General features: G+C 44.0%; 2 protein-coding genes across 11 annotated transcripts in view; both read right to left on the reverse strand.

Moving 5' to 3' along the window:
• Positions 1-826: 826 nt before the first annotated feature.
• On the reverse strand, positions 827-82663 carry PHKA2 (phosphorylase kinase regulatory subunit alpha 2). 2 transcript variants are annotated; one of them, XM_065901024.1, is made up of 33 exons: positions 82586-82663; positions 53845-54003; positions 50579-50626; positions 49481-49649; positions 46989-47071; positions 44595-44675; positions 43372-43470; positions 41442-41588; positions 39904-39957; positions 39157-39279; positions 34961-35056; positions 31174-31281; positions 29053-29131; positions 25996-26130; positions 25210-25319; positions 23901-24045; positions 23570-23648; positions 20435-20604; positions 19482-19655; positions 15565-15653; positions 14429-14562; positions 13864-14020; positions 12624-12703; positions 12352-12430; positions 12122-12251; positions 11436-11537; positions 7816-7934; positions 7021-7063; positions 5760-5800; positions 3915-4085; positions 2328-2381; positions 1457-1657; positions 827-997 (listed from the first exon to the last, which is right to left on the reverse strand). In XM_065901024.1, exons 1-33 carry the CDS (start codon positions 82661-82663, stop codon positions 827-829), a joined length of 3708 nt encoding a protein of 1235 aa, XP_065757096.1. The 2 variants fall into 2 exon arrangements, with proteins under 2 accessions (XP_065757096.1, XP_065757095.1); XM_065901023.1 differs by having other exon boundaries at positions 14429-14541; positions 15535-15653.
• Positions 82664-89579: 6916 nt separating this feature from the next.
• The window catches only part of ADGRG2 (adhesion G protein-coupled receptor G2), a 70624-nt gene continuing 16024 nt past the window's right edge, over positions 89580-144179 (reverse strand). The window contains exons 2-27 of one of the 9 annotated variants that reach the window (XM_065900655.1): positions 136361-136396; positions 133051-133089; positions 132920-132943; positions 131001-131039; positions 128862-128903; positions 126553-126606; positions 123105-123160; positions 122224-122279; positions 119469-119508; positions 118734-118771; positions 116994-117088; positions 116376-116442; positions 112118-112509; positions 108264-108435; positions 107907-108063; positions 106257-106400; positions 105498-105629; positions 104805-104850; positions 104579-104682; positions 103443-103564; positions 101831-102099; positions 98560-98659; positions 97708-97991; positions 94453-94554; positions 93303-93455; positions 89580-89764 (exon numbers count right to left, since the gene is read on the reverse strand). In XM_065900655.1, coding sequence (XP_065756727.1) covers positions 89580-89764; positions 93303-93455; positions 94453-94554; positions 97708-97991; positions 98560-98659; positions 101831-102099; positions 103443-103564; positions 104579-104682; positions 104805-104850; positions 105498-105629; positions 106257-106400; positions 107907-108063; positions 108264-108435; positions 112118-112509; positions 116376-116442; positions 116994-117088; positions 118734-118771; positions 119469-119508; positions 122224-122279; positions 123105-123160; positions 126553-126606; positions 128862-128903; positions 131001-131039; positions 132920-132943; positions 133051-133089; positions 136361-136396 — 2948 coding nt within the window. Of the gene's footprint in view, positions 89765-93302; positions 93456-94452; positions 94555-97707; positions 97992-98559; positions 98660-101830; positions 102100-103442; positions 103565-104578; positions 104683-104804; positions 104851-105497; positions 105630-106256; positions 106401-107906; positions 108064-108263; positions 108436-112117; positions 112510-116375; positions 116443-116993; positions 117089-118733; positions 118772-119468; positions 119509-122223; positions 122280-123104; positions 123161-126552; positions 126607-128861; positions 128904-131000; positions 131040-132919; positions 132944-133041; positions 133090-136360; positions 136397-144179 lie in introns of all 9 variants that reach the window. The other 8 variants (XM_065900654.1, XM_065900657.1, XM_065900656.1 and 5 more) reach the window with 8 other exon arrangements.

Here is a 144179-nt window from a genome sequence, read left to right on the forward strand (position 1 = left end):
TAACTCACGGGTGGCCAAGATAAAATCCTTGAAGACCATGAGCCAAAGTCAAGTGGGAGCAATTTTCTAAATCTTGGTGAAGGCGAACCGTCACGCAAAGGTAGCTGCCAATGAGACAGCAACGGGCCAAGGAGACAGCAACGGGCCAAGAAGGGAAGCAACGGGCCAAGAAGGGAAGCAACGGGCCAAGGAGACAGCAACGGGCCAGAAGGGAAGCAACGGGCCAGAAGGGAAGCAACGGGCCAAGGAGACAGCAACGGGCCAGAAGGGAAGCAACGGGCCAGAAGGGAAGCAACGGGCCAGAAGGGAAGCAACGGGCCAGAAGGGAAGCAAGGCACAAGACAACCAAACCTCTGCAGAATGAGTTCTATTTGCTGCACTTGACCCACAGACAGACTGGACCCTGTTAAGATGTGGCCCTTGCCAAGGTCCACAGCTGCGGGAAGGATCTTTTCATCTTGAAGATGTATCAGCACTAGCTCACGGAACCTGTTCGGCAACTCTGCGAAAGCCAATTTAAGCTGCCTTCTCACTTCACTCTGCACTCACAAGAGGAGACCAATTTCCGGTACCTCCTCAGACTCCAGGAGACCAGATGCTGTGACAATCTTCCCAGCAAAATGAATGTAGGAAGATGATCCCAGGGCGCTCCTCGGGGACGGGCACAGGATTCTGCGGCTTGGACGTATACTGCTTTCAGGTGTGTTACTGCCACCTCCTCCCTGCCAGTGCTTCTGACGGGAAATGCTTTTGTGACAGCACAGGGGATCTTGGGGAACACAAGAAAGTTCCCACGAGAAAGCGACAGACTCAGAGCGCCAAGGCCCTACTGCATCTGGCAGCCTGAACTGGGCAGCAATTCCTGCAGATGAGAAGCCACCGCCTTCGTTAGGTAGGTCATTGTCCCATAAGCCCCGCTGGGAGCACTGTCGTAAAAGAAGTGGCAAATGCCCGTGGCTTGGTCCTTCTCCAGTGTGTCCGTGGCACCGATCGACATCTGCAGCAGGAAAGGGCAGAGGCAACACGTGAGCAGAGCTGGCACTGCCGGCCTAACGGGGGGACAGATGGCCTCTACTCTGGGCACCGTGTCCCCACCCGCCCGAGTTGGCAGCACATCACTGATTCTAGGATGAGAGGACGGCTTCTTCTAGCTCGACTTTGGTGCAGGCTAAGTGGTTGGTTCACTTGGGGCCAGACATGTCGCGAGGCTGGTGCTGGCACTAGAACCTATGCTGAAATGGGCCTGTCCATCTCCAAAGGTCTTTAGATCTCCCAGTGGCCACTGTGCCATTTTCAAACCAAATGGTTGACATTTTCCCACCATCTGTGATGACATTATCTTTGTTCGAGGATATTCTTTCCTATTGGTCACAGGATCTCCAGCCTCGACAGAGATAAATGCCAGCCAACCCGGCTGCACTGCCGCTGTCCCCACCTTGGCTCTGGGCACACCCACCTGGTCCTGCAGGAACAGCTGGTTGGCCACGTGCACGATCTGGTCCACATGGATGATGCCCCCGATGCTGTTCATCTCCGTGTCTGAGAGCAGCGTCAGCACCATGATGGCCTCCACCAGCAGCTGCCGGTACTCAGGCTGCGGCACTCGGTTCAGCACCGACTCAACGTGGACAGCAAACTTGATCTCCTGTGGGGTCATCTGCCAAAGGGACCAGCAGGGGGTCACGAGTGAACCGAGCACAGACACAGTCCTGTCACCCACGCTGCCCACAGCACCCAGGGGCTCAGAGTAAACGCTGCCTCCTCTCTGGCCACTTTGCTAATTCTGCCCACAGGAATCCTCTGGGGCAGGAAGCTGAAAGCTCTGCCCTGGGCGTCAGTCAGCCTTGTCCTAGCATTAGTCACCTATCCCGCTGGACTGCGACTTCCAGGGGCAGGGCCATTTCTTATTTCTCTTTCTTCATTATTCCTTGTGGCGCATAGCATGGTGCCTTGGGTGGTGTAAAAACTAAAAGATCAATTTTTTAAAAGAACGAATGGGGGAAAGAAAGCAGGGAAGATGACTGTTCTCTGCTGTGGGTCCGATAAGCATGGCGAGCAACTTTGCTCTTCTCTTAAGAGAGTTTTCAGAAACAAATCTAAAGATGTCGATAGTCCAGACATGCTCTTTCTGAGGGGAAAGAGAAAAGATGATGCAACAAATGTGGAAAAAAAAAACTTTGCAAAACTTGAGGGTTAAGTGTCTAGAAAGATCGATCTACAAATGCCCTGTCTGTATGTAACAAGCTTGAAAGAAGGGTGAGTGCTCAGAGTCCAAGAGATAAAGCACTTAGTGAAAACTCACGGCGTTCGGGTTTTTCCCATCCTACCTCTCGCGTCGTCGAGGATGGGAGCACATAACCGTCAATGGACAGACCGTGACACTGGAGGCAGAACACACATTTCAGTCAGATTCCAGAACGCGATTAAAAACGGCGCACACACACTCAAGTCGCTCTGCCCTGGAAGCCAGCACGAGGACTGGCACACGCCAGACTGTCGCAGTTATTTTTAGAGGGCTTGTTCTCACTGCCCACAGGCTGTGTTTTTCGATGGAACCAGCAGACATCGTTCAGATCTCACCCGAACAACGCCCCAGGGAGCTGCCGGGTCCTCCTCTGTGGGAGCTCCAAGTTTCACTTGGCAACCCGGCCCTGGTGGCTGAGAGGCCCCCTTTGGTGCCAGATAAAGGGAGATGTGCATGTTTCCTGCTGGCAAAGTGATACTTCTATGCCTTTGCAGGCATCTATTTTTGAGATTTCTATAATAAGCACCAATCACAAAAGACTAGAGCACATGCACGCACACGCACACCCGTGTATATAAATAACCAGCGCTGGCTCAATACAAAATGCTGCTTTTTCATAATAAAAGCATCTTGGTATGAAGCCGGTGGAAGCCCGGCCCCAGGAACAGTTCTGGGCTCACAGGCTGCCTCCTGACTCCCTGCGCCCTGGAGACAGCAGCTGCACCGCCTCCGTCCCAGGGGGGCTGAGGATGCAGGGGCAGCAAACGCTCCTTCCTCCTGACAAGAGGCCTCTTCGGGCCCTGCCCCCACGTGGGGACCGGAGTTCAGCTGTGAGGACAGGGACCCCTCTGACCTCTCCACGCCCAGCTCCACGAGGAGGACCTCACAGGGGCCATAATGCAGCCGAAAGGGGCCGTGGCTTTGGGAAGGGGCTGCAGTACGGGGTCTTAGGGATGCCTCTTCTCTCCTCGCCTCTTCTACTGTGAAATGAGCTAACAAACATAGTTTAGGGAAAAACTCGGTCCTGCCTGTGGTTCTTGGTTTGCATAGAAGCTTCTAATGGAGGCAGACAGTCCCTCTGGTGGGGCCCAGGGAGACACCGGGATGCTCTGAGGCTGATGTGGGAGCGAGACAGGAGGCGGGTGCAGGGACCAAGGGGCGTGGCTCCTGCGGCTGTTCTGGGTCAGCCGGGTTACGGCGTTTCATCCAGAGCTTTCCCTGCCTTCTCTGGTTCTTGCCTACCTTCTGACTTTTCTGCGTTCCTAAATTACGTCAAAGGTGGCCCCCCACAACCCGGGCTGCCACCTTATCTATCTTGTTGGGTTTCCAGCCAGTGTTTCTCAACCAGTGGCAATTTGCTTCCCAGAGGACACTCGGCAATGTCTGGGGACATTTTGGTTGTCACACTGGGGGAGGGGGTGCTACCAGCATCTAGCGGGTGGAGACCAGGGATGTCGCTTAACATCCCACAATGCACAGGGCAGCCCCGGAAGTGAGAATTACCCAGCCCCAAAAGTCAATGGTGCCGAGGGGGGAGAAACCCTGCTCTAGGCCGTGAGCTACCTAAGGTTGGGGGTTATGCGCCTGTTCTGCAGCCGCCTGCTACCTGTAGGTGCCAGCACGCCTCAGCACCAGTGCCTATGGGATGCAGCACAGTGGCCAAGCTTACCTTCTGAAGGATCTGCCACACCTTCTGGTAAAATCCCACAGGGACCCTGTTGATGGCCCCATCCAGCCTTCTCCTGCGCAGCCACTGGCCCTGCCGCTCCCCCCAGCCGATGTGATGCCCACCTGAGTCTGACGATGACGTGCCTGTGGGTGAGGATGGGGTGCTGGACCTCTGCAAGACAGAAAAGGCGCGGCCTTCAGAAGCCTCACAGCCGGCACCCCATGGCAGTGCTGGTCACCGAGAGGGCAGCTCTGTAAACCCGTCAACACCACCAGCTGGATTCACTCCTTCCTGCCCCAGTTCGTTTACTAAGCTCCTTCCGTGCACTCTTCCCAGCCCCCAAGAGGAAGTACAGCAGAAGAAGCCCCTGACCCAACGGAGAGGCCGAGCAGGTCAGGGGGTGGGCGCTGGGGGGGCTGCCCCAGTCTCTAACTCGCCGCGAGCGCGCTCAGCCTCATCTGAGCAGTGGGGCACAGGTGCGCACCCCGAGTGCAGATGCGGGAAACCCTGGGAGCACGCTCGGCCGTGGGGTCGGCAGGCACTGCTGCTGGAGGGCTTGGGGAGGCCTGGGACCTGGAGAAGGTGACTCCTCGGGCGCCGCAGCCCACGGAGACCGACGCCACAGTGACCACTTTCCTCCTGTGGCGCCGCGGAGAGTGGTGGTCACTCCCCTGGCGGCGCAGCTGCCACGAGAACACAACACAGCACAGGGCAAGGCTCTGGAGCCCTGGAAGGAGGGAAGGCTGGAACCCACGTTTGTGGCGGGGCCTCAGAGGCTATGGTATTTCCACCTTCCTTTTCAATCGCTTTCTACTTTGCCTGTTCTCAGCACGGCGCTTTATCCTAATTTGGGGCGATGACCACCTCCGAGCCGGGAGCCTTTGCTGAGGCAGGAGGGGTATCACCTCCTTCCCACCTCCTCCCCGAGGCTGGATTTATTCCGGCCTCCACGAGGGAAGCGCTGGGGCAGGGCCAGCAGTTTTGCTTCTGCCTCGGGAGCCGCAGGCCCACCCACGACTGCGGAGGCAGCTCTGAGAGGCTCCCGGTGGGGCCTGAGACCAGGCCTGAAAGCGGTTCCCTCAGCGGCGGCCTCCCTGCGGCAAAGCTCACACCTGCTTTCTTCCCGTGGATGGATTCTCACCCCTTGGCCTCTGGGTCGGGGAAGGGATAACCTTCATCCTTACACATCATCTTTGTTCTGGACTACCTGGCACTTTCGTTTCTCAGTGTGCAACGTCAAGGCTGTTAGGCTGGGTTATTCCATTGGGCTCATTACTGCCATTTAAACACGGCAACAATTAGATACAAATAAAAGTAATTACAGCCACGCTCATCAATGACTCAGCTGGTTTTCTGCCTCTAGTTTCGCAAGGAGGATTCAGACTCGCCTCTGCAATGAGAACACTTCCTAGCCTTCCATCTCAGCTGCGGCCTCAAGCCAAGCGGGGGGGGGGGGGGGGGGGGCGCGGCATTCTGCGTACAAAGTGCCAATCAGCACGTGCTGGCAGTGGTTCACCCCCGTGACTCAACGGAAAGGCACGAAACCACTGCCTCGAAAGTTCCAGAAGCTCCTGGGAATTGGTGAGAAAAGTGCTCCTCAGTCACACCCCACCGAGGAGCATAAGCAGAGAGCTCAAGATGGAAAAACAGAGCTCAGTTCCACAGGTTCTCGGCTTTCTTTCCAGCCTCTACTCATAATCATAGTCAAGTGGAAACACTTAAACCTGTTCACATCTTCGGGAGTTAGGGAGGTGGTGGGAGCACGAGAAGGGCAACGAGAGGATTCAGACACCATAAACGAGAAGGAGGTGGCGAAGGGGACAATGGCTGGGACACAATGTTTACCACAGACTTGGAGGAGTGTGCGCTGCCGGATGGGGCCTGAGCTACAAAACAGAGAGTCCACTCAGTCATGCGCAATGACGCCAAAGGATGCACGCAGAGAGAAGGAACACAGAACAGCCTCAGAGACAGCCAAGGAAGGAAGAGGCAGAGGATGCGGGTGGCCACAAGTTCTCACTCACCCCCCCCCCCCCCCCCCCAGGCAGATGGCCTGCAGCGCAGCGGGCAGAGCTCTGGGCTCGCGCAATAGAGGTCCCGGGAAATGCTTTCTCTGAGTGTGGAGTGTTCCCATATCTAGTCAGATGTGGAGGGTGCCTCATCAAGTTAGCACACGACTTATTTTCCAAACTCCCAGCCATGAAATGCTAATCTTTTATGTTAATTTTGGAAAGAGGATAATATACTTCTTTGATGTAAGTGGCCAAATACAAAACTTGTACTGGCTAACTGAATCTAAACCCATCAAAGAAAAAAGGTGATCATTTTGTCCCCATAATATGTAAGGACGGCACTAAATGGAGGCGGAAGGAACCACCCCATATTCAGCCACAGTCAGCGGCCATCGGGATGTAGGTAACAAGAGGGACAGTGCCACCTACTGGTGGGAAAAGGAAGATGTTTGGAAAATCTGTTCCTTACTTGGAAAGAGCATAAATTCGAATGAGACAGCATGGACGTTTTTCCCCGGGACAACACAGAGAATCCGCGTGTCAGTATGTGACTCCTCTGAGCTCTCTCACAGAGACATTAAATCATTAGGAAAGGGACTCTGATCTTCTGGATGGAGGAGGCGAAGGAAGTATGTCACAAGGGTGACATAAAAGAACAGTATCCTTACATTTTTCCTTCCTTCCAGGGTTAAATTTCCCCCAGGCAATCTAGGGACAGGAAGTAGCAGTATTCTTTCTACTGCTATAATCAATGACCACAATCTATTTGTCCCTATTTCTTCCCTTTTTTTGAACAGAAACTCCTGCCGAGGCAGAACCCGGGACCATCTCTTTCACATAGCCTCCTGTAAAATCTAAGAGTTTGATACATGGATTTGTTTAAAGGCGCTGGGCAAGGTCATTTCTCCTGCTTTCAAGTCCAGTGCTCTGTCTGTCCCCAGGGCTGCCTCCCACAGCCTGCAGAGTCCCCTCCACCCAAGCATGTTGGATGGGCAGAACCATTCTCCACGCACTCAGACTCTCTGTACTCACAGCCTTGCTTGCCCCATTCAAGCCAGAAAGAACATGAAGCACAGTAAAGGAGGAAACAAGACAAAGATGTTTCACCTGTTCATCAGCACTAAATCGCCTAGTCATCTGAAAGTAAAAATACATCAGAAAATAAACAAAAACCAGTTTTAAATCAAGGATGCCTTACTACTTCTATCACCCTCTAGATTATCCAAGGAAGTGTTGCTCCAGCTGCAGGGTGTGACCCTCAGTGCCTCACAGACTCAATCTACTGAGTCATCATTTGAAATGGAGAAGAAAATCCGAGTGCGTCTCTCACTGCAGGTCACGGTCAGAAGGAAAGAAACTATTTCCTACTGTAGATCACTGTCAAGTCCTACCACAGCAACCGGCACATTAGGACTGAAAGGCTGTTGACTTGCAGTCCTGTGGGATCAGTTGAGAAGGAACTTACTGTGAATTAAATAACGGTGAGCACAAAAGAGACACCTGTGGATGGTGGAAAATAAAGGTGTCTCTGTTTCACCTGAAGGACACATTTGATGGAGAGATGATTCAGTTACCTTTTGCGCGACTCTACTTTTTAAATGGCTGTGATCCATTTGAATGACTAGTTCTCGGGCAACAGGCAAACACGGGGAAGGGTATTTTCCAGAATGCTCGCATAACACCTTAACGTTAAGGATGAGCATGTGTTGGGTGCACGTGAGTGGCTCTGGGATGTCTGGGTATAGGGTGTGTTCAGATTCCAGGACAGAAGGGATGGCACATCCTTTACAAAGCAGGCTGTACCCTGCATGCCTTGGGATTCTATCACTTTCTGAGTTGAGCCCAGATAGGAAGAGCACTTCTTTCCTGGCGCCGAGAGCTCTTCTTACCTGTTTCATCTCACTCCTCAGCCTGTTGATGCCACTCCTCTCGGTTTTGGTGACTCCAGTATGTCCCACCTCATGGATGGAGATGGCAGGGCTGGATGTGGAGGAATGGATAGGCCGCACTGGAGGGGAAACACACACATCGTTCTTAGAAACGATATTTTGTCCACCCTGAGAGGAATACATGCATGTGCTTATTTTTTTTAATTAATTATTTTATTTTATTTATTTTGTTTTTGGCTGCGTTGGGTCTTCGTTGTTGCGCGTGGGATTTTCTCTGGTTGTGGTGAGTGGGGGCTACTCTACTCTTCGTTGCGGTGCGCAGGCTTCTCAGTGCAGTGGCTTCTCTTGTTGCAGAGCACGGGCTCTAGGCGCGCAGCCTTCAGAAGCTGTGGCTCACGGGGTCTAGAGCGCAGGCTCAGTAGTTGCGGCACACGGGCTAGTTGCTCCGTGGCATGTGCCATCTTCGTGGACGAGGGATTGAACCCATGTCCCCTGCATTGGCAGGTGGATTCTTAACCACTGCGCCACCACGGAAGCCCACGTGTGCTTATTTTTATCCGCGTCTCTCTCTCCCACTCGACCATGCACTCCATTAGAGGCGGCCGTGTCTGCCCTAGCCAGCGCTCTGTTTCCAGCACCTGGGGCAGCGCCTGCTACACAGCACAGGCTCAATATGTGTTTGAGTGGATGGGTGACAGAGTGAACATCACTTAAGCAGCATGCAGAAAACACTGAGTGGCCAGGAAACCCTTCAGTGATTTGTTTACTTCTCCAAATGCACCCCCTTCCTTGCAGAAAACTGAGACCACCTAATTAAGGTCCAGCCTTGGGGCCGGAGAGGGAAGTCCTGGGAGAACAAGCCGACCAAAGGCTGGAGGTGGCGAAGACACACAGAAGGGGCAGGGAGGATCCGTCACCTGGCTCCACTCTGCTGCCCGCCCTGCCCCCACTAACCGGTTCTCCGCGGTGCGCTCACAACGATCATTCTCAAAGGCACGTATGACCATGTCACTGTCCACCTGGAATCCTTCTTCAGGTTAAAGCCTCACAGGGGCACACAAAGCCCTACCGACTTGAGCCCACCTGCCCCTCTTAGCTGTCCCCTCCAGGCCAGCCACTCAGCACTGGGCATTGCACAGGCGGCTCCCTCCTGGCCTGCCTGCTCCCCTCGGCCAGGTGCGTCCTCTCCTTCTGCAGGCCCGACTCTCAGGTCATTTCCTCGGGCAGCATCCTCTGCGTGCCCTGCCTTCCCACCCACCCCACCCCCGAAGCCATGGGAGTAGGGCACTGCCCAGAGGAGTAGGGACAGATAAGGAGCCAAAGGACAGCACAGAGGGAGGACCCACAAAGGAGACACGACGATTAGCCAGAGAGGGAGGAGGGACACCGGGAGAGTGGAAAACGGAACCCAAAGGGGTCTGGGAAGCTACAGTGGGGCCTGTATAGAGTGGGCATTAGCTGAAAATACTCATCTCCGACATCTCAGAATGTAATAAAAATTCTATACAGAATGCCAACAAACACATGAAAGAATGCTCAACATCATTAATCATTAGAGAAATGCAAATCAAAACTACAATGAGATATCATCTCACACCAGTCAGAATGGCCATCATCAAAAAATCTAGAAACAATAAATGCTGGAGAGGGTGTGGAGAAAAGGGGACACTCTTGCACTGCTGGTGGGAATGTGAATTGGTTCAGCCACTGTGGAGAACAGTATGGAGGTTCCTTAAAAAACTACAAATAGAATTACCATATGACCCAGCAATCCCACTACTTGGCATATACCCTGAGAAAACCAAAATTCAAAGAGAGTCATGTACCAAAATGTTCATTGCAGCTCTATTTACAATAGCCAGGACATGGAAACAACCTAAGCGCCCATCATCGGATGAATGGATAAAGAAGATGTGGCACATATACACAATGGAATATTACTCAGCCTTAAAAAGAAATGAAATTGAGCTATTTGTAATGAGATGGATAGACCTAGAATCTGTCATACAGAGTGAAGTAAGTCAGAAAGAAAAAGACAAATACCGTATGCTAACACATATATATGGAATTTAAGGGGAAAAAATGTCATGAAAAACCTAGGGGTAAGATAGGAATAAAGACGCAGACCTACTGGAGAACGGACTTGAGGGTATGGGGAGGGGGAAGGGTGAGTTTTGACAGGGCGAGAGAGAGTCATGGACATATACACACTAACAAACGTAGTAAGGTAGATAGCTGGGGGGAAGCAGCCGCAAGGCACAGGGATATTAGCTCGGTGCTTTGTGACAGCCTGGAAGGGTGGGATGGGGAGAGTGGGAGGGAGGGAGACGCAAGAGGGAAGACATATGGGAACATATGTATATGTATAGCTGATTCACTTTGTTGTAAAGCAGAAACTAACACACCATTGTAAAGCAATTATACCCCAATAAAGATGTTTAAAAAAAAAAAAAAAAAATTAAAAAAAAAAAAAAAAAAAAAAAATTCTAAGACTATTTGAGTTTCCTGATTTATAAAAATTGAACAATTACAAAGGACAATTAACAAATGATGCTGTACGCAAAAAGACAGGACCTCTTCTGGCCTTGCTTGCAATCAGACATATTTATGGTTTCAAGTGACATTCCTCTGTTTAGTAACAATTTTTAGTAATTATCTGTCAAACCACATGTATTATTTTCATGAGCAGAACACATTAAATATTAATCTTATATATTTACATTTCAAGGACTGTGCATTTCAAAGAACTGAAAATTACTTTTGGAAAAGGATCTTGACCATTCCTCAGGAAAGGAGAAAACCCACCAAAACACACCTGATCGCACGATGCCGGTTTCGTTTGCCTGCTGGTGCCCACTCTAAAGAAAAGGTCCGAAGTACCCAATGTCCTTATTAAATAAAAAGAATGACAGCCCACACTGCATTTCTTTGGCTTGATGAAATAAATTCACAAATGTGTCTGCAAATCATTTCACCTTATTATGAGGAGGGTAAATGATAATTGCTTCAATTATAATTAGGGAGCATTTGAGAACAGAATTCCACCAGGACTTGGGCGATTATATTTCCTAGCACTGCAAACAGGGTTCCGGTACAGATAAAAAGTGAGAGAGAGCAAGAAGGGAACGAGGCAAACTCACTCAGCAAGAAGGTGCTGTGAGGCTGCAGAGGGCTTTTATCTGGGCCCATGAAGGGTGATGGGGGTCTCACTGAAAACCAACCCACACTAAAGGTGGGGCCCTCAGGTGCTGGGAAAAGACAGCCCTTGCATGCTGACACCTTGGTCACCTCACCTGCTCCTAACCCCTGTGCACAAGTGACAGTGCCTGGACCAACTGCAGAAGGAGGGAGGCCGCAGGCCAGGGTGTGCACCACGCCCACATGGGACCGCAGCTCTCCCAGCAGGCCGACGAGGGGTCACAAAGCCCTACAAGTCACAACCTTAAACCTAGAACTCTGTCCATCTCAATGAAGTAGGAACCTTCTACCCAAACATTATGTCCCGAATCGCGATTACTGATGTTGATCTGTATAGAAATGAAGCAGTTCCAGGCCACGCTGGACACGTCAGTCAAGCCCTCTCTGACCCCCTCCCCTCAGTAAGATGGGCATTTACTTACCGCTTCTTTCAACACCAAACTCTTTTCCACTTAAAATATGGTGTAGGAGATTTTTCATATCGAAAGGGCTGAGGTTCATCAAACTTTCAGAAGCTTCTTCTCCTAAAAACAAACATCGTGTAAGTGTCCCGACACAGGCCTGGTGGCAGGGGAAGGTAGAGTGGCGTGGGCGTGGGGTGGTGGTGGAGACAAAGGGTACTGTGGGAGGTCTCCCTGCTCAGGATTACCTCTCTACTGCTTCAGGAATGAAAGGTACTGATCCTTGGTGATTCTAAATGCTGCTATTTAACTTGTATATTTTCTTAACTCAGACGCATAGTTTTTCACACTGTAATAACCCCCAATGTTGGAATGCATCTTGCGGTTGATTTACATATTTAAATGGGTAGGATTTCTCCCAGCAGACGTCTTATGAAATGGGGGGGACATCTTACCACAAGGAGGAACAGTGAGGAACGCGGATGTCAGGGGCAGAGCAGAAGATTCTAGTGCCTCATTTGCCCTAACCTATGAAATTCAACACCCTGTGCTGGATGGTTTGGCGGAAGTTACATCTAAACGAGAGAATCTGGTGAAGCCGTGAGCCCACCCAAAGGCTCAGAAGCCCTGGTTCCAGAATACTTGGGCAGGGCTCCCCAGGGGCGGGTGGGTGCAGGAGCTGTGGGAGCCGCGTGTGAGAATCGCACCTGAACAGTTCAGGCTCCGCGCCAGCTCCGTGGCCATCACCTGAATGATGAGTCCAATCCGGAGTCTGAGCATCTCCACGAAGAGGCTGGGCTGTGCCCTGACATACATCGCCAGGTAAACCACAATCTCCTGACACAGACAGACGTGGAGACAGGGCTTCAGAGACTGGCTGGTGGCGGAGAAGCCCCTGCTGCCCCGAGACAGCCCTGCCCCTCCGTGGCCAGCTGACCTGTGTGAGCACGGCGATGCTGATGTCCTGCCCGCTGGCTTCGTAGATGAGTTCTGTGAGCTCCTCGGGGGGAAGAGGCCTAGGAAGGAGCGTCAGGACACAAACACCACAAAAGATGCCTCCTAGTCCTCTATGGAATATCCTCATTTTCCTGCTGGAAGTGCTCGAGTGACAGTGTCTATAAAAAGACTCTCTTCCTGAATGGTGGACAGCACTGATGTTTTCCCCCCAGGTACCACCCCCAAACCTGAGGCCCCAGGTTGAAAACTTACGCAGAGATGGTCTTCTCCCGGGGTTCTGGCGGCAGGCCCACCGTGAGCTGCTTCTGGTGCGACAGCAGGTCCGTGCAGGCCTACACATTTAGGAAAAGGGTGAGGGGGAGAAAGATTAGCAAAGCCGGTGGGGAAGGATCACTGCCAATAAGATCATAAATTTACCTTTACAAACTTTATGACCCATGCTGCTATTTATTTGAAAATTCATACACAGACCCCAGACTGAGCAACCCAGCCAGGGTTGGGTCCCCGTGATCTTTTTGTCCCCAAAATGTGGCCCCAGGCCTGGCTCTGCAGGGCCTATTAGTGGGTATTTTATGCTCACCCCCTGTAGCAAACACACTGGATTCCCTGATATTCCATAAGGAGGATGAGTTGCTGTGAGTCCTAAAATACTGATGTTAAGAGTTAATGACCATATTATAGTCCTAAGTTGCCAGTTTCCCCATTATTCACATATAATAAATACCATCGCCTTACTAAAACAGTGAACTTGGGGACTTCCCTAGTGGCACAGCGGTTAAGAATCCGCCTGCCAATGCAGGGGACACGGGTTCGAGCCCTGGGCCGGGAAGATCCCACATGCCACGGAGCAACTAAGCCCATGCGCCACAACTACTGAGCCTGCGCTCTAGAGCTTGTGAGCCACAACTACTGAGCCCACGCACCGTAACTACTGAAGCCTGAGTGCCTAGAGCCCATGCTCTGCAACAAGAGAAGCCACCGCAATGAGAAGCCCGCGCGCCACAATGAAGAGTAGCCCCCGCTCGCCGCAACTGGAGAGAGCCCATGTGCAGCAATGAAGACCCAATGCAGCCATAAAATAAATGAATGAATGAATGAATGGGAAAACAAAGAACCTGAATGTCATAGAAAGCAATTCTGGATTTTGCAGGGCCTTGGGGTTAAAATACTGAGATGACTGTATTACAGATGTGCAGAAATAAGAGAGCTCTGTTTAAGAGGGTGCCGGGCCACAGAGCATTTTCATTTCATTTCTTGGTAAACCCTTTTCTGCAGCTAAGGAGTAACAAAACTAATCAACTTGAATTTCATTTCCTCTGCCTGTCTTCCAAGAGCAGTGGGAGGTCAGGACAGAAGGACCAGCTCCCTCTGTATATTAAACAACGCGTTTCCTTTACAAATGGAGGTGCTCGCCTCCAGCTTTCATAATAGGAAGACAGCACCGGGCTAGAGAAGACAGACAGACACCCTTCACGTGCATGGTTGTTCTGACCTCAGCCAGGACTTCCACTTTCTTCTTGAGTAGGCCAGAGATGTAGCGGATCAGACCCCACTCCTGGTTCAAGCCGGCTTTTCCATATAGCTCACTGAGGAGGTTGTGAACAGTGACCCCGTGCTGTCCAGAGAGATTTGTGTCCCAGCTGGGACCCCTGTCAAGACATGGAAAACCCCAGAAGTATGGCCCAGAACGTTTCAAGGCCAGATTCTCTTGCAATAGAGCTCACTTGGCAGGGAGGGGAATGAATCACCACGCATTCTGCCAAGTGCTTGGGGGCTTCCCAGTGCCTTTGAGTCTCACCGAGAGGGCTGCGTCGTCTTCTGTCTATTTGAAACAGAAGCCTAACATCAGGAAATGGTGAGATCCTGGCCTCACCCAGCCTTCTCATCTTGGGAGGGCAACACTAGTAGGTAGAGAAGGGGATGGGAGTCTGTTCACGGTGAGTCTGGGTAGCTTGGGTGACTATGACCATGATGTGGCTTGCTGGAAGGCCAAGAAGCCTAGGACAAAGAGCAAGGAGAAGACAGAAAGCTCAACCTAGTGAAGACCACCGACTTACTTTATCACATACAGAATGTACAGAATGTCCGCTTGGTCCTGTAGGTTCGAACAGTCTTTCAGCTGCTCAGCCAGCTTCTCACAGTCTATGTTGCCGTGGTCATCTCTGGGAAACTGGAAGTCATCTTCAGGGGCCTGTCCATACAAAAGCCAAAAAGCAGGGGAGGGGGGCTGAGCATGCCAACTTCCAGAAGATCAGGAAGTGACACACCAACCTGGTCTTGGAACTCTGCTGCTGTGCTATGCTTCAGGTTTTCATTGTATCTTTTGGGGCTTTTTGTTTATATTTCTGATCGGTGAATCATTGTGTTAGTGGATGTTTGCAGGAGACTGAACTGAACAGGTTAAAATATGTGCAAATTTTATTTATGTAAAGGTCAAAAACAGGCAAAACCAACCCCTGGTGTTAGAATTCATGCTAGCAGTTACCTTTCGAGTGGAGGGGGAGGAAGCGACCGGGAGGGACACAAAGGGCGCTTGTTACGCACACGGGTCTATTGGCTCAGTGATAATTCATTGAGCTCTATACTTATATTTTATATACTTTTCTCTGTATATGTTAAACTTCAATAAAATGTGTTTTGAAGGCAAAACACACACAAAAACTATGTGAGTTTTAAACAACCTAAAATTGTGGTTAGGTTTAAAATGGTCTCCAACAGACGCTGAATCTTTCTGATAAAATCAAAGGGAACTTTGGATAAAATAACAAATTATGGGAACTAGTGGGGACCACCCTGGGATTTTATTCTCCAGAGGAATCTTTTTCTGGTTTCGTGCCCTGCTCCACAAGTAACCCGGCTTTGGCTGCTGGCACAGCTGGGACGGGGCTGGTAGCGAGCTAGCTCGTTTCCTCTAACGTGCCACAGATTCTGATGAGTAGGCAGAATGTCAGTAGCCATCTCCTACACGCAAAATGGAAAGGTTTGCATCAAATTCAGTGTGCATACTGACACAAACCAGAAGCCAGACAACTAAGTGAGTGGGTGCGCATCAACACCCAGAACTTCGAATCCTGAAAGTTCTGGATACCAAGAAATGTGCTCTTTTGAGTTCAACCATTTAAAAGAGTTCTTGGGGCTACACCAGCACCAAAGAACATTACACTTTTTGAAAAAGTGATTCTAAATACTTTACCTTTTTTAGGAGTGGCTGAGGAGAATCAACAAGATTCAGCGATTTACGGTGGGCACTTAGAACTTTAGTTGGCAAAGCCATGGGAACAACTAGAAAACAAACGAATAAAGAGAAAGCTCTTCGGAGCAGGAGGAAGGATAAAATACTTCTTTTAAGAGGTACGGTGGCTACTCCCTATTCAGTACAAACCAAGTAAGAAATGATTACTTACTTAGTTTCACTGATTTCAAAAAGAATTTTTCATGTGGCCACATCATGTGCTAACTCTGGAAATAAGAAATGAGCAGGACACACACAGATCTTGCTTTAAGGAGCTGAATTCCACTTTTCTCTCTTAGAATTCAGGGAAAACTACATAGCATCTAGGACTGGAAGGAGCCTTAGAAATGATTGAGTCCAACTTCTTTTTCTTTCAGATGTGGAAACTGAGAACCAGAGAGGGTTTGTCCAAGGTTTGTCCAATGACCCTGTCATTTGTCCAAGGTCACTGGCCTTCTCATAATCGAGGTGTACCAGCTTCCTGTCCACTGTGTGTTTCACTCTGCCCCTGCTGGGTGTTAGTGCTTCTGTTTTTTTTAACCACCTAATTAATTAATTAATTTTGGGGGCTGCACTGTGCAGCTTGCAGGATCTTATTAGTTCCCTGACCAGGGACTGAACCTGGGCCCCAGCAATGAAAGCACCGAGTCCTAACCACTGGACCATCAGGGAATTCCCCTTTTAACCACCTTTAGATGTTATCAGTATTTATTCATTAAGCCATCTCTGTCTGCCAGGGTATGTCATATCACCTTGGGAAAATAGGAAGCTTTCCAGGTAAAGATGAGGTATATTTAAAAGGCATTTATAGGGCTTCCCTGGTGGTACAGTGGTTAAGAATCCACCTGCCAATGCAGGGGACATGGGTTCAAGCCCTGGTCTGGGAGGATCCCACATGCCGCAGAGCAGCTAAGCCCGTGTGCCACAACTACTGAGCCTGCGTGCTGCAACTACTGAAGCCCACGTGCCTAGAGCCCATGCTCTGCAACAAGAGAGGCCACCACAATGAGAAGCCCACGCACTGCAATGAAGAGTAGCCCCTGCTTGCCGCAACTAGAGAAAGCACGTACGCAGCAACAAAGACCCAACACAGCCAAAAATTAAAAATAAATTTTAAAATAAATAAATAAAAGGCACTTATAGACCTTCAGGTAACACTAGTGGATTAAACATAAGTTTTACTTTCTCTTAAACCCCCACTAACAGTACAAAAAATAATAATTTTTAAAAAGGCAAATCCTAAAGAATAGGGAAGCAGGAGAGAAGACAATAGTAACATTTTGGAAGTGGGAAAGCTGAAGGATGAAAACATTTAGTGGACACAAGGCAACCAAACCCAAGACTGCAGTGGGGAAAACCAAGAACCAGGCAGATTTCTAACAGGGAATCCTCAGAAGTCTAAGGAGCTTGCTGCACCATGGACCTCTAGAACTTGGGGGCCCAGGGAGGGTAACCATAAGAAGGAAGATGGAGAAGGTGTGTGAGAGGCAGTGAGCTCCCTAGATGCCTTGTGCAACTCCACACAGCTTGGCAACTGCCTTGCTCACCCTGATAGAAGGCTAGAAGGTCTCTCTGAAGAGGGTAAAAAAGGGGTGGTATGTGTGTCTCTGGAGGGGATGCTGACCCACATGTCTGAAGGTGTGGGTACATTCCTTGGGGGAATAAATGACTGTATAGCTCGAGGCAATCAGACCCTTACAGGTTAGAAAGGAGATTGCAAAGGAGATTGCAGACCATCTCTGGGAAATCTGCCCCGCCTTCACCCATAAACCCAACAGGCCCCATTTACAGGTACAGGCTTGGAGATTCTTATATGCGTAAGCAGTTAACCAAGGAACACCCAGCACTGGAAGAAAGACTCTACTCTGGAAGATAGAAACCAATACAAACAGGAAAAATTGACTTGGGGAAATGGAAACCATTTAGGGAGAAGAAAATGTAAAAACAAAACCAAAAAGCCCTGCCATTAATTCTTAGAGTAATAAGAATTACATTGCATTCATGAAACAAGAACAGATACAATTCAGAGAACAAAGATTTAAAACATGACAGCAAAAGTGGAAAAACTCAACTGAGCAGGTGGAACAAAAAGTTGAAGCAATTGCCCTCAGAACAGATCAAAAGACAGAGAAATGGAAGACGGGAAACGATAAAGACTTCTTCAGGAGGTCAACACTGGAATCATAAAGTACCAGAAAGAGGTGACAGAGAAAATGTAGGGAAGGAGATGAGTCAAGGAATTTTTCAGAAAAACTTTACAGGACTAAAAAATATAAATTTCCAGATAGAGAAGGCCCACTGAGTAGCCAACACAGTGGATGAAAATACACCCAGAACAAAGCACATCATTGAAATTTCAGAACCTGAGAGAAGATCCTACAAACTTGGAAAGAGAATAACAGTTTATATTTCAAGGATCAAAAATCAGAATGGGGCTTCCCTAGTGGCGCAGTGGTTGAGAGTCCGCCTGCCGATGCAGGGGACAAGGGTTCGTGCCCCGGTCCGGGAGGATCCCACATGCCGCGGAGTGGCTGGGCCTGTGAGCCGTGGCCGCTGAGCCTGCGCGTCTGGAGCCTGTGCTCCACAACGGGAGAGGCCACAACAGTGAGAGGCCCGCGTACCGCAAAAAAAAAAAAAATCAGGATGGGTTCAGATTTCTCAGTAGCAACACTGATAGCTAGAAGACAATGAAGAGATGCTTTCAAAATTCTTAAGGAAAATTTATTTTCAATCTAGAATGCTATACCCAGCCTAACTCTCAAATGGAGAATTTGTAGATATTTTCAGACTTGAAAGGTCTCAACAATTTTACCCACCATGAACTGTTTCATAGGAAACTACTGGATGTCCTCCACCAAAATAAGATAGTAAGCTAAGAAAGAGGAAAAGTTGAGATACAGAAAACAGGAGAGCTAACAAAGGAGACAAGGAAGTCTCCCAGATGATGATGAAGGAACATCCCAGGATAAAATCTACATCCTGGACGTGGAGGGTGACCAGGCCAAAAGGGGCAGTGAACTCCAGAAACAAGCAAGTTAAGGGCTGTCATTACTGTGCCCTCTTCCATTGCACCATTTCTTAAAACCTACTGAAACTGTTCTAGAATGTATTCCACCAAAGGAATAAATTGAGAAAGGGGAACATGCCAGAATCAAGAAACAGGGAACCCAACTGAAGAGACAAGCAAAGGAGATTCCAAGGATTATAGTAAAGAAAAGACCCAGGATGCCAGGTATGCAAGAGGCTTAGAGTGCAATCAGCCAGATGGGAAGAAACTTCTGGACTCTACGAAAAGCAGTGGAACCGTGAGATTCATACATATGATTCACCTTGTGGAAATTTGTATTGCGAGGCCATTGGAAGGTGTAGAAAGGAAGCGAAGCAAACTAAAAGATAGGGCAACTGTTAACTTTAGAAAAAACGAAAAGGAAAAATGATAATGTAGTATATTATTATACTGAGTTGGGAATAATATTTGCATACATACAATGACAGAAATAGTGAATACTGAGTTAACTAAACCTTAGTACAACTGCATGGATAGGTTAGGGGAAGTGAAGCAGAGGAGTGGTGATTTAACACTGCTGAATTCCTCACCTGCACAAGAAAAAGTCAACAGATACTGAATAAAATCGATGCATCAAAGACAGCACTACAGACACATTATTTAGAAATATGTAAATACCAGGAGAAACAACTAAGAGTTGAAAGTGGTTGCCTCTAAGTAGAAGGACTGGGAGCAGCGAGGAAGGGAGAGGTGAGGCAGGAAACAGCTGCATTTTGTTGTCGTTTAGGATTCTTGGACTTCTACATTATGCTCATGCATTACTTTGATAAAAGAAGTTATTTTAACAGGCAGAAAAGAGTTAATAATGTACATGGAATTTCCAAACCCTTTGCTTTTGCCATCACGGAAAGTATATCCCGAGTGGAGTAGATGGCACTGAAAACATGGCTGTCCTCTGTCTTCTTACAAAGAGGTGGCAGATAGCACTTCGAGGATGTGCTTTGCAGGAGGTGGTTGATATACTGGTCAAGTTCATCCTGGCTTTCTATAATTACACAGGTAAGAAAAAGAGCCAATGAAAACAAGCTGCACAAATAACCTAAATGCATGACAGTGATTACGTGTAGCATGAAGTGCTGAGTAGATTTAGTGAAAGACAACATTTTGATATAGATATTTGACCTCCACTCTACCCCTGAAAAATAAAGAGATTTACATAGATAACGCATGTATTCATAAAGTTATTGTTTGGAAAAACTTCATCCTAGAAAAAGAAAATACAGGTCCAAATAGTGTTTACATCACATCATCCCAAGATGAGCTGAATATGTAGACAATGAGAGGGCCAGCAGCCAACATCTGATCTTTTGGTTTTAATTTGTCATGAGTGAGCTAAGCATTATGGAATCCCCAGCCGCAATCCCAAGTACTATCTAAAAGTGAAAAACAGGTCACTTCAACCCAAAACCTTCCTCAGTTTGAGAAATGTTATACACAAAGGACTTCATCACTTATATCCAGTCAAACCAAGATCATTCTACCATTTCTTTGAAAATTCAAGCAGTGTGTTTCTTTCTTTATATTTTGTGAAAAGTCCACATTCCTGAAACTCTTTGTCCCTCTAGGTTTAAAAAAGCCCCACTTTCACAGTTTAGGTTTATTAAAGTGGCATTTTATTCATTTTAATACGTGAAAGTTTCCAGAGACTCTTTTGTCATGTTAATTACAAATCCTTTTCTGTGCTTGAGTTTTAGGGCAATTTTATCACAATGCCAAGGTTTAAATAAATTCAGGGACCACCTGCAAAGGCATTCCAAGCCGTACCTTGATTATAGGTGTCTTCGAAATATCCTCCCAAATCTGAATCACTATCAGGACTGAAGCTCCCTTCACTGGTATCATCAAACAACTTCTCATCACAGTCTGGATCCAGGAAGGTCAGATACGTGTAGAAAGAGGTGGTGAGAAATTCCGAAAGACTCCCTAATTTTACTCTGCCAAGGAAACACTATGTTAGAGATATAGGTGGATGTGGACAAACTTCCACTATGAATCATCGAGAGACTTTTCAATAACCAGGTGGCACTTCTGCCAGAATCAGTAAGCACGTCACTCTGCAGATTGCCCCACACAAGTAGTCAGCCAAGACATTAAAATGAAAATTCAGTAGCAGGTATGAAGTGGAAGCACACAGCATATTAAAAGCCAAAATGCATCATGCCGATTTCTTATCCCCAAACCCAACACAAACAGAAATCTATTTTATTGAACCAACCAAAGTTTTACAAAACATACTGAGCAAACCACTTTTAACCAGAACCAACCCTCGGGTATTTTTCGCCCTAAAACAACTGGACCAGGACAAAACCACAAGCAACGATTCTTTGGGTGCCCTCGTGCTACCTTTTATGAGTCCCTACCACTCAGCCACACAAGGCCCGGGGGAGGGTGGGGGGAAATGTTGGAAGAGGCACGTCTCAGAGCCAAAATTCTCTCTAGAAAGAATGTGATGGCCGGGCCATCCCTGGATAGAGACAGTGGCCCAGAGGGGCCCTATTATCAGGCTGGGAAAAGTTCCACCGAAAACTGGGAGCTGGGTTTGGCAGTATGGGGTTCTGCTACAAAGGCAGCAGCCTCCGAGTTCTTGCTCCCTGAACCTGATTCACCCCCAGGTTCGGGGGGCAAGTGGGATGTCCACTGTACAGAAAGAAAGCGGGCACTACGTGCTTCTTAAAGTGTTAGATCTGGAGGCAGAAAAGTGTAGGATGCCTCGGAGCTACCAGCATCAGATTATGACTTGTTTAAAGGGCGTAGTTTGAGGAGAGTAAACAGAAGCGTGCAGTTCAAATGAATTCACAGGTGCCTGAGGGAGAGAAAAGCCTTCCCTTAAATCACGTAAAAACTTTCCCCCTAGAGCCCTGGGGTCAGTTCTAAGGATTGTTTTGCCCTGCGGTTGGAAACAGTAGGAGATGAGGTGGAGCCAGGGACCAGTTCCTCTCTGATGAAGTTGAAAGGAATCAGGTCAAAGGCGGAAAGGCTAAACCCTCTGATAGCAAGCGACCCCAGGTGGGTGCAGAGGGTAGAGTCTGGCATGTAGAGCGAGTTCGGTTTTTTAAATACCCTCAGACCTAAAAAAGAGACAAAATTACATTCAACTTTAATTATGAAGAACTAAGTAGGAAGGGTAGCTGATGGAGCCTAGGCATTCCTGTTTCTTTCCATGGTTCTCTGAATTGTTTGCCATACTCCGTAACCAGGAAGCCCTCCTGATTCCCGTAAGCCCTCATCCAGCTCGGTATGGTGGTTACAGCCCCGTTTCTGGATTCACACAGAGCTTCTGCACCTACTCATCTTGTGCCCCTGGCTCTCTGAGCCTACAGATCCTTGCCCATAAAATAGGAATACAGCCTGCACGACAAAGTGAAGACAACATGAGACAACAGGTGCAAAGCCACAAAGAACACACTGCAAGTGCTCAACTAACTGCACACGGTATCCTTTTGACAATGATTAGATTTCAGTTAAAGAATTCATTTTGGAAAACAGTTAATTATGGGCATATAGTATGGTCTCTCGGTTATGACACCATATGCCATGTGGTAACTTATCCAAGCTGGATATGAAATGTACGAAAGCAGATGCCAACTGCAGTTATGGCGCCAGCCCTGGGAGCTAGACAGCAGAATGCTGGGGATGGCCTCGCTGACACTCATGAGAGAGGCCAGGAGAAGCTTGGAGCGAGGGCCACTTCGAGTCTACAGCAAAACCCACAGCGAGCTTGGTGAGCAGAGGTGCCAAACCCAGTGCTTAGAAATCCAGTGACTCAACCCTGAGGACATCAGCCTAAGTGAAATAAGCCAGTCACCAAAAAAAACAAATACTGGATAAGTCCACTGAGACGAGACACCTGGAGACAGAAAGCAGACTGTAGTTGCCAGGGGCAGGGGTGGGGGGAGTTTCAGTTTTACAAGATGAAAAGAGTTCTAGAGATTGGTTGCAAACTACGTGAATATACTTAACGCAACCGAACTGTACACTGGAAAATGGTTAAGATGGCAATTTTTATGTGTATTTTATAATTTAAAAAAATTACTGTGGCAGCAGGGTCCCTGGTGTGGGAGGATGTGACAAGAAGGGCTGACTTCAACTCCCAAACACTTTTAGCAACTGGCACTCCATCGGGACCCAAACGGCAGTCTCCCCAAGCTTGGCAAAGGCCACACATTACTCGGGCCAGCTGCGTGGTGAGGTTATCCTGGGGCCCTTCTGGCATATTCCAGGAGATTCACAGAGATCAGGGCATAGATGCTACTGAGAAATCCTCTGCCTTGTGACAGTCATGGGGTACAAAAACAAAAGGGGTTTCCATGGGAGGTGAGCCCCCTATCCCTCAAGGTGCTTCACTGTAAAAGCTGGGAGCACCAGTTGGACTGTGGGCCTGCAAACCGGAATGGGTGTTGTTCCACGGAGGATGAGGGGACAGTGGTCTAGGGAGGCCCACTCAGGTGCTCTGGCTCGGAGGGCCACGAAGGAATTTGTAAAGTTCTGTGAATTATTCTTACGGCGTTAGCACACTCAAGTCAATTCCAGGAGTGATCTGATTATTGAGCACCGGCCAGATCCTAGGCCCTGGGTGTTTCCTAGCCTTTGAGTAGAAACAGACACAGCATCCCATACATGCATTCCGAGAGTGCCACTTCGGAGAGACTTGATATGTTCATCTCTCTATGCCCCAGGCCTCCTGGCGTCCATAAAAGCTTCACAAACACCCACCAACTGATGCTTAGAGATGATTCCAGTTTCACATGGGTGACTGGATTCGATGTTTTAACTCCCTTTTTACTCTAAAGCTCCACGCTTCTATGTTCGGCAAGTGATACGAAAAATGGGAGAAGGGCAGCAAAAGACTTTAAGAAAGGTCAACGTTACTTTTGCTTTTTAAAAAAAATCACAAATTACCTAGCTCCTCCAAAATATCCATCCTCTAGTTTTCGAATTGTAGAAAGAATAGCAGAATGAATATCTGAGCCATCGTTTGCTTAAAAAAAAAAAAAGATCAATTAGTTTACTTAATCTGGGAATACTTTGTTTCGTTATGCACTGAAACGTTTCCATCAACAAAATCTAATTAAAATATGTATGGCACAGAAGATTCCCGACCTAAGAAATCTAACTGCTAAGAACCCCCTTCAGTACTTAGCTCTGTCCATGGGATGCATTTTAAACATTTTGAAAAGGGTCCAAACCACCAGTGGGACATGAGTCAAGCAGATCAAGTTCATGGAGTTACTGAGCATGGTATGGGTGATGGGGAAGGTGAGCGTGGGTCTGCCCGTCATCCGCCAGCAGGTGCACAGGTAGGCTAGCTCGATCCTCAGCATCTCCACGATCATCTCATTGTCCAGGGCCAGGTAGAAGTGATGCTGGTCAGTGAACTGCAAGTCAGAAGACGCCAGGTTCAAGGCTGTCCTTCACTTCCCTCGACATAACCCCAGCTGTCATTCACGGCAGCACTAATCCTTGCATTTTGTTTCCAGAGAAGAGGCTCAACCCTGGCTGTAATCCGCCCCCATAATGGGGCTCTCCTCGCGATCAGACAAATCGATCTGTCGCCGGCCCAGGAGCCAGAGCTACGTTAGTGCTAGCGCAGAAGGGAAAGTTGCACAACGAGATCTATTTACAGCTCCTTGGATGGGGATTTAAGGACCTGCCCCAATACCGCTGTCCCTGAAAGTAAATCAGTAACTCCTTAATTCCTACACTGTCCAGGGCTGCTGGGCTCGGTGATGTTTTCCTAGGCCACTGAGAGCAGGTGAGACATGGAGAATGTGTTTACCTGATTCACGGCCTGGTTAATGTGAACTAAAGGCACTGTTGCCTGATGTTGATGAAAATCACTGTCGTCCTGGCCTCTGGACCAGTGCACGCTCAGTTCTGGTCTAAAATTTGTTACGAAGGGAAATAACTCACAAGATTTAAGCAAGCAGCACAGGCTGGGTGAAAAAGAGCAACTTGAGCCTACTGACCCATGACCCTACAGTCCAACTATGTCCCCAGATAGCTGGGCGGCTCTGCCCCGTGTTGACAAAGTGATCCCTCAGTTGGCCTTTCTAGCTGCCCAAATGGATGAAAAACACTTCGTTTGCATTCCACAGGACTAGTTTCCTTTGGAAACAAAAACTCTGAAGAAAGGTTCCATAATCAGTATATTCAGGATCCTGTCAAGGGGGTTGGGACCTAAAAAATCAGACTTCCCATGTGAGATTCTGCCGACAGAGGACCTGCTAACAGCCTAAGCAAGGGTTAAGGACTATTGCAATTAGGGCACAAGGGCTGCGAGTCAAGTGGCATGTCACTAGCGAATTTGTAAAGTGGTATGAATTTCATACTGGAAGTGATGGCATGCTCAATTCGATTCAAGCCGCATTTATTGAGCACCTACCACGAGTAAAGAATTGTATTAGGTACTGGGTGTCATCTTATGTCTCTGTTTGAATACACGCATGCACATTCTGCCACATTCAAAGTACCTCCCCAGACAGAAAAGACAGCTTAATAAACAGATGCTTGTTGCTTTGTTACTGGCCTGCTCTTCTCACCTGGGGTGTGAAAGTAAAGATTTGGTTCCTAATCACATATAGTTTAGATGTTCCAAGGACTCCGATGTGCCGATATGGTCGCCCACTCAATTTCATATTCTTATTCCGTCCTATTTAGAAAATAAAAGAGAAATTCGAGCTAGAGCAAATACAGTGACATCTAATCCAAGTGATTCTGGCTAAGACTGGGCTTATTTATATGTTAAACAACTCACTTTGGGGTTTGGTTTTTCTAATACTGTTATCCTTCTTTGGGACAAGGATGAATTAAAAACAAATCCCACCCCCTTCTTTTCATGCATATAGAAGAACAGCACCCGGTGCCACATCTATATGGAATAAAATTATTAAAAGGACTTTATTAATGTTCACTTTTTATTAATTTAGTATTGAACCATGATCCTAAACAAAGTCAGATTTTAGAAAAAGTAAAGAGAACCCATCTCCCATTTTAAAGGGTAAATGAGCATTTTCTTAGACCACAGATAAAATTTAGAAACATCACCAAGACATGAATGACTGTTCCAATTGTGACATTTCAAAGGTGGCTCCTTAGTTTACAAGAGCTGATGAATCACACTGCCACCTGTGGTGGCATCTCCTGAACAGGCATGAGAGGAATGTGCTTGGTGGCCATTCCTCTTCACGTGGAAGCTGTCAAACCACCTACTTTAGTGCTTTGCCCAATTCCTTTGAATTTACACATATCACAGTCTCCCCCAGACCCCAAACCTAGAACCGAGATGCCCCCTCGCCAAAAATGCCCTGCTATTTCCCCAAACCTACCAAGCTTGGCATATATGTGACTAAGAATCCGGCCTGGCTGGACTCGGATTGGATGAATGTCGGCAATACTCTGCAAGCTCACCCCATGTTTCCTCAGCAACTCCTTAATGTGCTTGTTTTCTGCCAGAACAGTCACTGTGAACAAGAACATAGCACCTGCATGAGACGGCGGCCCTCGTCCCCTCACACGGATGTGTGCTGCTGTCTCCTCTCCTCTCTGGCCTGTGACAGCATGCTCTCCACGTGCTGGGTGGTTTTGAAAGGGAGAGCACTTGTCCTGTCGCTCTTCCTGGTTTGCTCTGGCCTTGCCTCCCCTCAGCACCCACAGTGCATATTTATCAAGTGCCTTCAATGTGCAAGACAGTCGGGGACTTCTAGAAGTGGTCTTCAACGGGTCCCAAGATGAATTACCCATCTCAAATGACGTCTTGCTTCCCTGTGGGTCTGCATTTATTCGAAACCTGTCTTGTGTTCTTCTCACATGGGGTCAGGAGTGGAAACAGCTTTGCAAAGGGGATACCAGAAGAAGTCTGTGCCTCTGCTCTCAAAGACAGAAGAGCAATATAGTGGTGTGTGCAGCAGGGGATGCTCTGACCGAGGGGGAGGGAGGAGGAGGGCGGAGGAGATTTTATGCTCTGGAGAGAAGGAAAAGGGGGCCTACCAGTGGGCTGGTGGTAGTGGGGCAGCCTGGCCCACTGGGAAACACAGCACAGGGCCCCCCGCTAGTAGGGAAGAGCCACCCCAGAGCTGGGCCACGCACCCAGTGGGCCGGCCTGAGCCCCATCTCCAGTGAATGAGGCTGGGCATCTGACTCTCTAGCAGGCAAGGCTCTGGGATGCCTGGGATGTGGGGGCCGGAGGTGGGCTCAGACCCCCCCCATACCTGCTGTACCAGTACAGCTGGCTTTTAAGAGAAGGGACAGGGCTTCCCTGGTGGCACAGTGGTTGAGAGTCCGCCTGCCGATGCAGGGGACACGGGTTCGTGCCCCGGTCCAGGAAGATCCCACATGCCACAGAGCGGCTGGGCCCGTGAGCCATGGCTGCTGAGCCTGCCCGTCTGGAGCCTGTGCTCCGCAACGGGAGAGGCCACAACAGTGAAAGGCCCGCGTACCGCAAAAAAAAAAAAAAAAAAAAAAAAAAAAGAGAGAAGGGACAGTGCTTTGGCAAAAGGAAGGAGTCCTGGGGAGGGAACTGGAGAAAGGGAGTTCTGGCCACAGAGAGAGTGGCCGGTGCTGTGTCCACCTGCAGCTGAGCCTGCCAGGAACTGGAGGGGCTCGGGGCGGTGCTCAGGCCAGAGGAAAGACTTGGTTACTGTTAAGGTAGCTCCCTGAGCCCAACCACTGTACCCTCAGGCTGGTGGCACCTGAACGTATGATACATATAAATGCCACTGAGACCTGAATGTCACCTCCTTATATTTACATAGCACATGATGCGTTTCAAAGTATTTTAATATTCATGATCTCATCTGAGCTTCACAGCAAGGCCCTGAGGGGAAGCCTTGCTGCTCGACTGGCCAGCTGTAGCTGAGCAGGGACTGGAAGCTAACCCCCCAGGCCCCAGCATGGGAACATCAGCCATGCAGGACTGGGCGAGCAGCTTCCCTTAACACCCGTCTCTTTGGAAGATTACAACACCGTGCAGAGATCTCCACGTATCAGAGCCACAAGGCGGTCACTCTGTAGAAGTGACTCTTTCAGACGAGTGGCTCGACCAGACCTGTGCGCCTGGTGATCTGAGAGAGCTGCACGCAGAGAAGTTTCTGAAACTGCACTTCTCCTTCCTCCAGACCACAGCCTCTGATATTTTCTACTGTTTTCTTCTATTGCATTAAAAAAAAAAAAAGGGGTGCTCAGGATCCATCGATGCACCCCAGCCTGCAATTGGAAGAGCGGCCTTGTGGACTTAAGGGATCACTTAGCAGCATGTGCTCTGGTGACGGGCAGAGACTGTGGGGTCAGGCTGGATCACGCCACCTGGATGTCAGAGCTGGGTTTGCACCTCCAGCTGTCAGCCGTGGGTCCCTGAGTAAGTTAACCCCTTAGCCTCATGTGTAAGAGGGGGATGATAATCACGATCGTCACACTTTCTACCTGACCGGAATGTTGTGATGGTTGGGTGCGTCTCTCGGTGGGCCTGGGGCACAGTATTGACTGGGTGATGACCTGCACGACCTCTGCTGTATCACGGACAGGCAGCCAAATGCATCCGTGGCCACAGAGAGGGTTGCCCTTCATTTGCTCAATAATTGTTTTTAATGTATTGAATGCGTGTGTATCAATCAACATAGAAGCTACAAAAATGATAAGGCCCTTGTCCTTAAGAAATGTACAGTGTCCTCTAGAGGACACAAGGCGTAGTCACGACACGCTATGATACTTAGCTGGTATATAAGTCACTCTATGAGGTTTGTGAGCTCCTGGGGAGTCCTTCCTAGGAGGGGAAGTAGGGAGAGGAATCGGCCAGCAGGGAGCATTCTAGGCCTGGCCCTGCACTGAGGGCTTTCCCTGTGGATCTCAATTCCTCTCAAGACCACCCTGTGAGAGAGCACCGGTCAGGAGAGCCCGAGGCACACAGAGGTGAAGTCACATGGCTAGTCAGAGCCAGTGCCGCAGCAGTAGCCCAGGTTGGCCTTGCACTTCTGCGGAAGAGTTGCCGGCTGGAGAGGAGGGGAGATGGGTGGAGGGAGGTGAAAACATGGGCCTGCAGCTCTGGAAAGAAGTCAGACCTCCAAGGGAGGAACGAGTGAACCCTCATTTGGGTTTTGAGTTTTCAACAAGGTCACATTCTACTTTTTAAAGAATAGCAGTTATGAAAAATGATGCTCAATGAATCACTTGTGCCCCAGTTGCAATCAAGGTTTAGATTCAAGAAACAATTGCTTTGTAGAAAGTAACTTTGTGATCGGAAGCAGCTGTTACAGAACATATTTCACAGAACTAATACATGCTAAAACATATACACATGCAGATTTTTAAAAATTACATAGGAACACTTCGCTTTAAAAATAACATTGGTTTTACAAAGTTAAATATGAATAGTAAACATGCTCACAAACCTTGTACTACGACATCAGGTTTGACGGAAGTGGAAAATCTTCTATTTAAGGGATCAATTTCACCAGTGGCAAGGAATCCCTAGGAAAAGAGGAGCATTAACACTATGAAATACTGATTAACTGAAATTTCACCTTAAACCTAAGTTTGAAAATAAAGTATTTGGGGGCTCAAAATCTTCAGTGTTTTATTCCTTTATCATTTTTCAAGGCAAATGCTTATTTTCTCTGAACTACAGTATACCATTTAGATGGCACTGATCAATGTATTGCGTTTTTGGCACCCAGCTCTCCAGGGCTAGTCAGAGACGCCAAAGTTGTGTGAGTGAAAAGAACAAGGGTAACTCATGCTTCCTGAGCCCTTACCCTGCTCCAGGTACCGTGCTGAGCCCTGTACATGCACTGTCACACAGGCCTCCTAACAGGGAGGCACTACCATTTGCACATCTTACAGGTGGGGAAACCGAGGCAATGTCCTTAGGGTAAGGACTTGGCCCAGAGTTGACTGTCCTGAAACACAAAACTCCCCTGCCTGCTGGCAGAGTGCTCTTTGAATGTGAATCTCCTCATATTTTCTATAAATGATGGGAACCTTAAGAGAAGGTGTTCTGGGAGTTCTGAGGAGAAGTTGGACCTAATGCTGGGCCTAGATGAGGGCCTTTACATTGAGAGGAGGAAACAAAAGCAAGTGTGTTTCCCATGTCACTGATACAGAAATCAGAGCTGCACCATATTGCAGAGATGATAAAGCCCAACTTCTTTACTTTAAAGATGAGGAAACGTGAAAAAAAACCCTATATTTAAATAAAGCTGTACAACATTAAAAAATAATAATAATAAAGATGAGGAAACCGAGGCCCAGGGAGATTAAGAGACCTGCCCGAGGTTAAAGAGCTAGTCAGAGGCAGGGCTGGCTTTCCAAAGGAGATATATGTGCTTCCCTACTCATAAAGACAAAAGTATAAGACACAGTCTCCACCCCCAAGAACATGTCCATGAAACTGCGGAGATGATCACATCCATGAAGCAACTACTCCATCTCAGCACCTAAGGGCCACTTGCACTGTGAGAGCTTCACTTGGGTCTTCCTTTCACCCACCAGGAACTCCAGTGACATCCAACCCATTGCTCCCCTGGCTCCCCCGCCCCCCACACCCCTCCCCAGGGGTCCAAAGCATTCAGCTGGGCAGGATCCTCCCAGGAAAGATGAGCCATCCGATAAAAATCACTCACACTTAGGACTGGGGAGGGGGATTCATTTTTAGCTGGCACAAAAGCATTTGTATTTTAAAAACTTAAACCTGGGGGCAAGAAAATGCTTAACAAGGAGGAATGAGTCAGAGGCAGCAGACCTTCTGTGTGGCGGTGTTACTGGCTGAGGGAGCGGCCGACACAAAATCCACGACAGAAGAACCAGCCCGCTGCCCCTTCCTGGAGAGAGCACTGGAGCGTCAGAGTCCTCCTGCTTCCTGCACCTAAGACCGTGTGGAGTAGTCCCCCAAACCCTGCATCTTTCATACATGTGCTGATCCTGGCTGAGAAGTCTCCGGCCCTCCTACCGACCATCAACTCAACCAGGTTCTAGCCACAGACCAGGAATGCTGGTGGGAAGGGGCGCTGGGGGAGGGACAGAGAGTGCTTGGCTTGCAGCTAAGCCCAAAACGGTTTACTATAAATACGGACACAAGCCTAGGTCTCAAGCCTCAGAGTCAACCCCAACCAGTTGACCTGAAGGCCACGAAGATGCCAAAGACGGGCGACTTCCCTCGCGGGCGGTCCAGTGGTTGGGACTTCACCTTCCAGTGCAGGGGGTGTGGGTTCCATCCCTGGTCGGGGAGCTAAGATCCCACATGCCTCGCGGCCAAAAAAACAGAACATAAAAAACAACAACAACAAAAAAAAACCACAGAAGCAATACTGTAACAAATTCAATAAAGATTTTAAAAATGGTCCACGTAAAAAAAAAATCTTAAAAAAAATTTAAAAAGAATGTAATCTTAAAAAAAAAAAAAGATGCCAAAGATATTCATAGCCACACGGAGCAGAGAGCCCCTGTGTTCTTCCAGGGCCCCCTGAACTTCCAATCAGATGGTTTCCAGTCTGTGAAGCCCCCAAGTCCCTTACCTCTGCCAACAGGGAGCTGAGGATGTACAAGGACTGACCCCACAGATGGGGCAGCTTCCCCAGAGGAACTCTGTCCACCGTGTGAGGATTCTTATACTCGTCATCTACCTGGCAAAGAGAGGAAAACCCGAAGTCAGAATGTCAGAGGAGAAAATGGCCAACGTCACTACATGGGGAGCGCACGGAGGATTTACAAAATGCCACTCATTCGATCCTCCAAACCAATTCTATGCGAGAGCTGGGATAAGGAGGCCATGGAGGCTGAGGCCCTTGCGCGGGGGGCCACGTGGCTAAAAGCAGCAGAGGTGGAACTCAAACCCAGGCCTGGTTCCAGCCAGTGCTCTTCCCGCAAGCACACTGATGGCAAAAGGCAGAGAGATAGGCACTGGAAACTGGGCCTGCTGTCTTTGAGCACAGCTCTGGGCAACAAGAAATGTCACAGCTCGTACTTATATTTGGTTGCATTATGGGTACAATGATCTAAAACATCAGCCAACAGTCATGGCAGTGTAGTTCTGGATGCTGAGTCAGGTTTCTATCTTGCTCTCCTCAGGGGTTCATAAACTCAGTGTGCAGATGCAAGAAAATTACCAGAAGGTGGCGCTATTTATTGAGAAAAACAACTGTATTATTAGATCACTAATTTTCCATCAGGGACTCAAAAAGCTGAATCCATTGGGGGCTTTTGACTCACCAAAATAAGCTACAGTTCTCTTTCTGATGGACAGTGCTGGCTACGTGTTGTAAAAGGCTGCAATTTTCTCTGTTGTAAACTCCATGCTGACCTTTGGGTTTTGGGTCATTACAACGTTCGTTGGTTGGGGGAATGTTAGTGACCACTTTCTTCTCCAGAAAACATAAGCCAATTGAAGGAAATAGGAAACACATCTTTCTCCAAAGGGGAAAATCACATCATGAGACGAGCCATTCTCTGCTTGTGAATTAATCAGTGATGTTGTTAATATATGCAGTAAATTTTTTAAATTTTTCTGTAGTAAACTGAGAAAAACTTAAGCTTATAAACGGAACAGAATTAAATGTTACCAGTAATCAAATAATCAAATAGGATAATATGTGGAGGGAGATTCTCCAAAACATCATTGTGGTTATATTTGGGAAGTAAGATTCGGCAGAAATATTTTCTTTCTATAGAATCTTGTATGTTTTGCAGTATGCAGAATTACTTTTACAGTCAGATTGTACATTAAAACTTTTTGAAATGTAAGTACTGTTAAGAAAGATTACATAGATCTGGAATGGGAAAGAGTCGATGCAAAGAACAGAAGGTAGACAAGATATCTGGGTCAAAAGACAGCTTGGCTCTGCCCTCCTCCCACCCATTGCTGGCTCCTGCCTCCCCGTGGAGGTATGTGTCTCCCCCTCTCCACCTCAGTCCTTCCAATCTGCTTGCAGGTCCTCTAATGCACCAAGCCTTTGCCGCCGGTGGTCCTCTGCCCTCCATCCCATGGATTCGCTCCTCCGACCCCCCTAGCCTGCAAGTTCGCAGAGGCAGAGCCAGCGTCATGACCCCTCTGTACCCCAGTACCTAGCCTGCTGCCCAGCCCGGAGCAGCTGCTCCAAGCAAGTCTGCTGGGTACGCTTGCGTTAGTCTCGAGCTGTCCAATGGAGGCCCCATGGGTGGTGGCGCCTTGCAAAAGCCTGTCCACCTGAGGAAGTGAGTGACGCTGAAAGTCAGGCTGGATGGTGCCTTGGCCCAGAGCTGTGGCCACTCCAAGGGTGAGGCTCTTTTTCTAATTTGCACAAAGGTGCCATATGGGTCGGGGCAGCCCTTGTCTGTGGTGGTCTCTGCATGTTACTGTGATGTGATGGGTGAACCTTCCCAGCTGTCATCCAGAACCAGCACAGATACAACCTGTGCTCAAAATAAAAGAATGTTCAAAACCGGTGCCTAGCTGATGTGTAAACACACTGGATAAAGGAGGATACTGAAATGACAAGTACAAGCCCAAAGGTCAGTGTAGAGATCAGAAAAGTTGCAGAGTAACCCTTTACAACATGTAGCCAGAACTGTTCACCAGGAAGAAAAGGAGAGCTTGTAACACCTAGCAGTTACTACAGTCAGGAAATATGCCTTTTAGTAGAACATGGATAGATGGTTGTTCTCTATCATAAAACAGGTAAAATGCCCCTGAAGCTATTTATTTTCCCTTGCTATGCTTTCAGGTTCCAAATTACGGCCCATTACCAACTTTGTTTCGTCAAGTGCCTCAATACTGGAAAAGGGGCAACCTGAACACGCAGTTGCTAGGAAGTAACTACCCAGCCCCCACTGTCAGCCCCCCCCCACCACATACACATCACACATAGTAAAATGAATACGTTTGCAGGCAACCTAGGTTTCTAACCGTTAGAAAGAAAACAGCCCCTGCAGGCTCCATGGCCTGATCTCTACAGTGAGGGACCGTCCATCCCCTGGAAATGCACCACCCACTAGGAGGCAGCGTGGGGTTGTGAGGAGGCCCTGAACCTGGGGTCTGGTTCCAGGCAGAGCCCAGTGCTGTCTGAGCTCTGCCTCTATGAACTGAGGCAGATAATTTCAAAGGCCTTTGCCAGTCCCCTGACCATGTGCTCGTGGGCCTGATTCAATCACAAACTCGTAGACCCAAGCTGCTGTGTGACAGCAGGGTTACGCTCTAGTGCAGGCCCTGTCAACCGGGGGACGGACACTGCTTTCTGAAATCTCTTCCTCCCCAAAATGCAATAATGAAGCTTTGAAGCAACAGGAACATTCAAAAGAGAAATAGCCTTGAATAGAAAATTCTTTTCTGCTAAACATGAGATATGTATGGGGAAATCTTCCCATTGAGATATATAGGTCCATCATGACCCAAGCTAGGAAAGTGGATAGAAAAAACGATCTTTGGGCATCTTCTTGGAACTGGCCAGTTTCCCTCTTCATGATATAGAATGGTTTCTAAGTGATTACTCAAGCTCTAGCTCAGGAACTGCTTGACTCAAAGGAAGAGATTCTCAGCTACCCTATACAGGCACACCTCGGGTCCAGACCACTGCAATAAAATGAATATAAAGGGAGTCACGCAAATTTTTTGGTTTCCCATTGCATATAAAAGTTATGTTCACACTATACTGTAATCTATTAAGTGTGAAATAGCATTTTGTCTAAAAGAAATGTACGTATCTTAATTTAAACATTTTGTTGCTAAAAAATACTAACCATCATCTGAACCTCCATGAAGTTCAGCAGTAGTAACACTAAAGATTACTGATCACACGTCAGCATAACAAACATAGTAATAATGAAAAAGTCTGAAACGTTGTAAGAATTACCAAAACGTGACAGAGACACGAAGTGAGCAAATGCTATTGGAAGAACTCAATTAAGGGTTGCCACAAACTTCAATTTGTTTAAAAAATAAAACGCAGTTATCTGCGAAGTTGCAGTAAAGCGAGGTATGCCTATACATCTCTCCCCCTCTCCCAGGGAGATTCTGTCTGGTTTCTTCTTCCGTGGAAATGTGTGAGAACGTGGTGCCTAATAGTGTTCTGTGCTTTTTAGGGCCTGTGTGGCCTTGGGCTCAGAGAAGGACAAGTATCCTCTGAAAGTCCTCAACTAACGCCTCCCTTGGGCACCAGCCAGGTCAAGCATGGCTCCAAAGCCGTAACTCCTGTGATAAACAGGAACACTACTGAAGGCTTTAGAAACCACTTCTCCTGGAGAAAAAGTGTTAGGTCTGAAGGGCGAATGAAAAATACCAAAATGCCAAGCACCATCTCACTTTGTATTAGATAAACAGCACCTGGTTACCTTGTTAGGCGGGACGGCGTAGAGTTCAGGCATCAGGTGGATCCCGTTCTTGCCTCTGATTAATATTCCCTCCAGGGCCTCTCGGTATTCTTGGACCTGGAAAATAGCCCCATCCCCCACGGTAGGAAACAGCAGTGCAACACAGAAAAACAGCTCTCTTGGCAACAAACAGATCAGAAGTAGGACACAAGGCTAAGAAATGCACAAATACCTTCAGCTCAAGGACTGCAGGAGGAAGCTGGACTCTTGCTGACAGCAAATGTTAGGAAGAGCTAAATGCGACTAGCCTTTTTTTTTTTTTTTTTTTTTTTTTTTGCTGTACGCAGGCCTCTCACTGTTGTGGCCTCTCCCGTTGCGGAGCACAGGCTCCGGACGCGCAGGCTCAGCGGCCATGGCTCACGGGCCTAGCCGCTCCGCAGCATGTGGGATCTTCCTGGACTGGGGCACGAACCCGTGTCCCCTGCAACGGCAGGCGGACTCTCAACCACTGCGCCACCAGGGAAGCCCCGACTAGCCTTTTATGTGTTGTCTTTAATTCGTGATTTAAATACTTCACTCTTAACTTCTCACATATTTAAATTTTGTCTCACCAGCTAGACTATAAGCTTTATGGAGTGGAGGCCAGATCTTAAGCAGTGCATCCACTTCCACCTGTTGGTAGTTTTCCACTGAAGAAGCCCTCGTTCAAACATTTATTGCTCGCGAAATATTTGCTGAACGAATAAGATGTGAAGAAAAGTGTAGGTACTATGATGCATGTACCCCAATTTTTAGGATGTGCTACTCAGTAAAAGCTGTTGATGTAAACATTTCTATTAGATTAAAAAGGCAGCGATAAAACCCTATACGTTAAAGGGGAAATGGAGAGATAAAAACCTATACATTAAAAGGGAAATGGAGAGAAAAGAACCCTTAACAGCCACTCAGCTATTTGACACATTTCATCTTTGGAGAGCCCAGTCAAATGCCTTCCAGATCTCATTTTCTTTTCGTTTGAAATTTATGGACCGCAAAGCACGACAGGGCGCATCACTTTAAAATGTGACTGGGCAGCAAGTGGAAGAGACAGCACAGGGGGCTAAGAGAAGTAAATTCTGTGAGACCTACAAAATAAGGTACTAAACAGGCTTTTCTGTCTCCTTAGCTTTTTTGTTGTTGTTTCTGATAATTTTCAAGCTTGTTCATAATTGAAATTCCAACTCAATCTTTTTGAGATCTTTCAGTCTTGGGATAAAAAGACAGAAAACGTTAAGAACCGAGATAATCACTGAAGCATAAGAGAATCAACAAAGAGGGAACATTAATATTTGAAATTTACTGCTGCTTCTGAAACACCTCTGCATTCCTCAATAGAGGCAGCTTTCAAAAACTAAAACGAATCTTAGATTGCATATCCTACCCCAGAACATGAGACCTGAACAGATTAAAAAAACAGCAAAGTGTTTGAGTTTGTCAGCCCCGTAAACTTCATGAGGACAGGTCTGTTCTGCTCACCAAAGTATGCACGGCAGCAAATGCTAAAGAAATCTGTCTCGAACAAATGAATGCTGCACTAACAAATATTCACTGAGTACTTACTATGTACTAGGCGTGGGGCATACACCAGTGAACTGGAGAGAGACCACCTCTACCAGGGTCCTTTGACAACTAAGTGGGAAATACTGTTACAGGTGCCAAACGGTTGTAAGAACCGTGGGGCATATAAAAGGGGCACCTGACCCAGCTTTTAGGCTTTCTGAAAGAAGAGACACTTAAAACGAATCACGTGAAGGAGGGTGGGGAAGTTGGGGGTTGAAAGCATATCCTGGGCATTTGAGAGAAGGGGAGAGACAGCATAGCCTGCTCAAAGGACTGAAAAAGTTTCCATGTGCTTGGATTACAGAACTCAAGAAAGGAAATAAGTAACAAGAAATTGGGGGTACACTGGTGAAAACGAGGGCCCGATCTTATGGGATCCTACAAAACATGTGAAGAGCTTGTACCTCATCCCAAAAGCAGTCAGGAAGCCATTCAAAGCTTCTAAGCAAAGCAGTAGCATAGTCTCTTTCTTAATAAGATCACTGGCAATGGTGTGGAGAAACAGCAGGAAGCGAGGCTGGGAGACCAGTTAGGAGGCTGACACATTAATTAAGACATTAGCTAAGAGTACCCTTAAGGATGGCAAAAGCACTGCTGGTCTGAAAAGAACAGCAGCAACAACAAAACCTGTGTGTGGAAGACTGGTGGCCCCCGACGACCCCAGCCTCCTAGTCCTCCAGCCTTCATGTAGGGCCCTCCCCTTGAATGACTTACGATAAAAGGCCCTCAGATGTAACATATTGGGTTAGGCTAATCAACAGAGAATTTCCTGTCACCTGTTTTATCCTAAGCCGAAATTTGGTCCTCTCCTTGTGTCCTCAGATTAAAAAAAAAAAATGACCCTGGCATCTACCCTTGTCAAGGTTCTACATGGCCAGGATATTATAGAAACCATATTTACTTTTCCCAGCCTGTGTCCCTTCCATATTTAATATCTAATTGTTTCAGCCAAACTGATAATGATCAAGACACTCCAATATGGAAAAAGGTAAGACACTTGATCCCTGCCTTATCCTATATAAAATCCCTAAAAATAAGAGCCTAAGTTTTAACAATGTGTGGCAATCTATGTGCCCCCTCAGGCTACATCTCTGTCTATGGTTTACCCATCTTGGGCCTATGGATGCCTTGACAGCTGGCACATAGGTGGTATTTGTTTATTGGGATCAAAATATTAACCTGAAACTGGGAACAAGCGAATATTTTCAAATGAGTGCTGAACAGTTTCATTTCACAAGCCCTAGTTGGGTCTATGCCCCTTATCGGCAGGAAGTATCCAGAGTGGTAATCTCCCTTCTTCCCTCAAGATGGAGGAATGATCAAAAGATAGGGTGGGGCTTTCCTGGTGGCGCAGTGGTTGAGAGTCCGCCTGCCGATGCAGGGGACACGGGTTCGTGTCCCGGTCCGGGAAGATCCCACATGCCGCGGAGCGGCTGGGCCCATGAGCCACGGCCGCTGGGCCTGCGCGTCCGGAGCCTGTGCTCCGCAACGGGAGAGGCCACGACAGTGAAAGGCCCGCGTACCGCAAAAAAAAAAAAAAAAAAGATGGGGGGACTGAAACCAAGCATAATCATTAGTCAAATCCATTTTACCTGTAACCCGCCTTCACTAATCAAAGTCCTTTTAAGACTTGCAAGTCCTCCAAGCAGCACTTTGCCTGAATAATATGACGTTTGCCCGAGTTGTTGTAGGAACTTGGAGTCAGCTGTGTCTGGTTCCAACTGAGCTGGTTAAGACTGGTTAGGACCACTGACCCTCCAACTGGGCATGCCCAAGTGTCCGCTGACCTTTTGGCATCAGAGGGCTGAAAACTCTACCCTCAGAGCACGCTAAGCACCTCCATTTTGGAACATGCAGAGCCCTGTAGCCTAGTTACACTTGGGCAGAATGACAATTACTGCACCTTTTTCCAATCACCTTTCCCCAGCCTCAGACCGCCCTGCTGCTTTATTCTTTATCCCATAAATACACCGAGCCCCTTGCCTTCGCTCAGGTAGACCTGAGACTTTCTCCTTGCATGGCTGCCTTGCGAATAAACCCTCTTTTTGCTGCAAACCTCGGCATCTCGGCGTTTTGGCTTGCTTGCTGCTCTCTGGCAAAACAAACCTGGTTTGGCAACAATAGCCCTTAAACAACAGAATGCAACAGATGTGACACTTCGCCAGTTCCAGGCCTAAACCTTAAGAAAGCTTGGCAGCTTCTGCTTTCGCGTTCTGGGAGAAGATGACCACCATGTAAAAAGCTTAACTGTCCAGAGACTGCAATACTGTAAGAAGCTCAAGCTAGCTACGTGGAGAACTAAGGTCTGGGCCAACAAGCTGCCAACCATGTAAGGGAGGCCATCTCGGATGTAGATCCTCCGGCCCCACTGAACCATCCCAGGTGACAATAGGTGAAGCAGAGAAAACCTGTCCCTGCTGAGCCTTGCCCCAATTGCAGAATAATAAGCAAACAAAACAGTTGTTTTAATTCACTAAGTTTTAGGCAAGTTTGTTAAGCAGTGACAGATAACTGACGCAGTGCCCTGAATTCCTGCATAACCCTATGTTCTAATAATAACCAGCACACCAGTGGAATGAAAACGCTGATTACCAACACAACAGCCAGCATTTTCTCACCTGAACAGCATCACCGTTGAAGACCCCATCTATTATGAAATAAGTCCAGAACACAGGCCATTCACATTCAATGTTTTCAAAGAGCTTGAGTTCAGCAGGGTCATAATGCAATCGGTTTGGGTCCTGGAACCAAGCAGGTAAACCCTCTAAAAGGTAACGTCAGATTACATACATAATACCATTGTACCTCACTGGGTGTCCCTTGCTTTCTGATTCAATGCAGCTTTGAGGCTGGCATAATTAGGATTCTGCTATAATGGGGAGATGCTATTTTTGGCAGTTTTCCATGGTAACATTTCAGAAAAGTAAATCAAATGTACACAACACTCCTGGGTAGTTTATTATTTAAAGCTTACTATATCTCTATAACAAATAAATAGCAATTTGCCTCTCACAGTGCTGGGCAGACTATCTGTTTTACTGATATCATTATATCAGTCACTATGGCAAAGGAACCCAAGGAGGCCACAGGTAGCCTTTTAAAAAAACGTGTGAGCCACAGAACTGTTTGTCCTTGTCTAAAAGCTGGTTTTAAACCACCAGCTTGCTGTCCTCCAGATGATATTACTATTCTATTGCCTAACTCCAGCTTGCTGACTCCAAAATTAAGACTTGCTTCCAATATTCCAACATGTAAGTTTTATATTCCAACATGTAAATTTTATAATCAACAGAGGGAGAACACCACAGTGGCAACTTAGATGTGAAGCAGTTAAGGAATCAGAAGAAACAATCTTTAAATACAACCTCTCTTGGGGTTTTATAACCATCTCGAAGGAAGCGACAGCATCCATAACGCCCCTAAGAAGATAAAGAAAAAAGATGCATTTGATGAAACAGAATTTCTTTGCCTCTTTGATTCAAGTCAGCCCTTCACCCCCTTTCCCATGAACCTTTTAGTAACAAAATGGGTACCAAATGCTCTTTGCTATCAGTACAAGAACTTATTTTTAAGTAATAAGCAAAGTAAATTCAGGTTTGATCAGTGCTTGGAAGGGAATGCCAAAACCTTCCATTAGAGTGGCAGTCAGGGCTGAGAGATTAATTACCGATAGTTCACTGAATGACCATCCTTTCATTCTGATTTGCTGTATTGTGCAAAGATGCAAAGGGGCCCTTACTACTTGGAGAAGCCACCAAGGCAGATACGTGGATTGACTGGACTGCTTCTACTGGAAAGACTGGAAAGCCACAGGACATTCCAGACTCCTCGCAGTTAGGCTCCGGATGCAAAGAAGCCTGCACCTGGCAAGAAGTAGGTGAGGGAGGTGGCAGGGCTCCCTGTGGCTTAGGGCCATCGCTGCTGGTTTTCCTGCTGCAGGCTCCAGTGTTCCTCTCCAGCTTCTTGGGGGTCAGGAAAGAAGGACAGTGGCAGTGCTCTCTGAATCTGCCTCCCTAATCCCTGGATTGCAGTTTTGGGTGTCCACTGCCCAATTTATTAAGTAAGTGGCACTGCTCTAGCACTGGCCATGGAGGCGGGCACGCTCCTAGTGGCCAGCCCTGTAGTGTTCGGGGCATCCTGGGAGGCCCGGTCTTGAACTGCTCCCCTTGAAACGCTTCATTCCCTACATTAATTCCCTGCCTACTTCCAGAAACTAAAGAGGTTCTGTTTTCTCCACTGGCCCCTGAGACAGTGCCTTCTTTTGGGGATATGGTTGGAGACCCTTTACCCCTTTGTTTCCAAAGGCTAAAAGCATTTTTCACCAAATCTAAGTAGGATCATCAAATGCAGATTTCAGTTTAGGAAACTTACATTCTTCAATCATTTTACTGATAACTTCAGTTGGCTGGAGTACTGAATAACCTTCTCAGTTTGGTGTAATGTGTCATAGTTGCTGCGTTTCACCTTGGAACGGGGATTTTTTTTAACCTCAATTTAACTTTGGGGTCTCCAAGTCCCCAGAAATTGTGTATAAAGTTTCAGGATATTGGGACATGTACATTTTTTTCTGGCGGGGACTTTACCTTTCAAGAGATTCTTAAAAGAGTCTGTCTGGGATCTCTAAAGGGTTAAGAAGCTCTGCCTTAGAAGCACAGGAGTGATACGAATTGGGGTTTAAAGGTGCCAGCTTGAATTGAAGCTCTGCTACTTAGAAAGAGAACTAAGGCATTGATCACTCCAAGACTTATCCAGACTCAGCTTTGGAAACCTCAATCACGAGTCGACTTAGATACTGAGCAACTGATCTCATGGAGAACCGAGGCCTGGGTGAGCTGCTCCACGTCACTGTCTGAAAGGGGCACTTAACACAGGGCAGAAGGGCACCAGTGTGACCAATGCTTACCTGGAGCTTGGAAATAATTTCATTTTTGGTCACATTCACAAGGTTCACATCTTCCACTGCAAAGGCCGGGAAAGAAATAATGGAAAGAAGCCCAGCATCAATCTCTTTAGATGTCGATGCTCTTGGCAGCATGGAGAACAGAATAGACTGAACGAAAAACAAACAGGTGGCTTTAACCTCGGAAGCACTAATAGTTACATACAGTATCTAGAAATGACGACTTTACCCCAACGGAACATTTGAATGAGTTTGCCAATTTTGAGCAGAGCTTTTTCCTACCAACATGGCCCCTGCTGGGCGACCTCGCCTACCCAGCCAATGCTTCCTGCTCCTTGCAGGAGAAAAGGGGTCTGGGGAGAGCAGTAATATGCCTGGAGCCCATGCTGAGAACTGTTTGTCTCCCTTCCTTTCGTGCCTTCTGTTGACTTCACTGGGCCTTTAGGACATGCAGGGAAGGGACTAAGGACTACCTTGTCAGTAGGCTAGCATGTCCTGGCTGTGAAGATAAGAGACAGAGAAGAACACACATATGGGACCAGGCCAGAGAAATGTCTGGCTTCTGTGGAATGTGACCAGTTGGACTGGGTGACCCAGGAACTACTTAAAGGAGTCAAATTCAAAAGACCACATGAACAGGCAAAATGGTTTAGTCAAAACAGAATTAGTTTAGTCCTAGAAAGAATGGGTTACTTAGTGGCACTATAATATGGCCTCAATTATAAGGTGGTTGGATTAGGTACTGTAAACTAAAGGAAGGTGAAATTATAAAGAAAAGTTTGGGAAGGGAAGAGAGCTAACACTGAGATCTAACATGTACAGACATGGGACTAGACCCCTGCAAACATAAGCTTATTAAATCTTCTATATGAAGAAGGAATTCGAGAACTATGTCCAATTCACACGTGAGGACTCTGAGACACAGAGACTCATGCCTAAATGCACACAGCCAGTCTGCGACAGAGCTAGGATTCTAACCCAGGTCCAGCTGGCTACAGAGCTCATGCAATCTCTACTAGGGACTACACATCTATTAAGATGCATACCAGCTTGACTTTATTAAACCACACCCAAAGAAATAGCAGACTCCCCATTAAGGACTATATAATGGAGGGAAATGGAAAGAGCTAGAAGGAGTTAAATATGGGGGGGGAGCCCTTCAGCTTCAGAACAAAGCTTCATTTTCTATAGCCAAATGACCCCCAAGCCCAGTTCTTTAACTAGTCGCTCTCCCTCGGCTCTCTGCCTGAAACACACAGTCCCACCGGAAGCGCTCTGCTTACAGGTTTTATGTAGCTCACTCCCACAGCCCTAGCACAGTGCCTGGCACGCAGTAAGCCCTCACTAAATAAGAGTTTGCTGATGTGTCAACCTACTGTCTGCTAAATGGAGTCCCCTAATCTGCATCAAATCACACCTTTCTCTGACCGGTATTTCAGGGAGATTTTACTAATTTGCCATTTCTCCCATATCATCTCTCCTCCACCATCCATTCTGCCCATTCCCACTCCCTCCCCAAGTGAACTACTGCCTGCTAGTCATCCAATTTGGGGACCTCATGAAATAAACCTGAGAGAAAACCACCTACATGCTCAAAAAACATAAAACCAATTTTGCCTCCAACGAAACAAGGCTGCCTTGATTATTGACTCCATATACAACATCATCACTGTGTCTTATGTTTGCACAGTACTTTCTGGTTTACAAAGTAGTACTCTGACAAACTAAGTTGATTTACTCTGATCCTTGTGACCACCCTGTGCAGCAGGAGGAGAAGGTCTCAGTATGCCCATTTTATGGATGAGGGAACTGAAACTCAAAGAAGCCAAGTCCCATCAAGCTAGGAAGGTGAGGATCTGAACTGGAGCCCAAGTCTTCCACTTCATGAGTCTCCTTCGCTACTCTCTGGAACGTGAGAGCCTTGAGCCATTACCTGGCAGTGTTCGACCTCATCGGGCAGAACGTGGATCACGGACTTGCGACCTCCATGGGCTCCAAAAAGGTCCAGTTCGTCAATTGCCTCTAGGGCTGCCTACAAGCACAGGTATGAATTACTTTTTCTTGCTAGTACACATACACTCCCACATCTGGCACCCCTTTTTCATTAAGCAATCTAGTATATATGTTTTCCCAAACGTGGTAAAACAAATCTTTAAAATCCACTAAAGTGTCTTATACTCGTGTTCTATCCTTATTTTCAGTGGATAAGAGCTTTCCTGTGTTTTGCTGCTCACTGCAGGAACAAGAAAGAGAAAACAGAAAACCATTTTCCAAAATGAAATTACTATTCTACCCAATAATGAAACATTAACAACACAGCTTTGTGTGTGTAAGGGGTGGAGGGCTAAATTCATGGGCGGCTTTTCTTTCACCTATTTTAGCGGCTGACTTCTAACATTAGCATATTTGGCACTTAAAAATGTTAACTTCTTTTAGTATTAAGTATGTTTTCTGTCAGTTGACCTTAACAGAGCAAATTTATTGTTGCTTTAAAAATTCTAGTTCCGGAGTCTTTATTCTGTCTAAAATTATGCTTCAGTCTTGAGGAAGAGGGGAGGGAGGAGGCATGCTAAACGTCTAGGGCAAGACATGTCAACTGGTGGCCAGCGGGCTGAATCTGCCCTACAGGCATGTTTTGTTTGGCCTGAGGAAGTTTTTAAAATGATTTTGAATTAGAATACCTACAGAGAAAGTTTGCAGCGTCCTCAATACCCCCTGATATTTTTCTATCTGGCCAGCTTCACTTGTTTATATTACTCGCCTGACCTGACCCTGTAGACTTTTAAACTTGTGAGCCCTGTCCTACAAAGTGGTCATATTCTTCAGCCCCCCTTTATGACCCAGAAAAGAAGACTGGACATCACACATCCAGCTTCTTCGACAACAGCAAGAGCTTAGATGTGTGGGTGATAACAACGGATAGTAAGGAGGGAATGCACTTATTTTCAGGTACACGCAGATTTCGGTGTAAGAAACCTACATTTTTTTACCTATAATTTCAGTTGGCTGGGGTACATGTGCCACTTGAATTCCATACTTGCTGCTGACTTTTGAAAAATATGCTAATCAGATCAAATCCAAACCCCTAACGATGAGAACCAAACCAAAGCAGTTACAGACGCACAGAAGGAAGAACAAACAGGACGAGACTGTCACCTTGGCCATTCCTACAGAGCTTGCATTCAGTTCTGGAATGCCCTGATTGGTCTTATCTCCACGTTCCCACATTCCATAATCCTGCGGGAGAAAAAGGGAAAAAGAGGTATATGAAAAGCGCTATGGAAAAATGATTCGTTCACGTCACTGAAGGCATAAAGAAACATGAATATCTCTTCTCGAAGGCTACTAAATTCATGGCTTTACATATTCGAGCTGCGTTCTTTCTCGATTTCAGTTCATTTGACCTCTGGGTAGACTTTTGGAAGTAAATACTCAAGTGGAACAAAAATGCATACAAAGACACTCTCAATTTTCTTATTTCTAAAGTTAGTAATTTGTAAGAAACTCTTGATTTGTAGAGACCAGAACATTTTATCTTAAAATAAAAGGCTGCCCTTTACTTATCTAATACGTTTGAACTTGTATTAAATTGTAAGATGGAATAAAGAAACTTTAACAAATGGGTTATAACTAGGTGAAGCCAACCAAACCATTTAAAATAATTTAATACCTACTTTTAACATTACCTCTTGGGAAAAAAATGCTCAGCAACTAACAGAAGCCAAAGTCAAAACTGAGGCTCAGAATACTGGACTTTCCTGGTATTTTGAAACAAATTAATAGGAACTGGCTTAGAACAGCCCATCGACATAGACGACTTGATACATGCATACCTAACTTTTATAGTTGATATTTTCACTGAAGAAACCCAAGCACTGGATACCGTTTTGAAATAATGCTATATGCACTGCTGAAAGGCTGCAACCCAAGAAGAACAGGACCAATGCCAAAATTTTGGCGTTTATTATTACAGAGAAAGATGAACATTTTCAAGATGAGAAATTTTAGACTTAGACACACGAGAGTGACTTCAGACTCTTCCCTGCCAAGCAGGCCTTGTTGCTGAGCCCCAGGACCCCTTCCCTTCAGTACTCCTCACAGCTGGGCCTTTCCGCTCCAACCCGTCCTCACTCCAACCTTGGAGCCAAGTGACTGACTCATCCTTAAAAACTGCTTTGATCAGCTCACTCTCCAGCATAAGAGTCTAAAATGAAGACCTAGTGGATCTTTATTCCCTAGTGGATCACGTTCAAATCTCTCTCTCTGTATGGCGATACCTCTATTATCCAGCCCCACCTCCTGCACGTCCACAAGCTGACTTTACTTTCTACTATTCTTAAGTACTCAGCTTTCACCCTAAGAATACTCCTTCACTCTGCACCCCCTTTCCCCAAGCTGTTCCCATGCTCACAGCCTGTTCCTGCCTCTGTTATTGCTCCTGCTACTCCCACACCCTTTTCCCTCCCTTCTGCCAATCTAAACCCTACTCATCCACCAAGGTCCAACTAAAGTCCCGCCCTTTCCACAAAGACTTCCCAAGTTTCTTTAGACCAGGGTTTGTCAACCTCAGCACCACTGACATTTGGAGCTTGATCATTCTCTGTCGTGTGGAGCTGTCCTGTGCACTGCAGTACGTTCAGCAGAATCGCTGGCCTCTACCCACTGGATGTCAGTAGCACTCTCCCCAGAGTGACAGCCAAAAACGTCTCCAGACATTGCCAAATGTCCCCTGAGAGGGCAAGACTGCCCGTGGTTGAGAGTCGCCACTTTAGACCTGGGGTCAGCAAACTACGGCCCTTGGACCAAAACAGTTTGCCACCTGTTTTTTGTAAATAAAGTCTATTTGGGACACAGTCACGTTCACGAGTTCACGAGTTGCCTATGGCTGCTTTTGTGGTACAGTGGCAGAGTTGAGTAGCAGCAACAGAGACTGCAGAGCTGAAAAAATTTACTCTCTGGCCCTTTACAGAAAAAGTTTGCTGATCCTTGTTTTAATGGCTTTTTAGAAAAAAAGAAAAAAACAAACAAACTCTACCCTTTCCTTAACGGCTCTTATGGTCAGCTTTGCAGTTTAGCTGTTCTCTACAAGTGTCAGGCTCCACTCTCTGTAGCAGACAAAAGCCTGGAGGAACTGAGTTTCTACATATTTACACCCGCACACACCTGGCCCAGGGCACACATCTGGCTCCAGCCTCCTACCTGTGGGCTGCCTGGGGTGATCCCCACGGCACCGCAGCTCCTGCGGTGTTGCCCTTCATCCTGATTCAGGCTGGCCTGTGCACGTGCTACAGGACATTTTAGAGTCTTATTTAAAATAAGCGTGACGGATTCAAACAGAGCATGTGGCACATTCCAAAAACAGAAGCTCCCCAACTGAGCTCCTGGACAGAAACGTGCACTTTGTGTGCAGAGGTGAAGTAATCGTATAGCTCTAATCTCGCTAACTTCTGGTCAGCCCCAAACAGCCTGGCCCTCAAAGAGCTGTTATGATTTTTATTCTTTTTGACACTGGGGCACCTGAAAAAAAAAAACACTGGGTTTGACACTTACAGCGACTTTATATGCAGCTTCTATATAAAAAACAAGATTCTGTATGAAGGCCACCTCGTCAAGAGTGAAAATAATACGTAAGCCTAGTAAAGAAAAACAAACAATGGAGTTAACGGAATTATGTTGTGAAGAGAGAGCTGCCAATTACAAATTACAAATATTACACTAGGAAATAAATCCTTTTACCCTCATTTTCATTTTTCTTACTAGGGCATCAAAAATTAAGTATGAAGTAAACTGTAACAGTTAATGTCTAATCTCGAAAGGAAGGAAGGAAAGATGGGGGGAGGGAAGGGAGGAAGGAAAGAATGGCTCCACTTTTGTGTGTGTGCCTAGGAGTAGAAAGGATCGAAAGAGAAGATGTGGGGCTTTCGGGTATGTGTTGGATTTGTGCAGAGAAGATTCCACAAAGCAAGCATTTTAGCCCAGAGCAACCACTGTCATATCTTTGAGTGAGCCAAAGGGCGGGTACTTTTCCCCAATGGCAGATGGGGAAAGTAGAGCCCTCAACTACAGGAGATGGCTTTTCACCTCATAGATCTGCCCAGGCGGCTACATCAACGTGTTAAAGCAGGCAGTGACCAGGAGAGCTGGTTTTTTGCTTGGGTCCTTGAATGTATAACTGGTTAGGACAAATACATGTTTTTATTTTTTTTTGGCTCTCCTGTTGGATTTTTAAAATTTTTATTTTATATTGGAGTATAGTTGATTAACAATGTTGTGTTAGTTTCAGGTGTACAGCAAAGTGATTCAGTTATACATATACACCTATCTATTCTTTTTCAAATTCTTTTCCCATTTAGGTTATTACAGAATACTGAGCAGAGTTCCAACATGTATTTTTTTTTTTTAATTAATTTATTTATTTTTGGCTGAGCTGGATCTTTGTTGCTGCACGCGGGCTTTCTCTAGTTGCAGTGAGCGGGGGCTACCCTTTGTTGCGGTGCACGGGCTTCTCATTGCGGTGGCTTCTCTTGCTGTGGAGCATGGGCTCAGGTACATGGGCTCAGCTGCTGTGGCTCGCAGGCCCTAGAGAGCAGGCTCAGTAGTTGTGGCGCACGGGCTTAGTTGCTCTGCGGCATGTGGGATCTTCCCGGACCAGGGCTCGAACCCGTGTCCCCTGCATTAGCAGGCGGATCCTTAACCACTGCGCCACCAGGGAAGTCCCCAACATGTATTTTTAAAGTATGAATTCTTGAAGCTGGTATGGGTATGGTAAGATATGCACCCTTAACATCACTGGGGGAAGTTTAACTAGTAAACTGCTCTGAAAACAATTTAGCAGTAAGTATGAGTAGCCTTTGAATGATATCTAACTAAGGGAAGGAAGCAAATAGAGATGGGGGTCAAAGTTGGTATTGCAACATAGTTATAATAGCAAAGAATAAAGGAATAGTTAAACTAATTATGGAATATCCACTGACAAAGTCATTAAAATTATGTTTATAAACAGCTTGTAATATCAAGGGGCAAATGGTTAAGTTATAATGCTATGTAATAAAAAGACTATATTTATGCATATAGTATGACCTTAAATATGTTTTTTAAATGCATAGAAAAAAAAACTTGGGAGGAGACACATTCGAATGAAAGTTGGCAGTGAGATTTTTTTTCTATGTATTTCATTATATTTTCCAAAATATCTACAGTGAGCTCATGTTAACTTTCATAACCAAAACATATTTTTTAAAGTGCCTGGTTTATTCACGAAGCCATAACAGTATTATTTACTGACTTCTCCTATTTTTAGAGTTTCACATTTGCAGCCTGAAATAAATGGGAAGCCTCTAACTCAGGAGTGTGAATTTAGGGGACTGGAGATAAGAACTCTGAGACACAGCAGCTAAGTGACCTAACTTGAGGCTACTTGGTGCACAGAGCGGGGCAGCAGCTTGGAGCTTGGGAGGCCTGGTGTCCAGGCCTCCATGAAAGCCGACAGCTTGGGCTTCAACGAGAACAATGCTCACAACCCAGGAGTTTTTGGCCCACTCACAGCATGGGTGCTATGGACTGAAAGACAACTCTGGGCAAACTGCTGACTTCTAGAAATTATGTTGTTTGTTTATAATTTGGATAAACGAGGGTGTGTCTAAAGAGGGTGACAGGGTAGTGAGAGGAAGAGCTGAAGGGCCGGCTACTCCTGGAGAAGAAAACTCTAAAATGGAGCATGACACCGTCTACAGATATTTGAACTGTTGAACATAGATCTGATCTAGGTTGGTCCAATAATTAGGCGACAGAGACAGCAAGGAAGCTTTGGGACCAACCAGTGAGATGCTGACAGAGCTGGCGCAACAGCCCTCGTCCTGCAAGGGTTCAGGAGGCTGGCTGTCAACAGAGCCACAGAGTAGCGCACATAATGCAACGCAAAAAGAAGCATGCTTTTTCTTTACAGAAATAGCTTATTTTGAATACTGATCAATGCCTGCCCCTCCCCGCCCCCTTCTGGATTGTCACTCCCAGTACAATGAGGTCAATCAGCCCTGGCTCACCGGAGGCAGTCATCTGGGCCAGAAACAGGAGGAAGAGGGAGGTGGCATCCACCTGGAGGTGGCCCCACTGGTCGTCGCCCACCACGGTGCTGCAGGTGGCGGTGTCGTACTTGGCATGCAGGCTGTCCTTGGTACTCTGAGTGTGCTTGAACCTCTCCACTTTATTCACCTGAGAAAGCAAGTCGGCTGCTCGCACCTAAGGGGTTCATGGCTGGCAAAGGTCAATCTCTTGGATCTAGACCTTTTATCTGTTACCTCTGGGAGCCAGTGGGATGGAAGGCAGGGGATGGATGTTCACTAGTGAGCACCACACAGAGAGGCTGTGCGGGGGACTCTTCCTGCCCATCACCAGAAATGTCTGAGCCCAGCGCCATTTTAACAAGTTCTGCAGGGCTGAGGGGTCAAGCCGCAGGGTTTCCTTGTCTGATATCTCCAGCATGAGCTGTGACACACAGTAGGAACTCAATGAGAGGGAGGGAGGAGGGGAGGGAGAGGAACCTCCTCTTCCTCTTTAAATTTCCAATCTTGTTTCCTTATGTTGAAAGGGAAAGAGCAATGTCGTCTTTGAAGACTAATGAGGCACGTGCCGATTAAGGGTCGGGACTGTATCATATTTATCTTGGGGTCTGTGTAGATCTTAGTATGATGTTCTGTATACAATACATGCTCAACAAATTGTTTTATTTACCCCTCACTGAAAATATCAATAATATTAATGTCAAGTTTTAAAAACTCAAGCACTTCAACTCAAAAGAAACCCTTTTATAAACTCAACAGAATAAACAACAGTACATGGCTTTCTAGGAGTGGCTTTTAAAAACAACATTTTCTTCCCTGTTTAAAAAAAAAGGGCACATTCTCCTTTTACACAAGTTAACTCTTGAAAAGAGATTCTGAGAAAGTATTCTTTGACTCTGGTTCTATAGCATAATAAAATTATTGAAGATAATTTTAAAAGGAGAAAGTAAGCAAAATATTTTCAATTTCTCTTCATCTTGAGAAAAAAAGTTCAAAACACTTTAAGAGTGTTAGTTGTCACCATGACTATGAAGTGCCCACTCAGATGACCCAAAAATATATCTGTCGTTTTCCACTTACCTGTCTCATCATGCACTGGAGAAGACCCCGCATCAGTTTCACCACGTTCTATGGACATAAAATGGAATCAGTAATAAGGCCAGCTTCCCTGCTCCATGAAAACAACCTCCTCACCACATGGCTGGTAAGCCAGTGCTGCCTGGAGCCTTCCCCGAGAAGGCATATACATGCATTCTGATTGTTTAGGTTATTTCTATCCACTGCATCACAAAGAAATTCTTGACGAAGTGACTTATCTCAAATAAAGGAACTGGACCAGATGGCACCTCCTGGCACTGAAATCCAGTGACTCCTGCTTTTAGCAAGACAATTTTTATAAGCCTAGTACCCTGGAGCTTTATATCACAATTCTTAGTAATTTATTTTTGTTATACTAAGGATGAGTTAAGTCCACCACCACGCCTGCCCCAAAATAATGATGCTTTGCCAAAATAGCCATTTGTGACACCATTACTGGACCACTGAGTAAAGTTCTTACAAAATGCAAGTAACTGCCAACGTTTCTTAATAATATGTATTATTATTATAAATAATATCAATACCACTATGATAATCAGACGTTCTGTCCTGGTATTGTACAAAACTCTTTACCTGGATTCCCACTAATTCTTGCAATACCCTTATGAGATGGGTGTTATTATTTCCCCACTTTATAGATGAGGAACCTGAGGCTGATGAAGCAACATTGCTCAAGTCTCTCCGCTGAAAGGAGGGGGAGCAAGGACAGAGCCCAGGCCCTCCGACTCCAGAGTTTGAGCTCCTAGTCAATACATTGTGTTGCCTCCCACTTGCTCCACAATTCAGGCCCACTGAAAGACTGGTCTTAATATGTCCTATTAAAAACTCTACACAACTGCTTCACAAGTGGCTGGAGAATGGGATATTTTTAGGTCAAAGTAGCCTGGCTGAAAGAAGTTCCCACCCAGGGCCATCAGCGTCTCCTCTCTTATAGAATGCACATGGTTTGCAGGGGAAGACACAGTGAAGGGCCACGAAAGTTAATTGCCAAAGTCTGAAATGGATCACCCTTTAGATTCTTCCATCTCTAAAATCCTAGGAGTCTAGAGTCTAATCTCACTTTATGTCGTAAACTCTTTTGATGCAGAAAATATTACCTCATAATTAAAAGGTATAATTAACACTGTTATAATTAACATTTCCTACGGTGTTCAGCGTAAACATTTGCCAATCGACTTCCCCTCAAATAAAGAAAAGTTATTTTCCATTGTGAAGAAGCACAGTGGTTCCCAACTGGTGGTGACATTACCATCCCTGCGGATGGGGAAGCATCTGGAAATGTGGGGTGGAGGCATTTTTATTGTCACCATGATGGGGGTGGGAGCTACAGCCATTTAGTGAGGAAGGACTAAGGACACTGTATGTCCTGCAATTCATGGGACAGTCTCACACAATAACAACTGTACTGCCTAAGCCCCAAATGCAATAGTGTCCCTGTTGAGGATCACTGGAAGATCCCGTGTTATTTTCCATAATCAAGGGAGATGTCTTCTTTATTAACCACACTCAACAAATCAAACAGTGTGGCCTATTTGTGCCTCTCTATCGTCAGTCACAGATCGGCAAATCTAGTCTACTGTAACCCAGATCAGAAACTGCTTACAGAGGAGAGGTAGTGTGTGTGTGTGTGTGTGTGTGTGTGTGTGTGTGTGTGTGTGCACGCGCACGCATGCGTGTGAGTGTGAATAGACAGGCATGGGTTTACTTGGATTTTGTGTCAGAGGAGGATAGAAAGTTTGGAGGACATGAATATCAAATTATTATACTGTTAAATGAATGATTCACTTATGTAATAGCCAAGTTCTTAGAGGAGCATTCAGTGCTTGCTGTATGCATTTTATTTTCTTTTTAAAAATTAATTAATTAATTAATTATTTTATTTGTTGGCTGCATTGGGTCTTCATTGCTGTGCGTGGGCTTTCTCTAGTTGTGGCAAGCAGGGGCTACTCATTGTCGTGATGTGCGGGCTTCTCACTGCAGTGGCTTCTCTTGTTGCAGAGCACAGGCTCTAGGCACGTGGGCTGCAGTAGTTGTGGCACGCGGGCTCAGTAGTTGTGGCTCACGGGCCCTAGAGCACAGGCTCAGTAGTTGTGGCACACGGGCTTAGTTGATCTGCGGCATGTGGGTTCTTCCCAGAGACTAGGGCTCAAATCCATGTCCCCTGCATTGGCAGGAGGATTCCTAACCACTGCGCCACCAGGGAAGTCCCTATGTGCATTTTCTATACTACCCATTCTTGCCTTACCTCCAAGACTGGGTGATTCCATTACCTCGTACTCAGCATGTCTAGTCAAATCCAGACTGTCCTTTCCTTGCTCACAGAGACAGGCTTCCTCTCTTAGCTTCCCTACTGCTGTCAAGGCTGCCGCCACTCATGCCCACTTTGGTTGCTATAAACAATCACCAATTGGGACGTAAGAACTCTCCCTGGACCTGACAATCCACTGGCTGTGCCAGCCAATGAGAAATGATGAATCAAAGACAAATCCCAAACGCTCTCATGCCAAGAGATCTATACTTTTATACATCAATGCTCCTTACTTCAATGCTATTACTCAAAACACTCTGAAAATACTTCCTGTGCTCAGGGGCAGATTATTTTCTTACATACTTAGTGATGCGCAAGTCTTCGCTTTGGTGGGTATGCTGGTTTCTAATTTTGGAAAACAATAAAAGGCCCTCATTGTGCTGTATGGTAACACAGGCACAAAAACTGGACAACACCAATGTGGTTCAAAATTAAAGGGTGACTATAAATTAAAAAGACTGCTTTGGAATGACTCAAACTGAAAGGCATTTTTAAAGGAAATTCCAAACATGTTTTAAGCAGTGGCAATATTGTTTGGATAAATATCCTTTCAACACGATTACTCCAAAGAGTATACACTTTGGAATGTGTAGTTCTGGTGTGCTGACTCTTTAAAAGCTATCATATTAGTTTATAATGACATCTTGTATATAAGTATGTATAAAACTGACAGAGCACGTGTGAGAGAAATGTAGCTAGTTAGAAATTTGGATGTCTATTCAGTGTGATTTTTGTTGTTTTTTTATGGAGGGAAAAATCTCAAAAGGAGAGACACATGAGAGGCTGAGACCACCAAAGTGCCTCCCCAAAATATACTATAGCAGAAATGGAGGAGAAGCCTGTACCAGACTGTTTTGCACACACAGCTACCTCCTTGGAGGCTTTTCAGTTCAAGGAAAAGATGCTGAGCGGCCAAGCCACGGCTGCCAGTCAGCCTTACCTGCTCCAACTCGTAGGCCTTGGCTTTGTCCTCATCGCGGTCAGCATTCTTGCGGTAGGCCATGCCCAGGCCCCACACAGCCAGGATGCTGTAGATGTTATCCCGCACCCAGGCGTCCTTCTGCTCATGACTGGCTGACAGCAGCCCCGTGACGGGATTCTATCAGAGAAGACAAAACGATTCAGCACGGCCCTTCACCTAGCTCCTGGGCAATGAACGCTCACCCTAATCGGGGCACGAGGGCTGGGACGAGAAGTGAAGAGACCCTGACACCAACAGTGTGATCTTGGGTGAGAAGTGACATCACTTTTCCTAGGCTTTGGTTTTCTCATCTGTATAATGAGGATATTAGACTAAAAAAATCTCTGAGGGATCTTCTAACTTGTGAGTACTTGTTCTTTGGCTTTCAGACCAGACCATACTGTTGTAAGTAACGAACAGAAGAAACAGCAAACAGAAAAAGCCTTCAAGGCTTTTACAAATCTGTGCATTACACAATTAGATCTTCCTCTCCCTTTGTGTTTCCACACCATTTAGTAAAGCATTGAACATGGGAGCAAGAGGCCCCACTCTACCACTCTAGGTCAGTGTGACCGGGGAAGCCACCTACCTTAAAAAGGAGGTGCCGAGCAAGGGGCCATCAGGGGCTTCCCTGGTGGCACAGTGGTTGGGAATCTGCCTGCCAGTGCAGGGGGCATGGGTTCGATCCCTGGTCCGGGAGGATCCCACGTGCTGCGGAGCAACTAAGCCCGTGCGCCACAAATACTGAGCCTGCGCTCTAGAGCCCGCGCGCCACAACTACTGAGCCTGCGCGCCTAGAGCCCGTGCTCCGCAACAAGAGAAGCCACCGCAATGAGAAGCCTGCACACGGCAACGAAGAGTAGCCCCCGCTCGCCGCAACTAGAGAAAAGCCCAAGCAAAGCAACAAAGACCCAACGCAGTCAAAAATTAATTAATTAATTATTTTTAAAAGGGGGGGCCATCGGGGTTCCTATGTAGCTATGGTATCACCAGTATTTAAAAGGGCAGCTGAGTCACTAAAAAGCCAGACCTTCACAAAAAGTGTACACAAATGTTCATCACAGCATTATTCATAGTAGCCCAAAAGAGGAAACAACCCAAGTGTCCATCAACTGATAAATGGATAAACAAAATGTGATCCATACGAACAATGAAATATTATTCAGCAATAAAAAGGAATGAAGTACTAATACATGCTACAGCATGGATGAACCTTGAAAACATTACACTAAGTAAAAGAAGTCAGTCACAAAAGTCTACATACTGTATGATTCCAATTGTACAGAATGTCCAGAATAGGAAATCTATAGAGATAGAAAGTAGATTAGTAGTTGTCTAGGGCTGTGGGTAGGAGTGGGATGGGAGGAAATGGGGAGTGAGTGAGTGAGTGAGTGAGTGACTGCTAACAGGTTTTTTCCTTCCTGGGGGTGATGAAAACGTTCTAAACTTGACTGTGGTTATGATGTACAACTCTGTGAATATGCTAAAACCCATTAAATTGTACATGCTAGATGAATTGTATGGTAAGTAAATTATATCTCAATAAAGCTATTACTTTTTTAAGAATCTAGTCTTAATAAACTCTGTGCCTAGAAATAAAATGGATAAGATAGGAAAAGAGTCCCATAAAGATAAAGCCTCTGTTGACTTTTCCAGAAATTATGCAAAGAAATATGTATCTAATAAAATACATCATAGCAATCAGAACCCTGCCAGCTTAAATTATTATTCAAAAGGGTACCAAATTATTTACAAGAGGGCTCATTAAAAAACGCTGCTGGGTACTTTCAAAGTGATACTGCCAAGGTTACTGGGTAAAAAAAATATTGGCATAGTTTCAGATGATCCCACCTAAGGAATTAAATATTTGACTTCTTCTTTAAGTAATCTATGCCCTCTTCAAAAACATCTAAAACGCAACTGATGGGCCTTCAGGGGCAGCAGCATTCAGTGTATTGACACTGTTCTACAGCCAACAACTACAGATCAATGATATTAAAGTCAACCAGAAGTTAAGTCTAGGAGTGGCTGAGGGACGGTATGAGTCATTCCAATAGTGGACTATTGGAGTTCTTTTTTAAAAAATCACTATGCACCAACAAGGTATAGCATAAGCATCTTTATCTGTTCTGGGTCCTGTTGGATAAACTCAGGGCAGGAAACCATCAGGAGGTGCACAGAAAGAACTCAGCCCCTTCCTGGCGTACCCATCAACCGTGAGTCCACTGAGACAAACAGCCTTCCAATGACACAGCAGTGACTGCTTACACAGCGCCAAGTGTGGCTTGGATTATGAAATGTCACTGTTCTGTTAACTGAAAGTCACCTCTTTGGTTCTTTAGTTTGGGTTTAACTATAAGTGGATTAGTTCATCCCCACCCAGAGCTAAACTGTCTCAGCCTCATTCCACTACAGAGAAGCAGTCTGGGTGTTTCAGGGGATCCCCACATTCAAAACTGCATACGCAAGCCATGTTAAATTAGAGTGCTGCTGCACTCAGCAAAAGGAATACCTACTATTATGAACTGAAAGCCTGTGTCTCCCCAAAATTCATACGTTGAAATCTAATTCCCAATGTGACAGTGTTTGAAAGTGGGGCCTTCGGGAGATAATTAGGTCATGTGGGCAGAGCTCTCATGAAGGGGATTAGCGCCCTTATAGGAAGAGAAGGGGGCAGCTACGAGGAGAGCTACAAAGAGTCAACGGTAGTGTCCCAATGCAGTATTAGAGGAGGTAGTACAGACCTGCACTGGGACTCAGCACTCCTGCTCTAGGGGAACTGACAATGACATCCTTAAACTGTAGAAGAAGAGGTCCAAAACAGATGAGCCTAACATAAACTGTGCTTCATCAAGGGCAAGGGGCCAACAGCTGGGCAGTTTCTCTTTTAAATCCAGTCATTTGTCGGCCCCTCTCCAACATTTGTTCATTTCTAATTTAGGGGAAGTGCCTTTCCTGGCTCCTGTTTATGGGAAAAAAGGGTAGGACCCTAAGGCTTAGAATGGACTGGGCCCAGGGCTTGGCCCCTATACTGTCATAACAACACTAAAATCTTGGTGGCTTATATTTCTCGCCCATGTCTCGTGTCCATCCCTTTTCAGCTGTGGTTCTGCTCTGTGTTACGTTCCATCTAGGAACCAGGCTACTGGGACAGCCTTATGCCCACAACACTGCCCATCTCATGGCAGAGGAGAAGAAAGACAGTGAACCATGAGCTGCCTCTTACAGCTGCTGGTTAGAACTGACACATATCACTTCCTCTCGCGTCTCATTGTTGAAAGCAAGTCACATGGCCATTCCTAAGTTCCACAGGGTAAGGATGTGGAAGCCTCTCCCAGGGGTGAGAAGCAAGTAACTGTGAACAACCATTATGTGAATAATTATTATTACTATTACTTTTTAGGTATGAAAATTATATTTAAACCAAGGAAAGAAATCACAAGTTATGAATATTAAAAGCTGACCAACATCACAAAATCTGTACCTGCCTTAGACACTTCTGTAATACTTTTTATTTTTGATTTGCTGAATTTTATTTACTTTTTTATACAGTTTAACTATTTTATACAGTTTAAGTATTTTATACATATTAGTGTATCCATGTCAATCCCAATCTCCCAATTCATCCCACCACCACCACCACCCCCGCCATCTTCCCCCCTTGGTGTCCATACATCTTTCCTCTACATCTGTGTCTCTATTTCTGCCCTGCAAACGGGTTCATCTGTACCATTTTTCTAGGTTCCACATATATGCGTTAATATACGATATTTGTTTTTCTCTTTCTGACTTACTTCACTCTGTATGCCAGTCTCTAGATCCATCCACGTCTCTACAAATGACCTAATTTCATTCCATTTTATGGCTGAGTAATATTCCATTGTATATATGTACCACTTTTTTTTTAACATCTTTATTGGAGTATAATTGCTTTACAATGGTGTGTTAGTTTCTGCTGTATAACAAAATGAATCAGCTACACATATACATACATCCCCATATCTCCTCCCCTTTGCGTCTCCCTCCCTCCAACCCTCCCAATCCCACCCCTCTAGGTGGTCACCAAGCACCGAGCTGATCTCCCTGTGCTATGCAGCTGCTTCCCACTAGTTATCTATTCTACATTTGGTAGTGTATATATGTCCATGCCACTCTCTCACTTCATCCCAGCTTACCCTTCCCCCTCCCCGTGTCCTCAAGTCCATTTGCTATGTCTGCATCTTTATTCTTGCCCTGCCCCTAGGTTCTTCATAACCATTTTTTTTGATTCCATATATATGTGATAGCATACGGTATTTGTTTTTCTTTCTGACTGAGGGACGTATGACAGACTCTAGGTCTGTATGACAGACTCTAGGTCCATCCACCTCACTACAAATAACTCAATTTTGTTTCTTTTTATGGCTGAGTAATATTCCATTGTACATATGTGCCACATCTTCTTTACCCATTCACCTGTACATGGACACTTAGGTTGCTTCCATGACCTGGCTACTGTAAACAGTGCTGCAATGAACAGTGGGGTGCATGTATCTTTTTGAATTATGGTTTTCTCTGGGTATATACCCAGTAGTATGATTGCTGGGTCATATGGTAATTCTATTTTTAGTTCTTTAAGGAACCTCCATACTGTTCTCCAGAGTGGCTGTATCAATTTACATTCCCACCAACAGTGCAAGAGGGTTCCCCTTTCTCCACACCCTCTCCAGCATTTGTTGTTTGCAGATTTTCTGATGATGGCCATTCTAACTGCTGTGAGGTGATACCTCATTGTAGTTTTGATTTGCATTTCTCTAATAATTAGTGATGTTGAGCAGCTTTTCACGTGCTTCTTGGCCATTTGTATGTCTTCTTTGGAGAAATGTCTATTTAGGCCTTCTGCCCATTTCTTGATTGGGTTGTTTGTTTTTTTAATATTGAGCTGCAAGAGCTGTTTATATATTTTGGAGATTAATCCTTTGTCCGTTGACTTGTTTGCAAATATTTTCTCCCATTCTGAGGGTTGTCTTTTTGTCTTGTTTGTAGGTTTCTTTTCAAAAGCTTTTAAGTTTCATTAGGTCCCATTTGTTAATTTTTGTTTTTATTTCCATTACTCTAGGAGGTGGATCAGAAAAGATCTTGCTGTGATTTATGTCAAAGAGTGTTCTTACTATGTTTTCAACTAAGACTTTTATAGTGTCTGGTCTTACATTTAGGTCTCTAATCCACTTTGAGTGTATTTTTTGTGTATGGTGTTAGAGTGTTCTAATTTCATTCTTTTACATGTAGCTGTCCAGTTTTCCCAGCACCACTTGTTGAAGAGACAGTCTTTTCTCCATTGTGTATCCTTGCCTCCTTTGTCATAGATTAGTTGACCATAGGGGCGTGGGTTTATCTCTGGGCTTTCTATCCTGTTGCATTGATCTATATTTCTGTTCTTGTACCAGTCCCATCCTGTCTTGATTACTGTAGCTTTGTAGTACAGTGTGAAGTCGTGGAGTCTGATTCCTCCAGCTCCGTTTCTTTCCCTCAAGACTGCTTTGGCTATTCGGGATCTTCTGTGTCTCCATACAAATTTAAAAACTTTTTTGTTCTAGTTCTGTAAAAAATGCCACTGGTAATTTGATAGGGATTGCATTGAATCTGTAGACTGCTTTGGGTAGTATAGTCATTTTCACAATATTGATTCTTCCAATCCGAGAACATGGTATAGTTCTCCATCTGTTTGTGTCATCTTTGATTTCTTTCATCAGTGTCTTATAATTTTCTGTGTACAGGTCTTTTACCTCCTTAAGTAGGTGTATTCCTAGGTATTTTATTCTTTTTGTTGCAATGGTGAATGGGACTGTTTCCTTAATTTCTCTTTCTCATCTTTCATTGTTAGTGTATAGGAATGCAAGAGATTTCTGTGCATTAACTTTGTATCCTGCGGGGCTTCCCTGGTGGCGCAGTGGTTAAGAATCCGCCTGCCAATGCAGGGGACACAGATTCGAACCCTGGTCTGGTAAGATCCCACATGCCGCGGAGCAGCTACTCCCGTGCACTACAACTACTGAGCCTGTGCTCTAGAGCCCACGAGCCACAACTACTGAAGCCCACGTGCCTAGAGCCCATGCTCCACAACAAGATAAGCCACCGTAATAAGCCCACACACCGCAATGAAGAGTAGCCCCCTCTTGCCACAGCTAGAGAAAGCCCACGTGCAGCAATGAAGACCCAATGCAGCCAAAAATAAATTTTAAAAAATAATAAATAAATAAATTTTGTACTCTGCAACTTTACCAAATTCATTGATTAGCTCTAGTAGTTTTCTGGTGGTAGTTTAAGGATTCTCTGTGTATAGTGTCATGTCATCTGCAAACAGTGACAGTTTAACTTCTTTTCCAATTTGTATTCCTTTTATTTCTTTTTCTTCTCTGATTGCCATGGTTAGGACTTCCAAAACTATGTTAAATAAGAGTGGCGAGAGTGGACATCCTTGTCTTCTTCCCGATCTTAGAGGAAATGCTTTCAGTTTTTCACCATTGAGAATGATGTTTGCTGTGGGTTTGTTGTATATGCCCTTTTTACGTTGAGGTAGTTTCTATGTCCACTTTCTGGAGAGTTTCTGTCATACATGGGTGTTGAATTTTGTCAAAAGCTTTTTCTGTATCTATTAAGATGATCATATGGTTTTTATTCATAAATTTGTTAATATGGTGTATCACATGTATTGATTTGCGTATACTGAAGAATCGGTGTATCCCTGGGATAAATCCCACTTGATCATGGTGTATGATCCTTTTAATGTGTTGCTGGATTCTGTTTGCTAGTATTTTGTTGACGATTTTTGCATCTACAATCATCAGTGATATTGGTCTGTAATTTTCTTTTTTTGTTGTATCTTTGTCTGGTTTTGGTATCAGGGTGACAGTGGCCTCATAGAAGGAGTTTGGGAGTGTTCCTTCCTTCGCAATTTTTTGGAAGAGTTTGAGAAGCACGGGTGTTAGCTCTTCTCTAAATGTTTGATAGAATTCACCTGTGAAGCCATCTGGGCCTGGACTTTTGTTTGTTGGAAGATTTTTAATCACAGTTTCAATTTCATTACTTGTGATTGGCCTGTTCATATTTTCTATTTCTTCATGGTTCAGCCTTGGAAGGTTATACCTTTCTAAGAATTTGTCCATTTCTTCCAGGTTGTCCGTTTTATTGGCATAGAGTTGCTTGTAGTAGTCTCTTATGATGCTTTGTGTTTCTGAGGTGTCCGCTGTAACTTCTTTTTCCTTTCTAATTTTATTGAGTTGAGTCCTCTCCTTCTTTGTTTTGATGAGTCTGGAAAAAGGTTTATCAATTTTGTTTATCTTCTCAAAGAACCAGGTTTTAGTTTTATTGATCCTTGCTATCATTTCCTTTGTTTCTATTTCATTTATTTCTGCTCTGATCTTTATGATATCTTTCCTTCTACTAACTTTGCGTTTTGTTTCTTTTTCTTTCTCTAGTTCCTTTAGGTGGAAGGTTAGATTGTTTGAGACTTTTCTTGTTTCTTGAGGTAGGCTGGTATTGCTATAAACTTCCCTCTTAGAACTGCTTTTGCTGCATCCCATAGGTTTTTGATCGTCGTGTTTTCGTTGTAATCTGTCTGTAGGTATTTTTTTATTTCCTCTGATTTCTTCAGTGATCTCTTGCTTATTTAGTAATGTATTGTTTAGCCTCCATGTGTTTGTGTTATTTATGCTTTTTTCCTTGTAATTGATTTCTAATCTCATAGCATTGTGGTCAGAAAAGATACTGGATATGATTTCAATTTTCTTAAATTTACTGAGGCTTCCTTTGTGACCCAAGATGTGATCTATCCTGGAGAATGTTCTGTGCGCACTTGAGAAGAAAGCGTAACGTGCTGTTTTTGGATGGAATGTCCTATAAATATCAATTAAATCTATCTGGTGTATTGTGTCATTTAAAGCTTCTGTTTCCTTATTAATTTTCTGTCTGGATGATATGTTCATTGGTGTAAGTGAGGTGTTAAAGTCCCCCACCATTATTGTGTTACTGTCGATTTCCTGTTTTACAGGTGTTAGCAGTTGCCTTATGTATTGAGGTGCCCCTCTGTTGGGTGCATAAATATTTACAACTGTTATATCTTCTTCTTGGATTGATCCCTTGATCATGATGTAGTGTCCTTCCTTGTCTCTTGTAGCATTCTTTATTTTAAAGTCTATTTTGTCGGATACGAGTATAGCTACTCCAGGTTTCTTTTGATTTCCATTTGCATGGAATATCTTTTTCCATCCCCTCACTTTCAGTCTGTGTGTGTCCCTAGGTCTGAAGTGGGTCTCTTGTAGACAACATATATATGGGTCTTGTTTTTGTATCCATTCAGCGAGCATGTGTCTTTTGGTTGGAGCATTTAATCCACTCATGTTTAAGGTAATTATCGATATGTATGTTCCTATAACCATTTTCTTAATTGTTATGGGTTTGTTTTTGTAGGTCCCATTCTTCTCTTGTGTTTCCCACTTAGTGAAGTTCCTTTAGCATTTGTTGTAGAGCTTGTTTGGTGGTGCTGAATTCTCTTCGCTTTTGCTTGTCTGTAAAGCTTTTGATTTCTCCATCGAATCTGAATGAGGTCCTTGCCAGGTAGAGTAATCTTGGTTGTAGGTTCTTCCCTTTCATCACTTTAAATATATCATGCTACTCCCTTCTGGCTTGTAGAGTTTCTTCTGAGAAATCAGCTGTTAACCTTACAGGAGTTTCCTTATATGTTATTTGTCGTTTTCGCCTTATGATTTCAATAATTTTTGTCTTTAATTTTTGTCTATTTGATTACTATATGTCTTGGTGTGTTTCCCTTGGGTTTATCCTGCCTGAGACTCTCTGTGCTTCCTGGACGTGGGTGGCTATTTCCTTTCCCATATTAGGGAAGTTTTTGACTATAATCTCTTCAAATATTTTCTTGGGTCCTTTCTCTCTCTCTTCTCCTTCTGGGACCCCTTTAATGCGAATGTTGTTGCATTTAATGTTGTCCCAGATGTCTCTTAGACTGTCTTCATTTCTTTTCGTTCTTTTTTCTTTATTCTGTTCTGCAGCAGTGAACTCCACCATTTTGTCTTCCAGGTCACTTATCCGTTCTTCTGCCTCAGTTATTCTGGTATTGATTCCTTCTAGTGTATTTTTCATTTCAGTTACTGTACTGTTCATCTCTGTTTGTTTGTTATTTAATTCTTCTAGGTGTTTGTTCTTTAATTCTTCTAGGTCTCTGTTAAACATTTCTTGCATCTTCTCCATCTTTGCCTCCATTCTTTTTCCAAGGTCCTGGGTCATCTTCACTATCATTATTCTGAATTCTTTTTCTGGAAGGTTGCCTATCGCCACTTCATTTAGTTGTTTTTCTGGGGTTTATCTTGTCCCCTCATCTGGTACAAAGTCCTCTGCCTTTTCATTTTGTCTATCTTTCCGTGAACGTGGTTTTCCTTCCACAGGCTGCAAAACTGTAGTTCTTCTTGCTTCTGCTGTCTGCCCTCTATGTGAACAATTATTATATGAATAATTGTGAACAACTATGCTTTCATGGTGATGTCACCTGCTAGCTGTGATGGGCTGGGAAACACCCCCACCTGCCGCCTCCACAGCCGAATCATTACTGAATCTAAAGTGCTCAGAGATTAAAATGGTGATGAATTACTTGCCTTTTGCTTTTGGGCTTATAAAAAAGTTGTTAAAGTAATAAACTGTAAATCCTACTCTTCAGCATAGGGAGAAGAGGGGAAACGAATTGAGATATTAACATCAGACAAAGTAGACTTCACAGCAAAGAAAACGACCAGGGATACAGAGAGATGTTACATAATAATGAAAGGGTCAGTTCCTATGAAGATATAATAATCCTGAATGTGTGTGCACCTAACAAGAGGAAAAGGGATGCAGACATAGGGCCTAGAACAGAACAGAGACCAGAAGTAGATCCACACACATATGACAAATTGACCTTTGACAAAGGTCTAAACACAAAGGGAGAAAGAACAGTCTTTTTAATAAATGGTATTGGAACAAATGAACATCCATATGCAAGAAAATGAATCTGAATCTAAATCCCACATCTTACACAACGTTAACTCAAAATGGATCACAGATCTAAATGTAAAATGTAAACCTATAAAACTTCTGTAAGAAAACATAGAAGATGGGACTTCCCTGGTGGCGCAGTTGTTAAGAATCTGCCTGCCAATGCAGGGGATACGGGTTTGAGCCCTGGTCCAGGAAGATCCCACATGCCACAGAGCAACTAAGCCCATGCGGCACAACTACTGAGCCCGTGCTCTAGGGCGCGCGAGCCACAACTACTGAGCCCACGTGCCACAACTACCGCAGGCCACGTGCCTACAGCCTGTGCCCTGCAACAAAGAGAAGCCACCGCAATGAGAAGCCCGCACATCACAACAATGAGCAGCCCCCGCTCGCCACAACTAGAGATAGCCTGTGCACAGCAACGACGACCCAAGGCAGCCAAAAATAGATAAATAAAATAATTTTTAAAAGAAAGAAAACATAGAAGAAAAATCTTCATGACTTAAAATTAGGCAAAATTAGCCATGACACCAAAAGCACCATCCATAGAAGAAAAATCGATAAACTGGACTTTATCAAAATTAAAACCTTTTTCTCTGTGAAAGACACTTAAGAGATAAAAAGACAAGCTATAGACTGGGAGAAACTATTTGCGAGTCACATGTTCAACAAGGGAATTGTATCCAGCATATGGAAAGAACTCTCAAAACTCAACAGTAAGAAAACAACTTATTTAAAAATTGGTTGAAAAAAAACTTGAAAAGGGCTTCCCTGTTGGCACATTGGTTAAGAATCTGTCTGCCAATGAAGGGGACACGAGTTCGAGCCCTAGTCCAGGAAGATCCCACATGCCATGGAGCAACTAAGCCAGTGCGCCACAACTACTGAGCCTGCACTCTAGGGCCTGTGAGCCACAACTACTGAAGCCCGCATGCCTAGAGCCCATGCTCCACAACAAGAGAAGCCACTGCAACAAGAAGCACGTGCACTGCAACAAAGAGTAGCCCCTGCTCGCCACAGAGAAAGCCCGTGTGCAGCAATGAAGACCCAACGCAGCCAAAAATAGATAAATAAAAATTTTTTTAAAAGGCCAACATCATTAGCTATTAAGGAAATGCACATTAAAACCACTGTGAGATAGCACTACCTACCTACTGAAATGGCTAAAATAAAAAAATACTGCCAAACCACATGATCATTTCAACAGATGCAGAAAAAGCATTTGATAAAATTCAACATCTATTCATGTTAAAAACTCTTACCGAAGTGGGTATAGAGGGAACATATCTCAACATAATAAAAGCTATTTATGACAAACCCACAGCCAACATAAGACTCAATGGTGAAAACCTGAAAGCCTTCCCACTAAAATCTGGAACAAGAGAAGGATGCCCGCTCTCACTTCTCTTCAACATAGTATTGGAAGTCCTAGCCACAGCAGTCAGACAAGAAAAAGAAATAAAAGGTATCCAAATTGGAAGGGAAGAGGTAAAACTGTCATTATATGCAGATAACATGATACTATATATAGAAAACCCTTAAGACTCCACACAAAAACTAGTAGAACTAATAAACGAATTCAGCAAGGTGGCAGGATACAAGATTAACCAACAGAAATCTTTTGCATTTCTTTACACAAACAATGAAATATCAGAAAGGGAAAGTAAAAAACAACCCCTTTTAAAATCACATAAAAAAATATCTAGGGGGCTTCCCTGGTGTCGCAGTAGTTGAGAGTCCGCCTGCTGATGCAGAAGACGCAGGTTCGTGCCCCGGACCGGGAGGATCCCACATGCTGCGGAGTGGCTGGGCCCGTGGGCCATGGCCACTGAGCCTGTGCATCCGGAGCCTGTGCTCCGCAGCGGGAGAGGCCACAGCAGTGAGAGGCCCGCGTACCGCAAGAAAATAATAATAATAAAAAATATCTAGGAATAAACCTGACCAAGGAGGTGAAAGACTTATGTGCTGAGAACTATAAAACATTGATTAAGGAAATTACAGATGATTCAAAGAAATGGAAAGATATCCCATGCTCCTGGATTGGAAGAATATTGTTAAAATGGCCATACTCCCCAAAGCAATCTACAGATTAAATGCGATCACTATCAAATTATCCATGACCTTTTTCACAGAACTAGAACAAATAATCCTAAAATTTATGTGGAACTATAAAAGACCTAGAATTGCCAAAATAAGCCTGAGGAAAAAGAACAAAGCTGGAGGTATAACCTGCCCTGATTTCAGACTATACTACAAAGCTACAGTAATCAAAACAACATGGTACTGGCACAAAAACAGACATATGGATCAATGAAACAGAATAGACAGCCCAGAAATAAATCCACACACCTATGATCAATTAATCTTCGGCAAAGGAGGCAAGAATATACAATGGAGAAAAGACAATCTCGTCAGCGAGTGGTGCTGGGCAAGCTGGACAGTCACATATAAATCAATGAAGTTAGAACACTCCCTCACACCATACACAAAAATAAACTCAAAATGGCTTAAAGACTTAAATATAAAACATGACACCATAAAAATCCTAGAAGAGAACACAGGCAAAACATTCTCTGACATAAATGTAAGAATGTTTTCTTAGATCAGTCTCCCAAGACAAGAGCAATAAAAGCAAATATAACAAATGGAACCAAATCAAACTTACAAGCTTTTGCACAGCAAAGGAAACCATAAACAAAATGAAAAGACAACCTACGGAATGGGAGAAAATATTTGCAAATGATGCAACTGACAAGGGCTTAATTTCTAAAATATACTAACAGCTCATACAACTCAATAACAAAAAAACAAACAACCCAATCAAAAAATGGGCAGAAGACCTAAAGAGGCATTTCTCCAAAGAAGACATACAGATAGCCAACAGACACATGAAAAGATACTCAACATTGCTAATTATTAAAATCAAAACTAGGGACTTCCCTGGTGGCACAGTGGTTAAGAATCCGCCTGCCAATGCAGGGGACACAGGTTTGAGCCCTGGTCTGGGAAGACCCCACATGACGCAGAGCAACTAAGCCCGTGTGCCACAACAACTGAGCCTGCGCTCTACAGCCCGTGAGCCACAACTACTGAAGCCTGCATTCCTAGAGCCCGTGCTCGCAACAAGAGAACCCACTGCAACAAGAAGCTCACACACTGTCACAAAGAGTAGCTCCTACTCAGTGCAGCTAGAGAATGCCTGAGCACAGCAATGAAGACCCAACACAGCCAAAAATAAATTAATTAAAACAAAATCAAAACTACAATGAGGTATCACCTCATACCAGTCAGAATGGCCATCATCAAAGTCTACAAATAACAAATGCCAGAGAGGGTGTGGAGAAAAAGGAACCGTCCTACACTGTTGGTGGGAATGTAAACTGGTACAGCCACTATGGAAAACAGTATGGATGTTCCTTAAAAAACTAGAAAGAGAGCTACCGTGTGATCCAGCAATCCCACTCCTGGGCATATGTCTGGAGAAAACTGTAATTTGAAAAGATACATTCACCCCAATGTTCACAGCAGCACTACTTACAATAGCCAAGACGTGGAAGCAACCTAAATGTCCATCAACAGATGAATGGATAAAGAAGATGAGTGATGTATATGTGTGTGTGTGTGTGTGTGTGTGTGTGTGTGTATACACAGACAATGGAATACTACTCTCCCATAAAAAAGAATGAAATAATGCCATTTGCAGCAACATGGATGGACTTAGAGATTATCATACTAAGTAAGTCAGAAGAGAAAGACAAATACCATATATCACTTGCATGTGGAATCTAAAATATGATACAAATGAACTTGTTTACAAAATAGAAACAGACTCACAGACATAGAAAATAAACTTATGGTTACCAGAGGGAAAAGGAGGTGGGGAGGGATAAATTAGGAGTTTGGAATAAGCAGATACAAACTACTATATATATAATAGATAAACAACAAGGTCCTATTGTATAGCACAGGGAACTATATTCAATATCCTGTAATAAACCATAATGGAAAAGAATATAAAAAAGAATATGTATATATATAACTGAATCACTTTGCTGTACACCAGAAACACAACATTGTAAATCAAGTATACTTCAATAAATAAATAAATGAAAATTTAAAGTATAGAAAAACTAATGCCAATACTGTTAACAGGGGCATAGAGCCACTTGAATCCTCACACACTGTTGGTGGGAATGCAAAATAGTGCTGCCATTCTAGAAAAGAGTTTGGTGATTTCTAATGAAGTTAAACAGACACTTAACCTATGACCCAGCAAACCTGCTCCTAGGTATTTACCCTAGAGAAATGCAAACCTCTACACGCATGTTTAAAGCAGCTCGATCCATAACTGCCAGAAACTGTAAATAACTCAAATTTCCTTCAACGGGTGAATGGATAAACACACTGTGATATGTCCATATAATGAATACTACTCGGCAATGAAAAAGAACAAACTACTGATACACACGACAACTTGGATGAATCTCGGGGGCATTATACTAAGTGAAAGAAGCCACTCTCAAAGGTTACATACCATATGATTCCACTTACATGACAATCTTGAAAAGACAAAACTATAGTGACATGGAACAAATCGGCGGTTTCTAGAGATTAGGGTTGGGTGGGATGTGTGACTATAAAGAGGCAGCAGGAGGGAGATTTTTTAGTCGAAGGAACTGCTTTGTATTTTGATTATGGTGGTGGTTACGTGACTCTATACACGTTTTAAAATTCATAGAACTGTAGTCTTTCTTTAGGAAACTCTGAAGAAGCATGAATCTTGGGAATGATTCAAACAGGTGGTAAATCCTCATTTTTGCTTTATAAGTAGAAAAGTGGGTAAAACAGGGAAGCTGCTTCAAGCATAGGAAATGGCTTATCCCTAGATTCAGAGATGAGATGGGTGAAACAGAGAATGGTAAACTCAAAGGACAGAGGTGAAGTTTAAGGAGGCAGAAGTTAGGGCAGTGAATTTCAGTGAGGGTAACGGTACAGTGGTACAAGATGACCGAAGAAGACAGTGTACATGGCTCCCTAGGGTGGTGGGTGTGTAGTTTAAAAACATATATTCAATGTTAAAATTATCAACCTGAAAAATAAAGATAATAAAAGCTTAAGTCTTCGTCATATATGCTCAAGAAACAACACTTATACAATCTTCTTGGTTGGTGGCAATACCAAGATGATACTGAGAGCAATCAGGGGATGGGGAGGATTAACAACAGAAGAGAGCAGCGATGTTGAAAAGGTGGCATCCACTGCTCCTAAGAGGGCGTGTGCATGTGAGAGGAGGGGCAGGTAAGGGCTGCAATGTGGATGCTGACCCAGAACAGCGGAACACTTAAGGACTTAGAAAACAGGTTGAAACAAAACTAGATAGAATTCGACAAGAATTTATTTATTGGGCTTACGTGTTCAATAAATGTCTGCTTAACTAATTTTAGTAGCAATCACTCCCACACATTTGAGATGACTCAGCTCTCTTTACACATACACTCCCACTCCCAGGGCCCCAACAACTCTTTAAACAGAACCTCTTCTCTTTTTTCCAAATCACCCCGCCACTCCCCCATCCCAGCAGCTACCCTTTGACCCAGCCACATCTTGCCCCAGTATTTAGGTACAAGAAATTTCAACTATACAACACTGCCTGCAAGTTTTAACAACGAACGACCTACGAACAGCATGTGAGTGGATACCAAAAAATCAAGGCTATGTTAATGGAAGTAGAGTTTTCAGAACAAGGGAAATGAGCGTCTCACTGAACTGCCAGCCTGGCAGAGCACACGTGGCATACTGTCACTGCCAAACACCATGTTTGAAAAGGGATATTCCCTACCTGGAACATACCCAGAGGTTGATCAGGGCTATGAAGAGGCTGAGAGCCACAGCTCATGAAGGGAGAATAGGGTGTTTAGAGAAGATTTAAGGGAGAGCAAGTTAGCATCTTCAAATTGCTGAAAGGCTGTCCTCTGAAAGAGGGATTTGATTTTTTTGGCTATTCAACTCAAGTCAGATTTCAACTCAACATAAGAGCTTCCTAACATTTAGAATTTTCCAAATAGAATGGACAGGGTTGTAGGTAATGTGAGCTCAGTCTCTGGTATTATTTGTGCAGAAGGTCCCCGAAGGCCGTTCCTCAAGGGAGGCACGGAACATAATGCAGTGTTTAAGGCCACAGCCCCCACACTGTGTAAGATACACCTGGGTTCAAATCTGCTTTGCCACTTATTAGCTATGTGATCTTGAGCGAATTACTTAACTTCTCTGGCCCTTGGTTTCCTTTTGTATAAAAAGAAGGGTTCGAAGCAGACTGGAGACCATGGGTCGGGACCCCTCGGGCTCTTTATTTCATCCCTATTCTAATGGAAACCACTGTTGCCTCTGCCTATCCAGTAACTGTTACCTCTTTTCTGGTAATGGCCTATAATTTCCCCTGCTCTGATTCAGTGTGGTTCTGGGGAGGGGAGGCAGGGTTGATCCCATAACTGCCTGACCCCTGGCCACAGCCCCAGCCGCAGGGAAGGACGTGTGACCCAGCCTGGCCAATCTAGGCACAGTTCAGGGATGTGCACACGACCCAAGCTGGACCAACTGAGAGCCATTCACAGTCAGGACTTTCTCTGGGGGCACTATAGGAAAAGCTTTCTTTCTACAGAGGGCACCAATCTGAAAGACTATAACCTGGAGCTGCCAAGGGACCACTTCTGCCACCACTTGAGATGAGCCTGCCAGAGAATAAAGCCCACTCTTAGTCAAACAGGGCCAAGTCATACAAAGAGGTATACTTGATCATTTGAGCTCCTAAATCCAGCCATGCCTGAATCTAGCCCAGTCCCTTGGGATTTTCAGTTATTTGAGCAATAAATTCTCTTTTGTGCTTAAAGGCCATTTGAGGTGGGTTTGTGTCAGTTACATCTGAAAGAATCCTGACAGATACAACTACAAATGCCTATTAACTAGCCACAGTGAACTAGATACCGTAAAAACATTTGATGCTATTAAAGAAATCTAAGATTGAGGCAATATTAAGGCAAAATACATAAGCTAGATGGTAGCACCAAACTACTTAATTTAACATTCTGCAGTTCAATTTCTAGCTGGAGGGCACACAGATGGATGCTGTCATCTACTCACCAAAAACGGCACAGAGAGGATAGATTCCTTCTTCCCCTCCCTCCGTCCCAAAAGAAAATCGGAATAGCTCCTTACTGATCTCTCTTTCTCTAGTACTGCTTTCCTTCCAATCCATCCTCCACTAAGGGAGGTCACTGAAAGACCCAGAATCTCAAGCCTTCACTGCCCTGCTCAGAATTCTCCGACCCTACAAGATAGAACCGAAGTCCCTCGGGCAGCCATACAAGGCTCATCATGTGCCAGCTCTTCCTCTCACATCCCGCCTCATCACCCGTCGCTCCCTCCCTAGCTCCCCAGAAAACCCCAATTAGTATTTCCTGCACATGCTCTGCTCTCGCACTTCTGGGCCTGTGCACACACTCTTCTCCCCGCCTGTAATGCTCTCCAGCAAACGCCTCTCCTTCACATGCTCCCTCCTCCATGAAGCCTTCCTGAAGCTCCCTTTCCTATGCTCCAAGGGACAGAGGTCAGAGGCCTCCAGCTAACTCCTACCCTTAGACCTCTTTCCTTTGGATTAAGAATCGCTAAGTGCATCCCACCAACTTGCTCAGTTCCAAGGGAGGAATAAACTGTACAATTATTCAAATGCAATGCCCAAAAGAAACTAGGATAAAAGTTGAAAATACATGATTACTCCCCCAGGCCCCTGTTCCCTACCGCCCCTGTGCTGGTAAAGCAAAAAATAGAATGTGAGAATTTCTATTACAAAAACTCCGAAAACTGGTTAAATTCATTTGCTGTATGGGAATTTTGTTCTAGCAACTGTTTGAAATGTTAAAGGAGATGGGGAAGGGCAATGCCTTGGACTTGGGAGAGGTTTTTTAAAGTGGGAATGACAGCAGCATTGGTTTTAAAATGACTGCATCTGTAATTGAGACTACTGGTTGTGTGAGTAACCTTTCTTTTTTCCATTACTTATTTATTATTTACTTTTTAATAGATTTATTTAATTTATTTATTTTTAGCTGCGTTGGGTCTTCATTGCTGCACGCGGGCTTTCTCTAGTTGCGGCGAGCGGGGGCTACTCTTTGCTGCGGTGTGCAGGCTTCTCGCTGCGGTGGCTTCTCTTGTTGCAGAGCACAGGCTGTAGGTACACGGGCTTCAGTAGCTGTGGATCGTGGGCTCTAGAGCGCAGGCTCAGCAGTTGTGGCGCACGGGCCTCAGTAGTTGTGGCTTGCGGGCTCTAGAGCGCAGGCTCAGTATTTGTGGCTCATGGGCCCAGCCGCTCCGCGGCACGTGGGATCTTCCCGGACCGGGGCTCGAACCCGTGTCCCCTGCATCGGCAGGCGGACTCTCAACCACTGCACCACCAGGGAAGCCCCTTTTCCATTAGTTTAAAAGATAGGTTTTGGGCTTCCCTGGTGGTGCAGTGGTTGAGAGTCCGCCTGCCGATGCAGGGGACACGGGTTCGAGCCCCGGTCCGGGAAGATCCCACGTGCCGCGGAGCGGCTGGGCCCGTGAGCCATGGCTGCTGAGCCTGCGCGTCCGGAGCCTGTGCTCCGCAATGGGAGAGGCCACAACAGTGAGAGGCCCGCGCACCGCAAAAAAAAAAAAAAAATAGGTTTTGCATAATTTGATATGTAAACCTCAAGCTTTCAGAGAATAATGTTGAAAATTTAAGCTCTAACATGCAGCAGCCTCATGCTTTCCCTAAGGAGATCACAGGTGTGCAATTTTCACTTGCAAATGATGTCTTCTTCTAAATTGCTGCCGATTAGATTTCCCCCTCTGGGTTCACAAATAAAGCACAGGCTGCAAGCTGCCCTGGGCTGACGCATCTGTATCATCTCATACGGCTGAGTGATGGCTTACAGGGAAACAAACTGGGTCGGAGGCCAAGCGCTGCAGGCATGCACTTCATTTTAGCTGTGTTCTAGCTTCACTCCAGATCCCAGTGCTCATCTTAAAACTTTCAAACTTCACAGAAACCATTCTGGGCCCCTTAGCTACGATCAAATGTGCAAATGACTTTACCACTCTTTTAGGAGATTTTAGTTCTTTGACTCTCTTGCCAATTCCTTAGCTTGAGTTATCAGTCCTTAGCCTGGGTTGTGGAAACTTACAGAACACATTCAAACTCAGTAGGGCTGTCAGAATCCTCCCGGCCACGCCTGAAGTCAGAGGTATCAAGGGATTACTGGGTGCCACACTAGTAACCTTTCACCTGAACAGGAAAATTGCAAATGTCACCGTTCGATATTTTCAATGACTTTTATTCCATCAGGTTCGGGTTCAGAGCATGGTGGCATCACACCTGTCACTCTGCCTCTGGGCTCTCCGGGAGTCCATAGATGGGCTTTGTGGGGGCAGGGAGCTGGAGGTCCTTAGACTCCTGGAACTTTTATGTGAGCATTTTTCCCAGGAGAAGATAAGATATTCAGCCATCATCAAATTCTCAAATGGGTCTGTAACCCATCTGATTAAGGAACACTTCTCTAAATGTACTTTATTAACATTATGTTCTCCCTATTATGAGGCAGATGTGATATTTACTTCACTCTATTAGTGAATAACTTTATTTCACAGCAATCTGGTATGTCTAAAGTATTTACCTCTACTCTTTGGCCTGTTTCCAACAAGACGGAGCACTTATCACGGGGCTGTCAGCTCACCAAAAGGATGACCTTGAAAAAGGTCCCCTCAACTCCCTTGGCTGGAATTCTTCAACTGTAAAAGGAGATTAGGTGATCTACATGACCTTTTGGATCCCTGCGAAACTTGGGAGAGATTTCCCTCGTACGGGTCTATTATGGTCCTTTATTTGTAAATGGAAGATTCAAGGACTTTTTTCATTGAATTACTCTAATGTTTTTATCTGGCACTAAAATATTTAAAGGCCGTCCTGAAAAGAGCACAGCAAAAGCCCCCCTCCTGGCTGCACCTAAAAAGAACTGAAGTGGGAGATGGCAGAAGGCAGGGCTGGGGTTGATACTAGGTTATCTATCAAGTGCTCTCTTTCTCGAATCTTCGACACACAGACCAGACAACCATCTGTCAGACAGTCCCTTTCTGACTATGGACGAAAAATGTCATTTCTGCCCTTTTTGGACTCAGTGCTGCCCGGAATGCTTGTGTATGCCCTGGCCCACAACTGTTCTCATTCCCATCTTGACTATTAAATAAATTCCTGCTAGATTAAACTGAACTAAGGACAACGGATAGGTTGCAGCAACTTTGGCCCAGTCTCTTTTTATGGACATACAATTAGGTTCTAAGAACCCCCAAATGATGGCTGTATGGTAGAGGTGTGATGAATAATACCAAGAGCAGTGGTCATTTGTTAACTGCACGTACTACAGCACATAGACTATGTGGCTTAAGCATTTTATTTCATTCATTTATTCATTCAATCAACAACTGTTTTTAAAATCTCTACAACTGCCAGACACTAAGCGCTAAGGACAAAATGGTAATTAAAAAGAAATCCTTGGTCCTGTGCAGCGGACTTTACAGCCTAGCGGGAATTCATTCATTTTAAGTCACACAAATAGATGTAAAACTCCAACTCGGTTAAGGGCAGCAAAGGGAGTGTGTGTCATGCTGTGAGGGCATCAAGGAGGGAGGGGAGGGGGGCTCCCCTGGTGGAGCCGGGGTGGAACGGAGGTTAAGATGTTACCCAGAGTGAGGGTGCAGCAGGAGGGCATACCTGCTTTGGAGAAGACCACTTTGGCTGCAGTCAGGAGAAATACCGGGAGGGGACTGAGAGTGGCTGCAGAGAGACGACAGGCTGGGAAGCTAGTACCGGGGTAGAGACTGGCAAGGTTGGCAGCTTAGACAAGGAGCGCGGTGACGGCAGAGCGGAGCAGAAGCAGCAGGTGGATTCGAGAGAGGTTCAGGAGATAGAATCAGCAGAGCTTGGTGATGGAATAGATCCAGGTGGGAAAGGAAGAAAGAAGGGGCCAAAAAGACTCCTGGGTTGCTGACTTGGGGCTCCAAATGGGTGGTGGTACCCAGATTTGTTGGGAAAGATCAAGAGTTTGCTGTTGGGCATGAGAGATTGGGGGTGGTTTTCTCTCATTTTCTCCCTCCTGGTATGGCTCTTGACAAAGAAGCCACGTTTTCAAGTCAGCTGAGCCAGCTGTTAAGCATTTACCAGCACACCACTGATGATGAGTGAGAAGCTGGTGAGCTAGGCTGCAGCTGGACTGCAAAGTTTGATAGAACTCTGCATTTTATTCTAGGAGTGACGAAAGCCATGGCAAGTTGTAGGCAGGAGAGCAGTGTAGTCTGGTGCCTGATGTAAGGTCGCTTACTGCTGGGGAGGAGGGGCCAAGAGTGGAAGCAAGGAACTCATCAGGAGGCTAGAGGGGCAGTCCAGGCATGAGATGATGGTGGCCTGGACTCGGGTGGGGGCAGTGGACAGGGATAGAAGTGGGTGGAGCGCAGAGAGACTTTGGTGATCTAATTCATTAGGACATTCTCTCACTTTTTGGTGGGGCATGAGGGAAAAGAAGAAATCCAAGCTGACTCCTGGGTTACTCCTAGACTATGTTTATTAATATGGCCTTCATTTTTACAACTTAATAAAATGTCGAACATATAGGAAAGCAGAGAGAACAATATAACCAATACCCATCACTCAGATCCAACAAATGAAAGCATCCCACCATGAAGAACGGTACAAATTCCTTCCTTTTTTAAAAAAGAAATAAAATGTTACAGATAAAGTTGAAGGCTGTTTTTCCTTTATTAATATGGTAAGTTATATTAATAGATTTTCTTAAAGAAACTTTCCTGGTGTTACTGAGATAAACTTTACTTGATTATGCTGTATTTTTAATACATTGCTGGCTTCATTTTATTAATAATTTACTTTATATTTTTGCATCAATATTTATAAGTGAATTTCCTCCATAAATAATATTTCTCATTACGTCTTGTTTGACTATGGTATCTTGGGATATTGGCCACATAAAAGGAGTTGGTAGTTATCCCTCTTTATCTTTTATCTGAAACAGTTTATTTAAGATAGGGGTTATCTGTTAATCTCTTGCCCCTCTCTCACTGCATTGTAGTCACCACGCAAAAACCCAAGCTCTGGTTAAATCTGACTCTTTGCCTACCACTGGGGGTGCACCTACCTGCGCAGCTGGAAAAAAAAAAAACACAGCCATACTGGTTGAACTTGCTTGAAATTAATGACCTTTAATGCTGTCCAACAATCATACTAGAAATCCCTGGACCATCCATTCCCTTCTTCTCCTAAAGGACAATTTCAAACCTTCTCCCCTCTCCTCAAACCTCTGATAACTCCTCTCCAACCCCACTCTCGGCTAATGACGGTGCCTTGTGTTTCACTGAGAAAGCAGAAGCAATCAAAAGAGAACAGTGAGCCTGCGTACCCTGCCTTCCCTCTTGTTTTGATGAATAAACTATCTCTGCTCCAGTAATTCCCACTCTCACTCTTGCAGTATCAGTTTTTCCCTATCTACTGGATCATTTCTACCAGATATATAATTTCTCAAATAAACCCCTCTCAAGCTCACATCTCCACCCTACCACTGCTCTCCTTTACAGCAGACTCTTGAAAAGAATCGTTTCAATGCAATCTTTAGCTCTTGTTCTTCCCTTCTCGAGCTCCCCTCAACCAATTTCTGCCTCTAATACTCACATAAACTGCATGACAAGATCACCAACAACTTCCACACCGCTAAATCTAATGGTCACTTCTCAGTCTTGTTGCTACTTGTCTTTGACCCATTATTAGCCTTTCCCCCATCTGATACTCCTCCTTGAATCACTTTCCTCACTTGGCTTCTAGGATGACAACCACCCTTGGCTGGTTTTCCTCCTTCCTCATCTGCTGCTTCTCAGTCTCCCTTGGTGTTCCCTCCTCATCTTCCGGACCTCTCCATTTTTGGAAAGCTCCTCTTTAAATGTCATCTCTTCTCTGTTTAACTCACTCCTGTGATCTCATCCAGTCTCATTATCTTTCATTACATATATGTGTACCAACAGCTCCAAGGTTTTCATCTCCAGCCCTAACCTCTCCCCTGACTTCTACACTCATATATTCAACTGCCTATTTACCATTTCCACTTGGATGTCTAATGGTCACCTCGAAATTAATAAAACTCCTTATCTTCCCCCAGAAACTTGCTCCTCCACAAGCTTCCCCATCTCAGTAAAAGGCAATTCCATCCTACCAGTTACTCAAGCCAAAAATCTTGGAGTCATTCTTGACTTTTTTCCATACATCGTACACTCAGTCCACCAGTAAAACTTGTCTCTACCTATGAAATTTTCCCCAAACTCAACCATTCCTATCTGTCTCCACTACAACCACCCTTGTCTGAGCCATCATGCTCCAATTGCAGAAGCTTCCTTAACTGGTCACCCTGTTGTGCATCTTGACACCTTATATTCCATGCAGCCGGTGGAGTGATTCTTTTCAAACATCATTCAGATGATGCCACTCATCTGCTCAAAGCCCTCTCATGGCTTCCCTTCCCACTCAGAATAAAAGCCAAATTCCTTAGCCTTCAAAGATGAATGAATAAACCTCTAAATGTTCCTTGGTCCTAGTCTATAAACTCATCTTGGACTAGGAGTTTTTTCACTCATTCAATTTTCTTTAATGGTTATAGTCTAATTAGGATGTAATTTTTTCTTGCTTTAACACTGATAACATTTATCTAGAAAACTGTCATTTACGTTTTCAAATTTACTGCCCAAAATTGTTCATAGTATTTTTCCATTTTCTCCTAATATTGTCTATTTGTCCCTTTTCCCCTCCCCCCATCAACCCTGACAGAAGTTTGCCTTTTTATTAGTCTTTTTAAAAAACTAGCTTCTGATTTTGTCAATCTTTATTATTTGTTTTATATTACATTAATTGTTGGTCTTGTCTTTATTATTTCCTTTCATCTATTTCCTTGGGTATACTCTGTTGTCCTTTTCTCAACTTGAGTTCATTAATTTGTAAATCTTTCTTCTTTTCTTATACATTTCAGGATATAAACTTCTCTTCACATCCCACTTTAGCTATATTCCATAAATTGGTATTTGGAATGCCTTTCTTTTTATTCAGTTCTAAATATTTTATAATTTCTTCTTAGATCCATGACATCATGTGTGTACATATATATGTGTGTATATATTCATGACGTACATATCCATTATCTGTTTAAATATATTTAGAAGTGGGCTTAGTAGGATTCCAAACATATTTGGCGGGGGGTGGGGGGGCGTTAGCAGTCATTGTTTATTGCTCTCTAATTTTCTTGCATTTTGGTCAAAAAATGTGGTATGCATAAAGTTGACTCTTCAGTATTTTTTGAGGTTTCCTTTATACCCTAATTTGTCATCAATTTTTGAAAAATATACTTTGCAAGGTTGAAACAAATAAGTATTTTCTACTGGTTGGGCACAGAATTCTACGTATGTATACTTGATCAAGTTTGTTTCTTATGGAAGTGTTCAAATTTTCTATGTCCTAATTATTTCTCTGCTTTATTAGTATCTGAGAGAAGGGTATTTAAAAACTCCCACTATGGTTATGGATTTGTTAACAATTAAGTCAAGTTTTTCTTTATACATTTTGAAGCTATGTTGTTAGTATTCTGTGGGTTTAAAACTGCTCTATTTTTTTTGGTGAATTATCCTTTTATCATCTAGTAATAACATTTCTTAATCCCTAATAGAATTCTTTTAAATTTCAAAAGCTTATCTGTCTGATGTTAGTATCAATATAATTACTCCAACTTTTTTTTGGTTAGCATTTGCCTAGTATATCTTGTCTCACTAATTACTTTCAAACTTTCAGTATCCTCTGTTTTAGGTTTGTCTCTTATAGATCACATATATCTTTAAAATTTTTTAAAAATTAATTTCCATTATCTAGTTAATTTAAAATTTTACATCTATTGTGATTGCCTTTTTATTAGTCTTTTTAAAAAACTGGCTTTTGGTTTTGTCAATCTTTATTATTTAGCAGTAAGTACATTTGGCAAATGACTAATGGAAAAAATTCTCTTTCACAGACACAGGAAAAGGAATTAGTTGATATGCTAGCTGATCTGAACAAAGTATTGCCTCTAACAAAAGAATAACTACGAGTTTGGTATATTTAACACTGATTTCTAACAAGTGAAATCAATGTAACTTGATGTCAACTTAAAAAGCTCAACATCACTAATCATCAGAGAAATGCAAATCAAAACCACAATGAGATACCACCTCACACCTGTCAGAACGGCCATCACCAAAAAGACCACAAATAACATGTTGGTGAGGATGTGGAGAAAAGGGAACCCCAGCACACTGCTGGTTGGAATGTAAATTGGTGCGGCCACTACAGAAAAGAGTATGGACCTCAAAAAACTAAAATCAGAACTACCATATGATCCAGCAATTCCACTCCTGGGTATATATCCAAAGAAAACAAAAACACTAATTTGAAAAGATACATGCACCCCAATGTTCATAGCAGCATTACTTACAATAGCCAAGATATGGAAGCAACCTAAATGTCCATCAACAGATGAACAGATAAAGAAGATGTGGTGTATATATACAATGGAATACTACTCGACCATAAAAAAGAATGAAATTCTGCCATTTGCAACAACATGGATGGACCTAGAGGGTATTAGGCTTAGTGAAATAAGTCAGACAGAGAAAGACAAATACTGTGCTTTATCACTTATATGTGGAATCTAAAAAATAAAGCAAACAAATATAACAAAACAGAAACAGACTCACAGATATGGAGAACAAATTAGTGATTACCAGTGGGGAGAGGGAAGGGGGGAGGGACAAGATAGGGGTAGGGGACTAAGAGGTACAAACTACTATGTATAAAATCAAGAAGCTACAAGAATATATTGTACAGCATGGGGAAATATAGCCCTTATTTTATAATAACTTCCAATGGAATATAACCTATAAAACTATTGAATCACCAAGTTATACACCTGAAACTAATATGGTAAATCAACTATACTTTAAAAAAAACCCAACAAATCAGAAAGAGGTCAGCCTTGTACCAGTTGACAATGAAAACTACCTCATGAACATCTGCACCTATCTACAGGAGATGGGAAATATAGTATAAACTTTAGAAACCACTCATTCAGAGTCCAGCTCATTCATTTTTTATTGTGGAAAAATATGCATAACATCAAATTTCTCATTCATTCTTACACAGTGGATAGGTGACCTGCCTAAGATCACTCAGAAAAGATGACCAGGCCCTAAATGGGTTAGGGCTCTACAACTGTGAAAACTAGCTGTTGGGGTGGGATGGGTGCGAGGTGGGGGAAAGTGGGAAGGAGTGATTCTGCATGTGCAGACTCACGGGATTTTCCAACAGAACCGTACTTGGAGTGTTCTGGTTAACCAGAAAAGCTTGACTATGCAGTCAGGAAGGGAAAAACAGGGCAAACATGAGGGCTTCTCACAAACTACCCCCAAAATAAATACAACTAAAGGCTCAGACAACTTTTTTTTAATCATTAAAATGTTGGAGAGGAAAGTCCAATGCTGCAGATTTGCTTTAATGGGAAGACAATTCTTTTGCTCCTGAGGGAAGGTAAGCTTGGATCAATAGCTGGGTCATTAGGATGGCTCAGAGTCTGCAGAACATATTTCATCAACAAGGACTTAAGGGTACTTTTCATGTGCCTGGAGCACTACTTGATGCAAAAGGAATGAAACTGATGAGGTCTCTGTGCTTAAGGATCTCACAGAATCCATGAGGAGACATAATTATGTTCAAAGACCAGAAAGCAATTAGTAGCTGTATCAAGGCCTTCAGGAAAAAGAGCATCCTGGGCCAGGGTGGTGAGGCGAGGACTTGTGGCCTGGATATGTGTGGCCTATATCAAAATCATAACACCATCAACAGCACTATTTGCTAACTGCCTACTGGGGCGGGGGGCAGGCAACATACTGGGCAGTAATCACAGGTGTTTACATCCTCATTTTACAGATAAGGGCATAGTCTCAGAGAGGCTGGGAAACGGTTACACCTGTAGTTGAAGGACGAGCTAGAGATTCAAACCCAGGTGTGACACAAGAACCAAGCTTGATCAGTTCTCCTTAAAGCCCCTTCCATCACAGTAATGAAGGGCCAGGATTTTCAACTTGGATTTTTAAAACACTTTGTAGAAGTAATTATAATATATTCCAAAGAGGAAGGCAAAAAAAAAAAAAAATCACCCCCACTTGCCTGCCTACTTCTTCTTCAGTTCTTAGCTTGAACATCGTCTCTTCCAGGACTCCTCCCTGCTCCCCAAACTGGGCTAAGCTCCCAAAATAAGAACCACAGTCCTTCATGTGCAATTTCAAAAGCCAATATGCTCTGAAAATTTAAAGCGTTTTCATAATTTTGCAGCAAGCTCGTTTGGTAGCAAAAGGTGACCTGATGTTTAACTACTTTCAGTCTTTACTTTTCCTACTCAGTGTGAATCTTCATATTCCAATGTGGAAAATAATAATGTGTTTAAGGGTGCTGCCTAGACTTCACTGCAGTTACTAGAGAATATATATGTATATTACCTTCCTAAAATCCAAACACTGCTGACCTGCAAACCACATCTGACCCCAGGAGTTTCAGACAAGAGACTCTGGACCTATTCCCTACGCATAAATCTGACTGCACTACAATTATTTATTCTTCTTTGTAGGCCCAGCACCTGACAGAGTGACTTGCACATAATAGGTACACAATAAATATTTCCTGAATGAAGAAACAAGGCTGTGAAATTGGCTGTAGGGAAAAGGGTCAGTGGCTTGGGAGTGACCACGGCTCCCAACTTGAAGGCCAGGCCTCTACCCTGGAAGGCCACTTCCTTCTCTGACGTGGAGCTCCTATAAATAATTGCTGTTGATGGAGGGCAAGCAACATAGCTGTTGTCTTCACTAGGAATAAAAATAGTCCAGTGGCCTTACATGATGGGCCCAGACATAACTTTAGCCGGGTAATACAAAACAGGAGACATTCCATACCTCAGACTACATGGGCAGCTTCGAAGATCCCCTCCAACTTTGGGAGAAGACCTGCACTGGGTCTACCCCTGCTACCTGCAGTAACCTTTCTGGCCTGCAGTTTTCTCATCTGTAAAATGGCAGCCAGAGTAAGCCCTAAGACCCTCGCAGGTGGGTCTCTAACAAGATAATTCAAGGGCAGAATAGCAGCAGTCGCCACACACCCCGGAGTGGGATGCACACCTCAGGAGTTTCTTCACTCCCGTCTACTGTCCTCGCAGTCCAGAGCTCACCATCCTCATTCAGTGTGCTCTGTCCAACCTACACACACCTCCTTCCATCCAAAAGCAGCAGAGTCAATGCAGAAAGACGCATTTTGTACCCAGGGCGCCCAGGGGGCTCCTTCTATCTTCGATCCCAAACAGCGGTCAAAGAATCCTGTGCAGTGTAGCCGCACAGCCCTTGGGTCCCCTGACTCGTAAAGTGGACGGCGTGGGGAGTAACCATCGGCCAGCAAGGACCGGATTTAAAGAGGAAATTTCCTCTTAACTGCAAAGTCTCAGGACACGAGAGGGGGCTGGGTAGGAGAATAAGTGCCTCGAGATGGCAGTTCGGGGTGGTCCCTCCTTACCTGGTAACACAGGATTGTCTGCTGCACCAGCCGCGCGTATCCGTCTAAGCGGACCCCGGAATTGCTCCGGCTCCTCATCTCCGCGTTGCTCCGGGTCCTCGGCGTCCGATCTGCTACAAGGAGGTGGGACGCCCGGGCTGCGGCCGCCGAGCGGGCCCGGTTCCCAAGCACTCACAAGCCTCGGTCAGTTCTCGAGATGGAGCCCGGCGTTACGAGGTAGGGACTTTTTTAAACGACAGAACCAAACTATGATTGGAAAGCAAGCCAACTAGAGCTTCTTACTGCTGAGAGGCGCGGAGGAGGAGAAAGGGGCTGGCGCTATGGCTGCCCCGCCTTGACCAGGTCCGTAGCGCTCCCGACGCTCGCGGGTCTCTCGCGGCCCCGCGAGAGAAGTGGGGAACTGGGTTCCGGGCGTGGGGCGACGATGCCCCCGCCGAGCCTTTTTTGTCTTCGGGCTGTCGTGAGACGGCCTCGGGGCCGGCCGCGAACTCTATACGACCCGCCTGCCGCAGCAGACTCACAGCCCAGTCCCCGGGCGCGCCCCCGCGGCGGAACGGAACCCTCCGAGTCGCGGCCAGTGGGGGAAGAAAAACGAGGTGGCCCCCGAGAGCAGCGGGGAACTTGGCTCCGGGCGGGAACGTTTGCCTCTCTCAGCCCCTTACCTCCCTGCCGGCCGTCGACCTCAGCGGGGGCTGTTGAAATAGGTCCTTCCGTCGCGGGCATCTGGACGCCCCGGGCCCGCCCCCGGACCCGCCCCCGGCGCGGAGCCGAATCCGCGGAGCCGGGCCTGAGGCCCAGAACACGCCTAACACGCTCTGTCGCTGGCGGCCCCGCCCAGCCCTGAGATGCGCTTACAACCCCATCCCTGGCCTCGCCCTCTAGCACCGCCCCTAGATCCGCCGTCGCGGAGCAGAAAGCTCGCAGTTGCGGAGATAAAGGACTGACTCCGGGCGGGGGATAAGGCTTCCTTCCTAAGCGGCCGTGGGGAGGGCCGCGGAATGGGCTGCCAACCTTCGCCAGAGGTGGGAGAAATACGTCCGCCCACTGCGGCTGCCTGGGCGCCCCTCCGCGGACCATAATAGTAGCTCTGCCCCTGGCGCGTCTGCGCCCACGAGCGGAAGTAGAGTAGTGGGGCCCAGCGGGGAAGAGGAGAGGGGGCGACTGGGGCAGAGCAGGGTCCCCCAGCTGCCCCCCGCGCCTGCGGCCTCGCCACTAGTCACCTGGCAGAAGCTCACCGAGCCTGGCCTGCAGTCAATCTCGAGACCTGCAACTTGAAACTCGACATTACAGTTTCTCGTGGCCTATCATTACCCACAGTGTTTACAATCTTCTGCCCACTATTCATTTTCCACCAAAATCTGGTCCCATATTAATTCCAGAGGACAGCTCAGCTAATATCCTTAACTCAAGCCCTTTGCTAGTCTCCATGCACTTACTGTATGCTTGACCCAGTAGGCCTCCTCCTCCTTGCCTATCTGAAGCTTGTCTTTGCTTTAAGGGCCTGCTCGGCTCTTCTCTATTAGCCCTCCCCATTCTCTGAATTCCCATAACAATTTCTTTAGTAAGAACTTAGGTCTTGGAGTCAGTTCAAATTGAGTTCAAATTCCAGTTCTGCCATTTACAAGTGGTGCGAGCTTTGGGATGTTTTAGCTGTTTGATATTCAATGTTCTCATCTGTAAAATGGGGATAATAATAGCACCTACCTCCTAGGGTGGCTTTGAACAAGAGGGTGAATATAAAGCACTCAGCACCATGCTTGGCTCATAGGAAAGTACTTCATGAATCACAGCTGGTTCCATCATCATTTGACAACAATGTACTGCTCATATTGTTTTCACGTGAGGCATGTTTTTCTAACTGGATTGTAAGTTACTCATTGAAACAGTTTTGGTATCTCCTACCGTACCTGGTACAGTGTTGAGCATGTAGTTGTAGCTCAATTGGTACTGAATGAATGAATGAATGAAAGAAAATAAGTCATGTTCAGCTGGGTCCCCTATGTATCATCCTTAACCAAGTTCATTTTCAAAATTCCATAACATAAATCTGTGTCACTCGACTAAAGCACCAAACCCATTATCTCACTTTTTGTTTTCTTACTATTGGCTCTTAAATAATGCAGCAATCCACGTGATGTGCCTCCATGCAAAATTTGCTATGGTCTAGGGGTAAATAAAACGACATTAAGTTATCACCATTAAATCTCTTGGAATGTGAATATGTACTCTTACAGAACTCTCACATATACTGTAACTAAAAGCTGGGATTATTGCTTCCTTTCATTACTGCCTTTGTTCACAGTGAGTTCTTCTTCAAGAGTCCATTTTGTAGCCATGGGGGAAAATAACTGATGACCTTTACATATTACCTGACATTTCCATCCAGGATAGAAACATTTTCAGTCTCTTGATCTCTTTGTAAATTCTGCTACACACATATACCTCTTTTGGTGCATAGCCAGCCTACATTCTTAGGCTTTGGTCTATGCTTTAATGTATATTATCATATAAGCTGTATTTTTCAATAAGCTTGAAATTCAGGAATAAAACCAAAAAGAAAGAAGGCTATTACTTTTTTAGCTTTTAAATCTCCAAGCAAATTTCAGTGATTCTTTTTGGACTACAAGCTCTGCTATATAAAAATCAGACTCATGGGGCTTCCCTGGTGGTGCAGTGGTTGAGAGTCCGCCTGCCGATGCAGGGGACATGGGTTCGTGCCCTGGTCCGGGAGGATCCCACATGCTGCAGAGCGGTTGGGCGTGTGAGCCATGGCCGCTGAGCCTGCGCGTCTAGAGCCTGTGCTCCGCAACGGGAGAGGCCACAACAGTTAGAGGTCCTCGTACAGCAAAAAAAAAAAAAAAAAAAAAAAATCAGACTCATATCTTAGATTTCTATGTCCCTGAGATATAAAACCTCCGTATCTTGGTCCCTATATCCATGAAAACGTTCTCTGGTTGTGTCCCAATAGAAACCCATCTCCGGGTCATTTCTCAAATGTTTGTTAAGAATCAGATATGGAATGTGATGGGGTATGCTGTTGTTTCTGAAGCTGATTCATGATCTTTATAAAGATGAAAGTCTGAAACTAGACCCTTAGGTAGCACCATGTATAACTTCTCTGACCCCAACCAGAGGGTCTGCCCCTTATCCTGCCATGGGGGGCTTCTGCCAAGGAAGTTCCCAGGGAGCCACATGTCAGCATCCAAGGTGGAAACCAACAAATGTTTCTCTTGGAGGGTTCAGGTCTTTGACTCTAAAGAAAAGCACGCCATCTATGACACAGAAGAGAGGGTCCGTTTTGAATTAATTTGCTGAAAATAGCCAATTTGCCAAATAATTTCTATGACAATTTAATTTTAGTTGACTGGAGATAATTTTGTTCTTTATCACAATATTTTAAAGAATGCTGAATATATCTCTGCTCCAGCTTCCTGCAGCTAGTTTGAGACTGAGAGGTAAAGAGAGAAACGCCAGGGAGCATAAGATTTCTTCACAGCGAGGTATATATCTATAAATATTTTATTTTTATTTATTTGTTTTGGACTGCATTGGGTCTTCGTCGCCGCGCTCAGGCTTTCTCTAGTTGTGGTAAGCAGGGGCTACTCTTCATTGCAGTGCACGGGCTTCTCATTGTGGTGGCTTCTCTTGTTGCACAGCACGGGCTCTAGGCACTTGGGCTTCAGTAACTGTGGCTCGCGGGCTCTGGAGCGTAGGCTCGGGAGTTGTGGCGCACGGGCTTAGTTGCTCCGCGGCATGTGGGATCTTCCCGGACCAGGGCTCGAACCCGTGTCCCCTGCATTGACAGGCGGATTCTCAACCACTGCGCCACCAGGGAAGTCCTATAAATATATTTAAAAGAACACACTCTGGAAGCATGTATTCAATTTTTGTCCACCCCGACTTTTTTTTTTTTTTTTTTTTTTGCAGTACGTGGGCCTCTCACTGTTGTGGCCTCTCACGTTGCGGAGCACAGGCTCCAGACGCGCAGGCTCAGCGGCCATGGCTCACGGGCCCAGCCGCTCCGCGGCATGTGGGATCTTCCCAGACCGGGGCACGAACCCGCGTCCCCTGCATCGGCAGGCGGACTCTCAACCACTGCGCCACCAGGGAAGCCCCACCCCAACTTTTTGATGCTGTACCTAGAGACTAAGGTGAAAAGAAAAAAGAATATACTGCTAAGAATTCTTCCCGTTCAAGATGATGTTCTTATGTCCACTCAGTCTTATCTTTCTCCTGTCCGTCCTTCAGACTCCAACCGCAGTAGCGAGGAGCTGAAGCAGAGAAAAACTCAATAGTCCTTAAAATGCTCTCATGGAGACAAAGTGACAACGCACTAGTCCATTTGATAAATTCCTTGTTCAGTAAACTCGCTCTTTGTGGAAATGACCTTCAACAAACTAACCTGCCTCCTAGGTGACCTCGTTAGACACAACCCAGTATCTCCAATGAAGACATTTCACCCTTTTTACTGAGAACAATCATGATGCTGTTCATTGAAGTTAACAGAGTTACTTTGTGGGATTAATGAATGCAGTGTTTTGGGGGAAAAACAAAACGAAACAAAAAAAAATTCTCGAACTGTTCTGAGAAAATACTCCTTCAAATACTGGCCACTGTTGTGATACTCCTTGCCTCCTCATATTGCCACCACCTTTGTCTCCTGCAGTAGAGTCTCAGATTGTGGGACCAATGTGAAAGCCAAAGGAGGATGCTTCTCAGGAACATTCTCTCTGTCCTGCCCCTTATCTGTCTGAAGTAAAAATACAGACGGGAATTTGGTTTAAGGACTGTAGCCAGACACAAAGCACACTAGGAAAAATAAGGGGTGGGGGGCAGGACCTAAAGGTTGTCAGACACTGTGTATCCTTTTGTGTACACTTTGTTTACATAATCTGCTTTGGGAGATTTGGTTTCTGATATCTCACCCCCAAATCTAGAGTATCTCACCACCTCTCTCATCAAATTAGTACTCAACATCTTTGAGGCAACTGAGCATCGTGGAAGGAGGGTTTGCTCAGACACCTCTTGTGGAGTTGAGGCCAGCTTTCCCCATTTGTGGCTCCTATATGCTAATCAGCTCCCCAGAAACCCCAATTCCGATCCTCACCTTCTTGAAATCCTACTGTTTGATGCTGAGGAAGCAGACACTTGGAGGGGATCCAAATCTGGGGCTTGTGTGAGCCAATGTCAACGTGCGTTAAAGAGATAATCTTGAAAGAGCAAGAGGAAAATGAAAAAGAGACCTCAGAAAGCAATCGCGGGAGGCAGGACAATCCTTGCTCCGACTTCACGGTCACAGCGTGCCTGCCGCCTGCCAAAGGATGCTACTGTCGAGTTGCCTTCCTCACGGTGGTCCTACCGCTTCCAAGCTCCACCACCAGGGAAAGAGATCACAAATGTTTTCCTTTTGTGAAAGTTCTCAAACTTAAAGGGCTTAACTGCAAATTTATTTTGGCAATTTTAACATTTTTGTCAATTTTAACGTATAAATACAAGACAATTAAATAAATCGGAGAAGAAATATTGCAAAGACAAATCAGCGCTCACAGAAGTGTATTACGTTATTACTGTGGTTAGTCTGGGATACAACATTCACTTGAAATATATGCAAGGGAACCTTGGCGAAAGACCTAACTAAAGGTTTTTGAAATGTTCCTAGTAAGGACATACTTGAGGCACTGCTCAAGCAGTTGTAGGTAGGAAGCAAGATAGACTCGCTATGACTAGGACCAATCAGGGTTCGATACATATGGAAACAATAGCATTGCAGGATAGTTCACTGTTCCCAACAGCTGCTCCCCCTTGTCACTATACATTCATCAAGACAATTCTTTAAAAAAAAAAAATTAAAGCTCTGGCTGGGCCAGAGTGTACCAGTCATAGCAATCAACAAAGTACCATGCAGTTGCTTTTTAAAGAACAGCAATATGATTTTTTTTTTAATGTACATCTCTTTTAAAAAGTAATCCTACTCTACTCCCCTTTTCTGAAAGGCTCTGGGGATTTGAGAAGTGGCAGTGTATGTATCTCTTCCACATCATGATTTTTCTACCATATGGTCTAGATTACAGTTCCTTCCCTCTCGGTGACCAAGGTATTAAGCTAAACATCTTGGTGCAGCTTCCATAATCTGATGATTAGGGAAGAGGTCAGGAGATGGGTGTCAGTATTGGATGCTATGTACGGTTGTACAGGTGCTACCCTGAACAACGGTGCATCCAAGAGGGTGAGTGGGGCTAAAATATGGCCCTCATTCTGTTTGCCAAATCACGAGCCCATGGGCTGCCCAGTGGGGGCACCTTTTTCTAACTCACTCCAAGGCACTATATGAGCTAATTGTGGCACTATCTGCTTACATTTTTCCAGTCTGGCTGGCGTCATTATTTCTTGATTTCAGTGAAGTTCCTGTATTTCACATCCCATGTAATCTCCAAAAGGAGCTTTAGAGGTCACTGAATCAGCAAGGATTTTCTGAATTATCACATTAGACACAACAACACAACCGTGATTCTACAAAGAAAGAAATTTACACAGTAGAAAATAAATACAAAAATGGAGAAGTAAGATTTTTGACATGTGGGTCACTAGAATTTATCTTATTTACAACAAAGGCATGCACAACGAAACTCACCAACAGGCTGAAGCCAACAGTGGCTTTATATAATGTTATCAAAGATAACTTAGCATCTTTAACTGGGGCTGGAAATGAACTACTTTGATTTTTTAAAAATGAGTCTTATTCTTAGTGTGTTGTTTAAAACCAGTCTTCTTTTAAAATGAAGGATGAGAAACCAAATCACAAATGTCTAAGAACCATGGTATAACGTCTTGCTTTCCTCTTCCAATAGCAACCATTGCGCTCAATTAGCTTATGCTCCTCCAGAAGTTGCTGAGTATAAAATTAGTTGATTTTCATACAACTCACATTGTGTAAAAAATAAGATTGGACATTTTCACACTGTCAAGCAACATTCTTTGATTTTAGGGAAAGGAATCACATTTGCTCAATAAAGTGTAAGCTTCCCCGCTTTGAAGTCCTTCTTAGAGCGATACGGTTTTTACCATTGCAGGAATCTTCTTTCTCATTAAACATGTGCTGTTTTCCAGTGAAATCATGGAGGCACACGTCTCCATTCTGAAGACTGAAAGAAAAACCATTCTTCTCGGTAGAAGCATTCGCTGTATGAGGAAAAACAAAATCAGCGTCATAAGGTATCCACAGAAAGCATTTTCAGGGGACAGGAGAAGATGGCGGAAGAGTAGGACGCGGAGATCACCTTCCTCCCTACAGATACATCAGAAATACATCTACACGTGGAACTGCTCCTATAGAAAGCATTTTCAAAATAAACAAACGTCACTTTATTCTTAAGTATGCACATGTAAAGCATGTCTTTTTTAAAAAAAATGTCTGATATATTGTCATATTTTATTTACTTTTCATTCCTTTCCTAAGACCACTCAAAGTAAGCAAAACAAATTGGAGAATGATTCACAAACCAGCTCTCTATGGCAGCTTTTTTTAAATGACACGGTCCAAATATGAAGCAAAGCAATGTTTTTGATTTTTTTTTTTTTTTTGCGGTATGCGGGCCTCTCACTGTTGTGGCCTCTCCCGTTGTGGCGCACAGGCTCTGAACGCGCAGGCTCAGCGGCCATGGCTCATGGGCCCAGCCGCTCCGTGGCATGTGGGATCCTCCCGGACCGGGGCACGAACCCGTATCCCCTGCATCGGCAGGCGGACTCAAAACCACTGTGCCACCAGGGAAGCCCTGTTTTTGATTTTTAAAGGCCCATTTCCTAACTCTGGTTGAACATATATTGCCTTCAAGTAGTAGCGTATGTATAATTTAACTTAAGGTAATATTCTGGTCTCTCCCAAAGGTTAACAGAGATCCCTCACAAGGTTCTCAGTTCCCTAAGATTCCTATAAAGTAAAACTTTGTACCAGAGAAACCCAGAGTGACAACAGTCCTGGCAAGAAAAAAAATCAGCTCTCATACACTAAACCAGCCCCTCTAACTAAATCAGGATAAGACTGATTCCCAGGAGAAAACAACAGAGTCCAACCTCAGAGTCCAGGCCAGGGAGCAGGTGGGCCTCCCCAACCCCAGGCAGGCCCTGAATTGTGTGTGTGTGTGTGTGTGTGTGTGTGTGTGTGTGTGTGTGTGTGGGCGGGGGTGGGGTGGGCACAGCTGCTGAGATCCTCTAGCTCCTTGGCACCATCTTTTTGACCGTTACACCATTTGAAGACAACGTAGAAAGCTGAATAATAAGCCCAACTGTTAGTTCATGCCATAATTATACTAATAATGACAGTGCTGAGAACTTTATAAGAATTATCTCATTTACTACCCTAAGGGATGAGTGCTATTATTATCCCCATTTCACAGACGATGGAACTAAGGTGTCAGAAAGTAAGTGCTTTGCTTAAGGTTACATGGCTCAGAAGCGAAAGAGTCAACATGTGATGTCTCTTCCAAACTGTGAGCTTGTGGCCCTGTGTACTGAGTGACATGGCTGCTAGTAGCCAAGTCTCCAAGGCATAACTGAAATAGGTAGTATTCACACACACTAGGTGACGGATGTGGCTAACACAGCTCCATCTCTGGGCATAGCGATGGGCAAGTGACTGTCTGAGGCTGCTGTTCTGATTTAGGCATTTTGGTTCGAGGACATTCTTGTGCAGGAACAATTTGAACTGGTATAATAAACAAACTGTTAAACTTCCAGCTTCTTTTTCTGTCATCCATCCCAGATCCTGATGTGCAGGTTATGTGGTATTAAACACGTGGCCATTTTGTTGGCCTAAAATGTACCCCACCCTCACTGTCAGCCATGGAAAACAGCTGTGCGAAATCAGCCACGTCAAACAGTTGTGCAAAATGTGCTGCCTCCATTCAATCTGATTCCCCGAAGGATGGCAACATATCGGTAGGCTAGGCAAGTGAGGCTTCGTCTCTGAGTTCTTTCTAGAACATGGAAAAATCTGGCTTTAAGAGCCCCAAACACTTCTATCCAAACCAGTAGGTTTGACTGATACGTTGTGATTCTGAGGGATCTTGATGACTCAGCTCACACCTCTGATTTCTCTACTTTGAACTCGGTTTCTCCCACTAACTTATGAATCAGCCTTGACTGCCACTGCCTCTACTCTGTTTACCTGCACTGAGTCACTCCCGCTATAGCAACTTGGTATAGAGCCCAGCTCTCCCTCTGGTATCTACAATAAAGAGCTAAGGCCCCATGGCAACTGTTTCTCATCTGATACGGCAATGGTTCTCAACAACCGGGGGGTGGGGCGATCTTATTCCCCAGGGAACATTCCACAATACTGGAAGACATTTTTAGTTGTCACAGCTGGGGGGGGGCGGTGAGCGGCTGGGTGCTACTGGTACCTGGTGGGTGGAGACCAGGGGTGCTGCTAGACACTCTCAAATGCACAGAACAGGCCCCACAACAGAGAGTTATCTAGCCCCAAATGTTAACTGTGCCGAGGTTGAGGAACCTTGATTTAGAGGCCTCCTCTTGTATTTTATTTATTTAAAAACAAATTTTTAAATTAATTAATTAATTTTTGGCTACGTTGGGTCTCCATTGCTGCACGTGGGCTTTCTCTAGTTGTGGCGAGCAGGGGCTGCTCTTCATTGCGATGCTCGTGGGCTCTAGAGCACAGGCTCAGTAGTTGTGGCACACGGGCTTAGTTGCTCCACGGCATGTGGGATCTTCCCGGACCAAGGCTCGAACCCGTGTCCCCGGCATTGGCAGGTGAATTCTTAACCACTGCACCACCAGGGAAGTCCCTCCTCTTGTATTTTAAAAGTCTATACAAACCAGTAGGACCTCCCATCTTTGGGAGGCTAGAAAATTATCTGGTAAGTATATGAACCTTCTCACAAATTTATCTGAAATTGTCATGCAAATAACTAATATTGTAAAATGATAAGTAAAGGCAAATTCTCCAGGAAAGGAGAAAGTATACCAGCAGAATTTAAGTTTTTATAAAAATGCAAAAGACATATTAAGAAGCCAAAGAAGAGAGAACAGATAAGTTTTTATGAGTAATGAACTGCCCAGTCTTATGAAAGAAAGAAAATGTAATGGAAGTTCTAGCTAGAAATGTCAGAATTAATGAGTAAAGGAGGCACAGCAGCAATGATCTGTATGTATACTGGAGACATATATAGTCACCAATACAGGTCACAATTCATCTTTCAGTATTTGATATATTCGTGGGGATTTGGGCACTGTCACAAGGCAGCCACGCTGTGGAAAAGAATGAACAAACATGACAAGCAAAAAATAGGAAGGTTTAAAAGTGTTGAAGATGTGTATAATTATAGATATACTAAAAAATTGATATAGTCTTACTGAGTATTTTAGGTACTGCTTGCACAGAAACAGCATAGGACTGAAGTCTTTGGGCAATACTTAAGTCAGGATTTGCCACATTAAAACTTTTAGGTCGTCATCAATTCCCATCGTGAAAACTTAAATCTTTAAAAAAAAACAACCCCTAAATCTTAAAAAAAAAAAAACTGCTCTAAAACGAATGAACTTGGATTAATAAACTTTCTTTTATAAGGGAACCACATTTTGATTCACTAGTCATACATGTAATTATACACTTTGCTTAGCAAAAATGCCATTAAAGGATAAAAGTGCTTTAATACAACAAACACTAGCTTGAGAAATACTATATTGAGACATAACGTACCGTTTCCGCTCGTGAGTCCTGAGCAATCATTATTCACTAGCAGCGTGGTGGACTGGGTGGAGTTACTGTTTGACTGTAAGGAATTTGAAGAGCTTGAGACTCCTTGGTTTACAGTCTGCTTCTTTAAACCATTAGTAGCAGTTTTACTCCAGTCTACAGAAGGGTAAGAATTACAGAAAAACAGGGCAGAATGTTGAAACTCAGATGCAGGAGACAGGTCACAGCATAACTCGTTCTAAGCAACTGATCTCTCGCTTCCAGATCTTACAGAGAATCCCACATTTCACAGGTTGGTGTGATAAAATGTATTTTCATTTAAGACTGTATACATTCGTCCTTTAAATGACTGCCTGGTTAAAAGTAACCTATGTTCTCTGGGAACTAAAGGCCAAGCTAATTTGATTGTGTCTATAAATATCCTCTGAATTAGGTAATATTTCAGAGCCAAGGACTGTCTTCACAAGAACACAAATCGACCTGCTGTGATGACTAATGGCTCTTCAATCCAGGCAAATGATGGAACTCTAGGTACTGCCATTTTCCAATCTTGTGCAACCAGATCTTTGCAATACTACAAAGTCTGTATTCATGGGTAATATTTATGCAAAAGGAATTTAGATTTTCAAAGAGTACTTCGTTTTTCTTATTTTCTTAAAAATGAGCTATTTGCTCTATAACCCAGGAGGGCATAGCTGAAAATAACTTCAAAATAACCAAATGTATGCTAAGGCTTATATATAAAGTCTGGCCCAATAACAAATAAATGAAGTCACTGACAACCAGGACCTGTGGAAAAAAGGTTGAGTCAAGACTTAAAAAGTTAGGGAGGTAAATATTAAAAATTTCTTTGGACAAATGGAAAGCATGCATGCGAAAGGAAATGAATTCTAAAAATTTCACTGTTGCTTCATTCAGGAAGCAGCCAGGCCACTAATTCTATTGCTCACTAAGTTCCCAGATGTGAGTAATTGGTTTTTAATTCACTAGGTTTTTTCCCCTAATGTTCACAATGGATATTTTGTGTTGAGCAGGCTCCATTCATTGATTTCCAGACCCGATATTCCTTTGGCATTAATTGCTTTGGATCTTAACTTATACAATCTTTTCCTCAAGCTTTAAGGGAAGGAGAAAAAGTAAGGTAAATATGTACCAGAATTTTCAGCCAGTCGTAACTTTCCACAACACAGATACCGTCTCCACTGCTTTCTGACATTCTCTTTTGCTACACAGTAAAAGATGAATATGAAAAATCCTATGGGGAGGGGGGGGAAAACATAACACAATGAATTCCAGACTAAGACTTGAATGTCATGAGCTTACTCTGCACAAAAGACAAAACCTTTGGCAGCCATAGGCAAAATGAAATTTTGCAGATTGAAAATAAAGCCCGAAGTCCTGGGAAAGTTTGCTAACGAAAGGTACCCTGGGAGGACTCTCTTTGTAAGATTAAAAAAATACTTGTAAAAAGAATATCACTCCATATGTCCAAAATGAAACTCACTGCCTCACCTCTCACATCCTGTCATTGACCTTCCCTATCTTTGGAATTACGAGCCATCTACCCAGGATGCCAGCTCAGACCTAGGCTCTGCCAACTAAAGAATGTTGCTGGCCATCTAGCTCTACAAGGATTGAGTCATAAGCCACTGCAGTCACTGACATTCAACACACCCTAAAAGGGTTTCAGGATGGAGATCAGGCATGAGGCGCTCTGTGCTCTGGGAAAACCGGTAGAAAAGGGCTTCGGATGGTTAGGTATTTTCAGGAGGAAATTTTATGAACCCAGTTTCTTGCATCTTCCCACACTTAGAAAAGCACTAAAAGCATTAACTAAGATATCTGTGCCTTGTGACAAGCAGTAACCTTCTGCCGAGATGTGTGTTTGACTGTACATACCCCTTCTCCAAACACACATATGCTGATCTCCCCCCTTACCTCTTCGGAGCAGTTCTTCAGAGCTTTCTGAGCAGCTCTCTCCCGGACTCTATTCCCCCAAAGAAAATTGAAACTCACAGCTCTCACATTGTGCTTTTTTTTTTTTTTTTTTTTTTAATATTTATTTATTTGGCTGTACCAGGGCTTAGTTGCGGCATGTGGGATCTAGTTCCCTGACCAGGGATTGAACCCAGGGCCCCTGCATCAGGAGTGCAGAGTCTTAACCACCGGGCAACCAGGGAAGTCCCTGTGCTTTTTTAATTTCAGTCCACAGCTCCTACCTCCCCGTCCCTCCATATGCGTAATCGATTTCCAAGTTCTGTCAAATGCCATCTCCTCCTTTGTCTCACACCCCTCCCTCCTTCTCTCCAGTCCACAGCCACATCCCTTCCCTGGGCCTTCCCCTCTTCCTGCGAAGCCTGGGGCACTGCAGCCATAGCCTTGTCTACCTTCCAGCCTCCCTGTGACAGGCTCAAGGAAATTCTCCAGCGGTGTCCTGGCCACAACACTACAGACGGGAAGAGGCCCTCAGGCTCTGCCTCCACCCCCCACTGCATGCAGGCGCAGGGCTCCCCACACAGCCCCCTCGCTACCACTCCCCAAGGCTTTGAACGCGAATATTAGCAGAATGAATGGGTGAATTGAGTTCTCCCTCTCCCCAGCCCCCAATCTATCTACTTTAAAACCTTCATGTTAAAATATCAGGTTTGCCTCTAATAGGGTACACGTGCCCAGCCTGAAGACTGATATCTCGAGTACTGCACACCTTTGTCCACCTGCCACCCTGGGCAGCTACACTTGGTTGCATTAGGGGAGACATCAAAATGGGGGTACCCAAGGCCCAAATCAGAACCTGTATACATCTCTCCTTTTATCAACCCCAAAGCCCTGTGAATTAGGCTTTAGTTCCCTTTTATAAATGAAACAATACATTCTTTCTGTCCACTCGTATTCTAATGAGAAGTCATTCTAGGGGAATGAAAAAGAGGCAGGTTCAGTTTCCACGGTAAATATGCGAGGGGAGGTACCTTGCTTTCATGTTTACAATTAGTGTGATTTGGGCATATATTTTTTCTCTTTAAAATAAGTGTCTCTTACTTTTAGCATGCCATTGTTGGCAAATAAAACTTTTATAAGTTGTCCGACACCTGGATATACCAGTTCAGGAACTGTACATTGTAGGTAAAAATGAACAACTGTATGTACCCAGCAAGCACGTTAACTGGCTTCCTCCGAATGAAATAAGAACCGGTAGCCAAATTAGGCATTTGAATTCAATCTCAGGTTAATGAACTATATTGCCTGAAAGAACTACAGGAGAATGCTCTGGGAGCTAAAAGCCACCAGCAAAAGATGAAAATGAGTGGATGAGAACGCAATTAAAGGCATCAACACAGAGGATTTGGAGTAAAAGGAAACCAAGGGACACGAATGACTGTTATTGTAACGTAAACTTATTAGCCTGCTCCGCTTTTAATGCCAAAGTGCGTCCATGAAAAATTAATCACAGCTGGGACTTCCCTGGTGGCACAGTGGTTAAGAATCTGCCTGCCAATGCAGGCGACGTGGGTTCGAGCCCTGGTCCGGGAAGATCCCACACGCCGCAGAGCAACTAAGCCCGTGCGCCACAACTTCTGAGCCTGCACTCTAGAGCCCGTGCTCCGCAACAAGAGAAGCCACCGCAATGAGAAGCCCGGGCACCACAACGAAGAGTAGCCCCCGCTCGCCGCAACTAGAGAAAGCCCGTGTGCAGCAACGATTAATCACAGCTGACAACTCTTTTATAATGCTGATCTAGAAGAATGAGTAATTTGCTTTCCTAAAGAATACAATGAGGCCAAAGGAAAAAAAAAAAAAAGAATACAATGGAAGAGGGCTCCCAAATGACTGCGGCTGGGCTTCATTAACTAAGGGGAAGCTCCGAGGTCAAGGGTCACACACAGAGCCTGCCCTTCCCGCTGCATGTCAGGGCAGAGCAACTGCGTGGGATTAAGCACTGGGCCAGGCTGCTGCCATTGACTTCACATTTATCGTTGTCTTCAAATCAAACACAGACCTAGGAGGTCAGAGTGGTGAGACCTCACGGGGACACTTATGGGTATATGCACTTTTCTGTATGCATGTTCTACTTCAATAAAAAAGTTAAAGGAAAAAAAGGTAAGGAACCAGGTGAAGGAAGAGTGATTGACTCTCCCAGAAACAGTTCCCTGGTAGGTTCCCCTTGATATGTTTGTTCCCTCCCAGGAGGTAGTGATGGATAAGGAGGAAAAAAGGAACACTTCTTGAATTTAACGAATTTAGCCTTTCTTCCAAGGCTCTCAGAGCACCCTTTCTCAAAGTTAAATCTGTTTTTCAATGATTATATCTTAAGCTACTAAGTAAGCCACTTTGCAGATACTCTAACTTTTAGTAGCAATATTTTTCAGTTCGACGGGGTCATTCAGTGTGTATTTAGTGCTGTAGAGCTTACCTTGTAACGTGTTAAAGATGGCAAAGAGATACATGAAGGTGACATTAACTGGTCCCCAGGCAAAGAAGGCAAAGCCCCAAGTAATTCCTAGTAAAAACGTAAGGCCAGCGACACTCCTGAGATCTTGAATACTGGTTTTTCGCTGGGCTCCCAGTTGCTTCTTCTTTTTAATTCGACAAAGTTGAACCAGGACCACAATGAACATGCTGACGTTCAGCAAAAATATCACACAGAAATATCCCACAACCGTAATATAGAATACAGCATTGCTGTTGATCCAGCAACTGGAATTGGGGGGAAAAAACAGGGAAAACATATTATGGTTTTTTTTGCTGAAATATGGTTCAAAATGATAACAATGAATCTATATTGTTTTACTGAAACATTTTCCTACAATTACAAGAGAAAAAAAAGATGAAACCTCTGATCTCCACAGCCATTTATAGCTCTAGGGGAAAAACTCCAAGAGGGTTTACTTTAGGACACTTGGTGATTGAAAGTATTTAAAAAATATTCTTTGAAGACATTAAAAGATTTTATCCCCTTTAGATCCTAGTAACTCTGTTCCATGAGTCTTTACTAACATAGTGTAGCTGGTATTTTATTTTTATCAGAGGCTTATAAAAGTATTTTTGAAATACTTCCTCCTAATTCATTTTTTTAATACTTACATAGTAGCAAGGCTTTTCTAACTAGCTGATCTCATTACATATATAACTGCAAAGCCTGCTGTAAATGTTACTGGATTTTATTAGGATGAGAGCCAGTTGATACGCTGATTAGAGCCTCCATTTTCTTGGAGAATTCTGCTTTCCAGTTCACTTAACATTCCGAGGGGGGCTTTGTACTCACAAGTCATCAGGTGACCCGTTGGGGAATTTCCCATAGGATCCAAGTCCATAGTTATCTGGAGATATAATCAGGACAATGGTCACAACCACAGCTGGTACCCCTGGAAGATGGGAAACATTGGTCACACACAGTTCTAATAACCAAAGGTGGTGAGAAGAAAGAAGAGAGATCACGTTCTACTTTCTTCTGAAATAGCAGAGACTGGTGAGCTGTTCACCAAACCCAGTTCCTCTTCCTCCAGGCATGTGGCTGGCCATCTCCCAGCCTCTCTTACAGCTAGGTGTATGTGGCTACTTGACTAAGTCTTGGCCAATGGAACATGGACAGAAGTGATTTGCTCCACCTCTTGGCCTAGCCCATAAAAACCTCCAGTGAGATTCTCTACTCTTTTCTCCCAAATTCAGAGCGACCTTGGAAGCCCTGTCTTGAGGCAGAGTCTCCAGCAGCTTGGCTCCTGAAAAATCACAAGACCAGAGACCCCTCCACTTCTGCTAACTGGACTGCACATGAGTAAGAAATTACCTGCTCCTGACATTTCAGGGATGGCTGCTATGGCAGCTAGTGTTAGCCTTAACTTACACCCATCTGGAATGTAATTTTAAGGGTCAGGTGGCAGGCAAAGTGAAGGACTCCAAAATATACACCAAAGAATCAACCTGTTAGGGTTACCAGCAACTTCTGGGAAATCGTTCATTATGAACCCCAAAGTCCTCAACTGATTATCTGGAACCCGTTGATGGACTGAGATGCCTGACCTGATTGATTTGGGGGTGTTGATTGCCATTACACTGGCTCTCTCACTGGCTCTCCCAGGGCGCTTGGGCTAAGAGGAAGCATAATGAAAAGGCTCCTCCCCGCTTAAAGTGACCTTGGGCTGGGAAGGAGTCCGTCTCACCCCTCTACCCCATCACTCCCCACCCCACGCTGACACTTCACACTCTGTGCACACAGACCAGCCTGGCATACAATCTCAAGGCTCTGGTAAATAAAAAACAATTCCTTCTCACAGCCAGGTTGGGCTACCTGGTACCATCTAACACAATATTTCATTTAATTCTTTTGTATTTGTACCTTACGGAGACCCTGACATATGGTGACTTCCTAAGCGAGACACCTTCCTAAAAAGAAAATCCTGGGGGTGTGGAGCTTTTCCTTGACAAGGGAATCTGACCATTCAGGATTGTACAAAGAAGACGGATTCCGTGCCCAAGATCAGAGGCAGGGATTTCTTTTTCTGGGAATAAGTGACTTTCTAGAAAGGTGTTGTTCTTCACAAAGATATAATAACAAGCAGGATGACAAGGGAGGAAAAGGGTCTGCAATCCTATTGCATAGGGAATATCTGAAGGAATATTTATTTAATATACATATATTTTTAAATATCTTTTGATGTAGACCATTTTTAAAGTCTTTATTGAATTTGTCACAATATCACTTCTGTTTTTTGTTTTTTTCGGCCCGAGGCATGTGGGATCTTAGCTCCCCAACCAGGGATTGAACCTGCACCCCCTGCATTGGAAGGCGAAGTCATAGCCACTGGACCGCCAGGGAAGTCCCTGAAGGAATATTTAGCCTGAAGAAGAGGAGGGAGTCTGGGAGGGATGGCGGCTATAATACAGTGGAAGGGATAGGCATAAGAAATTAGAGGGCTTCCCTGGTGGCGCAGCGGTTGGGAGTTCGACCTGACGATGCGCGGGACGCGGGTTCGTGCCCCGGTCCGGGAGGATCCCACATGCCGCGGAGCGGCTGGTCCCGTGAACCATGGCCGCCGGGCCTGCGTGTCCGGAGCCTATGCTCCGCAACGGGAGAGGCCACAGCAGTGAGAGGCCCGCGTACCGCAAAAAAAAAAAAAAGGAAATTAGAAAGCCAGCCTCGGCTGTTCTCGAGCTGTGGTATTAGGGTAATTACGTCATCACTTTGAGCCAGGTTCTTCACCTGGTATTAGCAATAACTGCCTTGCTAACTTCACTGACTTGTCTCTTATGGGGTTACTTGTGTGAAAATACATTGAGAAATAGAGCATTATACATATATATTACATGTAGATTATCTAAAGGACTCTGGCAGAACAGGTATCAGCTTCTTATTTTTTTTCCTGAGAGAGCAAAACCAAGACCGCTGGGTAAGTGCCACCAGAGAGCCAAGTGAACTTAATGGAAAAACAGACCTGCAGAGCTTTAGAAGATGGGCATTGGCTGCCTTGTAAGGTATTAAAAACGAGACAACAGGCCCAAAATGGATTCGCTTATGCTAGCCACAGGTCACCAAACTGAGACTTAACTCCATTACAGAGTTAAATCTTCGGCTCTCCCAGTAATGGAATCTTAAACCAGTCAATCCGAAATCACCTTATCAGCACTAGGTAGGTAACCTGCCTGATAGACCCCTGCCACCCCTGAAGGAAAGTAACCTTGCAATAACCAACCCACTTTATTGCCCAGAATGACTTCCTTATTCCTGCTTCCTTCTGCCTATAAAAAGTCTTTCACTTCGTACAGCTCCTCAGAGCTCCTTTCTGTCTGCTAGACGGGATGCTGCCTGATTCATGAATTGTGAATAAAGCCAGTAAGAGCTTTCAAATGTACTCAGCTGAATTTTGTTTTTTAATGAAGGTAATGAGCTCCCCTACAATAGAAAAATTCAAGCAGAGGTTAAATTATCTTTAGTCAAGGGTAAGTCAAGTCCAGGAGGCTCCTACATTTGGTGGGGAGTTGAATGAATAAACCTTCAAGATCTTGGGGGCGTCTAAGACTTTGTGATCCACCGCTGACAGGTGGCATGATCTGAAATACGGGGCCGGTGTGGTGATGAAGTTACGTTAGGTTTTATCTGTACGTTCTCTCGCTCTGCCCTGCTGAGCACACCGTCGTGCACATGTATGAATCTGGGAGGTACAGAGCAGAGTGAGGCTGGCTGGGAGCTTGGGGACTGACAGTCTGGCCTCATTATCACCAAGCTAATATTTTCAATTGATTGAGCACCTTCTGTGTGCCAGCCCCAGTTCTAGTTGCCGGAGATACAAAGAGGATTCATAGCCCTAACCTCAGAGTGTTGTGGTCATAACCAATCCAGGGTAAATATACAGGTGTTCTAGAAAGAGACTTGCCGAGGTTGCTCTCTGGGCAGTGAAACATGAAAAGGAGAATAAAGCTGTTTTAGAAACCTGCCAAGTATGACCTGCTTCATCAATGTCTCTATCTGATTAAAAATCAAAACACTGGAGAAAAAGCAGAGAAAACCCAGGCACTGTGTGAGCAAAAATTATACATACCCCAACCAACAATGCAGAATTTAAGGATGTATTTTCGGATGTAAGTATTAAACACTTTGACAAGGGCCAGGTACATATGGAATGCTTCCAGGCCCATCCAAGTGAACGAGACCAAGAGAAAATAATGCAGAAATATAGCCACTGAGATGCAGAGGCCTCTTATGTCATACAAAGCAATCCACGAGTCCAAGAGGAACACCAGGTTCAGCAGCAGCAGAGCTGCACACAGCTGGATGAGGATTTTGGAAGGGTAATCCCTCCGGATCTTTCTAAAAGGAAAGGACAAAAAAAGAATTAGCATCACAATCTGCCAAGGTTTATGTGAACATATCTGTGTTCTAAGCAATTTCTTTTTATTTTTTGGTAAATGTCTATATGTATAAATTTCCTCTCTGAGCGTGGGCGTGTATGTGTGTGTGGGGGGAGGCATTAAAGCCAACAATAACAACCAAGGGAAAATCGAAACCGAATCATCTGTGATAACCATATGGAAAATTCATGTTTATATTTCTGTGGAACCTTTTAATACATGCCGACTATTGACCCATCCTTTCAAATAGTTTGTTGTGGAATCTTCTGAGCACCCACCTCCACTTCTCCCAAACTACGTCTAGAAGCATTGTGCTGCTTCTCATACAATAGGCTCCTCTCTTCAGATCTTCAAAAAGCCAGATTCTCCTCTTACCTTATGTTAGTAGTTAAAGTGAGATCATGGAAAGAAGAGTTCAAACTATAGCTAAATGAAACAGCCATAGGAAAATACAGCTAACTGATGACACGTACGTGTTTATGCGTGTGAAATTAGATCTGGTGAGATCATTCTGAGTAATGGTTGGCCTTATAGTAATTTAGTCTCATTAATCATATTTCCAAAGGTCCACTAGAAGATCTGTAGTCACAGCTGGACCCTAAGTTTGGCACTAAAAGTAAATTTGTGCATTTCCTGATCAGTGTCCAAAATCTAGATCCCAGAACTTACATATTATTTCATTTAGTTAATGCAATAAAAGTGCCTATATTTCTTTTCTGACAGAATTTATTGGAATCCCCCCCAGAAGTGACCAAAGGGACCCTTCTGATAAGCCAAGGAGATGCTGTCATTTGGAATGTCATTCTTGCTTTGACCTACAAAGCCACACTCACTGAGTATCTGTATTTTTCAGTGACACTTGATACCCTTTATTCTTCTTCATCCCCACACCCGTTAATGCATTTAATCTTTTGTGTTTGCTCAGTATTATTTAGAAACGTAACATATTAAACACAGCTCTTGTGCTGTACATGGAGCTATGGTCTATTTCACATTGTAAGCTCTTGGGTTTCGGGGTCTGCATCCATTTTTCATTTCTCATTTAATGTCAGCTAGGTACCAGGCATCATTTTAGGGTACAAGGATGATTAAGACACAACCCCTGCCTTCAGTGAGTGCACAAACTAGTGGAAGGAAGGAAATATATAAACCAAAAAGTCCCATGAAGTTTTACATATAGGTGGCCCCACTAGATGGGTGGACAGGATAAGCTAGGCTAAGGAGCATGCTTAATTAATTAATATACTTTGCCAATTGAGGTGCTATGTCATATAATCCAAGTTTCCAGTTGTGGATACTCACTCAAAGGCTATGTAGGTTACAAGAGTAACTGACAAAAAAATTGATGAAAGCCCACAACCAATATAGGTGATAAATGTCAGGGCCATTATCTGAGCCGGTGGCAAGGATGTTCGAGACAAGTCCTGGAAAATAAAATATTGCTTTCAAGACCAAATATTTTTAAATAAATAACAGTCATAATTTACATTTATTGGGTATTCAGGTACCTGTCCATAGTTCGTTCAACAAACCTACAAGATAGGCACAATTATTATCATCGTGTAAAGATAATAAAACTGAGGCCCAGAGAGGTTAAGTAATTTGCCCAGGGTCACACAGCTACAAAGTAGAGGAGCCAGGATCCAAATTCAGGTCTGGCCGACTCCAAAGCCCATGTACTCGATCACTGCATTATGGTGCACTGGAAAAGCACCAGGCTAGAAGCCAAAAGACTTGAATTTGGCTTCTGGCTCTTATATTTCTTAGTTCTATGACTGTAGACAATTACCTAACAAGTGAGTCTTAATTCTGACTTCATTAATATGAAAATAACAACTCCCTATTCTACCTATCTTGCTGGATTGTTGGGCAGATTAAATAAAATAATTTATGTCAAATGTTTTATAAAATTTTAAAGTGCATTAAAACTATTTTTTTTTTTTTTTTTTTTTTTGCGATACGCCTGCCTCTCACTGCTGTGGCCCCTCCCGGTGCGGAGCACAGGCTCCGGACGCGCAGGCTCAGCGGTCATGGCTCACGGGCCCAGCCGCTCCGCGGCATGTGGGATTTTCCCAGACTGGGGCACGAACCCGTGTCCCCTGCATCGGCAGGCGGACTCTCAACCACTGCGCCACCAGGGAAGCCCTAAAACTATTTTTATTACCCATTTTAATCTGAATTCCCTAGTCCTCTTATAGCTATCTTAAAAAGAAAAACTTAAATGTAAAAATAGAATGCGAAAAAATACTTCTAAGTTCAAGTATTTTCCTTCAAGTACATTTGCTTATTAGAAGAGTCATTTCATTGGTCTATAACTTTGCCACAATATGATGAAACCTGCTGATCTATCCAAGTTATCCATCAGATTAGACATCATGGTATGATCCCCAGCTAACCCTCAGACCCAAATCTAAGGCCAGGTAGAGTGGGGATATTACCAGTAAGACGCCGAAGCTTGTAAGGTGGCTGCAGGTACAGGTGGTTTCATTTAGCCTCCTGTCTTTGACAGAGCAGCCATCAGATGACCAGCCTCCTCTGCCGCCTGTGGGCATTGGAAAGAGTGTCCGCCCCGTCAGCAAAGCCACTGCGCCAATCACTGCTCCTCCCTCCTTGCTCCCCCTCCCCTTCCCACTCAAGACTGAAAAAGTTATGTCTGGAACCTACCGTTTCTGCCCAAGTCCCAAAATACACATCTCACTGTTAAGCCATCCTGTAACAGAAAGATAAACTACAAATAATTAATTTACAGAACTGAAAAAACTGGAAAGCGATTAGAAAAAAAACGATATTTTAAAATTTCAGAATCTCATTCCTGATTTTAGGAGAGTTCTTATTTTACACTGGTCTCTAGAAGCAAGTGAGTCTCATATACGTCAGCACTTAAACTCAGCAATCGTGCACAGGAATCACCTTGAGGCCTTGCTAAAAGGCACATTCTGATTCAGTGGGTCTGGGGTGGGGCCTGAGAGTCTGCATTTCTAGCAAGTTCCCAGGTGACGCTGATGCTGCAGGTCTGCAAACCACACTTTGAGCAGCGAGGTCACAGATGAGGCTCAATGTGAACTGAACTAAGATGCTTTCTCTTTGGAGGTGAGACTCAGACCTGTAGCCGCAGATATAAAGCACTGAAAACTGGCAAGAAGAGCTTGCTTTTTACACTGCTCCTTCTTGGAAATTAGGAAGGCAGTTATTAGGCATGTTAAAACCCAACGGAGTGACTATGTGATTCTAGTCTTACACACTGCCCTAACTGGGTCTGAGGATCTGCTGAATCTACTTTTTTCAGGCAAAGTCTTACAGCCATAGTTTGCATGAGGTGTTTCTGGTCAATGAACAGACCAGACAGGCCCCGCCCACCTGGCTCCCGTGGCTCCCGTGGATGTGCTTTAATGTAACCGTCACGTTTCTTGTCAAATTCTTGACTGTCAGGTTCGCCACGCTCGAGGAAATGACATAGCTGATCAGAGAGAGGTTCTCCAAGGCAGGGTCCTAGCACACCAAAGAATCAATAAGATGGCAAGGGAAAATGAAATGTTATCAGAGAATTTTAGAGCTAGACGGGACCCTAAGGACTATTTAGTCCACACTGTTTATTTTACTACCTAGGTCAGGAATTCAGGGGCAGGGAGTAAAGTGACTTTCCCAAGGACCATAATGAGAGGCAGAGCTTATTCCACTATACAATGCTCTAAATGCTGAGTTAAATTTCACAGATTGACACAACGAGACCCTCATGAATCTTAAAGGGAACATAACATTAAGCCATTTAAGCTGTGTGTTCCTGAGCAAGTTACTTAACCTCTCTGTGCCTCCATAGCCTCATCTGTAAAACTGGGCTAATAATTCAATAGTTCCTCCCTCACGATGCTGAGAGGATTAGAGTTAACATTTCTAAGTGCTTATGATACTGCACGGCAGGTGATAAATGCTATGTGAGTGTCCGTTATTGTTATTTATCCTCAGCAGCATCATTAGGTCCTGTTTAAAAATAAACTACAGCTTTTCAGCAATTCATGTGACTTATAGCAGGCTTAAGAATATGTGAGGATTAAAAGAAATAAAACTCCCTCAGTCCCCCCCAAAACCGAAACCAAAAGCAATTAGAGGCAACTTTACCTGAAACAGGGCAGGTGTTTCAAAAAAGTTGAACTGCACCCTGGAAGCCAGCTCCACATCATTAGCTGGTAAATTACTCATCAGCGAAGAAGGCAGAGTAATAACACCAATACTATTCTCAGGAGCCTGAGTTTCCAGAGAAACCTGAAAATCAAGTGAAAGGTCATGAAGACGTCTGGGGCTAGTATAATGAAGAGATGGAAAACACAACACCTAATTAAGATGGAGGATCCTGTAAGGGCATTTATTTGTGGTGTCTCTATGTACAATTGGTTCTTCTTTTTTCTCTGACTGCTATGAAATTAGAGGATGTGTAATAGGGAGATGAGGCCTCGGAGCAGGAAAGGAAACATTTTAAGGATAAAGGATATACAGAAACAGTCAGAAAGTACAGGATACTATATGTCAATTGTATCTCAATAAAGCTAGGGTGGGAGGGGAGAAAGTTCAGGATAACTGCAGAGCCCAAGGAGACCACAGCAGCAGACACACCAACTTGGTGACCTGTTAGGGCAAAGTCATCATAGAACCACATGCACTAAACTTGTAAAGGGAAGACTAGACAAATTAAGTTTAAAGGCGAGACTTGGTTTTACTTGCATGTTTCCAGTCCCCAATCCCTCTAAAAGAAAACACTAGAAGCAGGATTGATATACAGCACCACTATATATACAGCACCACTACACCAGTGTAGTCGTAACACTTGTTAAAATATTGAAATGGGGACTTCCCTGGTGGCGCAGTGGTTAAGCATCCGCCTGCCAATGCAAGGGACATGGGTTCGAGCCCTGGTCCAGGAAGATCCCACATGTGACGGAGCAACTAAGCCCATGCGCCACAACTACTGAGCCTGCGCTCTAGAGCCCGCAAGCCACAACTACTGAGCCCACGTGCCACAACTACTGAAGCCCGTGCTCCGCAACAAAAGAAGTCACCGCAATGAGAAGCCCGCGCGCTGCAACGAAGGGTAGCCCCCGCTCGCCGCAACTAGAGAAAGCCCGCGCGCAGCAACGAAGACCCAGTGCAGCCAAAAATAAATAAATAAATTTATATATTAAAAAAAATACTGAAATGGGTCGAAAAGTAGCTGGTACCAAACGTAAAATAGACAGCTAGTGGGGAAGCAGCCGCATAGCACAGGGAGATCAGTTCGGTGCTTTGTGACCATCTAGAGGGGTGGGATAGGGAGGGTGGGAGGGAGACGCAAGAGGGAGGGGATATGGGGATATATGTATACACACAGCTGATTCACTTCGTTATACAGCAGAAACTAACACACCACTGTAAAGCAATTATACTCCAATAAAGATGTTAAAAGAAAAAAAAAAGAAAAAGCAAAGTCGCCGGTGTCCCTGCTCTCTCCCAACTGCCTAGAACCCGCTGGACACCTCCCCGACTTGACTGCCCCCCCGCAAACTTCCACAAGCCAGCTGCTAAAGGGTTAACACTGGGCACAACGAGGACCTCTGAGATCCTGCTCCAGCCAAGACCAATGTCCTTTTTCTTGATTCTGTGGCGCCCCATTGTTCTAGATGTTAAATATTTTGCGTATCACCCCTGAGTATAGCAGTAATTGCCTCAATCATGAAGTACACAAGGACTATAATCATATACAAAAAAAGGTCTTTTCCACAATAAATTAGGATGTACCTGAAGATTTGCAGGATCTTGGGCAGCAAAAGTAGTCGTGTCAAAATTACTGGCATTCACTCTGATCACAGTCAGAGCCAAAGAAGGGGAGGTCAGACTTATGGTCTTGGTTGAAAAATTCAGCTGTAAGCCAATGTCATCCACTACTTTTAGCAATCTGTAAAGAGAAGTAGCCGTTCAAATTCAGCACTCCCACTTTGTTTTCCCCAGTCTAAGCAGAATATTGAGTAGAAACTTAACAAGTCATCATGAACCTCGTAAGTGAGAGAAAAATACTTGGCTTTAATTAATCATATAGAAGCATCATTATCATTAGAGGGTCCCCTCTCATGACCACATCAGTTTGCTAAGTCATACCTTTGGGCCAAAGGGGCCAGCAAGGTGGGCGGGGAATGAAGGAGTCTGCTGACTTGGTTTATCATTTGTCCTGCGAGGTTAGGCTCCAAGCTGCCTAAGGAAAGAAGCTTCTCCATCCGGGACACTTGGTTCTCAAGCTCAGAAACACTGACGCTGCTGGTGTGAACAATTTCTATAACAGAGAGCCAAATCACTTTCTGAACACATAATGGAAAAATCACTAATGAAGGAACACACATAGACTCTGTGACCTAGCAAACCCACTCCTAGGTATTTGCCCCAAGGAGATGAAAACCTGTCATAAGAAGACATGTTCATAAATGTTGATAGTAGCCTCTTTCATAATAGTCCCAAACTAGAAACAACCCAAATGTCCATCAACTGGAGAATGAGGAAACAAACTGTGGTCCATCCATACAGTGGACTATTACTCAGTAATAAAAAGGAATGAACTGCTGATAAATGCAACAACATGGACAGGTCTCCAACAGTCCAATGTATTATGTTACATGAAAGAAGCCAGACTCAAAAGGCTACATACTGTATGATTCTCTTCATGTGACATTCCAGAAAAACTGAAAGCATAGGGAAACAAAACATATCAGTGGTGCCCAGAGGCTTGGGGTAGTGGGTAGGAGTTGACTACAAAGGGACACGAGGGAACTTTGGGGATAGTGGAAACGTTATATATCATGATGGTGGTTACGTGACTGTGGGCATTTATCCAACCTCGTAGAACTATAAAAATTTCATTCATCTATAGAACTGGATGAATTTTATTGTAGGTAAATTATACTTCAAGAAACCTAACTAGGGGCTTCCCTGGTGGCACAGTGGTTGAGAGTCCACCTGCCGATGCCGGGGACACGGGTTCGTGCCCCGGTCCGGGAAGATCCCACATGCCGCGGAGCGGCTGGGCCCGTGAGCCATGGCCGCTGAGCCTGCGCGTCCGGAGCCTGTGCTCCGCAACGGGAGAGGCCGCAACAGTGAGAGGCCTGCGTACCGCAAAAAAAAAAAAAAAAAAAAAAACCTAACTAAAAAAAAAATGTAAAAGCACATTAGTGTATTTAGTGTATATCTGTATAAGCGTAAATATACATGTATTTAATTTACAGCATGAATACAGAACTTTATGTGGGTAACTAAAAGCTCTTTTTGTGGAAAGGAGAATAGTATGAAATCAACAGCTGGACTACCAGCTGTAAGCCTGATTTTTAGTAGTGTTTTTAATTGGGATACAATGATATAAACCTGTCTAACAACAAAGAAGTCTCTTTTAATTTTATTGAAGTAGAGTTGATTTACAATGTTGTGTTAATTTCTGCTGTACAGTGAAGGGACTCACTTATACATATATATATTCTTTTTCATATTCTTTTCCATTATGGTTTATCACAGGATATTGAATATAGTTCCCTGTGCTATATAGTAGGCCCTTGTTGTTTATCCATTCTATATATACTAGTTTGCATCCGCTAATCCCAAACTCCCAATCCTTCCCTCCCCTACCCCTCTCCCCCTTGGCAACCACAAGTCTGTTCTCTATGTCTTGTGAGTCTGTTTCTGTTTTGTAGATAAGTTCATTTGTGTCATATTTTAGATTCCACATATAAATGATATCATATGGCATTTGTCTTTCTCTTTCTGACTTACTTCGCTTAGTATGATAATCTCTAGGTCCATCCACGTCGCTGCAAATGGCATTACTTCATTCTTTTGTTTTTTAATTTTTATTTATTTTTTGGCTGCGTTGGGTCTTTGTTGCTGTGTGTGGGCTCAGTAGTTGTGGCACGCGGGCCCTAGAGTGCGTGGGCTTCAGTAGTTGCGGCGTGTGGGCTCGAGGGCACGCGGGCTTCAGTAGTTGCGGCACACGGGCTCAGTAGTTGCAGCACGCAGGCTCTAGAGCGCTGGCTCAGTAGTTGTGGCGCATGGGCTTAGTTGCTTGGCGGCATGTGGGATCTTCCCAGTCCAGGGATTGAACCAGGAGGATTCTTAACCACTGCACCACCATGGAAGTCCTATTTCATTCTTTTTAATAGCTGAGTAATATTTCATTGTATATATATGTATAAAACACATATATATAAAAAACATATCTTTGGGCTTCCCTGGTGGTGCAGTGGTTGAGAGTCCACCTGCCAATGCAGGGGACACGGGTTCGTGCCCTGGTCTGGGAGGATCCCACATGCCACGGAGCGGCTGGGCCTGTGGGCCATGGCCGCTGAGCCTGCGCGTCCGGGGCCTGTGCTCCGCGGCGGGAGAGGCCACAACAGTGAGAGGCCCACGTACCGCCAAAAAATATATATATATCTTCTTTATCCATTCATCTGTCGATGGACATTTAGGTTGTTAACATGTCTTGGCTACTGTAAACAGTGCTATGAACACAGGGGGTGCACATGTATCTTTTCAAATTTTGGTTTTGTCTTTGTATATGCCCAGGAGTGGGATTGCTGGATCATATGGCAACTCTATTTTTAGTTTTCTGAGGAACCTCCATACTGTTCTCAATAGTGGCTGCACCAATTACATCCCCACCAACAGTGTAGGAGGGCTCCCTTTTCTCCACGCCGTCTCCAGCATTTATTATTTGCAGACTTTTTAATGATGGCCATTCTGACCGGTGTGAGGGGATACCTCACTGTAGTTTTGATTTGCATTTCCCTAATAATTAGCGATGATGAGCACCTTTTCATGTGCCTATTGGCCACCTGTATGTCCTCTAACAAAGAAGTCTCTTAATTTCACCACCTAACATCCTATTTCTTATTTCGCATATTCCCTTCTAATCTTTATCCACCTGTTACAACTTACTATTACAAACATGGTGTGCAAACTATTTACTGTCGCGTTATTTTCACTTCACTCAAGACTTGAAAAATGCCCCAAGTTTCTGTCTAGCTGTTCTTATGCACAGCCGCGTAATAGACATTTTGTTGAGGTGGCGTATCATATTTCATCATTCCTTTCTTGTGGAATTCAAAAATATCTCCAGTCATTTGGCTCCAAATCTCCTGGGGATGCTTGCCCGGGGTAGAGGAGGCAGGACCACAACTCGAGCTCCAATCTCACGTCGCCAAGAAGTTGGCTTTGCCTCCCACCCTCCAAGTTCTAGAGGAAGGCCTGCTTCTTACTCACTGGCTTGAAACTCCAGAGAGTAACCAGAATTCTCTCTGCTTCCTTCCCTCTTCCCTTTATCTTTTTAACCCTAAGCCTACTTTGTGTCCGGGGAGCCCCGTGCAGTTTCCATGGCATTCTCATGTCCGCCACGGTTCCAAACCTATGAGGATAGTGAGACTATTTCCATCTTGAGGTAGAGCAGGCTAAGTTAGGGGGAGCTAAATGGCTTATTCTGGATCCCACCGCCTGTGAGGGCCTGGGCAGACCCACCCCTAGGTCTTCTGAATTCTCTTCTCCTCCTCACGGCTACTGTGGCTCAGCCCCAGCTCTGGCACTCTGTGACTGACTGGTTTTCAGGAACATCAATGCTTTCTTTTGTCTTCTGTCTAAACGGAGTTACCGTGTTTAATAGTTCAAAATCTTTCTCTTCAGAATGTTGAAAACAGTGACCCAACAACCTTTTGTAGGAGAAAGAAACCTATAAAATAACTCATCTTGACAAAATGAGATCTGTGTTTGCCTCAGAGCTATTTCTCCTGGCCAAACAATCAAACTCAGCCATATCTATGTTCTAAGAATGCCCAAAGGAAAGCTCTCCAAATCAAGTAGGCATCACAAAAGCAAAGGCTTAACGTGGTTTCATTACAGGTATTTTGATTTGGCAGGCTGGCAGCTGGGTTTCACGTGACCAGAATTACAACAAACGTGGGAGCAGCGTTGCTCCCCGTACTTACCCGTCTTGTCAGGAGGTGTGCTGGTCGTGTTGACATTCACAGGGGCAGACGTGGTGGGAGAGGGAGGTAAGGATTTCACAGGTGGCAGGGTGTGGGAAAGATGAGTTGGAGGCACAGGGGAAGAGATAGTTCCAGACTGGGGGAGCATATCAATGGCAGGGCTGGAAGCTACGGGAGCTGAAGGGTGGGGAGGAGAAAGGGGAATCACCCCTGTTGGAGAGTGAGGGCTCTGGATTACAGATGGATGAGCTAGAGGCTCAGTAAAAGAGAAGGCACTGGAGGTCTGGGACACAATGGTGGCCTGAGGAGCAACTGGGATGGAATTGCTGGAAGAAGAAAATGGTGTACCATGTGGATGACCAGCAAGACACACAACGGGATCCTGCACGTCACTAAAGGAAAGAGTCAGAGAGATGCACGTGAGACACGAATGAGCTACAGAGGCTAATCTCTTCTTCTGGCAACCATCTGACACCACCACTGTGACATGGCTCCACCAGGGACCTGCCACTGCACATCCTCTGTGGACCTGCTACTGGTCTCCTGCCCCTGCCCACTGCCACCACCTTCTCCCTGGGAGGGGAATTAGCCAGGAGGGATGCTCTTTCATGAATTCCCAGTTCTGCTTCACTTGTTCACTGCTGCTCCCTGACTCTATCAGTCAGTTGAGGAGATCGTGTAACATTTCCAGGTGCTTCTTGCGGAGGGGAGCTATTAAACGCCCTGCGACCCAACTGGTAGTTTCCATATACTAGGAATCTGTCTTTTTTGGTGCTTTTTTTGATTTTACAAAATTTACTCTCAAGAAAAATGGAATCACATGCCCAAACTGTTCCCAACATACTTAAAATTTTTCTAAAAACTGAATCAAATGCCAAAATACCGTTTTCCTTTAATATTCAAATCCACACTGACAAAACTGGCTCATCATTTTTGGAACAACTGATTTGACTTAGAAGCTAAAGCACACCCATTTCAAAACTATGTCTGTCCATAATAGATCCACTAACTCTTGTGTCAACTCAGTATTAACAATGGCTTCAAAGTGGTATGGCGTAAACTGAAAAGCAGTTCTAAATTTACCAGAAACAACAAAATGTTCTTCAAATTTTTCTTACAGTTTTTGCAACCAAAGTACATGATTCTGTCAATTACAATTAGTCTTCTGCATATTGATTGATAGAAGAAAAAAATATGTAGAAATCACTATTATTAATTCGTAGAATGGAATTTTTAATTCCAGCAAATTCTTGTACTGGTCTTGGTGGGTCACAAATAAGCTTTTCCTTTCCAAGAAACTTCAAATTTAGGTCGTTTCACATGCACGCTGGTGATACTGGCTAGGAAAGGTAAATCACACTGCCATTTATTTTTCTTCAGCGTATTGAATTTTGTTTCAAGAAAATCTTGAATTGGAGTCAACAATACATAAATTGTTGTGAAACTGATGAGCACAGGAATCTGTCTGGATCAATTTTATACTGCTGTAGCCTGCCATGGTCCTAACTAGCACGTAGTATGTGAACAAGAAATGCTTGCTGAATGAAAACATGGATCAAGCTGGGGCCAAAGTGGTGGTCCCCAGCTTGTACATCAGCTACACCCTCAATGTTTCTGTAGCCCAGTGGTTCTCAACCTTGGCTGTGCCTGAGAATTACGGAGAGGACTTTTTAAAAAAACAGAGAGATTTCTGTGGCCTTCTCCTAAGTATCTGATTCAGTTGGTCCTGGAGTGGGGGTGAGGTTCCCAGGCCCATATATTTTCATGACATGGAAGACTGAGAAGAACTCATCTACCTTCTGGCACAAAATCCACCAGTCTTCAGGGGAAAAGGCAACAAATTATCACCCAGGGAAGACTCTGGTGGATCCAGTCTTAGATGGTGACTTAGAACACCAGTGAGAATGTATTCTTGGAGCTTCTCTTGGGTTAGAGGAGGGAGGAATATCAGGTTGAGAGACCTAAGGAAAGTCATACCCATAAAAAGAAGTGCTGGCTCAACCCAGTCTGGGCCAGGCACCCAGCTAGAAGCCTCTCCCCACGGCCTGATGTTCGGGAAGCAGTATGGACAAAGGGGTGCCAGATAGAAAGACGATGAGTCGCGAAGCCTTGGCTGGGGCTCCAGCTCTCACTACTCCTCTGGGCAATCCACCCAACTTCTCTGAGCCTCCATTCCCTAAATTGTATAATGCGGCAACCCATCTGGCCAAGCTGTGGCAAAGGTGCTTTGAGAAGTGTAAATTAAATTTCCTTCATATCACCTGGGGGCTGCAGCAGCCGGACCCCTTAGCACGGGGCTCCCATTCGCTGGGCTCAACCATGAAGAGGTCGTCCTGTATTGCTCTCATCACTTCTGCTAATCAGAGCCCTTAACGCACCGGGTGAGGTACGTGGTGAGCAGCAGAGCAGTGGCGGGCAACGTCACCTACACGTTAGAAACCCTGGAGCACTTCAGCACCAGTGCCGGGGCTCCCAACCCGAACCAAATGAGCGAGAATCTCTGGGGTGGGTGCAGGCATCCATATTCATTTTAATGTGCTTCTTTGCTGAGGCATAGCCTAATACAGTAAACTGTACTAATCTTACATTTAGAGCTTGAAGAATTATAAAAATTGTAATTGTAATATGTATACACCTCTATCATCACCACCCGGATCAAAATATAGAGTATTTCCAGCACCCAGAGGGAGACCTTGACACATCAGTTCTAAAACAGCCCCATGTGTTTCTAATTGGTTCTTAAGAACAAATGCATGGGAAAGACACTGGGCCATCATCTAATTCTAGCCTCATTTTTAAAAAATCCAGAAACCTAGGCTGCACCCCAGACCAATGACATCCCTAGCTCTGCGGGTGGGAGGCAGGCATCGGCGCATGTATGTATGTATGCATGCATGTATGTATGCATGTATGTGTGTACATGCTGTGCCGCGTGGCTTGTGGGATCTTAGTTCCCTGACCAGGGATTGAACCCAGGCCCCAGCAATGAAAGTGCCAAGTCCTAACCACTGGACCACCAGGGAATTCCCAGCATTGGTATTTTAAAAACTCCCCAGATGATTCCAACATACAGCCAGGGTTGAGAACCACTGTTCTACAGTCTAGAACTCCACTACTCAAAGCGGGGTCCCTGGACCAGCTTCACCTGGCTCCCCCAATGTTAATAACTAACACTTGGAGTTTAACCCAAATAGCTACCAAAATTTAGCATACGACAAAGGTGGCATCTCAGGTAACTGAGGAAAAGGTGGACTTTTTTTTTTTTTTGCTGTACGCGGGCCTCTCACTGTCGCGGCCTCTCCCGCTGCAGAGCACAGGCTCCGGACGCGCAGGCTCAGCCGCTCCGCGGCATGTGGGATCCTCCCGGACCGGGGCACGAACCCGTGTCCCCTGCATCGGCAGGCAGACTCCCAACCACTGCGCCACCAGGGAAGCCCCAAAAGGTGGACTTTTTAATAAATGGTGCTGGGACCACTAGATAGACATTGGAAGAATATTAAATTAGACCCATACCTCCCGCTACATAAGAATAAATTCCAAGTGGATCTAATGTAAAAACAAACAAAAAAAGAAACCATACAAGTACTATAAAACACAAGGGTAAATTCCTCTATAGCCAGGCGTAGGGAAAGGCTTTCTAATAATGCCTCCAAATCCACAAGCAATAAAATAAAAGATTGGTAAATTTAACTACATAAAAAAATTTTTTAATTTGCAAGACAAAAACATCACAAACAAAGTCAAAAGACAACTGACAAATTGGAGAGAAAATATTTGCAACATATACCACAGACAAAGGGCTAATATCCACAATATAGAAATATCTAAATTACTCTTAAAAACTGATTAAATATCTAGCGGGAAAAAGATATGAACACACAATTCACAAAAATACAAAAAATGGCCCCACATATATGAAAAGAAAATGTTCAAACAGTTTTAATACGAGAAGTACAAATAACACTAAGACACCATTCCTCATCTACCACACTGGAAAAATTTTTCAGTATGAGGACACATTCAGTTGGTGAGGCTGTGGGAAGTCAGAATATTGTCAATGCTCCCCAGGTGATTCTAATGTGCAACCAAGATTGCAAACCATTGGTTTAAAGTGAAGGAAACTTCATACAAAAGAAAAGTGTGCTTTTTCCCTAAACTTGAAAGCCCTTCTTCACCGTCAAAATTTCAAATTCCTTAGCCAGCATGGCGATTAAGTATTATTATTATTAGGAAAAGGGTCAGCATATTTGCTACATACCACTGCAGTTTTTCTAACTCTTCCAGGGAGGAAGGGCAGGGGATCCTGACAGAACAGCAGCACTGTTCTGCAGGAAACAAAAAGAAAAGAAAGAAGAAAATGCATTGGTCAAGAATAAGGCAAGGTAGAAGCTCAGCTCCGTCAAGTATAACAGTTCCTACACTGATGGGATTTTGAAGAGCATTAGTCTAAAACAGGTGATAAAATAAATTGGATTCCATTATACTGACAATTATATATAAATAGTAGGTGCTCAAAAATATCTATTGAGTGAATAATTTGGGGTTATATGCACACAGTATCAATCGCTCTTCAGCAACTCCTAAGAGAAATTCAGGAGTAAATATATCCCAGCAGCAATCGATCGAGCACTCCAAATAGAATTCTCCCTCTCAGTAGGGTTTGTTTTATCATGATTTCCGATACAGCATACTGAAACTTTACCGAGAAAGCAGGAAAAATCACCTTTTAGAGCTCCTTAAAAACTGCCCAAGGACAAAAGAGTCAAAACAGAAAGCTGTGACATATGTAAATTTATTCATTGTATTTTCAATTTTGAAAAGAACACATCAAAGTCATGTGAAAATGAACACAGCAATAAAGATGGAGACAACTTACCCATCGGTCGAATCTTTACTGTTTGCAAAGCAGCCATCACAGCACATATGTTCATTGTCTTATGCAGTTTTATTGTGAATGTACAATTTAATGTGCTATAAAGAGAAATACATATAACCAGAGTGTTACGAAACTGGAAACCTACCTACATATTTGTAATTGCTTTTTCAAGCTTAGACTGAGGAAAGGGGGCACTTGACACTGTCAACTTGCAATGTCACCCCAATAAGCTTGTAAACACCCACCTATCAAGGGCTGAACTTTACCCCAAAGACTTTCTAGGATGAAGAATTTATAGAGGTTTACATTCACAGGGACTGCAAACCAGAGACCCTCTGACCACACACAGCTGCTGAGTCGTTTTGCCTGCCCGCATCATGAACGTACAGGGGTGAAACCTGGTTGCAAAGACAAGCGTCCTGACATCTACAGTCTTACCACCCACCCACACCACCCGGTGTCTGGAGGCATTTGCGTTTCCATCAGGAGGGCCCTTTCACATACCAGCCTAGATGAATAGCAAGGTCTCTTAAATCCAAAATCTTTCTGGCAGTTCAATTCAGGTCATCAGATAACCAGGAATTTAAGACATTTTGTTTCTTTTTTACTTTCGTCTTGGTTTAATGTTGCAAATAATGAAAAGTGAAATAACTAAATACATACAGTGAATAGGAATCCGATCTACAATTTCACGGAAGACTTGCCTTTATTTGTACCAATGAACCGCCTGATGAGTAGAAACTGTTATTTTCTAGGACTTTTACTCTCACAGAATGCTCAAGATTCGGGTAGTGAGATTATCGACCTAAAAGCCATTGGCTTATGCAGCCAGGACAGCCAATGGACATAATTTCAAATGATAATCTGTGTAACCTCAAATAGCTGTCAGACAATCTCTGATTCATCCTTGCACACACTTTTTTTTTTTTTTTAATAAATTTCTTTCTTTCTTTCTTTCTTTTTGGCTGCACTGGGTCTTTGTTGGTGCACGCGGGCTTTCTCTAGCTGCGGAGAGCGGGGGCTACTCTTCGTTGCGGTGTGCCGGGTTCTCACTGTGATGGCTTCTCTTTTTGCAGAGCACGGGCTCTAGGCGTGTGGGCTTCAGTAGTTGTGGCTCACAGGCTCCAGAGCACAGGCTCAGTAGTTGTGGCTCACGGGCTCTAGAGTGCAGGCTCAGCAGTTGTGGCTCACGGGCTTAGTTGCTCCGCGGCATGTGGGATCTTCCCAGACCAGGGCTCGAACCCGTGTGCCCTGCACTGCAAGGTGGATCCTTAACCACTGCGCCACCAGGGGAGTCCCGACCCTTGCACACACTATTTATTTTCTTCTTTTCTCTTTGTTTCCTATCTTTTCCTTCCCCCTCTCTCCTTTTCTCTCCTAGCTCCATATTATGTTCCTTCTTCTCTGTATGGCCTTCACCCTGACTGGACCACTGGGAGCCATTTGTTGTTCCTATTGGTGGCCTTATGGGGCTAAGGGAACTGATGACCCTTAGCTTCATAGAACCAGAGGCAAATGGCCCAACATCACCCACCCCTCTGTGCTTCATAAAGAAATGAGAATATGGATATGACAGTGATATGTGTTTGGAAGAATAAAAAATTATATATCCAAAATGTCACTAGTGTGTATTTATTTTAGAGGAATGCTTTTGAATTTGCACCCTAAGACTCCTTGTACTTTATTTCTCATGACTAGCGAAATAAGGTTATTTATATAAAAGTATTAAAAATGACTGACCTTTGGGCCTCTGCTGTAGCACACACTATAAAATAAGTCTGAAACAAAAGAAAAAAATATCCATGTTAGTTTGACAGTTGAAAATGTCAGGCAAGATGACCCAGGACTAATCACAGCATCACAGAATCTTAAAACCACAAGAACCCCTAGGAATCATCCAATTCACATTCCTACCAGATTAATGACATATGATCAAAGCTATTCAGGCCAATACAGGCTCTACTTGGATACCTCTAGTGTCAGGAAACTCATTACCACACAAGGGAGCTCATTCTCCTGGAGCCCTGGTTTTAAGAAACTTGGTTTTACTTACAGGAAAATCTACCCCCTTGTAATGTCCATCCATTGAGCCTAGTTCTGATTTTTGGAGTAATGGAACTAGCCCATTCATTCTTTTTTTTTTTTTTAACTTTTTTCGGTACGCGGGCCTCTCACTGTTGTGGCCTCTCCCGTTGCTGAGCACAGGCTCCGGACGCGCAGGCTCAGCGGCCATAGCTCACGGGCGCAGCCGCTCCGCGGCATGTGGGATCTTCCCGGACCGGGGCATGAACCCGTGTCCCCTGCATCGGCAGGCGGACCCTCAACCACTGCGCCACCAGGGAAGCCCCCATTCATTCTTATACATGACAGATTTGGGGTAATTTGAATACGTATCTCCTCAGGAGTACAGAACTCCATGCTCTCCCCCAAATAATAACAATAATTATAAACAAATACAGGATGTACTATGATTACCTCACTTAAAGTTTGCAGGGTTTTGTTGAGTTCTGATCGTCTGTTAATAAAATGAGAAATTGATATGAAGGAGACCATTGGTGATGTTAAGTTCAAAACAAGTTAGATTTTTAGCAATTAAATTAAGCATATGGTATTTATTGCTTGCAGGGCTCACTCTGAAGAAATACTGGGTATAACAAGAGATTCCTAGGTGGGAAAAATTCATTATTTACATGACAAGGGAAACTAACCAGACAGAAGCTGTATCGGTTCTAGCCAACGGCAAGATATAAATTATGGTTGAACAATCTTATTTCATTAGGCTACTGCAACCCCCAGGCAGCTGCTTCTGGCAAAGGGCCAGAGGAAGAGCTGGCCGGAAGCAAAATTTCTGAGAGGGGCCAGCCACTCACCCTGGGGTCTGTCTCTGATTTCTTACTCATTCTCTCTCCAACTGACCCCACCTGCCCTCTAGCACTCCCCAGCCCTGCCTTCCCCTCCTCACAACTCCTCTTTAGGAATTTCCCTCATTCCTCTCCTCCAGTCCCACTCCAACAACAGTTTTATTTCTTCAATGTGGCAGAGCTTCACATGAACTTAGGATGAAAGAAATCTAGTTAAAGAACTCACGTGAAGGCAGCGATTCTCAACTGGGGTGACTCTGCCCCCCCACCCAGGGACATCTGGCAATATCTGGAGACATTTTTGATTGTCACAATTGGCGGCAGGGTGCTCCCTGCATCTAGTGGGTAGAGGCCAGGGATCTGTTACACATCCTACAATGCTCAGCACAGCCCCACATAACAAAGAATGATCAGGCCCCAAATGTCAACAGTGCTGAGGCTGAGAAATCCTGCTCTAAGGACTGGGCAATAGTTCTGGGCTCCAGGGAAGGTCTGGAGAGAAGAGAAGTATCGTGGCAACAGCAGTCAGCTAGCTTTTCAAGCTGGCAGGAGCTGCTCCTGCAGAACTGTGCTCAGAGGCCACCTTCTTTCTGGAGTTTCCCTGGCGACTCCAGTCATGTCCAACTACTCTGCCTACTCTATATTCAGACACTCAGAACATCCTTTGGTAGCCTGTACGTGTCACCTTCATTGCAGGGATTATACTGTATTGTTATCATTTGTTTGCTTCCTGCTACTTTCCCATCAGACTCTAGATTCCTGCTTCTCAAAACTGGCCTCGCGCTGGAACCACCTAGGGAGTTTTCAAAAACACCAACGCCTGCAACTCAGGCCCCAAATACCGATTTAATTGTTATGGAGCGTGCCTGGATAGCAGGCGTTTTAAAAGCTCCCCAGGTGATTTTAATATACAGTCAGGGTTGAGAACCACTGCTCTAGACCCAGTTTTCCATCTCAGAGAGTTGGGTTTATCCCCATTTGTATCCCCAGTGCCTAGCACACAGTAGGTGTTCAACAAATGCTTGGTGGCTTTAAATGAACTCATCTATATTTCAAGTCTAGCAATTAAAATGAATTACTTACAAGTATGCTAGGTTGTGTTCTATTTACGAACTTGTGAGTTTAAAAACATGTTTCCTATCACATGTGTTTTCTTTTTATTGATACCTTGGAAAAGTTTTTCTCTTCAGTGTCATCACAGATACTCCTCAGAGCTTCTGGATTTGGTTCAATAGTTTACGAAAATCTCTTTTGAAAGATAATAGCAAGGTTGAGAGTGGATGAATTTCACCTGTGACAGTCAAGGTGCGACTGTCTGCTGGCCGACATTTTGACCTATTGTCTAACTAGGAGCATTTATTTGTAATGCATTTCTTACTATCTGTGCTTACCCTTGTAAACTGAGGTCTACTTAACAAAGACCTCTCTCTGACTTTTGAATGACCAATGCCTCATGAAAGCATGAGTAAATGGTATACATGGAGTCCTACCTTGAACTCTTATTTCAACCTGGCTGGCTACCAAATCATATTAAAACCCAAATACCATTTCAAATGGAGCTCTTGAAACCGTGGGTGATTATTAGTCAAATCCATTTCGCCTATAACCCGCCTTCACTAATCAAAGTCCTTTTAAGACCTGCATGTCCTCCAAGCAGCATGTAGCCTAAACAGTAAGATGTTTTCCCGAGTTGTTTTCCAGGAACTTGGAGTCAGCTGTATCTAGTTCTAGCTGAACTGGTTAAGATGGGATAGGACCCCTGACCCTCCAACTGGGCATGCGCGAGTGTCCGATGTCCTTGGCATCAGAGGGCTGAAAACTCCACCCTCAGATGGTGCTAAGCGCCTCCATTTTTGAACATGCAGAGGTCTGTAGCTTAGTAACACCTGCACAGAACAAAGATTACCCACCTTTTTCCAATCACCTTTCCCCATGGTCCCCACGCTCCCCAGCCTCAGACTGCCCTGCCACTTTATTCTTTACCTCATAAATACCCCAAGTCCCTGGCCTTTGGGGAGGCAGATCTGAGACTTGTTCTCCTCATGTGTCTGCCTTGGGAATAAACCCTTCTCTTTGCTGCAAACCTTGGCTTCTCAGTGTTTTGGCTTGCTGTGCATTGGGCAAAACGAATCTGGTTTGGTGACACTCTTACATAATTCGATAGCATCAAAGAGAACAGCCTCACTGGGATATTAGTTGAAGACAGGCGACTACGGTTAGTTTGCAAAGATCTCAAGAACCAATTCCTCATGACCTCTGGGGTCTGTCTCTTTCCTATTCTCAGTTTCCAAAAGTATAGATAGCGCAGCAAGTGTCTTTCCATAGTTGATGTCTTAAGTTTTAAATCAAACAGCAGATTGATTACTCACTTCAATTCCCTTAGAGACAGGATTCCAGTTGAGGTGCCATTAGCCATAACTTGATCCTGCTAGAAGCACAAAATCATTAAGAATACAACAAATATTGTTTTGTTTTATAACACTTTCTAAGAAGGAGCTGTTCTTCAGTTTTGTTGGGCGCCCAAAGAACTACACCCCAAAGACTGTGATTCCTAACGGCATGGAATATTGTCTAGCAAACGATCAAATATATATCGGCTGAGTCAGTTTTTGTTTTTATGTTTTCTTTAAAAAAAGATTCTGAATCAGCAAGTCTGATGTGCTAATTTCTATCTTTTGTTGTTCCAAGGGTTCCCCCAAAAGAACACTATTAAAGTTCTCTATGTGAATGTAAACAGGGACACTTGGTAGCAACCATCACTGCATTTCTAGCACCTAGCTCATTGCCTGGCACATAGTAGGCGCTCAGGAAATATTTACTGAACTAACAAACCATATTTAGCTGGGATCTTCTGAACCAATCTAGGTTATGGGAAGGCTGATACTACTGTGTCTGAATCCCCCATGGGGTGAACAGGATCAGATTGAGAAGACAATCTTTAGGTTCAATATATTACATTTCTTACTGCTAGGAGTTTCTAATATAATTTTAAATTTTGACTGGCAATAGAACTGTATCATATAAACACTCTATTCAGCATCAAGCCTAGTGAAAAGTAAAATATAATTTTTAACAAAATACCATGAAGTCAAGCCCTCTCAACAAAGCTAATGTTTCAACAGCACGTACTTTATTTCAATTTGGTGATAAAAGTAAATATGCTCAATATCAGAAATAATTTGAACCTTAAATCTTTAAATACATGAAAATTCACTTGTTAAATTGCAATCAAAAAATCTTTCAAACCTACCTGGGTAACATTGCTTTCTTCATCATATTGAAACATGATCTCACCTCTAAAAAAGGCTAAAAATAAATTTTCAAAAAGCAATTTGAAACTTGCATCCTTAGAGTTTGAGGATTAATACAATACAGAAAAATATTATCAGATTACTTTATAAACAATTTCATCAAGTTCTCTGTTATTTACTTTCTTTTCTATCACAGAGTTACCCAACGATTATCAATCAGTATAATTTTCAGAAAATATCAACTGTACATTTTATGTGGGAATGCAGAAAAACAAAAAACTTGTCCCCTTGTCAAGAAATTTTATCCCTATCTATGTGCTTCGCATCAGGACTTTGTTTCCCTTAACGATGTTAACTGGGGAACTGTGGCTCTAACACTGCAAATCTTTTTAAGCTGTTATAGTTGCAGTTATGGGAGACATGGGAGGGAGGGAAAAAGGACTTCTCAGCAGTTACACAGCCTTATGAAAGTCTATTTATTCCTTGCCATTTTGGGTTTTTCTTTTTTGTTTTAAAATACAGCTACCAGATGAAAATAAAAATATATATATAATAATAAAATAAAATAAAATACAGCTACCAAATGCACTATCTTTCCTAGGAGCAAAGTTGAGATTTTGCTTTGAAACCTGAACAGAATGCAGAGCAAATCCTTTCTTCAGCTGAAAAACTCACTGTGGCTTTCGTCCCAGAAATGCCAGAAAACCCTGTTCTGAAAATGCTCTCCTTGGGAAACACAACTCAATTGCAGTCAATGCCATTTCCTGCAGGGTATACTCGGAAGGGCTTTGGCTCTATCTGGAGACAAAACAGAGACTCCTTAACAGAAGTACACTGTGTGCACTTCATAATCTACAGAGACAAAAAACTGGCCTCCTGATCAGAAGGGCAAGGATATCATATAAACTAGAGCAGGATGCAGCCAACTCTTTTGGTAAGAGATCAGAAAGTAAACATTTGAGGTTTTGTGGGCTATAGGTTCTCTGTCGAAACTACTCAACTTTGCGGTTGTAGCGTAAGAGCAGCCATAGACAGTATATAAATGAATGGCATGGCTGTGTTCACATGAAACTTTATTTACGAAAACATGTGGCAGGCTATTATTTGGACTATGTGCAGTAGTTTGCCAACTCCCGAGCTAGACGGTGGAAGGCCACCCCGTCTCATCTTTTATTGCACTACAAAGTACAACTGATTCCCACAGCCAAGGACCCAGTGGTCCACTTCCCTTTAAAATGGCTGACAACGCCACTAGGCCAGTGATTAACATGATTTATCTATTCCAGCAACCTTTCTCCTGAGAACTTCAAACTCTGCATATTGATACTGAAATTTCAATTAATGCACTACATAATTATTAAAAGTAAAGATAATTGATGGGGCTTCCCTAGTGGCGCAGTGGTTAAGAATCCACCTGCCGATGCAGGGGACACGGGTTCGAGCCCTGGTCTGGGAATATCCCACATGCCGCGGAGCAACTAAGCCTGTGCGCCACAACTACTGAGCCTGCGCTCTAGAGCCCACGAGCCACAACTACTGAGCCCACGTGCCTCGAGCCCGTGCTCCTCAACAAGAGAAGCCACCGCAATGAGAAGCCCACGCACCGCAACGAAGAGCAGCCCCCACTCGCCGCAACTAGAGAAAGCCCGCGCACAGCAACGAAGAACCAACGCGGCCAAAAATAAATTTAAAAAGAAAAGATAATTGATACATGCATAGAATTACTCGTACATTTTTGCAAAAATCTTAGCTTTTAAAAACTTATTTAGTGCCTGTGTGTGTGTGCTGACACCCACAATTTTTCTCCCTCACCTCTCCATTCTCCAAGTTCATCCCTCAGTCTTATTCAGCACATGCTGAGTTTCAAGAATATGCTGGGCGCACAGGGGTAGCAGAGCAACCAGGAAGCAACCACCTTCTGACTCTCAGTCTAACTCTACCTGGTCAGCTCTCAGTTTTTTCACCAGCCTCCATTTCCCTTAATGAATCCAGATTGGAATCTGCAAGAAGTGAAGGATTCTAGTTTCTGGGAGGATATCGTGGAATTTCTGGTGACAAAACAGTAGGTCCCCTGAAGAGGCTGTTTTCACCAGACACTAAAACAAATGGTCAATTCAGTAGCTTAACTGGGGAAAACATTACTCTAACCAGCTTCCTGGCATCTGTTACTCAAGATGACCAGGGTTTTTTTTGACTTAATGTTCAATTTTCAGTTATCAAACATCATGTAGACATAACACTAAGCTAGACATTAGTCACCAGTCCAAAACATAGATGAAGCATGAAAATAACGAAATTATGGAGAATTCAGTAAAGAGAAGGGTAAGAGAGGAGGGAGAGGAGAAGGAGGAGAGAAGAGAGTTCCACAATATATAAAAGTGAAATGTATCCAACAAGTTTCTGCTCCCTTTAATCAAAGCCAGCTAACACTTTCCTGCTATATTCGACCTGGAGCATACTATCAGCAGAAAGCTGATGTAAGTAAACCTCACAATCACATAAATAGAAAGTGCCTGTGGAACATTCTTTCACTGGAAGTTTTCTAAACTATCCAACCTTAACTTACTTCACTTGAAATTGTTTCCTATGTTTTTCAAAGAAATTGTTAAACTGTTAAAAGGAACAGAATAAAAGGAAAACATTCCTATAATGATTGGCTTTTTTGTATCACTGGAGCTACACTAAGACTTCAATATATAAAATACTTTGTTACTTTCCTCTTCTTTCTTCCCATGGTCCAGTTCTGACCTGCCATACCATGTTTTTCTGTTTTTCACATCTCTTTCATTGGTTTTAATAAGGAAGGGACCCCAGAGAGCCAAACCAACGTCAGAAAAGTGGTTGTTTCATTCCTTCTGGCCCATGGCAGAAGGGAAGATATTCCCATTTCAAAAATAGCATGTTCTCAAGCGACTGCCATCTTAATTTTTAAAAATAGTGGACAGTCTAGTTAGAGATGGCAAAATACACTATGGGCACTACTGCAATTAGCGTCCAATTAAACTAGATGTACGTAAGATTTGCAGCATTCTAGTAGAGTGGTTTGTTTTATTTTTAGCAAAAGACAACATCCTGTTTCTAAGTTATAATACTTAAGGTCCTATGGAAAACCTTGAGGATATTATATATAAGAACTGGCTTTCAATAATTAAGTTCATTATTATGTTCATAAATCAACTCTAAGGCCATTAGCTATGGATTTAAAGCTATGGTGAAAAATATTTGGTGCAGAGCTTCATGTTCTCATATTAAGGAAGTTAACCCATTATCTCACCTTCAGCCTGATCTAAAATTTGCTTTTGTTTTCATTCGAGACTCTTAGTAGCCAGGTGTGATGAAAGGAGATAAATCAGAGGGGCACACATCACATACTCAACGGCAGGAAAACAAACCATTTCTCTGTGGAGCTAATTTACCTGGTAATGTGTAGTGTACACAAGAACTAACCTGAGTCATTGCAAATAGATGACAAATTGCAGATATTTCTCTGGGGTTTGACACCTGCAAAGAAAACACAACACAGCGGGTTAAGCATGTAAACACCTGCACTTACATACTACATTAAGAGAATTCACAAATTCAAGCATTAAGCATGTACCCAAAATATTACATGTTGGATATAATTGGCTGGATGAATTCCACAAAGACTAAAGGAATGAGAATTTTCATTTCTTAGTAGTTCAATTATGGAACTGGACTCTACTATTCTTTAGTATGTCAGTGTCTGATCCCCTACTCCCTAAAATTTCTTTGTCCCATTCCCAATTAATCCCTCTTCTGTCCAATATAAAAGGAACAGCATGAATACAATCGAGTATAGAGACTTTAAATGAAAGAGCCCTTCCTTACTCATAGGTCCTCCTTCCTTTCCTAGGCAGGGGAGTCCATGAACACTGTAATGCTGGTATTAGCTCCTTATGAAAATGTAGGTATGAAATAACATCAATGTCATGATGTCATTTCACATGGGCAAAAACTACAAAATTCAAAAAATGTTTGCTGAGCACCTACCTTATTCTATAGGCTTTGGGACGTTCCAGATACAGACCCTGCCCTCAACAAGCTTACAATCTAGTGAGTGATATTGGCCAGTAAATAAAAAGTTATAGTGAGGGCAAAATGGAGTGATGGCCAGTACAACAGATGACGTAGGCATACAAAGGAGGCAGAGACGAATGCGAGGTGAAATAAGCCATGTTAGAAAAAATACTTCATACGTATTAACCTGAGAAATACTTTCTCCTTTGGTGAAAGGAGAGGTACATCTCTTCTTTGATTTGATTTACTCTGCTTCATTAATTTCATCCTTTTGGCAAAGTATAAGAAATCTATAATAAGTGTGAGGGGCAAATGCTGATAATGTATTAGCAGACTGCCCAGGGGAGAAGGCTGTCATATTAAGAAATATTTTGATGTCCCTGTTAGGTCTGGTTTGGTCAGAATTAACGTATGCAATGCCTGATTGCTATTTTATTTCTACAGTACTTTATGAGTGCTTAATTCTTCCCTAAGAGAACTAGTTTGGACACAAACTAAAATTATAATTTGAGTTAGTGCATGCGATGTGGTTCCGGCCAGAATGATTTAGTTGACATTTGGTGTGTAGGCATCACGTTTCAGCTAAGAGTTTTGATTCTGTGAGCGAACTGAATTTAGGTGCCAAAAGTTACCTGACATGTAGATTTCTATATTGTTCTGCAGCAATGTTAGCCACACCAAAAGAGAAAGATTTCATTTTAAATATACTTGCTTATGGATATAACTCACTGGAAACATACACTATGCAAATACTATAGATTACTATGGATAGTAATGCTTTAATGTTCTTGGTCAAACATTGGTCTATTGCTTACTAAGCTTTTCATTCTCTCATCTCCATCTCTCATCTTTCTCGAAATTTTAGTAGCACCTTTGTTTCCAGTGATGCGTATCTTTTGCTACTCATTCATACTGAGAATTTTCTTTCCTATTGCTAGGGCTGTTATCCATAATTTCCTCCAAGTACACGGCCACAGGTCAGCCTTTAAATCATGAGCGAGAAAACTCTGGCTGTAATGGGCCAACCCTATTGTAAATATTTTAGGCTTTGTGTGTCATATAGTCTCTGTTGCAGCTACTCTACTATTCCTTGTGGCGGGAAAGTAGCCATGGACAATGTGTAAACAAATGGGCATGGCAGTGTTCCAATAAAACTTTATTTACAAGAACAGGTGGTGGGCCATATTTGGCCCACAGGCCACAGTTTGCCAACCCCTGCTTTAAATCAACTGGAAGCCTTTGTTAAGCAAATCATGTATCCTTAATCTTATAATAGGCACTTAATAGTACATCCCTTATTTGATTTAAAAAGAGTTTGAGGTTCACTCCTCTAAGGATCCTTCCTTCATAAATTGCATCTCACTGATAATCATTAGCACCAGCCCTTCTATCTCTCATGATTCTCATCCATGTCAGAAACACTTGTGAAATCATTGCCTTTATCTGCACACATGTTCATGCTGGTTATCTGTTTGCCTTGTCTCTCCTCATAGACTAGAAGATTCTAGAGGGCGGGCATTGTGTCTGATCATTATTATATAACCCCAAACACTTAGTACAATTTAAGGTACCCAGTGCATAAACACCTAACACATGAAGAACAGATTTCATTTTTAAAAGACAGGAAAAAAGAGAAAGAAAACATAAACACCAGCCATTTGTTTAATTTTACTTTAGTTATAAAAAAGGAAAGTCTTGATATTGATAATAAGTCATACCTGATGCATTGAAGGTTTTTACTATAGTGATTTTAGTTTTCTCTGCAAAGAAGCAATTTAAATATTAGAGAATTGTTATTTTTTAAAAACAATTTGCCATGAGTATCATTTTAGTGAACTGCTAAGAAAATCAAACTGTTGACACATTTAAGACACTATTGGTCATCTCAGCAGCAGAATGAATGAGAATTACATACTCAGATCATATAGCATTGGCAGAGGGTGGGTCTGGATTCGGATTCCTACGTTTACCCAGTTAGATCATTCCTGTTACCCCACTGCCTGCATAATTCTACTGCAGTTTCCATGCGCTGCCGCTAGACAAATGAATGTGAACTTACGCTCCAGATATGCAGAATTAAGTCACTATCAGGACCTTCGGGTGATAGGTTGTAAGGAGCAGGTGATTCAGAGTAAAAATCAGTGGAAATAGTAAACACAGGATCTACTATCAAAATATTGCTACTATACCCGAATATCAACAGTGTCCTCCTACCTCCTTTACGAGTTAATAATATTATTGATAGATAAAATTATTCTCAGAGAGGTTGAGACTATCCAACTACAGTCATCCAACAAGCTCACAGCAGAACCAGGACAGAATTGTTCCAAGTCAATGACTCACAGGCAAATATTAACACACTCTGAAGAAACGAACCTTAGAAATATCTTCCCGACACGCTTTGGGAACAGAGCCCATGGCTTATTTCCCAGATAATAGAGAACCAGGCTCAGAAATCCTTACTGTAAGGATGGCCAGTGAGAAGAGACTGTGTTCCGGGCACAGACTTACAAAGAAGGTCTGTCTCCTAGGGTGAGTAGCAAGTTCTGAAGAAAACACAAAGTTCAGATCTTGGAGAAACACTTAAGAATGATGACGTTATCCTGACAGTTTCAGAAATCTCATGTCTGTACGTGTTATTGACAAGCTTCTGTTTCAGTGTGTGAAAGACCCATGGGCAATGATCGGTGGTAATTATAAAAGCTGACAGCATTTTGCATTACTATTAAGAATCCTTTTAATATATTATTTTGTTTTGCCCTGACACTTTCCTTTCCAGAGCAAACAAAACACAGCTGTGAAATGAACTTCTGATTCCAGTAAAAAAATCTTTGGGGGAAAAATGTTCAACCTCACAAATATGAAAAGATGCAAAATAGAACCTAAGGAATCGAGAGGAAAATCTAATAGTATATGACATAGTCTCAGCTCTAGGCAAAGGTATGGTTACAAAGACATTCTCATCCACTGCAGACAGGAATGTTGTTGGGTGCAACTTTTCTAGAAGGTAATTGGGCAATTGCTATCAAGGGCCTTAAAATATTCATAATGCTGACCCAAATAAGTCCAATCCTTGAAGAGCATTCTACAAAAATCAGGGAGAAATGCAAAGATGTTGGCACAAGGATGTTCACTGCAACAATTTCTATTTAAAAAGTAGAAACAGGGACTTCCCAGTCCAGTGGTTAAGACTCTGCACTCCCACTGCAGGGGGCACGGGTTCCATCCCTGGTTGGGGAACTAAGATCCCGCATGCCGCGCAGTGCAACAACAGCAAAAAAAAAACAAGTAGAAACAAATTTAATGTTCACGTATGGTACACGACGGAATATTATCAAGTCATTAATAGTAAGGGATGCTGGAAAATACTTATAATTTAATGTGAAGTCAAAAGGGTAAGATACAAAAATGTATGTAAACTATGACTATTTTGTTATATATATATACATAGTGTGTATATATATATATATATATATATGATACTGAATGGAAATATACCAAATTATTAACAGTAATAGTCTTAGGAAAGTAACATTAAAGATGATTGCTATTTTCTTCTTTGCATTTTTCTATATTCCCCATTTTTTATGAGCTAAGATGTATTACTACTGTAATCAAAAAAATTGTAAATGTTATTTTAAATGGAGTGCTATAGCCATAAGAGTTTGGAAGTTCAGGAGTGTGGTGACACCAGAATTATAGTTCAATGTCAAAGTAAAACGAGTAATAAATCAACAGTTGGAGTCATAGGAAATGGGCAAGGAGATAACTTTTACTAACCCAGAAGACCACACAAGTGAGAAACTCAAGAAGCCACAGAAGACAAGTTATGATATTTAGAAATAACTTGACATTACCTGTTTTGTTCAAAGTAGATAATACGCTCGAAGTAGCATCTGAAATAAAATAATAAAAATTAGCACAGCTATTGACATGGTTAACAAATACATGCATCTTCCTAAGTTCCTTAAACATTTCACTTTTCCCCAAATCCTGGAGAAGTTAGAGACTTTTGCAAAAGCCAACTGGTCCACCCCCTCACGACACTAGCCATTCCCCAACCCGCGCAGACCATTCCTCAGCCAGTATTCATTCATTTAAAAATGTATTTCCTGAACACGTTTTACGTGCCTAAAACATAGCAGCACTCCTGTAATCATTAGATTTAAATAAACCTATTTATGTTGTTTAATATTCTGTCCCCTTTTTTTCTCTATTATAATGAAAGTCTCTAAGGGATATGACATTTCCGTAGTTAGTAGTAACTTTAATATTATACATAGCCCTATAGATGCTTAATGCATTTGTACCTAAAGGTATACTCTTAAAAAACAATCGTTAAGAAATTCTAGTTCAAATTTGGAGTTCTTGAACGTGATATTCAACGAACTTTTAAGGAAATCTCATTTTGATCGTTTCACTTGAAATCCAATTTAAAATCTACCCTATTGGTATTTCTTTAAATGAAAATCCTTCTAGAATTTATTATTCTGGATGAAACTTTAAGGGGGAAAAAAAGGCCTGTAATATATTATTACACTTAAAAAAAAAAAAAACCCACACAAATGGGATCCAAAAACTACTGCCAAGGCTATTTTAAAGATGTTTTTTCACTGTAAAAAGTAATTGCACGGGGGCTTCCCTGGTGGCACAGTGGTTGAGAGTCTGCCTGCCGATGCAGGGGACACGGGTTCGTGCCCCGGTCCGGGAAGATCCCACATGCCTCAAAGTGGCTGAGCCTGCGCGTCTGGAGCCTGTGCTCCGCAACGGGAGAGGCCACAACAGTGAGAGGCCCACGTACAGCAAAAAAAAAAAAAAAAAAAAAAAAAGTAATTGCACATAAAAATGATAATGTCTTGGGCTTCCCTGGTGGTGCAGTGGTTGAGAGTCCACCTGCCGACGCAGGGGACACGGGTCCGTGCCCCGGTGCGGGAAGATCCCACATGCCGCGGAGCGCCTAGGCCCGTGAGCCACGGCCGCTGAGCCTGTGCGTCTGGAGCATGTGCTCCCCAACGGGACAGGCCACAACAGTGAGAGGCCTGCGTACCGCGAAAAAAAAAAAAAAAAAAAAAAGATAATGTCTTTCCTTCCCACTGGACCAAATGTGAATTTAAACCAGTTTTGATTGGCATGAGTTGCATCTATGATTGTTTAGCTCCTTAACCACCAACCACATGGTGAGATTTCATCTTAACTAAGGGATTGTGAAAAGTGTTGGGTTTTGACTGCAATAAGATGGATGGCTGTCTACCCACAGAGAAAGGAAACAGAATGTGCTGCCCTGCCCACCTCCCTCGATTATGGCCCAATTCTTCGCCCTTTTCCCTAGCATGAGGCCAGATTTTTTTTTCATTTCATACTATTTAAAAATTGATAAAAATCATCTGTAAAAAAAAGGCTGTCTCTGAACACTTTGTGCCTCTAAATCTAGGCTGAATCACATTAAAGTCACTGGATGTGCTTTTCCCATTTAAAAAATCTGTCCTGTAAAGTGTGTTCGCATTGTGTTGGAGAGCAAGTAGAGCTCTCAAAATGTGATCGATATTTCTTTCCTTTCACAGCACAGTTAGAATGCTGTACGGCTGTCCTCCTTCCACAATAAGAATGTTATCATTTCACTAGGAAGTTTAGGTTGCTCTCCAGGGTCGATGGTCTGGGGGATTTTTTGTGTTTGTTTGTGTTTGTTATTTGAATAAGGAAACCTTCAACACCATTCATTATACTTATATTCATATTAAGGGTTATCAATTTTCACTTGCTACAGAAAAATTCTTACCATTTAAGCTTGTAGTTTCAACCTCTTTTGTCCCGAGGAAAAACGACAAGACAAAGGTATGATTAAATCAAAAACTTAACAAATTGGGGTAAATATAGGTTTAAATTTTTTCAAAATCTTGCCTGGAGTACCATTGGAGTAGGGGACAAAACCAACAAGAGATGATTCAGCTGCAGGAGAAAAAAAAATTCCAATTAATACTTTGAAACAATTATTTATTGAGTTTTAAGGAGTTAAACTTTTGAGATGTAATTATGAAAATTAGAAAACAGGCTATCAGACCAATATGTAGTTAAATCTGCAAGTCCCATAATCACTCAGTGAGTATACATTTAATCAGAAAATCGTAAAGAAAGAACCCAAGAGATGAAATGAGTACAACTGTTTCATTTTACAGGTAAAGAATATGAGACTCATGACCACGAAGCTTGCTCTGACCTATGGAATATTATGGAAATAACTTTAGGAACCACAACAAAATAGAGACATACTACTTTCAAAATTTTTCAGCCACAGAGTCCTAGAAAACATTTTATAGTTTAATAATTTGTCACACTACAATTATGAAACATATTGGCACATAGGTTCTACTCTGTTTATAATGACACCTGGTAACTTTTCTCATAATGAATTTAAGATTTAAAAAAATGACACTGCTATCACTCAATACTGTACTACCTAACACAACTTCCCGGTAAGTTATTTTAAAATATGGCTGCTGGGACTTCCCTGGTGGTGCAGTGGTTAAGAATCCGCCTGCCAATGCGAGCCCTGGTCCAGGAAGATCCCACATGCCACGGAGCAACTAAGCCCGTGCGCCACAACTGCTGAGCCTGCGCTCTAGAGCCCGTGCGCCACAACTACTGAGCCCGCATGCCACAACTACTAAAGCCCGCATGCCTAGAGCCCGTGCTCCGCAACAAGAGAAGCCACTGCAACGAGAAGCCCGTGCATCTCAATGAAGAGTAGCCCCCGCTCGCCGCAACTAGAGAAAGCCCATGCACAGCAACGAAGACCCAACATAGCTAAAATATTTTTTAATTAAAAATAATAATAAAATGAAATATGGCTGCTATTAAGACAATCAGGTTGTAAATTTCCTGTGGAATAACTCTATTTATGCTAAGAGGTCAGTCTACTGCACACACTTTGCATGTTTAAATATTAAAAAGATCCAATGGCTTGACCTCTCCGTATACACAGGACAAGTAAACATTTTACAACTAAACTGAGCTTTGCAATAGGGAGCCTGATATTCAGCTGGTAAGGACAACATTTGGGTGTGTCGAGGCGCTTGGCTGGCCTGTCTGTTTTAGACCAATCATGCGTTGGCTGAAACACACACACCCCGTCTGTCCTACATTATTCCTTCCAAATTTTGTCATTTTTTTAAATTACCAAGTATATTTCTTGAGAAGTAAGACAGTTCCTGAGCAATGAGATTCAAAGCCTGGGTATGGAATCCTTTGCTCTTGGGGCAGAACAATACAATTGGCCAAAGGTGGTTTTTAATCAATGGCTATTCATTTTTCTGATTGGAGAGGAATGGGTGACACCATCCAAAGAGGCCTGCAGGCACAGCCGCCTGTCCATCCCTGGATGTGTGCTGCCTTTCCCCTGGGGCCCTGGGGCTGTACCTGGCATCACTGTGTGCCTCCAAACGCTCGACCTCATTCCATGCAAACAGAGTTTTGCAAAGATATCACCATGATTAAGTCTGAGAAGGCTACTGCAGCAGAAGAAAAATACAGTGGTTCATTTTATCCTAGAAGTTTAATAACAAGGGGGCAAACTGGCTTAGTAAAAAGAGCTTGGGCTTTGGAGATTTGCAGTCCTGGGTTTGAATCTCTGCCCCATTACTTAATAACTTAATAATAATGATCAGCGACTTCCCTGGTGGCACAGTGGTTAAGAATCTGCCTGCCAATGCAGGGGACACGGGTTTGAGCCCTGGTCTGGGAAAATCCCACATGCCGTGCAGCAACTAAGCCCGTGCGCCACAACTACTGAGCCTGCGCTCTAGAGCCCGCAAGCCACAACTACTGAGCCCGCACGCCACAACTACTGAAGCCCACACACCTAGAGCCCGTGCGCCACAACGAGAGAAGCCACTGCAATGAGAAGCCAGTGCATTGCAATGAAGAGTAGCCCCTGCTCACCGCAACTAGAGAAAGTCCACGCACGCAGCAACGAAGACCCAACGCAGCCGAAAATAAATAAATAAATAAATATTTAAATAAGTAAATTTGTAAAACATAATAATAATGATCGTTATTACTTACTGAGGGTTTACTCTGTGCTAGGCACATGTGTTATCTCATTTCATCTTCACAACTTCCCTATGAAGCGAGTATTGTTATTCTCTTCAATTTACAGATGAAAAAACTGAGGCACAGAAAGGTGAAGGAACTTGTCCAAAGCCACACAGATAGCAATGGAGGTGGGGGGACGGGGGGGGTGGCCAAATTCAAACCCAAGTAGTGTGGCTCCAGAGAATGTGTGAACATGAGCAAGTTTCATCCTCTCTGACCCTCGGTTTCCTCATCTATAACATGAATATAACGATCCCTATACTGCAAGACTGGAAGCAAAAAGAGATGTCGGAAGACTCCCAGACATTTAGTATGTGCATGAGCAGTAATAGCGATTATTACTAATTTTAGTTAAATGAATTAATAACAGTAGAAGCTCATTTTCACACAACTGAGGACAATGTGAGTTGAGTCACTCCCTACCGTAAAAGATTGTTCTGTACTATGTGGTATATATATTACAGAATGAAACACAGAAGTAGGAGTTAGAGAAGCCATGTGCTGCCTCTGTGATGTAGGGCAAGAAGCCGTGTGAACTTAGATAAGTTACTCATCCTCTCCAGGCTGCACCGTGTTATTAACTAAGGGATGGGGCGGGACCACTTTATCCCTGAGGTCCCGTTGTAGCCAGCAGTCTGGAATGCAGGTTCAGCTCCTGGTTCCTGCCAAGACGGGTCCTAGTTATAAATTTCTCTTTATTGATTTGCCTTCCCATTCTCATGAGTGCTAAGCCTTTAGAAGCCTTTTGAAAAATATTAATTCAGTGGGGTGCTGAGGAAGTATATTTAAGAGAACATCTCAACCCTCAAATATAGGAACATTTAGCATGTTTATGTCCTTGATACTCTTCAGGAGACATGAACTAGAATACTAAAAATAACACTGAAGAACTGAAGCGGTTACCATGATGAAAACCCACAACTTAGTCCCTAGCTTTCTTTAGCAATTGGGGGGGATTGATAGACTATCCTGTTGTCTGTGTCTGCTTTGATTTTTCAGGAGTAGGTTTAATGACAGAATTTAATTAAGCTTCATAGAAGAAAACAATTTTTCTGTATCTGACATTGCATGGAGAACTTTTAGAATACTTTGCTGAAATTCCCCCAAAGTCATGAAATAACAATCTTACCAGAAGGTGATAACAAACTGGAATTATCAGCATGCTCTGTTGACGAAAAAGGTGATTTAAAGTTAGTTTAGTTTGTAGATTAAACAACAGGGAGCTACTGTATAATACAGGGAATTATTACAGTATCTTGTAATAACCTATAATGGAAAAGAATCTGAAACAGAATATATATATATATCTGAATCACTGTGCTGTACACCTGAAACTAACACAACATTATTGTAAATCAACTATACTTCAATAAAAAATGTAAAAGTAAATAAAATTAGTTTGTACATGAATTTGTAGGAGATTAACATCTTTAACGGCAGTGAATGTAAAATGAGTTGCAAATAGCTACCAAGAGAGGGCAGTATGTTAATTTACTATTATTTTCAACAGCCTAACCAGTTCTTTCAATTCTCCACAAAGACATATCTCTGGTGAAGCAATTCTTCCAATTTAACTGTTGATGGTACTCTACATATTTTGTTATATAATGGTTTAGTACATTTTGAAATAAAAATGATGACTAAGAACTTTGGTTGTTGGCAAATGTTCATTAGAATGTGTAAATGCATACATCTGCATAAATTAAACTTCCCGTAACTGTACTTCTTTTTATACCTATTAGCGCAGACTTTATACCTTTAATTAAGCCAATCAGACACCTCTGGGTATATAAACTACAAGAACTGCTGTGTTATTTATTTTGGGAGGATGCTAGATTCCTTAAAAGAAAAGTAATTCTATTTTTTTCTCTATGAAAAATAATACACTTATTGGAGAAACTTCAGAAATTACAGATAAACAAAAAGAAGAAAATTAAAACCACCTATAATTTCACCACCCAGACATAAATGACATTAACGTTGTGACATATATTCTTTTCTCTTTCTATGTGTTAATGTATACCTACATATGAATATAAATATATGAATGTGTGTGTATACATATGTACTTATATGTACGATGAGAAAGATCATATCACTTAAAACTATTTGTAACCTGGCTTTTCTCATGACACTATATCCTGAACATTGTTCTATATCATTAAATAATTTTCCCCAATACCATTTTGTAATGACTGCATAGCATTTCATTGATTGGATGTACCATTAATTTATATAACAAATTTCCTTTTGATGGACATTTTAGTGTGCACCGTTTTTCATGATTACAAACAACGCTGCAAGAAATCCTCTTGGTAAATTTTTGCATTCATACTTGCTATTTCTTTCAGAAATTCCATGAATTTTGATTGCCAAGATGCCTTACAGAAAACAAACTAATTTATACCGCTCTTTGCAGTACATCAGAGTGTTACTTTCCCAAACTCTCACCCAATGGGGTATTACCTTATAAATTCTTAAACTGTTTTTAATTACAAAGGAATGGTTATTTCCATAGTGGTATCTTGAGATACAATTAAAAAGAAAGAATAAGTATATTTAGAAACTAAAATTGCACAGTGAAACATACCTGGTAGCTTCCAGGAGCCTATTTTCCTTAAATGGTGGTAGGGTACTGATTATTTTCTGGTATAATTAAAACACAGTTCTTCTTGAAAGCAGGACTGAATGAGTGCTCCAGTGGTTAGCGCAGAGTAGTTAGTGTCCTGATGCCCTAATTTAATTGGCATTGCCTCTTCTTAGTCTCTGTCCTTCAATATATCCCTCACGCTACCTTAAATATCCCACCAATCAAAGAGTCCGTTGAATTAACAGGAGTTTAATTTTGAGAATGCTCCTGGGAGCACTAAGGGGAAATCAGTCATTCACAGCTTAGTACGAATTAATTCCAATTGGCTGAAGTCTTCTGATTATGTAGCAAAGACCTACCATACTGGGCCATGTTGAAAATTTCCGGGAAGAATCAACATTCAATATGGGCTACTTGAAAATGACACATCAGTTTAGGCAGGTGAGGTAGAGTGGTGTGGGAGCGTGGCACAAACAGGGAACAGCATGAAGGCACTGAGGAAGAGTTGAGTACGAGGGAAGAGGGATGGAGAGTGATGTTGAAGGGCAACAGGGGCTAATACTGCTTCCTTTTCAATTTTGCCCAGTGGCTGACCAGAATCACCAATTGTTCAACCTTCTCCATTGCTAAATCCTTTGACAAGAGCTGTATACCCACAGGGAAAGGGGCTCATCTGAGTTTTACCTCTTTCTTAGATGCTAGAGGAAATGGACAACCCAAGGGTAATAGGAGAGCCAGAGTAGAGAAGGAACTTTCCTGGTTGGCCATCCCTGGGTAGACAGGTTTGATAGGCATGGATTCACAATCAAGAGGTAAAACCTGATCAAAATATAGATCAGGGTTCCCCTGGTGGCACAGTGGTTGAGAGTCCGCCTGCAGATGCAGGGGGCGCGGGTTTGTGCCCCGGTCCGGGAGGATCCCACGTGCCGCGGAGCGGCTGGGCCCGTGAGCCATGGCCCGCGGAGCCTGCGCGTCCGGAGCCTGTGCTCTGCAACGGGAGAGGCCACAGCAGTGAGAGGCCCGCATAGAGCAAAAAAAAAAAAAACATAGATCAAGGGCCAGCCCAGCCCAGCCTACAGGGCTCCCAGCAGAAACCTACACTGATGAAGGGAGGGAACCCAGTAAATAAAAGTTAAAGGTTTTTAAATTGTTATTGTCCGCTTTTTCTCTTTTGGCATTTTTTTTCTTCTAGGGGCCCGATTACTCAGTGACTAACATTTTATTCACTTTTTCTGTCTCTCATTATAATGCTCCACATCACTCCTCTTGGTGCCACATAGAGACGTCCCATAGGCCTTACATTTTCCTGAGTATCAGCCTCTGTTTCTCTTGGGCTCTTTCCTAACTCACTTCTCATTTGTTAAAACCAAGGAGGTGGTCGGCATTTCCAGTGAGTCATATATTTGAGTTCCATGTCACTCTTAGGAGACAAAACATTTCCATTGTTAAAAAGATTCGCAAGCAAAGAAAGGAAAAACATTTAAATTTTTCAGATTTTCCTTTGGAAACTTACAAAGAGCAAACTTTAAAGCATTATTCATTTATTGAAGTCTCGATTTAAATCCATAAATAAAATTGTGAGCTGTCTATAAAATTTACTCAATATGACTCCTTAGTGATTTTTTAAAACAAAGTCCGTATATTGCAATTATGATGACCAGGAGTTTGGCATGCCTAAGCTTCGAATGGATGCCAAACAGAGGAACTGGCAACTCAAGAAAGTGGCCCCCCTCGACGGGGTCTCTTTCCCTACATCGCCTCCCTGGCACATTCTTTCAAATTTACTGCTACCACCTCCCCAAATCCAATCCCACATGATCAAGTGTGGTCTGAGCACTGCCATGTGAATGCCTTACTGTCATTGCCTCTCCAACCCCATATATCCAAGACCTTGTCCCCCATCGCCCCACAGCATTTCCATATCATTCTTGAATTTGACGGACCTCTGGTAACACCAGCCAAACAACTGAAACTGGAAAACTCAGTATATTAGTTTCCTGTTGCTGCTGTAACAAATTACCATGAACTTAGTGGTTTAAGACAATGCAAACTTGTTACGTTAGAGTTCTGTAGGTCTGTAGGTCATTAGTCCAACATGGGTCTCACCAGACTAAAATCAGGGTGTCAACAGCCTGCACACCTTTCTGGAGGCTCTGGGGGAGAACCTGTGTCCTCCTTATTTGGATAACTGGCAGAATTCAGTTCCTTGCAGTTGGAGGACCTAGGTCCTCATTTTCTTGCTGGCTATAAATTGAGGGCCATTCCTCGATTCTAGAAGCCACCCACATTTCTTGGCCCCATTCCTCCATCTTCAAAGCTAGCAACAGTGGGATGGGGTAGGGGGAGTCCTTCTCATGCAGCATCCGTCTGACTCACTCTTCTGCCTTCCTCTTCCACTTTTAAGAACTCGAGTGATTAGACCGGACGCACTCAGGCAATCCACGATCACCTCCCCATCTCCCAGTCCTGAGCTTTAATTTGCAAAATCCCTTTTATCGTGTAAGGCAACATAGTTACAGGTTTGAGGCATTAGAAGGGGACATCTTTGGGGAGCCATTATTCTTCCTACATACTCAAAAATCCAGTTTTTTTAAATTATGGGGAATATGACTTGCAAGGAACCACACTTTAGGAAGAAAAATCCCACAGGGGTTAAGTGAAGGGCCCAGAAAACTAGAGTCAGTTTCAGCAATACAGCTGAGTCTACAAACCAAAGGCTCACGCTCTGGCCATCGCTCCTGACTCCTCCTGTTCCCCACCTCCCATCCCACCCCCAGATTCCGTCATCCATCCTGTGAATTCTTCTCACCCTAACAGGGAGCTGTTGCAAGGATTAAAGAGAAATGATGTGTGTGATGACAGTAAGAGTGAACACTGATTGATGCTTCCTGTGAGCCAGGCTTAACACACGAAGAGCTTCATGCACATTTTATTATTTAAAATCAGCCAACGACTCTATGAAATATGTGGATTCCTTAGCATCAGTCCTTTTTAGCGCTTGAGAAACTGAGGCTGCGCAAGGTTCTGTGAATTGTTCCAGGCCTCCGTGGGAATTCACTGTAGAGCTGGGATACGAACCCAGGCAGTCTGACTTCAAAGCCTACCCTCTGGGCCTCTACTCTATCCTACCTCCAACGACAAACTGTGTGGACCATAAACTAGTACATAAAGGGAGGGTATTAATATTCCCTAATCTCTCTCTTACCTCTCCTTTCTTCCCATGCCCACTGCCCCCTTCTAAGCCCAGATCTTGATCGCCTCACACATAAGTGAAATATTAGAACCCGGAATCTTCTCATTGGCAAGGATCTTAACGTTCTTTGCGTCTGACTTCTCACCCAACTCAGTAAGCCATCCACCGAATGCACACCATTGGCTCCCAACCCCAACTCAGCTCCCCGACAAGTTCTATCTTGCCCACACAATGGAACTCACACTGAAGTTTTTGAAAGTCTGAATTACTTACCAACATTTAAGAATTAGGAGATTTCAAATAAAATTCCAAATTCTTACCCTTCCAAAATTGGAAGTTTTAGATGACCCCTTTCTGTCAGCTCTCCAGCCCTCTAAAGCATGCCCTGGCATGAAACTGATGGAGATGGCTCTTTCCTCTTAGTATCTTAAGGTTTATTCATTGGCTCCACCATTCACTTGGCATTTGGACATATACTGTTAGGCACTGTTATTTAACTTTTCCACTGTATGTCTTGTTTTCCCAACTAAATGCTAAGCTGCTTGATTCTTTGTTATCCTCCAGGAATCCAGTGCAGGACTTTGCATTTTTGCATTGACTGATGACATCATTAAGGAGTCTCCAGCAGTCATGAATATACGACAGGTAGTTCAAGAGCAGCAATTTAATGCAAATATTGCAAGGGGTCAGGTCCCTGTGATACAAAGCACAGCAGGGGAAAGATGGGCAAAAGATCTGAGAGCAATGAGGCAGAGTCCATGAAGGAAAGACTTGAGAATACTTCTTAGATGGCTATGGTTCAGAATGTGTACTTTGGAATCATAGCTATAACTGCCAATCACAGCAGGTAGCTTGCTCAACAGATCTTCTAAACGTATACTAAAATGGCCATTCAACTGCTGTATCACAAACGTTGCCTACAGTAATGATCTCAATACCGTACCCTTTATCAACCTTTCCTCTTCCTAATGCCCTCTCCCTGCTCGCTCACTCCTGATTCCTGGGACCACCTCCCAAATAACCTGCACGCAAGACATACAAGGTCATGTCTGAGGGTTCTGAGGTTTTCATTTTTCTTCTGCTATTTGATATGTGGGAGATGTAAGACTTAAAGCGTCAGACAGTTGGTTCTCTTTACACCCAGCACATTCTCCCCAAAGTTGGACGGGAAAGATAAAGGCTTAATCTTCTAGGAGTGGATCTAAAGAGAATACAACTAGCCCCCCTTGCATGAACGTTTTAGAGCCAACTAAAATTTGTAATCCGGTGACAGTCCTCTGGATTGAATTACTGTTCCATAGAGAGATGATTCAAAACAAGGTGCCACGCCTAGGCACTCTTATACAGGAACCCCAAACAAAACAAAATTATTATGACAGTGGCTCTCCAGGGCTTGGGACAACAGACACTCTTACAAGAACTGTATTTTTCAGATTTTACTACAGAACCAACAAAATGACTGAAAACATTTCTACTTCGGCACAGCCAAAATGTGTTTACTTGAGCTGTGACCATCTCACGTCCCAGTGCTCAATAAATACTGACACAACGTTTTTATTAAACAATTGATAATGACATCCCTAAAGAAAACTTCACCTCCTAGCTGGTGGAATTTCCCAAAGTGCAAACGATTGGCAATTCTAGGTGGGCCTTGGCCAAAACGGGAAGTGGGTGAAACGTGGCCTTGATTCCCCAGCCCCTGGGTCTTGCTCCTCTCCCGTCCTCACACGGTACCACTCACCCGCCCTCTTGCCCCTTAACCCCTCCAGAACTGATCTGACCTCTCTCAGAGGTTAACAGACAGTCCCTCCCTTGAGGATCTAGGAGATGCATTTTGGAGTGTCCATAAATGCCCTAGAATAGAATGCAAATTTGTGTGTATTCATATGTATTTTTTTCTGGGAACAGTAGAGTCCCAAAAGGGACTCTATTTTAAATTAACAAGCATGTATATAGCATTACTGTGACCAGGCACTTCATAAATATTAACTCATTTAGTCCTCATAACAACAATACGAGGCAAGTCACCCCATTTTACAGATGGGGAAACCGAGGCACAGGGAGGTCAAATAACGTGTGTAGTAAAGGGACAGAGCTAGGATCTGAGCCTAGGCTTTCCAGCCCCACTATACTGGGCTGCTTCTCATCTTGGGCTGTGGTCTAAAACAGTGAAGAGCCACTGACCTGCTGGCCACCCACTCCATTCCACTGGGAGGGATGTATACTTTAGGAAGGAGGAGAGCCTTGAAATAAACTGTTTCTGACAGGTGGGGGTTTTAGGGCATCATCCCCCCTTCCCAGCCCCCCTGAAGTTAGACACATAGACAGTAATCTAGGCTGCCCGTCAAGGCCAGTGCAGATAATGGAATATTTGGGTTGTGCTTTCCATTATAAAATACTAGCCACAACTTGGGTTCACTCTACTTCTGAAGGCTGGTAGCTTCTGGAGCTTTTTCAGTCTGAAAGGTAAATACTGCTTAGTGTTTCAGGGGGCAGGGAGGGAGAGAGGCAAACTGGCCTCTATTGAACACCTATTACAGTGGCATTATACCCATGCTTCTTCATGGAATCTCCCCACATGCCTGTGAAACATGGCCCTCTATCCAGACCTCATCTCCCCCTCCTCTGCCCTCACCCAACCACTCTGGTGTCCCTGCTGTTCCTCCAGCACACTGGGCATAGTCCCACCTCAGGGCCTTTGCACTTGCTGCTCCCTCTGCCTGAAATACTTTTCCCACAGAGAACCCCTTGGTTTGCCCTGCTGCCTCTTTCAAATGTTGCTCAAATATCACCTTCTCTGAGAGACTGATCCAGACCACTCTATTTAAAATCACAACACTTTCCCCCTTTGCCCGACCCTTTCCATCTCCTTACAACACTCCTTGCCATCCGAACAGTATGTATATATTTATGTATGCGTGTATTTATGTATGTGTGTACACACACACACACACACACACACACAGCCCTAAGAGGGGGTGTCTCCTAACATTCTGTGCCCTAGACCCCTCACTTGCCTCATCCAAGTCCCAGCCCTGTGTAGTATGTAAGATTTTGGGACTTCCCTCGTGATGCAGTGGTTAAGAATCCACCTGCCAATGCAGGGGACACGGGTTTGAGCCCTGGTCTGGGAAGATCCCACATGCCGCGGAGCAACTAAGCCCA

This window comes from Phocoena phocoena, chromosome X (genome assembly GCF_963924675.1).
Source record: "Phocoena phocoena chromosome X, mPhoPho1.1, whole genome shotgun sequence".
In the NCBI taxonomy this organism is placed as follows: domain Eukaryota; kingdom Metazoa; phylum Chordata; class Mammalia; order Artiodactyla; family Phocoenidae; genus Phocoena; species Phocoena phocoena.

Coding starts and splice junctions, on each gene's coding strand:
- PHKA2 (XM_065901023.1), bottom strand. CDS start 82,663: ATGAGGAGCCGGAGCAATTCCGGGGTCCGCTTAGACGGATACGCGCGG. Junction 11,538..12,121: donor GCGGAGCCTGAACTGTTCAG/GTGCGATTCTCA, acceptor GTTTGTTTTTAG/GAGAAGAAGCTTCTGAAAGT. Junction 7,935..11,435: donor GTTTGGTGTTGAAAGAAGCG/GTAAGTAAATGC, acceptor TTTCCCCTCCAG/TGCGGCCTATCCATTCCTCC.